The following is a 144,179-nucleotide window of genomic DNA, read 5'->3' on the forward strand; positions in this document are numbered from 1 at the left end:
GATAGGGAAGGTGTATAAATAAGTCAAATTCTTCTAAATAAAATTTGAAAGTTAGTGATCTGGTTAGTAAAGATGCAAAAGACAATGTGTTGCTGATAATACCAGTAACTGGCCCAAAGGTGGTGTTGGTGAATTGAACCTACAATTTCAGTAGAAATAAAAGGGAAAAAAAGGCATAGTATTAATCAGGAAGTATTAAATACCTGGTTCCAAAAACCAAAATTGCTATTCAGCAATATCTTGGGTGTGTGTGTGTGTGGAGTGATGATATTTAGATCAGAAAATCTGGGTCAAATATATCCCCCAAAGGAATTAACAAGCCTTTATCTTTCTTGAGCAAAAAATAGTAGAGAAGGGAGAAAGAGTGAGAAAGATTTTGTATTATTTTCCAGGTCAAGTGGTTGACCCGCACTCATGGTTAAGTTCAGAGGCTGATTTTGCAGTGGCTCATCAAATTATATCTTTAAGTTCAGAGTCACAAGGGACCTTCCTCCCACTGACACTTTTTTTTTTTTTTTTTGCAGTCATACTGAGGAACAAAGCCGGTTCTGCAATCCAGCATAATTTATTCTTCATTAGTCTAAGCTATGACTTGTTCATGATTACATTCAATTTCAATGTTTACAGATTCATTTTCATAATATTTCCTCTGGGTTTATTATTTCCATTTGTAAAAATTCACTAAGTCCTCTAAATCAGGGTAAGCTGGTGTAATTTGCCAGGGGCCATTGCTCTGACTCACTCTGGGCCTAGAGCTTTGCAACAGCAGATAGATGATGCTCTACTTGAGAGAACTTGACTTTCACACCCTGTGGAGAGCTCCTCAGGGGCTCTTTTGCTTGTCTCAGTCTTCTATGAAATAGGTTTTATGATGTGTTAGGAGGTGAGAATGGGCTTTGAGAAAACAGGTGGTTTGGGCATGTCATGGATAACCATGCTTTGGTTTTCTCAACATGGTGTTTGCTGGGGCATGGCTTTCTCCCTGCACCAGACCATCCGCATGGTTACCATGGCGATTGCCATGTTAAGTACATTGTAAAACTATTCTTAATAGTTGTGGGTTGGTCAATGTCTTATTTATTTTTCTGTTTCTATATATTGCTTCTAAAGGTCTAGGTTTGGAAAAATGGGCATTTGTAGGGTAATGTATTCAGTCACTCCTTTGTCTCTTCAGGCCACATTTTCTAAGAACATAGAAGGTATTAGGTGCCAGGTTGGCTTCCAAGGATACAATATTTTTATTCTCCAGTTGTTGAGAGTCAGTCTATTATTGCTTCCCCGTAGCATCTTCCACTCTTAAATTTATTTTATTTTATTTTTATGTAATCTCTACACCAAACATGGGGCTTGAACTTACAACCCTGAGATCCAAAGACACACACTCTACAACTGAGGCAGCCAGGAACCCCAGCATCTTCCAATCTTATACATTTGGTCCATCAGCAAATAAATGATAGGGTTAATTGCTGTTATTAATATATCTATATTAATGCCATTTTTTAGAAGTTTTCATCATGTCCTCTTTGGATAAGCTATATGGATTTCCTCTGATAATGGACATGAAAGTATCCATTCTATGATTGTCTAAATAGGCCCCCCAAATTGCCTATGAACATATATCAGAACCAAGATAGTCTTTAAATTTCTTTCCCAAGACCTTGACTCCATGGCAGGCTTTATTAATTGAGTCTATTTCAGTCTAAAGTAACAAAACACCTGATTTCAACTGACTTGACCGCAAAAGGGAACATATTGCCTTATGTGACTCATCCACCCAGAAACCCATCTGACTTCAAGCATGATTCCACAGGTCATCAGGATGTGGTTCCTTTAGCTCTCTGTGTCTTGGCTCTGCTTTCTCGGTACTGATCTCATTCTTTTTTTTAGAAAAGATTTTACTTATTTATTTGAGAGAGAGAGACAGAGATAGCGAGAGAGAGCATGAGCAAGGAGGAGAGGGAGAAGCAGACTCCCCGCTGAGCAGGGAGCCTGATGCAGGGCTTGATCTCAGGACCCTGGGATCATGACCTGAGCCAAAGACAGATGCTTAAGCCACTGAGTCACCCAGGCACCCAACATCTCATTCTCCAATAGGTTTTTAGAGTCACGAATTGGCTTAACGCAGCTCTTAGACTGCACCTTACCTGGTTCAGATCCAGCATGAAAACCACCATGTGAAGTATGACCACTCAAAGTCATGAAATTCCCTCTGACTGGATTAGGTTAGGTCATGAGCCCACTGCTGGGCCGTTCTGTTTTTTGAAGCAATTCCAGCAAATGATTTTCTACCTTAAAAATTACCTCAAGGGGGCAGTCTTCTATGTTTCCCCTCAGTTCATTTCACTGTATCATGACTGATGTTTAAGATTAACTAGCTGTTACTTTACTCCGTTGTTCCTTAGCATATCCTTCCTTCTTATCAGATAAGTAGATCTAAAGCTTGGACTTTTTTTATTTTTTAACAGGGAGCCCAGAAGTCACTGCTCTTTAAAGGTCGATTGTCCCCATTTAATTTTGACTGCAGCTCCTTGTCAGCAGAGTGTGAACCATCTTTAAAGCTGCTTTTCAACAGTGTCCCAACTATCCAGGTGTACTACCATTTCCCCAGCTGCCCTGGACCTTCAGCCAGTCTCTACCCTTTTTCAAATGGCACTCACAGATGCATGACTTCAGGAAAGCTCATTTGCCATCTGTAAAATGGGGATAATAATGCATATCCTCCTGGATGTGGAGGGATTGCATGTGAATGTCCTTTGTAAACTGTGAAATGGAACTCAGTTTTAAAAGGGCACTGCTGTTAAAGTGAAGCCAATATCTAATGGAAGGGCTAAGATCTGGCTTATTTCATGTAAAGCCAGGCAGTTTCTGAATTAATGTGCTGCCACCACCGCTGTGCCTGAGCCCTCACCAGCCACCATAATGTGCTCCTCTGTGACTGATGTCACACTAGAAATAGCTGGGCATGGTGTGCTAAATGGGGTGGCTTCCAAAGGGACCATTATGCTTTACAGGATGTTTCACATTTTCATTCTTCAGATAATTCTCTGCTCTCCAAAATCCAAGACTTGACTTAACCAGTTTCCTGAGCCTGGGATGTTCTTCCTTTCTACAAGTACTTGCCAAAGTCGTTTTCTCATGCCTTTCAGAAAACTCCATCAATCTTCCCTGCCCTAGCCCACTCATAGAGAAACCTCCAGGTCTTCCCATATCAAAGACAAATTTCTTGGTCTTTTTTAAAAATTATACCGGCGATGTCTTATCTCTCTTTTGCTGATGATTTAAGTTCTTGAAAGTCTTTCTTGCTAGATATTTAATGCTTCAATGTCAAGGATTGCTTTTATTCACCTTTATATTTCCAATGCCTGGCATGGTTGTGATGCTTAATTCAGGAAGGAAGGAAGGAAGGGAGGGAGGAAGGGCAGAAGGAAGGAAGGAAATCAAACAAATATATGTGAATGAGCATCCTTTCCTTGGCTACCCTGCACACTTTTGCAAGGAAGAGAATTAATTTTCATACCAGGTCATGAAGCAGCCTTGCATCTAGGCCGTGTCCACCCACATATACTAGAGCTTATATCGGCAGCACCCCTTGAAAACAACAGACATTAAACCCATAGCTATCTCTCCTTTTCCTGGGCTTCACTCCAATCCCACCCCGTTGTTAGAATGCTTTATGGCTTACCTGGAATTGAGAGACCTCTATCCAGCTGACCACCTTATACTTACGTCTAGTAGAACAATCATATTGCATTTATCCTTTAAAAAAAATTATTTTCTGCAAGTCTGTGTTCTGTACTGGATCATGAGCTGTGAACCAGAAGGAAGTATATTGTGTACTTTTCTGATTCAGAGATATTAGCTGATATCTCAGTGAGATTTTAGGAAAACAGGTAGGGACCACAAGAAGCAATAGAGGTAGACATGTCAAGAGACATAGATGCAGAGATAAAGAAACAGAAATATTTCATTGGGGTAGGATCTGCTCACCTTTGGCTTTGTCCCTTTCTGTTTGCCTCCTTAATGTGTGTGCACATGCAGGAGTGTACACGTGTGTGTGTGCATGCACACGTTTATTGAATCTCCCAGACACAACGTTAGATCTCCTGCATCAGAATTACTAGGCTTCACAATCTCATGTGAAGGCATGATTTATATCCCTGTTTTTGTGGAAGAAATAAGTATTTATCAGAAGACAGAGTCCAGGGGCACCTGGGTGGCTCAGTTGGTTAAGTGTTGGACTCTTGGTTTTGGCTCAGGTCAGGATCTCAGGATGGTGAGATCGAGCCCCAAGTTGGGCTCTGCACTCACTGTGGAGTCAGCTTGAGATTCTCTCTCCCTCTCTCTCCGCCTCTCCCCCCTGTGTGCACACTCTCTCTCAAATTAATAAATAAATATTAGAAGACAGAAACTATTTGCCCAAAGTGTCCAGTGGTAAGCCAGGACTCAAACCCATACTAGTTGCAATTCAAAAACCATGTTTCTTTCATGAAGCCATCTTTGTTCCCTAGCCTGACTACAACCTGGTTTCAAAATCACCTCTTCCCAAAACCCCCCTCAGTTTCTTCATAAACAAGGTGCTCCTTTCTCTTCTTTTGCCTTTCTTCCATAATCTTATTTAGTCAAAGTTAGACTTATCCTGGGAATATCATCATGTTGGCCCCGACAGCTTCATTATATGTGCCAAAGACATCATGTTAGAAAATTATACATTCTGGCAAGAAAATCTCCACTGTATCATTTTCAGATCAAATCCACTGAGAGTTTTGCATGTTAACGGATCAAAAGAAAACCCACAGAACGTCAGTGAGGTGTCACTCCTCTAATATGAAACCTCTCACCGCTACTGCTGCTCAAATATTTTTTAAGCAAACAATTACTTCACACAATACATCTCTCAAATTCTGTGCTCCCCAGTTGAAACTAGAGTCCACATAAGAAGAGGAACCAAAGCAGGACTGTCTTTTTTTTTTTTTTTTGCTGCTATAAAAGTGATTGTTTATTCATTTTAAATAGGTAGTAATGTTGAAATACTTCTATAAAAATTGAGAAGGTGGACCAGGGTTTTTATTTCAGTGGGCAACCACAAGTCACTCATTCAATTTTTCCTAATCACAAAGAAAGTGGCAAGAGCTATTAACATGGATGAAATTTTTACTTTGTAATTCAACATTTTTTTAAAGATTTAATTTATTCATTCATGAGAATACACAGAGAGGAGAGAGAGGAGAGAGGCAGAGACACAGCCAGAAGGAGAAGCAGGCTCCATGCAGGGAGCCCAATGTGGGACTCGATCCCGGGTCTCCAGGATCAGGCCCTGGGCTGTAGGCGGCACTAAACCGCTGAGCCACCAGGGCTGCCCTGTAATTCAACATTTTAAGATCACATTTTCCATGTGTTTTAAAAAATATTTTATTTAAAGTCAATTTGCCAACATATAGTGTAACACCCAGTGCTTGTCCCATCAAGTGCCCTCCTCAGCCCATCACCCAGTCACCCCATCCTTCTCCCCCTCCCCTTCTACAGCTGTTCATTTGTTTCCCAGAGTTAGGAGTCTCTCATGGTTTGTCTCTCTCTCTCTCGAATTTTTCCCCCATTCAGTTTCCCTCCTTTCCCTTATAATCCCTTTTACTATTTCTTATACTATTTCTATTTCTTATACTATTATATTATAGTATATACTAATAGTATATACTATACTATTTCTTATACTATTTCTTATTTCTTTCACTTACTTTAAAAATTTATTTTAGAGTGTGTTTAATTTACAAAGTCCTACAGTTTTCTGAGCCTTCTACACAAACCACTCCTATCCCATCACCCATTCTACAGATACAGTCACGTTGAAACCTTTCTGTTCATTTGTCTAAATGACCTATTGCCTTTGTCCACTCAAACGGCCATCACAAAATATCACAGACTAGGTGGCTTGAACAACAAACATTTATTTCTCACAGCTCTGGAGGATGGAAGTGTAGGAGCAGGAGGCCATTGTGGTTGGGTTCTGGTGAGGCATGCTTCCTGATTCCCAGACAGCTGTCTTTCTGTTGTGTTCTTATGTGGGAAGGGGCCAGGGAGCTCCCTGTGGTCTCTCTTATCAAGGCACTAATCCATCACGACGTTGTCTCCATCATGACCTCATCACCTCCCAAAGGCCTCCTCCAGTACCATCCCAGTGGGGATGAGGTTTCAATGTGTGAATTTGGGGAGAACACAAACATTCAGTTGGTAGCACCTGTGTATATTGACACCGCCCCATTATTTAGTGTTTGTCCTTTCACTTCCCATAATAGAACATGAGGCTTGTTCGCTTTCACACCCCTGCACATGCATACTCCATGTTCCCACCTCCCCAACACATAGCGTTTATGTGATTGAGATTTCACTACACAGATGACATTAACAGCTGATGCCACGTATACTCTGTTCTGTGTACGATGCCATGTATATTATGGTTATTTCCTTTTCCTACCTTATGTTTCCTTTTCCTCAAAGTTATTATTTTGTTTGATTTGCCTGTTTGCTTACTTTTTATATAACGTTCTTACGAATTCTAACCAGATTCTGCCCCTGTTGTACAAATCTCTCAAAATATTTGAATAATTAGTCTGTGATTTTATCTCTTTTGAAAGACACTCTCCCACAGCCTTCTGGTCTGTTTTCAATTCCCCTAGTTGCTCCCTAGAATTACGGTCCAGCTGTCAACTTCAGTGCTTCCTTTGCCATCGACCTGGGGATTACCCTTGCCTCTCTCACAGTGAATTCTCAAGTGTTTTTAATCTTATCCTACCCTTTCTTTGGCTTATGCCTTAGTTTGGGTGGAGCACATTTTCTTTTAGCTTTCTGGTAGTAGGTGACTTGGATGAAAAATACTTGAGATATTCCATAACAAATTTGTTCTACCCTCATACTTAATTGATTACCTAGCACTTGACTCTTGAACAACATGGGTTTGAACTGGATCTACCTATATGGGGATTTTTTTTTCCCCTGATAAATACAACATAGGACTGCAAAGAATTTTCTTTCATGATTTTCTTTTCCTTTCACTAGCTTACTATATTCTAAGAATACAGTCTATAATACATACAATATACAAAATATATGTTAAATGGCTGATTATGTTATTGATAAGGCTTCTGGCCAGCAGTAGACTGTTACTAGTTAAGTTTGGGGGGAGTCAAAAGTTAGATACAGATTTTTGACTACATGAGGGTCAGCACCAAGCCCCATATTTTTCAATTATTATACTTTGAATTCTAGGATGAAATACTTCTGACATCAGAATTGGAAAGTCACTATTTCATATCTTCTAGATTTCATTATTACTGGTGAAAGGCCCAGTTCTAATCTATTCTTGATCCTTCATATGAAAATGTTTTCCCCTTTCTCTTTGGAAGCTGATGAGATCTGCCTAGCCTCAGAGTAGCTGTATTCCCTTTCTGTCACTGCATGACAAATTACCATAAACTCTGTGGCTTGAAACAACACTCATTTTTTGGTCCACAGCTCTGTAGGGGCATAAGTCTGTCATGGTATGGGTGGGTTCTCTGCCCAGGGCATCGCAAGACTGAAATCAAAGTGTCAGCCTGGTTCAGTTTTTGCCTGGACACTTTGAAAAAATGTCTTCCAAACTCATTCTTGGAATTTGGTTCCTCCCTCTTATAGGACCATTTCCTTGCTGCTTGTCAGCTGGGGATTCTTTGACATATGACTTCTTCCATATTGAGGCCAACAGCAGTGTGTCAGATCCTTGTGTGCTTGCAGTGTCTGTCTTCCTTTTCAGAACTGGTCAGAAGAAGCTCTTTCTCTTAAAAGGCTCATGTCAGACCGCTTGATGTTAGATCAAGCCCACTGGGGTCATCACCCTATTTAATGTCAACTGTGCAGGTAATATAGCCTAATCATAGAAATAAAATCCATCCTATTCCTAGACCAGGGCAGGGGGATCTTGGGGACCCTCTGAGCTCTGCCTGCCAGGGTCCTGAAATACTATGATGATGTGCCTTTGTGCACCAGAGTGCTCCCCCCACCATGCTGAGCTTTAAGTGGACACCTTCAGTCTTAGAATTCCAGTCAGGGAACTGAAGTTCTCCTGAACTATTTATTCCAAACTCCATTGGTTAGTTCCATTTTCACTGTTCTTTTGCAACATCTGCATTGGTCCTCCAATCTTCTTATTGTTTCTTTCTTGTTTCTCCTCTCTTAGCTTTTGTGCTTTACTTTCTGGGAGAATCATTTAAATTAAGCCTTCAAGTTATGCTGCCCTTTTTATTCATTTCTGAAATTATATCTAATTTCCAAGAGTTCATGGTATTATCTTTTTAGAAAATGTGTATTTCTTTTCATGTATCAGAGGTACAGGATATTCTGTGATCTGTTCAAGGGTTATTAATGACAATTTTTCTTTTAACTTTCTTTTTTATTTTTTAAGATTTATTTATTTATTCATGAGAGACACACAGAAAGAGAGAAAGAGGCAGAGACAGACAGAGGGAGAAGCAGGCTCCATTCAGGGAGCCCGATGCGGGACTCGATTCCAGTTTCCAGGATCAGGCCCTGGGCTGAAGGTGGCGCTAAACCGCTGAGCCACCCAGGCTACCCTCTTTTAACTTTCTTCTCTAAGTTGTTTTGTTCTGTTTGTTCTCATCCTTATCTTTTTTATTGAATACTTTTTGAATGCCAGGGGATCCATGAGTGTCTGGCATATTTGGGAATCAACACGTGGATAAATCTTGTTTATTGTATTTCACACTATAGCTTTGTATGATGAGTGCAATTGAATGAGATGTGATCCTGACAGAAACACATGATTAATACTCCCCTAATTTTGTAACCTGAAAAGAGTGGGACAGGGCATAAGAATTTTTTTGTTTTTGCTTTGTTTCGTTTTGTTTGTTTTAGAGAGAAGGAGGTAGAGGAGCAGAGGGTGAGAGAAAATCTCAAGCAGGCCCCATAGCCAATACCCAGCTCAATGGAAGGCTTGATCTCACAACCTTGAGATCATGACCTGATCCAAGATCAAGAGTCGGACACTTAACCAGCTAAGCCCCCAGGCACCCCAAGAACTTTTTTGTTCATTCACTGGAATAATTTGTATTTCAGCCTTTTAACCAAATAGGGATAGTGTAAGGGAGGACTTTAAGAGTTTGAGGGAATTAGGATAGACTTAGTTGGATTAGATTCCTTTTTTTTTTCTTTTTTTAGATTCCTTTTTTTTTTCTTTTTTTAGATTCCTAATACTAGAAGTCCTCAGCTGAAATATGTTGATCAAGTCCATGAACTTCTTGGAGATTCAGTCTTGCCATCTGTAGAGTATCATCTATCACATAAAGTTGGTGTGTCACATGAGATGACACACAGAATGTCTTGCACGTGGAAGTGATTCTGTGAATCAAAGCCATTGGTATGGTGAAATGTGTTACATGGTTCTTCTTACTACTCTCCTTATTTATGAATATATTAGAATATCTTACACAGTTCCTGACACATTACTAATGTTCTTTATTGTCCATGTATTGGACTCTCCATCCCCTGGGGGATTGGATAGTGATGGACTGACTCATGGTTCTATAGACCTTCTACAAACCATCACGTCAACCAATAACTTCACTCTATTCATTGTATTTCCATTCACATTATTTCATTTCACTTTAATTGATAAATTTTCTATTTTATTAAAAATAGTTCATGCACATGCAGAAACTGGCTTATATATAATATACAATAATTATATATAATATTACTATATACAATGTGGCATATATTATACATGTTATATATGTTTTATAATATTTATCTTTATGTAAATATAGATATATGAATGTTTACATTAGCTGTAAGTGCATACTTCATAATTGCCAATCTTTGCATATGAGTGAGCATTTCCTTGAAGCTTAGAGGACCACAGTAGTTTCTTGAGGTCAGTGTCATGGTGGCAATTTCATGGAGTCTTAAAGGTTGAATAGAATTTAGACATAAAAATAAGGGGTAGGTTTCACAAAGAGTGAAAGAAAAGCTGCAGGAAAGCACTAGCAGTGTCAGGGGGAGAGGCAAGCATTAAAACATTGCTCAGAGCCACCACCTTATCACAGTAGCCAAGAAGAAGGCTCAGACTCTTTCTACTACGTACAAAGGTAAATGCTTGTAGAGCATATGGTTTGTACATCATTCTGCTAGTACTCCCTATAGCAAAGGATTAATTTAAAGGCTGGAAAAAATCTGGTGAAACAAATGGGCACTACTTTGACCTTTTAATGGCAGAAAAACAGTTTTTGGTAGCACATACTTCAACAATTGTACTGAATTGAATGATTAATCAAACAAACACATTTTTAAAAAGATTTTGTCTATGTATTTGAGAGAAAGAGCATGAGCAGAGAGTGGGGCAGACTCTTCTCCAAGTGGGAGCCTGCCATGGGGCTCAATCTCAGGATCCCAAGATCATGACCTGAGTGAGATCATGACCTGAACCAAAGTCAGACTCTTAATTGACTGAGCCACCCAGGCACTCAGCACTCCTCAAGCAAACACATTTAAGCTCTAATTATCTGTTAGGTAGCATGCTTAACGGTTGTGATATGTTGATGAACAAGACAGACTTGGTCTGGGCCCCCAAGGAATTCAATCTGATAGAGACAAGTACACAGACCATCACAGTGCAGTGTAATAAATGATCGATTACCTATCAGGGGAAAGAATCCTTCTCATGATAATGACAAAACTAGCAAAAGCTTAAGAATGAATGTAAGAAATAAGAAAGTCCTACATGAAAAAAAAAAAAAAGATACAACTTGGCTGATGGACACAAAAGAAGAATCAGGCCAATGGAGAGACATAATTTTTCTGGAAGGAAAGAGTCAATATTGTAAATATGGCAGCTCTCCCAAAACCAGTCTATAAACTCAATACAAATCAAAATAAAATTTTGTTAGGATTCCCAATGGAACACACTAAGCCAACTGTTCCAGTTTGGGTTTTCCAAGAAACACCTGCAAGATGGAATTGGATTTGTATGAGATTTATGGTGATGGGGTGAGAGTGATAAGATAAGAGGGGGCAGGGAGAGGGGAGAGCTTGTGAGAGATAAGGGGGAGCAGGGAGAGGGGGGAGACCCTCAGGTCATGATTCATCTCTGACACCCGGGGACTGGAGGTAGGGAGAAGGATGATAGGAAGAGTCTCAATATACAGCCCTGTTCTGAGGCAGTTTTTGCCAGGGCAGTGGGAAATACCTGAGTAAATGTTGCCCACTGGCACAGGGAGAAAAAGATGGGCACTAGTAACCATGCCGTGTTCTCATTTTCCTGAAGGGTTAGTGGTTGGGGCTGTTAGTCAACTATGCTCCTTGTATACAGTCCATTCCCCTAAATATGACCAGGGCAAGTGCTCCTGAAGGGGATCTGAGAGGAGACTTTCTGGCCTGCCATAGTCCATGCTTCATGCCATATGGATTCCCCATACTCCAGGCATCTTGTAGACCTCTTTTCCTGAAAAGAAACTTGCATGAAGGAGCTTCACGGGACAAACTACAGCCTCAGTTACTACAGTTGATTTGGGGGCTATAGGTAAGACTTATGCTTCCCTTCTTCAATGTCTATTTTAAATCCTCCTCATCCTCAATATCACATCAACTGGTCTTGGTGACAACTTGGTGGCGTGACCCAAACCTTCGTTTCTGAAGGAGTCCGAGCCCTTGCTAATCACACACTTTTCAGACCAGCCTTGCTGTACATGTCCAGGCATGATGACCAGGAGAGAGAACACAGGAGGCACCCAGGGGAATCATGTGTTCCATGCACATTTCTCCCCATTTCCAGTGTGTACAAGCAGCCCTGTATCCTTCTGCTGATCCATGTCTCTTCTAAGATTGTGGCCTCTTCCTTCTGGTGGTCTCTAGGCACAAGAAAATGGTAGCAGCAGCAGCAGCAGCTTATGGTTTGAAAGCACTCCTGATGTTGACTGGCAAGAGGGCACTGCCTTTGCAAAATACTCCTTGTGGGTCATTGTGACAATGGAAATTGGGGCTATTCCTACTTTCATCCTTGGTTCCTGAGTCTCTATATTCTTCGCACTGGGACACAGTGCCTACAGACATCTCTGCTTTAAGGCATAGACCACATCTGGAGGGATGGCAGCCAGTCCTTGCAGAGTGTTGTTTCCAAGTTGGCCCTTTAGTTCTGTTATCAGGAGGCTATTCCAGCGAACTGTGGTTCGCTACTTTGGGATGAAAAAGTATGTGATATGACCAGTGGGTTCTACAGTTATGAGCTCAGTCCTGCATCTTTTCTGTAGTCAACTAAGTCCTGTGGTAGAGCACTTTATTGCATGGACTCTATACCTCTGTGTCAAGAATTCCATGATCTTTCAGGAGATTATGGTGCTAGATAAGGCTCCTTAGTCAGGAAATGCAAACCTCCAGCCAGAATTGGCATCTATCCCTATGAGGACAAAACTGGTCATTCCAGGATGAAAGCGAGTCAGTGTAGTCAACTTTCCAGTCCCTGTGTTGATGATATATTCCTCTTTAAGAAATTACTCCAAAATTTAGCAGCTTAGAACAACAAACATTTATGATCTCCTAACATTTCTGAGAATAAGAATTCCGGGATCCGCTTACATGGGTCCTGCTGGTATGGAGTCTCTCAACCTGTCACCTGGGGCTGCCATGATCTGACAGCTTGACCAGAGCTGGAGAGTCCATTCCCCTAAATATGACCACAAACCTTTTGTGGGCCATGCCTCTCTTTGGTTGCTTCTTTCTTTCTTTTTAATTAATTCATTTTTATTTATTTGAGAGAAAGAGCACAAGTGGGAGGAAGGGCAAGTGGAGGGAAAGAAGTAGGCTCCCCACTGAGCAGGGAGCCTGACCCCAGGACCCTGGGATCATGACCTGAACAGAAGGCAGATGCTTAACCAACTGAACCACCCAGATGCCCCCTTAGGTTGTTTCTTTTGTGTCATTGTGCAGAGCCTCTCATTATATGCCCAGCATCAATATGCATTGATCAGATGCTGCACATTGGGCATCATGCCAGCTTTCCTGCATGTTACTGATTGTGTCTTCATAGCTGTTAGTTAAGGAGGATTGTTATTTCAGTTTTACACCTCAGGACACTGGTGCCCAGAAAGTTGAACTAAGTTGCCAAAGGCACACAGGAAGTGGTGAAATAGGATATAGACACTGATGTTTCTGATTTCAAAAACCATCCTCTATGAAGAACTAAATTAAGTTGTATTTAATTCCTGAGTTGGAGTTGCCTCATAAATGACCTTAGTTGATAACCTGAATCTGTTCTCATGTCTATACAGTGCCCAGGTCTGCCGTGCATCCTCTGACCCCATGCTGTGGAAGTGTAGAGGTCTTCCAGGGTGACCTACCCAATTAGAAAAAGGAACCAATTGTGCTATATATTAAGCTCTGAGGAGAAAAAGACCCCTTCTTAGTGTCTTCACAGTATGATGTTGTGTTTAATAACCCTAAACATGAAAAATCAAGAACATAAAAAAATCCTAATTATACTCTCCAGGCATCTGGGGTCCAAGAATTAGCTACTTTGCTTTAGTAAAATGAGAGAACATTAGACTTAGCAGGAAACCAGAGATTCTCTAGTACAACTGGCTCTAATTTCAGATGAGCAAATGGGTTCCCAGAGAAGTAAGACGATGTGCTCAAGGCTACACAGCTAGGTAACAGGAGAACTGGGCATAGAGTCCCATTTGCTTGTCTCCTGTGGAAGAACTCTTGCACCCCAGCTATTAGCAGTCCAACATGAAATATCAAGCCAGCATGACTAAGATTAGAATTTGCTTTAGGCATTTATAGAAGGTGGGAAATAAAGGAGGGAGGGATTTCTGCTTGCCATACTGCTAAGAAGCTCCTACCAGACACGATTCCCTCACAGATAACCACTGTGTTCACTGTAGGGGGAAGAGAGCACCGCCTAGAAAGGGAATGCAAGCTGGCTGACTGCAGAGGGTATAGGGAGTGACATGGAGCAAATGACCTGTTATTCTGCATTCAGTCTGAGAGCAGGCCAGAGTCAACACTGCACTGAAGCCTGTAAGAGCAAAACATAACAAAACAAGACATCCACCTGAAACATTTAAAAAAAACCTTAAAAACAAAACATGAAATTTATCATCTTTCTGGCCTATCGAACCAAAGGTCAGAGATTGGGGTGACCACATTAACTGGGAGGGAGATACCCCAGTTAGTGGGTACCTCCCTCCCAGTTAATGCAAAGAGAGGGTCAGGCAGGGAAGCCTGAAATTCTAATTCTAAACCCTGCCCAGTCTCTTGGGTGACTCAAGAACTAAGCAAGTGTGGGACCAATTCTAGCTTAGAAGGAAAGGTAAACTGAAATCCGAGCTACCACCCAGAGCTGGAGCTGGCAGTTTTAGTCTCATCAGATTAAGAGCCTGATTGAACAGAGCAAACAAATGAATAATCAAATAAAACCACATTTCAGAAGAACATAACAGAATCTGGAGTTTCCAAATATAACATTAACATGGCCCAGACAGGATGAAATAATTACTCAATCGATGAAGGACAAGAGGTACCAGGAGAGAAGGAGCCACCCCTGACGTCAGCCAGAGCAGATCTGTTCATTTTCTCCTTATATTGGCTCCACAGAACGTTCCACTAATGCTGCTCAAAGGTGGTTTTAAAACCTTGGAAGTGGATGATTTCCAAGGTGGTTTCTATCTCTAGCATTCAGTGGGCCTGTTATCCAGTCTGTAGACTTGGAAGGAATCCTCAGAAAAGCCCTGCTTTGTAGTTTGTGACACAGATGTCTGCGAGAGCGAGGCAATGCTTCTCGAACTTTAATATGCACTCAAATCACCCAGGCTTTTGTTGAAAGACTGCAATGGGGCTCAGGGTGTGCCATTTCTAATAAGGTCAAGTAAAGCTAATGCTGTCAGTTCAAAAAATCACACTTGGAGTGGCAAGTGTCTTAGGGACACAGTTTCCTCGTGACATGCTGTGAGGCTACGTTCCAGTAACCAAATAAATGTGAGACTGCTGTATACCTCAGCTGTCCTTATGGACTTACAGAGCACATGAGACACTTCAACATCTCTGAGAAATACTGCAGAAATGTAAGTGTGTCGTAATTCACTATTTCCCCGAATTAATTTCACTACAAAATTTGTTCTTGAGAAATAAAAAATTCTATAACACAGAACAGGTGCTATATAAAACATAGTTTGGGGACAATTTTTTTGTAAGGGGATACTAAGAGAAAAGTATACATCTGTGTTGTATGTTCTTACTCAGTCCCTGTTTCTGGGTTATCCAAGAAACCACATTCTCAGATTTTTTTTTTACTTGAGAATAAATCAAATATAAGCCTCCTTAAATTGTGCTTGAAATTTCAAATGTTAAATCTTTGGCAGTCAGTTAAGAAAAATATGTGTGTCAGGTGTTGCCTTAAGTGGATAGGGTTGGTGGTGTCAGCTATGCTGGTCTAATCTGAAGACCTTGGGGAATACCTCAAGAAACTGATGATCCGCTGACTGTGCTCTCTACTGCTGATGACTTATTCCTTCAGGTCAACCCTCCCTTATCTCCTGTTCTAGAGTGAACACGCTAACACATGCTAGGGGAAGAGTGGCTCTGAACCCTGTTTCCTGCAACTTCACAAAGCTGATGGTACCATTGTCCTTCATGTCCATGGTCAGCTCTTCAGGGTGTTCTCACTTATCTCTTGACTTTCCCAACAACCCGATGATAAAACTAGGGGATGGATTATCCCTTCTGTAAAACAGAGGAGGGAATTGCTGCAGAAAAGGATAAATTATTTGTTTGAAGTCCTCTCGTTCTACTGAACTAATCAAGATAAAGGGTAAGCAGAGAGGCCTAAGATTTAGGAAATCTCTCTGAGGTGCCAGACACTTCCTATATTTGGTCTCTTAACCTCGTTTGGGATATTGGAAAACTGAGATGCAAAGAAATGAGTCACCTCTCCCAGGTCAGGAGCAGGAGAATGAGGACTCAATCTCCCCTGGCTCAAGAGCTTGCAGGGTTGTGGGCACCTTCACCATCTTTTCTCTGGTTTGAGACATTAGCAACATCTAGGCCTTGAACGTGAGTGTGAAAGTCCTCAGGAAGATAATGAGGTATAAGATCAGACGCTTGCCATAGAGGGGTTGTCTCTACCATTGCCCAAGGCCAACCTGGCATTTAATTACGTTGCTTTTTATTTTCCCTTTTAAATATATTGTACTCTATCTTGTACAAAATGGTACTCTTGCCACCTCATTATTCCTTAATGAAGCACTTCTGTCACAGGGTACATTTTTGTATCACTCATGTCAGAGAAACTCAGGAGGATTTTTATTTTTTAAAACACATGAGCTAGAATCTCTGTCTTGAAATGTACCAGCCTACACCTGCCACCCCAACATTGACAGTCTGGAGTCTTAAAAACATTCTTCTTGGGATGCCTGGGTGGCTCAGTCGGTTGAGCATCCAACTCTTGGTTTCTGCTCAAGTCATGATCTCAGGGTTGTGAGATCAAGCCCCAAGTTGAGCTCCACTCAGCATGCAGTGTGCTTGAGATTCTCTCCCTCTGTCTCTCCCCCTGCTTTCTCGCTTTCTCAACAAATAAATAAATAAAATCTTTAAAACAATAACAACAAAAACCCCATTCTTCTTAAACAGAAACATTAGTCAGCAGAGAAAGAAAAAAAGAAAAGAAAAGATACCTTATAATGTTTTATAAAGAAACACAGAGGGGATCCCTGGGTGGCTCAATGGTTTAGCACCTGCCTTTGGCCCAGGGCATGATCCTGGGGTCCTGGGATTGAGTCCCACTTCGGGCTCCCTGCATGGAGCCTGCTTCTCGCTCTGCCTGTGTCTCTGCCTCTCTTTCTCTCTCATAAATAAATAAAATATTAAAAAAAAAAAAAAAACACAGACAGGCCTCTTGGATGAGCAGGCCTGGAAGTACAGAAGAATAATGAGTAGGTCAGATCCAAAGTGTACAAATCGGCCAGAATTTCTTCTGTTGCCAAAACGATCCAGCAAGGCTCAGAGCAGATGCTCTCTTCCTCAGCTTGAAAAGCGCTTCTAGGAAGAGAGATTTTCAGTGATCTGCTGAGGGGGCCATTTCACCAAATCTTCATTACTGGATTTGGTATTTTTCATAAAATTTCACACAGTACATATTCAATGTGTCTATGGATCATCTAAAATGTAGCCCCCATGTTTTTGTAATGAGCCAAAGTGAAAATATACATGCTGCCAACCGGTTAGTCCCTAAGTCATTCTTGAGCACCCTCTGGGTGCCAGCCTGGACTTTGTGGAACATGTGCCAGGCACTGGCAGAGCATTTCCATGTGCATCATCTCAGTGAAAGTTAATGATTACAACAATAACAATCGTGATCAATTATTCACATTATGCACCATGCACTGTGGAAGGTGTTTATGTGGTGCCAACCATGATCCTATAAGGTAGCTAAGACTTCTTAAGACCAGTTGCCCAGGAGACTCAACTGAGAAACTTCATGAAAATAAGTCCTACTCAAAACCCATTAAGTCAGAATCTCTGGGGGTAGAAACATGAAATCTCTGGTCTTCAATAGCTTTCTTGGGAATTATGAGGCAGTCTGAAGTTAACCAGCATCTGGGAAAGATGAGACAGATGTTGTTATCTTTATTTTATTCATTAGGAAACAAGAGCTTGGAGAGAAATGCGTGTCCAAGAAATGCTAGGTTGTCACTGACTCTCCGTTCTGCAGATTTCAGAGCATCCTCTAAAGTGTATACTGTGCTAGGCTGGGAATGGAAAAGTGCATTTCCCAGACTCTGCTGTCAACAAGTGTATGTTAATTTTACCAAAGGGAGGCACTGAAGGACACCAGATGGCAGGAGGAAGGAGGAACCAGTTTGTCCCCTTCTGCAGTGTCTCTTACCAAGATAGTCATAGGGATGGGGAATTTAAGGCAGGTTATTGCAGGCTGTAGCCAAATGGACGATGTTTAGTGAGCTCCAGGGGGGAGTGAGGGCTTTTGGCTTCCTGTGCAGGGCAGTGACATACGCAGGCACAGCAGCAGCAGTGGCAGTGGCTGGGGGACAAGTCGGGGTTCTGGGTTCCAGGCCTGGAGTGGTAGCAGCTTGTGATTTGGGGGTAACAATCCTCTCTTCACTCTTCAGCCCTTCCAGCACTTTTGTCAACACTTCCTTGCATTAAGTCCCTTTATGCTTGAAATATCAAGAGTGGTTCTCTTTCCACGGTTGGACATTAACAAACATGGTAACTTAGTGATCTTAGATACAACTTGCCAGGGATCAGGGTGGAGAGTCAGCCCCAGGGCCTGTGACTGCAAAGCCCAAGTTCTTAACCAATATCAATATATCAAAAGCTCTGCAAAATAAGGTATTCATTCACATATGTAGGGAAAGTAAGCTTCTTGCTATTCATTCTTTCATCTACTCAAAAATACAGATACTGGGAACTTATTTGCCCGCTACTGTGATAAGTTCTGAGAATAAAAAAGTTGAACAAAACATAGCTCCTGCTACCATGGAAGGAAGATTCATACACAATTATAAGACAATGTGGGAAGTTCAAGGTTGGATCAACTTCTAAGGAGGGGACAATTTTAACAGGACTGTTACTCCAATTACAAAGAAGCCAAATGAGATGGCATTTAGGGACAATATATCGGGGACAGGAAGTCCTTTGTGAAACAAAGCAGTTACCTCTGGGTGGGGAAGCTCACAGGTATTGACTGACTTACTTCCCTGAGGGCCCTCCTGTGCTATTCATTTATCCATGTGTTCATTCAATTAATAGCATTGAGTGCTTTATAGTAGGCCTTCTCTATACCGTTGGAAAAAAGCACCTGAGCAAAAAAAAAGGGGGGGGGAGGAGTGTTTGATCTCATGGGACTTCTAATTTTAGAGAGAGACAGTTAATAGGCAAGTAAACAAGTAAGATAAGTTCATTTTATGAAAGGTACTCTAAAGAAAATAAGCATGGATATATGAGAGAGAGCAACTGGAGAGAGGATATTTTAGGTACGTTTTTGCTAGCAGGGAGATTGGTATAGAATCCCCCATCCTTGTCCTCCAGGAGACAGTGGGCGAGGGCAGCATCATGAGTCTGCAAGGCTAAAAAGTGGGTCTCAGCTTACAGGAGCTGCCTGTGAGAACCCAGCCCGTGGAGAGTCTCCTCAAAGCTAGCACCCTCCCTCCAGCAAAGCTCTCCCGCAGCGGCATTCAGAGTGCGGGGTTCTTCAGGCCAGGGACTGGCTTCCCCTCATCACTCCCTTCTTTGCAGTTCACAGTGGGAGAGCTGCGGCATACATAGTGCAGTGATCACAGATAATGAGAGTCTCCCATCTGGGTCAGAAAGCTGGTTGCTCTTTGAGGAACCTCCACACAGTTTTCCAGAGTGGCTGCACCAGTTCACATTCCCACCAACAGTGTAAGAGGGTTCCCTTTTCTCCGCATCCTCTCCAACATTTGTTGTTTCCTGCCTTGTTAATTTTCCCCATTCTCACTGGTGTGAGGTGGTATCTCATTGTGGTTTTGATTTGTATTTCCCTGATGGCAAGTGATGCAGAGCATTTTCTCATGTGCATGTTGGCCATGTCCATGTCTTCCTCTGTGAGATTTCTCTTCATGTCTTTTGCCCATTTCATGATTGGATTGTTTGTTTCTTTGGTGTTGAGTTTAATAAGTTCTTTATAGATTTTGGAAACTAGCCCTTTATCTGATATGTCATTTGCAAATATCTTCTCCAATTCTGTAGGTTGTCTTTTAGTTTTGTTGACTGTATCCTTTGCTGTGCAAAAGCTTCTTATCTTGATGAAGTCCCAATAGTTCATTTTTGCTTTTGTTTCTTTTGCCTTCGTGGATGTATCTTGCAAGAAGTTACTGTGTCCAAGTTCAAAAAGGGTGTTGCCTGTGTTCTCCTCTAGGATTTTGATGGAATCTTGTCTCACATTTAGATCTCTCATCCATTTTGAGTTTATCTTTGTGTATGGTGAAAGAGAGTGGTCCAGTTTCATTCTTCTGCATGTGGATGTCCAATTTTCCCAGCACCATTTATTGAAGAGACTGTCTTTCTTCCTGCCCTACGACCCAGCAATTGCACTGTTGGGGATTTACCCCAAAGATTCAGATGCAATGAAACGTCGGGACACCTGCACCCCGATGTTTCTATCAGCAATGGCCACAATAGCCAAACTGTGGAAGGAGCCTCGGTGTCCATCGAAAGATGAATGGATAAAGAAGATGTGGTTTATGTATACAATGGAATATTACTCAGCAATTAGAAACGACAAATACCCACCATTTGCTTCAACGTGGATGGAACTGGAGGGTATTATGCTGAGTGAAATAAGTCAATCGGAGAAGGACAAACAGTGTATGTTCTCATTCATTTGGGGAATATGAATAATAGTGAAAGGGAATATAAAGGAAGGGAAAAGAAATGTTGGGAAATATCAGGAAGGGAGACAGAACATAAAGACTCCTAACTCGGGGAAACGAACTAGGGGTGGTGGAAGGGGAGGAGGGGGGGTGTTGGAGGGGAATGGGTGACGGGCACTGAGGTGGACACTTGACGGGATGAGCACTGGGTGTTTTTCTGTATGTTGGTAAATTAAACACCAATAAAAGTTAATTAAAAAAAAATAAAATAAAAAAAAAATAAAAAAAATAAAAAATAAAACCTTAGCATAGAAAAAAAAAAAATAAAAAAAAAAAAATAAATGGAATTTACTCCTTAAAAAAAAAAAAAAAAAAAAAAAAAAAAAAAAAAAAAAGAAAGCTGGTTGCCCCACTGCTAATCTCTGTGTCTCTGTTTGAACCTGCAAAATGGGTACAGTAATTCCCAAATCACTTGATTATTGTGGTAATTGAATTCTGTATTTGGTGCCTATCACCTAGTAGGTTACCTGGCTCACGATGGGTGAGCAGTAAATATTTATTAAATTGATCTATGTGAAAGATACAGCATATCAGTGTTAGAAGTGTGGAGGCCGAGAAAATTAAGGCCATTCCACCTCAAGTTTAGCATTAGCACAAGCAGAGCCATCTCAGGCTCCTGTGAATAAGAGCTGAACTTTGCAGGAAGAAACCACTCCCCCACTCTAGTCAAGCCAACAGTTTATATAGGAATGCGGGACCCCCAACGGCCAAAGAATGTAAACCCCATCCTTTGCCCTCCAAACCCGCTAATTCTGACCAAAATAACAGGCTAGTTCAAACGGACCCAACAGAATGAATTATAATTCAATTGGCCACCTGCATGTGGACCGACATGACCATGTAACTTCTGTATGTGTTATAATCCCCATTGGCCACTGGCCCCTATAAAACTACTTATGCCTCTTAACCTCAGGGTCCAAGTCCCTGCTCCGCTGTGTCAGGTATACTTGGACCCAAGCTCAAGCTTGTTAATAAACCCTCATGTACTTGCATCGGTGTCGGCTCCTTGGTGGTTTCTCAGATTCGCAATCTTGGGCACAAAAGAAGTCACTGTGCTTTTCTTGCAAAGTGATAAATCTCTCTCAAAAGGGACGGGAGAGTTGGAAGTGTGACAGGCTTCCTTCTTCATTCTCTGTCTACTTGACTAGAAATGATGGAAGGGATGGGTCGGTCTTCCTCATTCATGGAATGGAGGGCGTTCTGCTGGCTAACTCTTTGTCTCGGTCATCTTTCTTTTTTTTTTTTTGTTTTTTTTTCAGTCATCTTTCTTAAAACCAGATCTGTACTCAGCCTCATCTGCAAGAACCCCAATTTGCCAATTTCCTTCTGAAATTGTGTCGCCTAGAACTAAACAGGCTCCTCTAGCTTGAATCTGCCACAGCTCAAAGGAGCCAAACCATCACAGCCCTTGAGCTGGATACCAAACTAGACATGTAGCTTCAGAAGGTATTAGGAATTTAGAAATAATCATATTGGACTATGGATTCATGCTAACCTTATAGCCAATTCAGACTTACACACTGCATATGAAATAATTAGGACACCAAGACCCCCATCTTCTGTTTCCGCATGTAAGGCCCCATTTCAGGTCTCCACCCAGATTCCTGCAAAGTTCCTCTAGACTTAAGGAAGATCTTAGAGGAGACATGGTGTTTATTCATGGAATCATTCCTAGAACTTTGTATATGAACTGGAATATATGAGACTCCTGATATGTGCTTATTAAATGAATAACTATTTTAATTAGTGCAAACGTAAAAAGTACTTAGCCTTAAAAAAAATGGAAAATATAGTGCAGTCAAAAAAAGAAAACAAGATGACTCATAATTCCATGCTGTTAAGTGTCATCCCAAATAGTATCACATTATTTGTACTTTTAGGTAATGTGTATTGTCTTACTTAATGTATTATTAACACTATTTATGGCAACAAACAATTCTTACACCACCATTTGAAGAGCTTCAAAATAACTCATTATATTAATAGTCTGCAATTTATTTAACAGGATTTATTTAAACAAATGAAATTGTTGGAACTTTAGGTTGTTTCCAGGTTGGTTTGTTTGGTTGTTTTTTTTTTTTTTTTTTTTTTTTTACTTTTGAAAAAGATTTATCTGAGAGAGAGAGAGGGAGAGAGAGAGAACATGGGAGGGAGGGGCAGAGGGAGAGAGAGAATCTCAAGCAGACTCTGCCCTGAGTACAGACCCTGACACAGGCTTGATCCCAGGACCCCGAGATCACAACCTGAGCCAAAGCCGAGAGTCAGACACTTAACCGACTGAACCACCCAGGTACCCCTTGCTTTTTCACTTTTTTAAAGATCTCTGTACATACATTCTACCATATATCTGATTATCCCTTACTGTAAAGTCCTATTGGTAGAAGGATTGGGTCAAAGGTATTGTGTGTATTTTGAAGATTTAAAGCAACATTTATGTCAGTTTGCCTTCCAGAAACATGCATGACAATATCCTTTTCTCTATACCCTGACAGTAGATAAAAGGGGAGAAATAAAACCTACACTTTTTGGAAAAGTGAGTTAGTGCATTAAGTGCTTAGATAGTGATTAGTACATGGCAAGTGCTCAAAACTGGTGGCTGTTGTTATTATAATTATCGTTGCTTTTATAGCTCACAAAGCTATATCTTACCAGCTTCACCTGCTTTCCTCCACTTAGGTAATTCATCTACTGTAACAGCAAAACCTCTAATTTGTCATCTCATCAATGAAAGAGAGAGAGAGAGAGAGAGAGAGAGAGAGAGAGAGAGAGAGAGGTTTGGAATTATATCAAATAGCAGAATTTTGGGGCAGGGAGATATCTGCCATTCTCTGTAATTCATAGAATTCCCCCTTTTCTCTGGAAACCTGCCTCTTGGAACCTTCATTGTCTTCCTCTAATCTGCTTTTGTCTTGCTGCACAGAGGTATTCTGGGAGTGGTCTCACCTGCTCAACTGGGCTGGATCCATTTATTCTTAGATGTCCCATCTCTCTCTTTGTGGTTTACTTTATCATTGGTTTGGAGTATGTTCTTAAGTAGCTTTTTAAGAAAAAAACATATGATTCAAACTCTAAGAGAATCTGAAAATGTGTTCTGCTAGGAATAGATTTCTAGATTTCAAAAATTTCTTCATTAATTTATAGAGTTAGCTGATTCTGTTGAGAAATAATATGGCTTTGTGATTCATATGACTTCCTAGGCTTCAGATTCCCTCTCTCACTCTCTTTTTTTCTTTTCTCCAAACTTTTAATACCTTTGTATCCTTGATGTTGTGAAAATTCTCATGATCTATGCAGATTTTTTTTTTTTCTGCCTTCCTATTAGAATCTTAGAAGTACTTTCAGTGTAAAACACTGCATCTCTCTGCGGCTCTACAAAGTTCTTTTCTATTATTCTCTTTATACTGCTGCATTCCACTGTGATTGAGTCCCCTCCTTTTGGAATTCTTATGAGTTATGTAAGAGCTCATGTACTGATCATCTATGTTGTTTATGTTTTCTTCTCATGTGCTCCAACTCTTTGTCTTTTGGGGATTAGGTTTTGAAAAGTTTCTTCAGGGCTATCTTATATTTTTTACTGATCTTTCCTTGAAAATCTTTTTAAAATGTTAAGAACTTTTCCTTACTGTTTACTTGTTGCTTTCACATAGTTTTGATTTCTTGTATATGAATGTGATTGTGACATATCGTCAGTGTTCCTAGAGAATATTGCTAACATAGTTTTCTTTTCTTTTACTTACTTCTCTGACATCCTGAATTGTTTACATTCCTGATGTAAGGCTTCCTGATGATTTATCTCCATCTTCATTTTTCGTGTTTCAGGATTTTCTCTCCAAAAGACAAATAATACTACATTTTGGCAAGAATCCAGCAAAAGAAAACAGACACAAAAGACCACCTATTGTACATTTCCATTGATGAGAAATGGCCATTAGTGGCCAAGTTATAGACAAAAAAGCAAAGTAGTGGCTTCGTAGAACAGGTAGTGAAGAATATCAACTGCAAAAGGTATAAGGGACTTTTGGAAATTTAGACAATGTCTTAAAACTGGATGGTGTTGATGACTGCACAACTGTAAACATTTACTAAAATTTATAGATTTGTATACATTCAGTGCATGAATTGTTTTGTTCATAAATTATACCTCAATAAAGCATTTACATGGTACACAACTAATTTTTGTCACAAAAGGAATGAGATGATTGCCAAATTTACTTTCTATTTTGTCGAAAGCGAAATGTTTGTAATTTTTAAAACATGCATCCTGTCTTCCAAGTTTGGGATACAGCCATGGTTACTTTTTATCTCTGACTTGAGGCATTTCACTTCATCTCAGTGATTTCCAGTGTTTTCATCTGTGGCTGGAGGTTGAAGGAGGTAGTCCCTGAAGATTCTTCACCTCCGATTTTGTGGGATATTTCAAACTGGTTTCGTTTTCTCCTTGATCTGTCTGTTAGACTCAGTCTGCTAGCAAATTTGCTACATCTTGTCTTTGTTGTCAGGTCGGGGTTTGGAATAGACCATCTTGTACTTTTCCTACATAATCAAGAACTTTTAGAAAAAATAATCTGATTTCCACCATGTGGATGAGCTGGGCACAGCTGGCTGAAAATTGAGTAATATTCAGCCAATTTATTTTAAGTGAGTATGCTCATTTTTAAACTTATTTTTACATTAAAGATAATTTTACTGGGCAAATTTAGCTTACCTACACGTAAATGGCAGCATTAAAAGGAAAACAGAATAGATTTTTGCCTACCAAGGCTTATTGGTCTAGTTTATGGACTACAGTGTGCTATCAGAAGTCCAGAAATTATGGGTTAGGACATGTAGATTTATTCTTTTTTCTTTTGCTGATCCTGACTTTTTTGGCTATAGACATGATGACCTTGTAAAGTTCTGAAGGGGTAATTTTAAAAACTCCATTAGACTTGTATTTTGTGGTTATAGATTAATGCTTCTCAAACTGTAATGTGCATACAGATCAGGCTAGGAAGCCTGTTAAAATACAGAGGCTAAAATATAATAGTTTGGGGGGGGGTGGTCTGAGATCCTGCATTTCTAGCAAGCAGTTAGAATTCACCAGTGCTTGTTGGTGGACCACACTCTGAGTAGCAAGGTGTTGGAATGGAAACAGAAACTGTGGAAGGGAAGAGTTACAGGGAACCATCTTACTTTGATGGTAATGAGAACTGGTCTGCAAAAGGAGTAAAACACCCAGCTGTTCTGGACTCTCCATCAGGGAAGAAGCCGGCTGGCGTGCAATAGTAGGAATTAGTGGATGTGCGTAAGTGATTGACCAAAAGACCTCAAGTGTCTCCTCTCACCATGAGGATGCATACTTATCTTTAATTAGTGTCTTTTCTGGCTGTGAAATGTACATTTCCCCATATATTCCTATGGAATTATTTATAATTTTCCATATTAATTGTAAGCATTTTTGGGACCGTGCTTCACTTGCATGTGTGACCACTGGGTTACAAGTTTATTGGTGGTGTGCTCAGTCTTGCCTCTTTTCTTTTCCTAGATCAGAAAGTATTAGTTCTATCCTTTTGTTCCTCTTGCTACAGAAAAGCCTGGCTTGCTTTGCAGCTCCTGTAACAGAGCAGGGATGGAAGGCCTCCATCATCTTTCTCAGTAGAGTCTTGCCCTGCAAGGGTGGGAACTTAGGCCTCTTGGCTCAATATGTGTCCTCCAGCTCAACTTGCTTTTTTATTTTGAATATGACATTTCAGATAGTTACATATATGAACAGAGATATCTTATTCTCAATGAACTATGGAGATTGCCATGATTTATTAGAAGTAATAAAAATCAGTCTCATTGGATAATAGAATGAGGATGGATGGATGCAGAACTGTCAGAAATCTAGGATAAATTAATACAGATAATCTAATTTTATTGTTCCATGGTTAGAAATCCATCAGTCCCTCTGAAGAATTGCAGCTTTAAAAAAAGGGTTGGGGCACCTAGGTGGCTCAGTTGGTTAGGCGTCTGCCTTTGGCTCTGGTCATAATCCTGGGGTCCTGGGATCTAGTCCCATGTCAGGCTCCCTGATCAGTGGGGAGTCTGCTTCTCCCTCTGTGTCCCGCCCCACCATTCATGCTCACTCTCTCTCAAATAAATAAGATTTTTTAAAAAAGAATGAAATAAGCCTTCAAACAGCAGTTTCTATGACAGGAGGCCTCTAGAGAAGTGATAACTAACCAAAACTCTGAAGTGTAAGTGGAAAGTAGCAAGGTAGGATTGGAGTGAGGTGGGTCTCAGGATGGGTAAGCCCTGGGCGCAGGAAACTGTGTGAAGTGGGAAACACTGTGATGCATTCTAGTGTGCTACAGGAAAAAAATACCTCTCCCTGATTCAGCAAAGTGTGACAGGATTAACAGCCTCTTTATCACCCTTTGTGATTCCATAAATATAGAACTAAAATAATGTATTCATTGTCATCATTTTCCTCCTATGAGTCACCTGATGCTCCCCAACATGCCATCACTGTGGGCATGTTGGCCACTCATCTCATCGAAAGTGGGCTTTCCAAGTTTTCTTCCTGGAATGCTCTCCCTCTGTCTTTGTTTCTGGACAGATCCCTTTGTTCTCCAAGGTCTGTAAGGAGGCGAATGAAATACTTGAACAAGGAATGGTGTATTAGTTAGCCTGACTGCCATCACAAGATACCACAGTCTGGCTGTGGTATTTTCTTCCAGTTCTGGAGGCTGGAAGTCCAATTTCAAGGTACCAGCAGGATTGCTCTCCCTGGCTTTCAGAGAGCTATATTCTCACAGTTTCCACACTGACTTTTCTTCTGAGAGATCTCTACTGTATCTTCCTCTTCTTAGAAAGGCATCAATCCTATTGGATTATAGCTCTATCCTTATGACCTCATTTAACCTTAATTACCCCCATCAAGGCCCATCTCTAAATGGATCACTTTGTGGATTAAGGTTTCAGTATATGAATTTTGGGGGAACACAGTTCAGTTTATGGCAGATGGGAAGTCCACATGGCATTTGGGCACATGAAGAATGGACTGCTTCATATTACAGTTGATGATGTAGTTTTATACCCAATAGAATTATATCTGTTTGAGGACAGAACTAGAATGTTAAACTAGATTCTTGAACACCTGTGAAGTTCCCAGAGGGTTGAAGCAAGAAATAACAATGTTCATACTCAAAAATATTTTTTGACTAGAATAAGAGCTTAGCTACAAAGAAAGGCAGTTTCTGATTCAGCAGCTATCCAACTGATGTATTTTTTGAACTTTGGACTTAATGGTAGAAAATAAAAATGGATTCTCCTCCTTGATTTCCAGAGAAGGGTATCTCACCAAAGCAGCTCACTCTCTGCAAATTAGAAGCCCTTTTAAGATTTGTAATTTCTTTCCCTTTATTTGATCACACCTCAATCTCCCCTACTTTGGAGTAGGGTTGTCAAGACAAGTATGTCAAGATAAGAATGAAACAATTTGGGGATCCCTGGGTAGCTCAGAGTGAAATCCTGGAGACCCGGGATCTAGTCCCACATCGGGCTCCCTGCATGGAGCCTGCTTCTCCCTCTGCCTGTGTCTCTGCCTCTCTCTCTCTCTGTGTCTCTCATGAATAAATAAATAAAATCCTTTTTTTTTAAAGAATAAAACAATTTGGGGACAGTGATTCTGTGTATGTGTTTAAAGAACCCTGTTCCAAATACTTTAATGACTTCCTCACTGCAAAAATTAAGTAGACTCAAGGAGTCCAACAGTGGGGCTGTAGAGAGGAATTAGGAGCCTAGAAACTCTCCTCCTTGAGGCAATGAAATGAACTCTCCACATTTCTTCTTCCATTGCAATTCTTCTTTGTTAAAACTGCAGTATCTTGGGTTAATATAAATGCATTTTCATTGTTCTAAATGTCCTCTTATTTGGATCATGTCTTAATTTTCAAAGCATTTTCTGACCTTCTATTGCATTTCATCTTCATAGTAATTATGTGAGTTTAATTGGACAGGTTTTTAAGATTCAAGTTTGTAGGGATCCCTGGGTGGCGCTGCGGTTCAGCGCCTGCCTTTGGCCCAGGGCACGATCCTGGAGACCCGGGATCGAATCCCATGTCGGGCTCCCGGTGCATGGAGCCTGCTTCTCCCTCTGCCTATGTCTCTGCCTCTCTCTCTCTCTCTCTCTCTCTCTGTGTGTGACTATCATAAAAAAATTAAAAAAAAAAAAAGATTCAAGTTTGTAAATAAGAAAAAAAATCAAGGGCACTTTAAAAATATTTATGAATATCTCTTTAATACTCATATTTCCTGAGCCACATTCCAGAGATTTTTCTTTGGTGGATGGGTAGGAAATGAATTTTGGGTAAGACTAAATCTAGAAGAGATACTGGGGGAAAAGGAAACTCATTTAAAAATGCCACACCCGGGATCCCTGGGTGGCGCAGCGGTTTGGCGCCTGCCTTTGGCCCAGGGCGGGATCCTGGAGACCCGGGATTGAATCCCACATCAGGCTCCCGGTGCATGGAGCCTGCTTCTCCCTCCGCCTGTGTCTCTGCCTCTCTCTTCTCTCTCTGTGACTATCATAAATAAATAAAAAATTTAAAAAAAAAAATGCCACACCCATATTGTTTTATGCAATCCACCTCTCTTTAGTCTGAATGAATTCCTCTTACAATTAAACAGTCTTCTTAAAATGTTTTACAGTATTAATTGTTGTATTACTATTATTGTCTAGGGACTAGAAATTCTGGAATCCTGCCCTATCCCATATCCTTTCTACCTGTGAAGTTTATAAGAGAGAGAGGTGTAAGGAGGCATTAAAACAAACAGGGGGAGAAAAAGCTCTGCTTTGGTAGAATTCTGGGAGTCTGCCCCAAAGTCCTGCTTCAGGTGTCCTGGATTCAAAGGCCTAATGGAGTCTTCACTCTGCCTATTGAGCTGTAACCTGTGCCTCATGACTTTACCACCTTCCAGACAATGTCATGGAGTGAGAACATTGAATAACAACAGAACAGGAGCACAGGAAAGGTGGCACTTCTGTTCCTCTCCAGAGGCAGAGAAGGGTGAAACAGAGAAATAGTAGTTCAACCAAAGGTGCTGAGGATCAACCGGTCTCTGTCTGCCAGCACAAGAAAGAGAAATGAGAGAGGAAGATGCTTGGCATTCAGCATCAGGAAGGAAGCTACTTGTACTTGTGACCTTCTGGTTTCCCCTTGTGGATGAGAGAGGATGATGAGAAACCCATGCCCATGTAGGAGACATTTAGACCCTACTCACTGCTAAGCTTAGTCCAAGCAATATCCTAGGGTCTGGCCCATCAAGTTAATGCTTTCCTCCTTGGAGAGAGAAGCAATGAAGGGGTGAGCCAAACTTCCTTCTAGAACTGGAATCTTACAGTTCCAACAAAGGATGCTGGGTAGGAAAGAATCCAGTTGCAGAGTTTTTCTTTCCTGTTTCACATACTTGGTACCTAAATATCAGTTAATAATGTCAGCAATTCGGGGGGGTGTGTGGTCTGGATGGCTCAGTTGGTTAAGTGCCCGACTCTTGATTTCGGCTCAAGTCATGATCTCAGGGTCATAAGATCCAATCCCACGTTGGGCTCCCCATTCAGTCTGGAGCCTGCTTAATATTCTTTCTCTCTCTCTGGCCCTCCCCGCTCTAAATAAATTTTTTTTTTTTTAAAAAAGGAAAAGAATACATAATATCAGTCATTCTACTCCAAACACAGCCATATTCCAATCACTGAAAACCTGTAGCAACTAGGCAGAAATATGTATTTGGCTGTCTTTCTGCCATCAGGGAGGCCATGGTCAGTATTTAATATTATTCTTTCCTGGCACCAAAGAGAAATGAGGACTTGGAGTCGTGGCCTGGATTCAGATTTGCTTACTAGTGGATGGCCTTCCTCTAACTGCTCTAAGTGTCAAGTTTCTGTGGTGTAACAATGTTTGCATTATGTCTTTCTGGCATGCAACATCTTGAGGAGCAAAGCTGACCTAATTCTGAAATACTGTGGTAAAGCTTATTTTAGAATGCATGGTGCATCGACTGTTAAGAGAAATGGCCCCTTTATTGAGTCCAGCATTCCTGACATCATGAACTAAGAACACAAGATGTATATCCCATCCCCTTCTGTTAGAGAAGGGAGTTAATCAAATCAAAACAACACCTAACACTACCATTTCTAATTGCATTTTGTCTCCTCTTGCTGGAAAGGTAATATTCTTTTATCTGAAGATGTTTTATCTTTCCTCATAACTTCAGTATAGGTATTATTATTCACCCCTGGGTCCAGAGATCTGAAATGCTGATAATTTTGAGTGGCTTTCTAAGCATTTGATACAGGAAATTTACTTTAAAAAAAATAGCCCAGGAGGCATTTTTCAGTGATTTCTGGCTTTAAGCCGGAATTCACTGCTACTTTCATACAAAGTTGTGGATCTTAGAGAGATTGTGGTGGGGATCATCCCTGAAAGTATGCCAAATTCTCACAAAGTTGTGCCTGTTTCTTTATTTTGTCTTTTTTAGCCTTCCATGTGCAGTGGACAAGCACATGAACCTTCATTTCGTCCTGTTCTAGATTTGAATCCTAACTACGTATGCTATTTTATGATTTCAGACATTACTACAACATGCCCTTTTTCTTTTTTTTCCCAAATATTTTTATTTATTTACTTGAGAGAGAGAAAGCACAAGCAGGGGGGAAAGGCAGAGGGAGAATGAGAAGCAGAGAGCTTCTAACTTAGCAGGGATCTTGACACAGGGCTTGATCCCAGGACCCTGATGGGATCATGTCCTAAGCTGAAGGCCGACACTTAACCCACTGAGCCACCCAGGAACCCTGACATTTTTTTTTTTCATTTGTATGTATGTCTCACATAAGACATTCTGAAGATCAAATACTTCTTAAAATTAGAGATATTTTAAACAAACTTTAAAGTGGGTGTTACTTCCACGACCCTCATTTGCCTCTGTGCATCTAGTTTTCCTATTTGATTTCTTATTTCTGACTTCTCCAGCCAGAACCAATTAATTAGCCATGGCATGGGATTTCTTCCAGAATCACACTTGTTAGAGCTTCCCTGTCAATATTCATTAATTACTCTTCTAGTCCTGCTATAATCAGCCAGATCAAGGGTTGGTGAACAATGACCCACTGGCCAAATCTAGTCCATTCCTTTTGTTTTATATAGCCTGCAAACTAACAGTAGATTCTACAGATGTTTGAAATATATCAAAAGAAGAATGATATTTTTTGACACATGAAAATTAATCAATATTCAGATTTTAATGTCCATAAGTACATTTTTATTGGAAACACAGTCATGTTCATTTAGTTATTTATCGTCTATGGATGCTCTTGCACTATCACTGCGAGTTTAGTAGTTTTAATAGAGACCATATGGCACAAAAATTCTAAAATATTTACTACCTGGCCCTATACAGAAAAAGTTTGCTCACTTGTGACATAAAACAGAAATCACACTTAGATACACCTGGCTGCTAGTCCAGGCCCTGCTACTTGCTAGCCGTGTGATCTATTAATCACTCTTATAAAATGGTGCTCATTATAGTTAAATTATAGTCACATTCCAAAGTGTCTAGAGAAAAATAAATAATATATTGTCTATGAAGGCACTTTGTAAACCGCAAGAACTATATGATTGTGGTTTTCAAACCTCATTTTTATCATTGAAACCTTTTATTCACCTAAATCTTACATGAAATCCCTGTATGTGAAGCAGATGTAAGTATGACAGGTGGTTGAAATCAGAAAGGGAGCTTGAAACACTAAACATCCATCTGCTACCTGTGGGTCCTTTGCCAAACCATAAGGCTTGGAGGGGAAGAGTTCATACGTATGCTCTCTGGTATAAGTAAAGCAGGGCTTCTAACCCTTTCCATTACTCAGGCTCCTTTTTTTCATTTAAAAGTTACTTAGTACAATGCATGACTGATGGCTTCCTCATCCAGGGAGGACAAAATAAGAGATCATAAAACATATGCATATGATAGGAGAATTTCTAGTTGTTGTCAAGGTGGTCAACTAATTTAATTTCTGGCTATTTCCCTGACACCCAACCTTGAGACACCACAAAAAATGATAAAGAGAGATAGATGGATTTAATCATTGAGCATGGAAACCATGGGGAAGCCTCAGGGAAGACAGAACAAAATTGGGTCTTATGTTGGTCGAGATAGTGTCCCAGAAGAAAACACACTGAGATGATTCAGATGGAGGCTAAGTTGGGTTCCCATTTAGATATGTTCCCCTTTTCTTACATGATTGCTCATGGTTGAAAGAGCAACAACATACGTGGGCTGGCCAAGGAAGACAGGCAAATAGCTGGGGTCTGAGACTTGGTTAGGTAAGGAAGAGCCAGTAGCATGTGCAGGTAGACCAGCTGTTCTTCTCAACTCATTCCCCACTTCTACTCTGTAAGCCACTTTTAATAAGAGCATTACCTGTTTCAGGAGTAAAAGATAAGTCCCTGAGAGGCACAGTTTTCTGGGGAGAGGGAGTTGTTTGCCCTTCTCCCCTTCATATTTCCATCAGAGGACTGTGAGTTCACAGAACAGCATCAGCAGACCCATGAAGAGCACGACTTCAGCAAAGTAACAACAGAGTAGAGAATCCAGACAAAGTGAACTAGAAGTAATGGTCAGACAGCCCAGGTGCTTAAAGTATTTTCAAAGAGATAAAGGAAGATACTTGTAACCAAAAAACAGGGACCAGAAATTTTTAAAGTGGGAAAAGTTGAGCATATTGGTCCAGAAAAATATAGTTGAAATAAAGGTATGAGGACATATGTAGTCAAAGAACAAATTATTGATCTGAAATATCAGGCTGAGGACCTCTCCTAGGGAGCATCCAAGAGGAATAAGGAGAAACGTAACAACATGGCTAATAGATATAAGGGTAGAAGTAGAATATCAACATCTCTAAGACAACATTGTTCCCCAGGAAAGAGAGAAATTAACAGGAGAAGAAATATTTGAAGAAACACTTGCTGAGAATTTCTCAATTTTAAAGGGCAGGTGGGAATGATACAGGGTAAAAAACATATGCACTCACTTTGCCACAAAAAGGTGAAATTTTAGAAGATCACAAGCAAAGAAAATTCCCAAAACTTTCAAAGAGAAAAAGCAGATCACATGCAAAAGAAGGGGAGATAGATTGATGTCATACTTCTCAAAGGTAACAGTGGATTCAAGAAAACAAAAGAGTAACACTTTCACTGTATTAAAGAAAAAACAGAGTTTTATTTCCAGCTTAAAAGTGAGGAAAACACAAAAACATCCTTGAACGTAAAAGTCCATGGCCTTTTCAGATCACTCTCTTTCTTTAAGCTTCCCATGATCATCTTGTGAGCCTGCTTTTCAAGCTTATTCTTTTGTTGTATATTTCAAGAACTTCTTTATTTGGAATTAAAAGCCAAGAATGTTTTATTCTGTATTCTCTAGGAAAAGTAATTCTCTCCCATGAATGCGGTGAGTTTAGAAGGTTATTCTTCTGCCTAAATAGTAGAAAAAAGGGTACCAGCTATAAGATATATAGAAAAAAACTGGATTAATATCTTAAAATATCCTCTCTCTAAAATTCCCATAATGAAAATATAAGCAAAGTGTGTTGAAAGAAGGACAATAAGGAAGGTGCATGGATTCGAGGCAGGTGTGGTTTCAAGGAAGCCACAGATTATGCTAGAGTAAGTTTCCAATAAACATGTGACCCTCCCAACAATACAGAGGGCTGGAATGGGCAATCTTTTACGTCTATACAGCACAGGCAGGAGCCTCATTTGAAATGCTGAGACTTTCCTTGAGATACTGACATTTTTTTTTTTCCCTTCTGCTAGACCATGCATCATAATTTGAGTAATTAAAAGCAACCCACATTTTTATGTTTTGATTGCGCTCTGTGAAACATTGAATTTCTTGGTGTTTCTTCCCAATCAGCAGTGTCTTCAAAAGCAAAAGACCCCCTGGATATTACAATGTGAGATTATTTTTAATATTTAATGCAGAATCAGGGAAGCTTCTTTTGGTTCTGTAGTAAGTGGAATAGATGTGGAAATGCTGCATGGTGTAGAAAGCAGGACTGAAGTAATTTCTGCATCATACTTCTGCTGAATTTCTCTGCAATAGTCCTATATGGGATGGAATTAAGGGTTTTTTTTAAAATCCCATTTCTACGTTATATTTCCAAACCATACATTTCTGTGTTCACTGTGGTTGAACCATTTTTATGATTTCTATGATATATTTACATGCAGTGCATTTGCACTGGATGACGTGTCCTCATTTAGTGCTCTTTCTAGTCTTGATTTCAAACAGTCGTTTTTGATCTTGTGAGGAGCGTAATCATACTGATGTTATTTCTACACCAATAAATTGCTACAGCAACAATAATAATATGAATAGCTACCAATTACCAAGCCACGTGTGCCAGGTAGACAAGTAAGCAATATGCATCCAGTTGTATAATTTAACCTTTACAGATAGCCCTGTGAAGTAGTTTTGATTATCATCTCTGTTTTACTTGTGAGGAAACTGGGACTCAGAGAAATGAATTAACTTATCAAATCTCATAGCTAGATAGTGGTATAGACAGCTTTGGATTCAGATCTCTCTTATTTTAGAAATGTCACTTTTTTATACTATGATGCTATATAATCAAGGTATTATTGTTGCAACCATGATTATGATTGAGATCATTACCATCACCACTATCATCATTACCACAACCATCACAACCTTCACATCACTATCATCACTATCCCCACCATCATCATCACCATCATCGTCATCATCATCATCACACTCATCATTGTCACCATTATCATTATCACCATCCTCATCCCCACCATCATCATCACCACCATTACCATCACTATCACGATTACCACCATCACCATCACCATCACCTTTATCATGATCATCATCACCATCACACTTATTTTCATCTTATGGCCAGAAAATGAGTTGTACTCTTTACAGTACTCACAATACCCTCAGCACTGGAAGGTGGTTGCATCTTACCTAGTCTTACCATCCTAATCATAGCTTGTTTCATCAGGTATTTATTATACTCATGTAGTTATGTCAGGATTGATGAATGGGTATGTATCGCCATCGCCCTCATTTTTACATTCCTTTTATTAGTGATGCTGTTACTTATAATTATAAGGAACTCACCAGATGCTAGACACTGTTCTAACTCACTAATTCCCATAACAACAGTTTACATTTTAAAATACTCTAAAAAAATACACTTATCTTAAAGATAAGGAGTTTTTGAGGTTAAGTAACCCCCTCAGAGTTTCCCAAGATAGGAAATAGGACATTCTGGGTTCAGACTTTATGAAACTGGGATCCGAGATTCAGTTTTTCTTTTAATTTAAGCAAGAATACTGCACAAAATTATACATTTTTATCAATAGCTTGGCCACTGGCTTTAAACTGGGCCTCCTAAATCCTACCCACCATCTCCCTCACTCCAGCTTTCATCTCAGACACCATCTGGATTGTCTTGCATCTTCTGCTTTTGGTTCATAAGCACTGTCCCGAGCAGAGGGGTAAATGGGCAACAGTGGAGAAACGAGGCTGTAACTTCCTTCCAATCATCTTCCCATGCCACATTATACTTTGAAATTTTCATCTTTTCAGGGGAATTTATTGGAGGAATGTCAGTGAGTAGAACTGACCATGCACCGCCAGTTAAGTTAATGAAGGGGGTTCAGCTAATTCCCTTGGAACTTGGCACTGAAAATGAAGTTCTCATCATATCAGAATAAAAATCACTGCATAATACTCTGATTTTCATTCACAACAAGCTTTATGAGTATTAACAAATGAGCCCTAACTACCCCTCTGTGAGGTTGAAAAGCATATAATCCCCTGCATGGTGAATGGGAGCCATGAGATAGAATTAGAACAAATACTGTTTTTCCCCCACTCTATTTCCCTTTCTAAACATACAGAAAACGGAATTTCATTTCAAGTAGAACTGAAATGGCTCCCAAGTGCTGACATTTCATTAATACTGACCAAATCATCTTCTCTCTCCACACACCACCCCCAATTTGGGCTAGAAGCTGCTGCTTCTGGCTGTAGCTCAAAAGAGGCTGCAAAGTAAACCCAGCATCTTAGGCTTTTCTATGAAGGCTGAGCCACATTTATCCCTTGTCCAGAGAGTCTCCATCCTTGCCTTGAGCTCCCTCTTAGCCAGTGGTTCCAACGTTCTTTTCCCTGGGAATTGTTCTTGTTCTTCGTGATCCCCAGCTACCCACATTCTGTTGATTCTTTTTCCTAAATATCAATTGAATGTGTCTCTTCTCTTCAAAACCCACTCCTACTTTGAATAGGAGCTGCCATCATCTGTTTTTTAAAAATATTTATTTATTTGAGAGAGAGAGAGCAAGTGCAAGTCAGAGAGGAGGTAGAAGGCAAAAAAGTGCAAAGCCCAATGCAGAGCTTGATCACAGGACCCTGAGATCATGACCTGAGCCAAAACCAAGAGTCAGATGCTTAGCCAACGAAGGAATCCAGGCACCCCGCCCCCCTTGTCGGTAATACTGAAAGTATTGGTCTTCTAATTGGTCTCCTGATTTCAGTTTTATGCTCTGCCTATCCAGGATGCATATTTCTGAGACAGTTATCTGGCACAATCACTCCCTTGCTTATATTCTCCAATGACCCTTGGTTATATATAGGATAATGTAGAGGACATAAACTCAAACATTTTAGCAGATTAAAGATATCTGAAAATTTCTTGATACTTATTCCATTAAATCTTGGATTATGAATAAGGCCAAGGGAGTATGACAAAGTGATGCTTTCCCAATTCCGGGCCTTTTTTTAAACATTAGCCTCTCTAAGAGCCATGAGCCAACTTGCAAAAAGTCTAAATAGCCCGCTGAAGAGACTACTTAGGGAAATCCTGAGACTATATCACGAAGGAAAGGGGCCAGCTGAATCCAGCCTTCTAGCCATCTCCCCACACTTCCTGGCACAAATGAAACTGTCTTGTACCCTCCAGATTGCCCAGTCAAATAGCTAGGTATGCCTGGGTAACCTTAGTATCACATGAAGAGAATAAATCACCTGTTGAGTCTTGACCAAATTTTTGACTCACAAAATCATGAGGTATAATAAAATAAATGGTAACTGTTTTAAACCAGTTAGCTTTGGGTATTTGGTTGGCTAGCACTAGATAACTAGAACATAATTGGTACTGGAGGTGAAGTATTGCTTTAGCACCTACCTAACACATATGGCATTAATTGTAAGAATGGCTGTTTTGGTGAAGATGGAAGCTGCCTCAAGAAGACTATTGGTAGGTAACATGGAAAATAGAAAATATAGATAAGAAGCAGGAGGATTAAGCGAAGGAGATTTCCAAATGTGATGTTGAAAGTGCCATCTGACTTCAAGTTGCCTATTATAAAGTTCTAGGAAAGACAGAAAGATTAAAGGAGGAATTGTTTATTTTCAAGCAAACTTTCCAACCCCCCCCCCGCAAAAAAAACTTTATCGCCAGAAGATTTTCAAAGTAAGAAGTGGCCCCAGAGAAAAGATCAAATCCAGAGCAGTAGGAGACATCATAGGATAAAATTTTTTAGTACTTAAAAACTTTGTTGGGGCACCTGGGTGGCTCAGTGGTTGAGTATCTGCCTTCGGCCCAGAACATGATCCTGGAGACCCGGGATCGAGTCCCACATCGGGCTCCCTGCATGGAGCCTGCTTCTCCCTCTGCTTGTGTCTCTGCCTCTCTCTCTGTGTCTCATGAATAAATAAATAAAATCTTTAAAAAAAAAACAAAAAAACAAAAAAAAACTTTGTTAATCTCAGAACGATTTAAAAAAAAAAAAAAGATTTTATCTATTCATGAGAGACACAGAGAGAGAGGCAGAGACATAGGGAAAGGGAGAAGCAGCTCTCTGCAAGGAGCCTGATGCAGGACTCAATCCCAGGACCCCAGGATCACTACCTGAGCCAAAGGCAGATGCTCAAACACTGAGCCACCCAGGTGCCCCAATCCTGGAAAATTTGATGGCATGCCTTGTCCTACCTTTTTGCTGGAAACAGGAGTTCAGAGGATCTTTGTGGTGTGGTCCCTAAGTAACCTCCCAGGCTGCTCAAGGTAGAGAATTGCCTGTGTCAGAATAAAAACGAAATCTCACTTTTTTCTAATGGAGAGGATTATAATTTGCTACATAAGAAACTCACAAAGTTTTCAAAGGGATTACACCCCCTTGGGCTGAAAGGGGCAGGGAGAGTTATATGGGGAAAGAAGACTTTGGGCCCTCAAACTTCTACTTAGAGGAGGAAAGCTAAGAAAGCTACTCAGGTTAAGAGGCAGACTATCTGAAAAAGAAAAGAGATGACTCAGAGAGGTAGAATCATTCCCAGGGGCAGAAATGGGCCCTAATTGAAGAACCAGTGCCATAAACTTAGCTGGAGGTTAGAAGGTCTATGAACTGATGATTGTTACAAACCTCCAGTGCTTCCCTTTATGGGGTGTCTGTGACAGTTACTCTACTTCTACACTACCATTGTAGGGTATATGTACAGGGGAACATAATGGTCTTTTTATTTCACATTTTTTCAGAAAGGAGAAGTACTCAAGGAACCACAGCCTCATGCACAATTGGTCTGCCTTTAGATGTTGTGATCCTGGACTTCAAATAATGGTGCAATATGATGAGAGCTGAGGTTTGAGGGGAGGATGAGGGCATTTTGCATGAAAATAGATATAATTTGAGGCTAGACGATTGACTCTAGGAGATTAAATATGACCACGTGTTCTTTGGAGCGGTCCTCATCAAGAGGTGGGGTCTATTTCCTCTTCCATTGAGTTTATTACGACTTTGACTGAGTGCAGCAGAACTGATCCTATGTCAGGTCTAAGACTTATAAAGACTGGCAGTGTCCACCTTGGATCTCTTGAACACCTGAGCTGCTACGGGAGAAGCCTCACTCCCCACTGGAAAGAATCTGAGGCTGTCAGACCATATGAAGAAGGTGAGGGTGGGTATCTAGGTGGCTCAGTCAGTTAAGCATCTCATTCTTGATTTCAGCTCAGGTCATGATCTCAGGGTCCTGAGATCAAGCCCCAAGTTGGGCTCCATGCTCAGTGGGGCGTTTACTTGAGGATTATTTCCCTCCTTCTGTCCCTCTCCTCCTCTCCCCTCAAATAAATTAATCTGCTAAAAAAAAAAAAAAAAAAAAGATAAGGGTCCTGGTTGAGCCTAACCTTTCAACCAAGGCACCAGCCATATAAGTGAAGGTGTTTTGGACTCTCCATATTAGCCTAGCTACCAAGTTAATATCACCAAGAAATCCTAGTTATATTAATTTTCTGTTCCTGTTGTAACAAATCACTATAAACTTAGTGGCTTAAAACCAGTTTATTTTTTACAGTCATATAGATGGGAAGTCTGGCATGGGCCTCATTGGGCTAACATCAAAGTATAAACAGTGCTGTGGGGCTTTTTAGAAGCTGTGGGGAGAATCCTTTTTTTTTTTTTTCCTTTCCTGGCTTCTAGAGGCTGCTCATATTCCTTGGCTCCTAGCTCCCTTGCTGTATCTTCAAAGCCAACAACAGTGGGTTGAATCTTCTCGTACTGCTTCACTCCTACCTTTTCTGTCTCCGTCTCTCCGTCTTCCATGTGTAAATTCTTTTGTGATTCCATTGGGCTCATCTGGCTAATACAGGATAATCTCCCTAGTCACCATCAGCAATTAGCCAACTTAATTACACCTGCAACCATAATTCCCCTTTGTCATGTTATATAACCTACTCACAGGTTCCAGGAATGAGACAAGGACGTCTTTGGGGAGCCATTGTTCAGCCTACAGTACTGCACCAAGCAGTGACATATGGAACATGAGATCTGCCCAACTGAACAATGCCTGATTTTGTGATTCACTAAATAATGAAATGGGATAAAATGATTGTTGTATTGAGCCACAGATTTAGGAGGGTAGTTTCTATGTAGCAATAGACAACTAGCAAATTCCAACAGAAGTCAGACCAACAAATTCAATGTATCAGTAATGGGAGACAAAAAGGTAATGGTGGTGACCTGGCAAAGTAATAAGACCTTTTAAAATCACTCAGCTGTTGGGACGCCTGGGTGGCTCAGTGGTTGAGCATTTGCCTTTGGCCCAGGGCCTGAGCCTGCCTCTCCCTCTTCCTGTGTCTCTGCCTCTCTATCTCTCATGAATAAATAAATAAAATCTTAAAAAAAATCACTCAGCTGCAACTTTTTTTTTATCTAGTTACGACTTATTTTTGCCAAATGAAAATTTGGATCTTGTATTGCTGTATTTTTCTGAGTTTCCATGAGAACAAATAAGTCTTAGGTTTTTTTTGTGGGATCCCTGAATATTTATATGTTACACTCATTAAAAAAAAAATCACTAAGTGGGTAAAACAAACACATCTGACCCATGGTCTTTGATACTGAGCCCAGAATCTTTAGTCAGATAGATAAAGCTCTTCAGTGATCCACCTTGTCCCTCCACCTTCCATCTTTCCCCTTTAGTTGGTCTGGTTTCTGGTTTCTTCAGAATTGACAGCAACAACAGGATCTGAATCCATTTCTTATGATTTCAAGTTCATAGCCTGTTTCACTATAGTATTCCCCTTCACATTCTCAGAATACAGAGGTCACATATTTTTTTATATCTCTTCCTGCTCGTCTACATCTGACAGATGGTTGGTCTTCTGATAGTTAATGAAGGATTAAAAGGGCACCTAAACTTGTAGAAGACTAGAAAGTCCTGCTTCTTCAAGGAGGCTGCTAGGAGCTAAAGCCAAGAATCTAAATGGCATGTAGAATAATTGGATCTGATGGGCATATCAAATTGAGGAGCTTTCTGTCTAACTCCTGGGTAAGATTTGCTCCAGTGGGAACCCTGACACAACACCAAAAGTAATATTAAAGGAATGCCCTAGAATATGAAAAGAGATTCTAGCTCTAAGAGTCTTAATTATGCATAACTTTGCACCTAGACCTCCCAAAAAAGCAGGTTGGCAAAGCACATCCAAGGACTATTCAGATTTTAGATCTTGGCTTATACATTTTCACTTCGTATGGGAAGCTTCCGCTGACACGGCGGCCCCTTTCTCCCAACCCCACACATGCACTACTCTGCTTTGTGCTCCAAGAGCATGCTATACCTCTCTCTCTTTTTAATACCTCTCTTTTAACAGCATTTACAAACTCCATTACAATTGCTAACTTAAGTGTCTCTCTTCTTTGACATGATACTTGCCATAAAGGCAGGGACCATATATATATAGTGCTCATCATTACATCCCAAGCACCTAATTACAGTATCTGATGAACAGTATATCCTCAGTATATGTCTGTTGAATGAATCAAGTTGACCTTTTTCAAGGCAGTTGCTCTTCTTTCTTTTTATTTCATTATTGCTTATTCATCCTCTAGATCCTTGCCTGCTTTGCATGTCCTCAGGAAAGCCTTCTCCGAGCTAGCCTTCTGCATCAGACTCCCATTTTTATATCTTTTTGTCATTCAGTACTTCCCTCACTGCACCTTTCATCACTGCAGTTTCACATCTGGTTGCATGATTGTTCCATTAATGCCTGTGCCCCCCACTATAATGTAAGATCCAATCATGCGACAAGTTTTTATTGCATAAATTAATAAACATGCTACAATTTATTCCAGTAACATCTGGATCTCTTCCTGGTTGGAGGTTTGGTTGGAAAGTAGAGAACTCTGGATTATTAGTCCAATGAACTGGAAATGAATACAAATTCACAGCTTCCTATGCATTTAGTCCTGATCACATTACTCCCTCTCTTGAGCCATGATTTTCATGCCCTTGAAATGTGGATAGTAATCTCTGAAAATATGTATTTAGCAAAGAGCATTTACTCTATGTTGGGCACTGAGTTAGGCATAGGGATATCACCATGAACATGAGAGATATTATCCCTCCCCTTGTTGTACATAAATTCTATTGACAAGGACAATCAAAATTTATAGGATCTGTATTGGAATCACATAGTCATAGGTGTGGGCATGTTATACAAACACTATGGATTTTGGTTGGAGACAGTGGCTTTATCACATGATAACTTTGTGACCACAGGCAAAATTCAAAGTACAGTTTCTACTGAATGTGAATACTTTTACACCACTGTAGCACTGAGAAATCTTAAGTTGAACCATCATCATAAGTCAGGGACCATCTGTAATTATCCTAGTCTTAGGTAGCCTAATATTCTTTGTGATGAATACAGAGCCTTCTGCTCTCTGGGGCCTCATGTATCCCAAAGAGAAAGGCAGGGATGAGCACAGCTTGACATCAAACCTAGGTTCTCAGCAGAGGTCATCGCTCACTAGCTCTGTGACCTTCAGCAATTTCCTTTACTCCCCTGGGATTCAGTTCCCTCCACCATATAATGGAGATCATGCTATCATTCATAGTAAATTGATGGGAGAATAAAGAAACATTCAGTGTTGCTTTTACTATTATAATTATATTTGAATTATGATAATAGGGAGTGGTAAGTGTTATAATGGAGAGGCAGCCAGGGCATAATGAGTGAGTCAAGTGAGTGGTTTCCATTCTCTGAAGGACCCAGGGGACACTGTTTGAGGGCAGCAACATTGGTGCAGGTTTATCTGATGGATAAGCAGGGGAAGGACATTTTAGGCAAAAGGGAAAGCAGGTGAGAAAAGATGGTGCCCTGGGGCAGCATTGCTCATTTGTGGGACTGCATGCAGTTCTCCTGGACAAAGGGAGCCAACTGGCAGGGTAGTTGCTGAGAGGAGAGAGCTCAGAAGGGACCTGAATGCAAACCAACCCACCATTTTAGAGTATCCTCCTTTTCTCTGCAACAAAAGATATTGAAAAAAAAAACCAAAAAACAAAAACTAAGAGCAAAAGATGCATACACACTTAAATTACAGTCCAATCGCTGTGTTTTTCTGTTCAGATCCATTTTTCTATCCAAATCTATACTTTTTAGGCAGTAGGGAGCAAGCTCCATGACTCTGTTTGGCACTAGGTTTTTTGAACTTGTGTGGGAATATCCTTTCTAATAAAAATTCTGACAAAAACTCTACTTCCTCTACTTAGAGGGCCTCTGTATTCCATTCCTTATCTTGTCCATGAAAAATGCTTCCAATTATCTGCCAGCCTCTATTATTTGAAATAGTTCGGTGTCAACCATTCAACCCAGATAATTGAGCTAAACCTTTAAAATGGGTTTTTAATGGGGGGACCAGGCAATGGGGAATAAGTTGATCTTGGTAAGTAAAGTTTCTCACAATCAAAGGCAGACTAATTAAAGCTTGACAGCCTGTGTTAATATGCACATTAAAAAAATTTAGCTCCCCAGAGATAAAACACAACAGGGAGGCATATTAGCCAAGTATCTATAGCTTTTCTATAAGGCATTGGAACATGTGTTCCTAAGAGATGTGCAGTTTTTTTTTTTTTTTTTAGGTGTAGAACCTGCTTTTTTCTTTTCTTTTCCTTTTTTTTTTTTTTTTTTTTACATAAAAACTTTGGTGTAACACCAATATATTGAAAAGATTAAAAAAAAAAAAAAAAGATCACTTTGGCTTTGCCCTGGGATAACAGGACAGGAGTTACCCCTGATGGGTCCTAGCATGCCGCATCTTCTGTGCCACATTCCAATGCTTTGGAGCACACAGGGCATGTGAGGTGAGTGCAGGCTTAGGGTTCTTTTTCTGATTTTTCTGTGTATTCTTAAGCAAAACCTTTTAGCCTTATTTTCATCATCTGCTAACTTAAGAGTGCTTGACTAAATGATCTTTGAAATCCCTCATTGCCAGACCATCCTGTGAATTCAAACAGATTCTTTAAAGCAAACTGGGGCTGTGCTTATTGTTGATCCTAACAGGTCCTGGGTCATGTGCTTTATTCAAATAATGCCTAATTCTCATTGCCACACTAATTTTTAGATTCCACTTTTTCTATTTTATAGATAGGGAATATAAGAGTCAGTGATATTCAGAAAATTGCCAAAGGCTGAGTGGCTTGTAGGTATGGAAGCAGTAATTGGAATCCATTTCTGGTTCCAAAGCCAACACTCTTTCCATTATGCCGTCTTGTCTCTGGCTGAGTGAAGGTAAAATTGTGTGTAGCTGGGTTTCAGGGCTTTCATTTCATATGTGGAAATAATTGGTTCTTAGGATGATAGTAGATTCTATATTCAGGTTACATTACCAACTAATAATAAATCCACATTTTGAGGTAAAGTAAACTTTTCCTTTTTTATATAGCCAAGAGAACAACTAGGGATTTATGAGAACCATATTCAAATATATGAGAGGCTGGTCATACATAGTGACCAGCACATAGTAGATGCCCCAAAAGTACTTATTAAACAACATAGTATCCTGGAGGACTGAACTAAGACCAGTGTTAAATTTCATTCAGAACAATTTCAGAATGGTGCTTCTAAAAGTGTCTGGAGACATGGCAGATGGGAGATGCCCTGGGAGATGTAGTTTTTCTTATGCCTGGAGAACTGTAAACAGAGATTGCCTGTCCACTTGTAGGATAATTGTAGGGGAAACTCAAACACGCAATGGGGTATCACAGAACCAGAAGGGAACGCCTTTGGGATCGCTGCGATGGGAGATACTTTGAGTTTAGCTCCTCTGGATCCTGAATCAAATCATGCTTCTTCTGGGAAGAGGGAATGGGTGAGTCTCCACTCAGGGAGACAGTCTAATGAGGGAAAAACCAATGTAAATGAGTTAAGGATGAGCCGTGGCTCCAGTCCCTGCAAAGTGAAACAGCCAAGGAGGCACCAGGGTATCCAGGAGGCTTGCCCCTGTGACCCCTAAGTGCGGTACTCTGTTTACTTCCTTACTAGCTCCTGTTGCAAATAGTGATTATTTGTTTCGTTTACCTGGCTACTTGATCAGTCTCTGACTCCTCCACTGTGTTAATTCTGTGAGTACAAGACTGGCTCCTTCAGGTTTACCCTCCTATCAGTAGCGTTCAGGGAATGATGGATACATAGTGGATGCTCAATAAGCAGTTACTTTAATGGATGGAGAGAGGCTCTAAAACAAGGTAAAAATGGGAGCAGGTAAGAACATGATGCTGAAAAGAACTGAATTTCCACAGCTGAGGCCATTGCTCTGTTACCAACAGTGTCCACCTGCTTCATCCATCCTGCTGAGAGTCTCTGCAGGCCCAGCCCTCAGCTGTTCCGTCTTGTCTTGTTAGGCTGAGAATGACTCCTTTTCATTCATAAGAAAGCTGAGAGTCCATCTCTTTTTCTTAAATCAAGTGGTCCTGGGGTTCATTCTGGCACTTCTGAGTAAACTCCACATTGCAAACTCTTGTCCTTTATCCTCCTAAGTATTGCTTTGTCTGTCTAAAAACAGTCTCTCTGGGTTCCTAGACCCCACATCAGTTTACTGTCAGACTGATTATAGACCATAACTTCTGCATAGTCCTTAAAACTAGGGGCTCTGGCTAACTCATTTCAGTATTCCATCTCCTAGCATAGAACCTGGCTAGGAGCATTTACTTGTAGGTTGGTAGAAAGGAAGAAGAGAGGGAGGGAGGAAAGAAGGAGAGAATGAAAGAAAGAAAGAAAGAAAGAGAAAAAAAGAGAAAAGAAAAGAAGTGAAGTGAGAGGCACACTCTTTTCTCAGCCTACTATTTCCTTGTCTCTTGCCTCCAGATGCTGGATTTCGTTCCTTCCCTGCAAACCTCTACACTGCAAAAAAGAATGTGCTCCCTCACCAACAGTGTCCTCCTGGCATTTGGACACCAGCTCCTGCCCCACAACGGGAGTTTTCTCCATCCCATCTTTGTGTGTTCTTTTATTCCACATGATGTACTGGGAAACTGCAGTGTTGTCATCTCTAGCCATATGCCCTTGAGCAAGAAACTTCAAATAGCTCATCTTCAGTTTCTGCATCTGCAGATTGGGGGTTAAACTTGACCCTTTAGGAGGAGGAGTTTAGGAAGGAGTAAATAAGTGTCCTCTTATTTTGAGGTAAAATAAACTTTTCCTTTTTTATATAGCCAAGAGAACAACTAGGGATTTATGAGAACCATCTTCAAATATGAGAGGCTGGTCATACATAGTGACCAGCACATAGTAGATGCCCCAAAAGTACTTATCCCTGCATAGTCCTTGTTGCATGGTAAGTGACCAATGAGTTCTTGCTTGCTTCCCCTTCCCCTTCAGCTACCCTTTTCTTCTCAACTCAAATCAACGAGACATGCTTACTTTGGTGGGAAGGCAAAGAAGCATGTAGGATGGAGGGGGCGAGGCAGGGAGCAGTTCCATTAACAGATGCGGCTGTCAGTAGCAAAGCCATCCTTGACTTGGCACCTTCTGCTCGCTTGCTTTGCTGAGCAAAGACTTGAGCCCCAGATGCCATTTGATGTGCATGCTTGGGGGGGGGGGGATAATAAAAGAACCTTATTATGAAATTCAATGGTCTGTGATGTCATTGAAGAGTTAGAGATGGCTGCAGGGGGAAGGGTGCTGTCCAGTGCAACAAATGGCCCCTTGCAAATAAGAAAATAAAGCCATTTCTAAGAAAGAGCAAAAAGGAAATTTATAGGCCAAGAGATCCTATGTGTGTTAAGAGGGACCAAACATGAAGCAACCAGTCTTTCTGTGATCATCTGAGCAAAGAGTAAAAGTGGCAGTGTCTCCCCGAGCTTGGCAAGGTTGGAGAAAGTGTCATCTTGGATAAATCATTGCATTCCCACAATGGGCTTTATGGAAGGCTTCTGGAAAAATGGACTACTTCAGATTTTGCCCTCTGCTGAACATCATTTTATTTGATTTGGTTTGGGGAAGAATCGAGAACTACTGTTTTCCTACAGAATATCCCCCACTACTGCCTGCCGCCTACATGATAATAGCTGATCATTTGGTGATGGGCACCAGACCCAATCTTGTCCACTTAGATATTTTTTATAAGTTTCTCTCAACTTAAACTGAGAAAGTCAGCATGTTGTTGTTCTTTCAGGAGAGTTCTTCAAGTGTGAAACTTGTAAGCTTGTTGCCATATTTTCCAAAATAAGTGGAAGTGACCATAATGAGAATGCAGATGAGCCATAGGAAGAGGTGGGAGGGGGCAGGGAGAGAGAAGCTGATGAGATCAGATCTTTGGTTTCTTTATTCCTTGGAGCCCACTTGCATTCCTGCTGTTCCCTCATTGTCCTTGAGAAAAAGAAAAGCAGCCTCTGCATCCTGCAGCTGGCCTGGCACTCACAGCTTGTCCTTGATGTTCTCCTGTTGAACACAAACAATTTCACAGACATCAACATCAGAAAAAAGCTGCTATGTGACAGTGATGAATCAAGGTGAAAACAAAACCACTTCGTAATTGTTTCTGAACATAGGAAAAAGCATGAGTGTTGTCCCAGCCACTAAATAACAACACCCCCTTGTCTTGGCTGATGTTAGTGACTGCACTTCTTTACTAATTGAAGTTTACCCTTGTGCCAGCCTGCCCCCTGACGGATAAGAGTTCCTGAGATTCCCCAGTCAGAATGACTCTTGCTACCCAACAGCATCCCTCGCTTCTTTGAAACCTCCAAGGAATCACCCACCCAAAGCCCAAAGCTTAAAATGGGTTCTTTCCAACATCATCTTCCTGAGAATTCTCCCTTGATACAATGAATGAGAAATTTGGCTTGTTTAACTATAGATATGTTCCTGGTTGTCTTTGGCTGGAGGACATCGACCTACTGGTCAACCCAATCCCTGATCCCCTGGAATAAGCCTGGTATTCATCTAATTAATTTCCCTTTTCCCCTAAGCTAGCCCAAGTTGGGTTCCTATCACTTGCCACAAAAGGTCCTGACTAGAATGTAATTCAATCCTATATCCATGTATAAATCACACAGCATTTGTATTCTTCCTGGAGTGAATCAGTCTTGCCTTTCCCTGCCTTTGCTTATTGAAATTTCATTCATTCTAGAGATTGAGTTTGCACTGTGTGCCAGACACTGCCCTGGCTACTGAGGACACAGAAGTGAATATAACACCCAAACACACTGCGCCCGGGGATACTGCCTTCCAATGCTGTGTGGTTTTGCTCTGGCTGGAATGGCTTTCCTCGCCTTGCTGAAATGCTTCTTATTCATCAAGACTCCATTTAAACGCCACCAGCCTTGGAGAGCTCTCCAAGACTATCAGAACAAATCACTTCATGTTTATAAACAATGAGGTAGAGTCTATAAGGCTAAGTGAAAAGGGGGAGAAAGCAGGAGCACAGCCGTGAACAAGCCTCAAAAGCCATGTTCTATTGGGGCTTGTGTGCCAGTTGAGGGATTAGGTAATAAGCAGCGCTATGTGGCATGCCGTGACTTCACAGTTGCACGTGGTCTCTGCTGTGTGGACCATAAACTGTGGTGGAGTAGGGTCGGGGAAATGAGGATGGAAACAAGAAAGTGACTTTAGAGGATCTAGAACCCTCTAAAGGTGGAAGAGGAAGGCTTCATTGGGAATGTTACTAGCAGAGGAGGTGACAAGAAGTGGTTGGATCTAGGTAAAAGTTGAAGGTAGAGTTAGTAAAATTTGCTAGTAGGTTATATATGGGATGAGAAACCAAGAAAAGGCGAGGGGTCAAGGTTGACCCCAAATATTCTGACCTATGAAAGTAAGAGAGTGGGATTGCCATTTATGAAGTTGGAAGAATAGGGAAAGGCCTTTTTTAGGAGAAGGAACAAAGTATTTAGAAATAAGAGTTTCCTTTGGAATGTGTTTGAGATGCCTATTAGATTTCCAAGTATGAAATCAGGGGCACTGTGCTAAGGGCCACTTGATTCTTAAGAAATGTAAATTTCTTGCCATCAAATGCCTTTTTATCCAACGCAGACACCTTTTCAATCTCTTCTCCCTAGTTAAATCCTACCCATTTTTCAAAGAATGGTTTGAAGCCGTCTTGTCTGAAGCTACCATCTATTGAATGGCTTCCCTCTGCCAGGAACCGGGACAGTGAGGGTTGGCAGGGGAGCTCTGCTCCTGGAAGACCTTTGGGGATTCAGGTTCCCTGCATTTAACAGCTCCGTCAACACCAGAGGCCGTCAAGCATTCTGTTGGCACACCTGGCAAGCTGGGGATGAGAGGAAGGAAAAAAGGAACCATGAGCTAGTGGATGTGACCTGTCACGAAGACTTGCTCCATCTATGAACATGTAGACAGATGGCCCCCAGGGAATTTAGATTAGCAATATAGACAGCAGAGAAAAAATGAGGTTCAGTGAACAGATAACATAACTTCAGCGACTCTCCTTGCACATTTTGAAAGTGTTTTGTTGAGCATTAGAGTGGGGTCTCTCAAGGTTGGGCTTTCTGGTGCCCTTTGCTGAGGGATGTTGGAGCTGTGGTTGTTGGTGGTGGTCCTGGTGGATGGCTTTGGCTTTCTGGCTCTGACCTAGAGCATGAAGAGTTCATAGTACCTTGGCCCCTTCCAGACATTCCGCTTTCCACATGCAGATCTGTCCTATGCAAATAGGAAGGAAGCAAAATCCGATGCAGAAGAGCGAAGTCCATTTGGGAGTCTTCATAAATGATGCCCAATAAATAAGTCATTCCAATTGGGCCTTTTGGATTTACAAGGTTTAATTCTTCTGCTTCTGTGGAATCCCTCGTGGGTAATTGCAGCTGACAGGTTTACGCCTCCTGACGGGCGTTTTGTCACTCAGCTCCGGCTCTGCAAACAACTTTACAGCCTGTCAAGCCTAAACCTCTTTAAGCAGTGGCAATTGATGTCAGATAACGTTCGTTGTTGTGATTCAAGGCTGAAGCTTACTCTGGCATGAAATAAACGGAATCTTTACTAAGGAAGGAAATGGAAAACTCAAGGAAGGGGGACGTTTCTGCAGGGGGATGAGCAGAGGCTGGTGGAGATGGAGCCAACATGATGTCTGACACATCTGGGCAGTCCAGAGCTGGGCAGGCTGAGGGAGATTGTCACGAGGGCCTGGAGACAGGCCTGGGTTCAAGTGTGGCTCCTTGGGTCAGTCAATCAGTGGGCCTGGTATTGAGGTGACCTGGTCTCTGTTGAGGAGACAAACTGGGGCACTTTAGTAGGAGGTGTGGAGCCATAATTTTTGCTGTTCTATACCAAGAATCTCTGCCACCTCCAGGGCTCTCAAAATCAAATGACTGTGCAGGTCCCCTATTCTGAATGTTAGCCTGTCTCATCTCTTAGACCAAAGCAGAAGATCCATCTCAAGTGCCCATGAGAACTTCCATGGGCAAGCTTCCATCAGCTTCCATCTCTTGATTCTCACCCCTGATTATTCAGTGAATCTACCCAGTTAAAATCTAGCAAAGCACTGACTTCTCCCAGTGTTGGTGAGGGCTCCTCCAACTCACCACCCCTGCACCCCAAGCTGACCATTACTCTCTTGCACTACTGCCCTTCATCCACCCTACGAGGTGGCATACCACAGTGAGCACCACTGTTCCACTGATGGCACTCAGGCACTCGCATGGACGTATTGCTGCTTAACTACTCCCAGGCTTGGCCTGCTCTGCCCTCCTGTGAACATAAGGAATGATGGCAATGAGGTAAAACATTCAGATGTATCTTCATTCAGATGAAGTCTTCTACTAACTCCACCCTCCATCTCCTCTTTTATTATTATTATTTTTTTTGGAAGCAACACAAATTTATTATAAGGGACTTCCGGAGGCTACTGTCTGAGATCAAGGTATCCTCAGAGATATGTAACCCTCCCATGGTCCTGGGGGAGAGTCTGCTCCAGGCCACTCTCCCAATTCTGCATCCTTGGCTTTTGGAGCATAACCGCTGTCTTTATTTGGCATTCTCCCCCATATGAATGTCCTCCTCCAAATTTCCTTTTTCTTTTCTTTTTTTTTTTTTTTGTATATTTTTTATTGGAGTTTGATTTGCCAACATATAGCATAACACCCAGTGCTCATCCTGTCAAGTGCCCCCCTCATTGCCCATGACCCAGTCACCCCATCCCCCTGCCCACCTCCCCTTCCACTACCCCTTGCTAGTTTCCCAGAGTTAGGAGGCTCTCATGTTTTGTCACCTTCTCTGATATTTCCCACTCATTTTCTCTCCTTTCCCTTATAATCTCTTTCTCTATTTTTTATATTCCCCGTATAAGTGAAACCATATAATGTTTGTCCTTCTCTGATTGACCTATTTCACTCAGCATAATACCCTCCAGTTCTATCTATGTTGAAGCAAACGGTGGGTATCCATCATTTCTAATGGCTGAGGAATATTCCATTGTATACATAAACCACATCTTCTTTATCCATTCATCTTTCGATGGACACCGAGGCTCCTTCCACAGTTTGGCTATTGTGGACATTGCTGCTAGAAACATCGGGGTACAGGTGTCTCAGTCATTCACTACATCTGTATCTTTGGAGTAAATCCCCAGCAGTGCAATTGCTGGGTCATAGGGCAGGTCTATTTTTTACCTCTTTGAAGAACCTCCACACAGTTTTCCAGAGTGGCTGCACCAGTTCCCATTCCCACCAACAGTGCAAGAGGGTTCCCCTTTCTCCACATCCTCTCCAACATTTATTGTTTCCCGTCTTGTTAGTTTTCCTCATTCTCGCTGGTGTGAGGTGGTATCTCATTGTGGTTTTGATTTATATTTCCCTGATGGCAAGTGATGCGGAGCATTTTCTTACGTGCTTGTTGACCATGTGTATGTCTTCTTTGATGGTGAAAACCTCATAAGAAAGATTAAGTCTTGAAGTTCTTATTTTGAGTTATACTATTGGTATCAGAAAATGTTTCAGATGTGTGACAAGAGCCAAAAAAAAAAGTGGGCAGTGGGAAAATTCAGGGCAAACCTCATGCCTCTTGACCCATGATTGAGTCACTGCAGTTAACACAACAACCCCCCCTAAATCTGAGTTATTCCTAATTAATGCCAGTGAGAGAGGCAACTAGCTAACTTCTTCACTGTCTGCCTTCCGGCCTGGGGTAAATCACATCTTTATGCCCTTTCTACCCCAGCCAGTGTGTTTCTCTCAACCTAATGGGACCAATTACTTCACAAGAATTGTCCAGTGGCTGTCAGGAACATGGCAATGAAAAGACAATTTAGGAGAAAAACAAACTCAAACTTTCCAGGGTATACCATGGCTTTTGTATCCAATTTGCTTTTCTGAAGAGAAATCTGTCAGAAGCATCTGCTTTTGAGAAACTTGATTGCATTCACAACCCCTCCCCACAAAAAATAAACAAACAAAGGGAGATTTCTGCCCCAAAGTCAAATTCAGTTGTCACAGTAGAAGCAAAATCTGCTTACAACTTTTAAAATAGAAATATGCCTTCTTAAAAAAAGCATAGGACTCCATTCTCTCATTATATGTAGAAATGTGTGCATATGCCTACGTGCATTTATCATACTTCTTAATATGCACAGGTGTAATGTATGTGTGTGTACTATGAATATACACACACATGCAAACGTAGCATATGGGTTGTGTATAGGCTTTGAGAATAGTACCAAGGAAAAACAGTCATTAGCATCACTCACTGCCTTTTGTGAATTAGGAAATGTGATTTTCTCAGGTTCTTCAACTTTAAATTTCTGCCTCAATTCTTCCTCTCTGTGTCTGTGTTCATGCATGACTTTGAACAACTCAGTCCCCAAGACCTTGTGTTCCCTTAAAGCAGTTTTAACCACTAAAATCACTAATAGGTGTATGGTCCTTACAAGTTATAACATGCCTCCGCACGCTCCATCTTTTTTTGCTATACAGAACAACCACTAAATGGGGGTGACTATACCATACCATTTTATTATTTTTTAAACTTTAAATCAATTAACATATAGTGTATTATTAGTTTCAGAGGTAGAGTTCAGTGATTCATCAGTTGCATAGAACACCCCGTACTCATTCCATCAAGTGCCCTCCTTCATGCCCATCCCCCAGTTACCCCATCCCCCACCCACCCCACCTCCTGCGACCCTCAGTTTGTTTCCCAGAGTTAAGAGTCTCATGGTTTGTCTCCCTCTCCAATTTTGTCTTATTTTTCCTTCCCTTCCCCTATGTTCATCTGTTTTGTTTCTTAAATTCCACATATGAGTGAAATCATATGACATTTGTCTGTCTGTGGCTGATTTATTTCAGTAAACATAATAATACCCTCTAGTTCCATCCATGTCATTGCAAATGGCAAGATTTCTCATACACACACACACACACACACACACACACACACACACACACACCACATCTTCTTTATCCATATATCTGTCGATGGACATCTGGGCTCTCTCCATAGTTTGGCTCTTATGGACATTGCTGCTATTAACACTGCGATGCATGTGCCCCTTCGAATCACTATATTTGTATCCTTTGGATAAATATCTAGTAGTGCAATTGCTGGGTCATAGGGTAGCTCTATTTTTAACTTCTTGAGGAATCTCCACACTGTTTTTCAGAGTGGTTCTATCATACTTATTTTAAAGATGAAGAACTGAAGGCTCAGAGAGGTTGGCTTAATTGCTATGTCACATAGCTGGTAGATGGTAGAGCCTGCGTAGAGCCTAGTTCTCATTCTTATCACCTTTCCACATCAGGCAGCTAGCCAGGAGGGCAGTCCATGAGGCTAGAAGGAGAATGCCAGAAGAAAGTGGTTATTATAATAAGCCAAATGATTATTATATCTCTTTCTTTTGTAACATACTTAACAGAGAATAGGCTATCATTCTATATGCTGAATATATGCAAGCCCACTTATTTTTGTTTATTACCTCACTACCTTGAGGCATTAGGAAACCTATTTACAGACTCAGAAAATTAATTTGAAACTCATTTGCCTAAAGTTGCCCAGCTGGTGGTGACCCTAAGACTTGAACATGGGTCCGTGAAGCCCACGTTCCTCCAACTATCATATACTGACTTTTAAAGAGAGAGCTGCAAAAGGAGAACCACCATTAACAGCATTAGGGATGTGTTATGGTCCCTGTTTATGGCTAAGGGAACTGACTACTTTGGATGCTAAGTTCTATTTTGCCCGAGTCACCTGGCAAATAGCCCTGCCTCCAGAAGTTGCGCCAAGGCCATCTTATTCTCAGCTTCTTCCTTTAATCACTTGCGGTGCCTCCCACTACCAATTCCTGAAAAACTCCCAACCTTATTACCTCTTAGAGAGTTTTTTGCTGAAATCTCTTGAGGCAAGCTTTATCTTTTTTTCCTCTCTGCTTTTCTGTGATTAGGGTCTTTCCGACACTTGGATGCTATTAAGTTTCTATTACTCTGTAGCACCATAGTGCAGAGGCGAGGCCCCCTTCATTTAGACGGAGTGCTTAGCTTTTGGAACCACAGGTATGCATTTTAAATGCAGCTGGCTCTGCAGGTCCTAAGGTGGCTTTGGATTTAGCCCTGGGATTGTCTTATAAACCTTTATTCTATTATAGCTAGTGAGGTAGGCCTAGAATTAAATGACAGTGTTGACAGATCAGTGTAGAACAATATATCTATAATTGCTCCAATAAGCTTTCCAGAGCAAAATACTTGGAAGGAGTTGATCTTCTTCGTGCCAAGCCAGAACTTACTTAAAGGGAATTATGAGCAACGGGGTCTCAGCCAACACAAAAGTTAGTATTTACATTTCTGTGTAAGTGCTGGTTGACAACTCCGGGACTCATAGTACACTCATCTATTGGTTACTCAGCCACCTTAGACGTTCACACAATATTTTACACTGGGACACAAGAAGTGAGCAGACCTTGCAAAATGCCCAAACACACACATGACCTTATTTATTTTATACTTTATTTTTTACCCTTCCCCATGAGAATGAAGATCAAGATGGAAGATTCATTAAGCTGTTATGCCATGGGTGCTTTACGTACAAAATCCTATTCTGTCTTCCTGGTGTGGTACAGATTATCATTCCCATTTAACAGATGAGAAAACTAAGTCTTTGCCAAGTGAAGGGACATGGACATGGCAACAATGGTGCGATCCAAACTCAGGTGTCTTTGATAAAATGTAGTTTCTACTGTACTACGTGACACATGGATGTTCTCCACCTAGCAAGGCCATGCTTGTAAGCTCTGAAGATTTGTTCTGTCTCTCCAGTGTCACAGAACCCTTCACTCTACTGTGCCCAGGCCTATAGTTCTGGTTTGTCCAACCTAGCATTCAATGGATGATGATATCAAGGTCACACCACAGAGAGAGCAGTCAGGGGCCAGCATGGTGTTGTTCTCCAAATACTAAAGATGGCTGTTTGGCACTGCTTCCCAGTTCTTTGTGGTGATTTTCTTTGCTCTATATCATCCTTCAAATAATCTCAGTTTTCCTAGTGTGTGTATTTACTTCCTTTCTGATTCAACTTTGTGCAACTCAGATAGATGCCATAGACCTATTACTAGAATAGGATACAATATTTTTTGGTCAAACTCTGCCACATACTAATCAAGATGGCATATTACGTCACCTCAGCCCTCTCAGCTACAAAATTCAGTTAAATAGAAGCTGTGCAATTTACTTCTTAAGATTTTTATCAAATGTTGGGTGAGAGCAGAGGACACATGAGTACATGGTAAATGCTGTCAGTACAAACCTTACAGACATTCATGAATCCTCAAGGTATCCTCTTCAAAAGTAATTGATTATCACCTTACTTTTGCCAATCCATAAAATCAACATTGGTAGAAAATGTGTTCTCTATACTCTGTCTTGCTGATAGTTGTATAGATTTCAACTATTTCCTCATGACTTGGAATACACGATTCTTGCTTTTTCTTTTTCTTGTTTCCCTATGTCCTCCCTATTTCTTTCCCTTCCTATCTCTATGCCTCTCTCTCTCTCTCTCTCTCTCTCTTATATTGTAAAAGGGAGATGAGAAGATAGATGTGTTCATATGATTACAATGAAAGAAGAAATGATATATGATCCCAGGAAGGTACTAACAAAAGGAAAGGGAACTCTAAGGAAGTTATAATTATATCTGGTTCTGTTGGGGCAGAAGAGTGTATTCTCATAAAGAAAAGACCAAGGACGGTGACTTGGGTGACTCAGTCAGTTAAGCATCTGCCATTGGCTCAGGTCATGATCTCAGGATCCTGGGATCGAGCCCTGCATCAGGCTCCTTGGTCAGCAGGGAGTCTGCTTTTCCCTCTTCCTCTGCCTGCCACACCTCATGCTTGTGCTCCCTTTCTGTCTGTCAAATTAATAAATAAAATATTTTTTAATTATAAATTTATTTTTTATTGGTGTTCAATTTGACAACATACAGATTAACACCCAGTGCTCATCCTGTCAAGTGCCCCCCTCAAGTGCCCGTCACCCATTCACCCCCAATCCCCACCCTCCTCCCCTTCCACCACCCCTAGTTAGTTTCCCAGAGTTAGGAGACTTCCATGTTCTGTCTCCCTTTCTGATATTTCCTACCCATTTCTTCTCCCTTCCCCTCTATTCCCTTTCACTATTATTTATATTCCCCAAATGAATGAGAACATATGATGTTTGTCCTTCTCCGACTGACTTACTTCACTCAGCATAATACCCTCCAGTTCCATCCACGTTGAAGCAAATGGTGGGTATTTGTCATTTCTAATGGCTGAGGAATATTCCATTGTATACAGAGACCACATCTTCTTTATCCATTTATCTTTCGCTGGACACCAAGGCTCCTTCCACAGTTTGGCTATTGTGGACATTGCTGCTAGAAACATCGGCGTGCAGGTGTCCCGGCGTTTCATTGCATCTGTATCTTTGGGGTAAATCCCCAGCAGTGCAATTGCTGGGTCGTAGGGCAGGCCTATTTTTAACTCTTTGAGGAACCTTCACACAGTTTTCCAGAGTGGCTGCACCAGTTCACATTCCCACCAACAGTGTAAGAGGGTTCCCTTTTCTCTGCATCCTCTCCAACATTTGTGGTTTCCTGCCTTGTTAATTTTCCCCATTCTCGCTGGTGTGAGGTGGTATCTCATTGTGGTTTTGATTTGTATTTCCCTGATGGCAAGTGATGCGGAGCATTTTCTCATGTGCGTGTTTACCATGTCTATGTCTTCCTCTGTGAGATTTCTGTTCATGTCTTTTGCCCATTTCATGATTGGATTGTTTGTTTCTTTGCTATTGAGTTTAGTAAGTTCTTTATATATCTTGGAAACTAGCCCTTTAACTGATACGTCATTTGCAAATATCTTCTCCCATTCTGTAGGTTGTCTTTTAGTTTTGTTGACTGTATCCTTTGCTGTGCAAAAGCTTCTTATCTTGATGAAGTCCCAATAGCTCATTTTTGCTTTTGTTTCTTTTGCCTTCGTGGATGTATCTTGCAAGAAGTTACTGTGGCCGAGTTCAAAAAGGGTGTTGCCTGTGTTCTCCTCTAGGATTTTGATGGAATCTTGTCTCACATTAAAAAGAAAGAAAGGAAAGATAGGGTAGACCCTCAAAGATGATATTACGCCTATGTGCTGAAAACCAGGAAAATGTTGCCAGACATCCAGTGGACCTGGAGAAATTGTTTTGAAGGTAGATGAAACAGCAGGATGTTGATTTGTAACCTCAGGTTTCCCTGGGTGAGATCTGAAATTGTCTCCATACACAGAGGTCAAGAAGAGACGGAAGGAGCAGACCACTCCAGATTGGTAGGTGAAGGTTTAGTAAGCAAGGGAGTTTATATATAAGGCTTGTCTTGGGTGATGTTAGATAAGCAGATCTTTGCACTCACCTGCCAAATCTTGACAGTTTATACAAAGACCTTAACAGGGTTCAGTCACATTCATTGTCATGATGGTTTCAATAACATTCTCCTTGCTCCAGGCTGCATCCTTGAAAATGGCTTCCACTGTAGGAACGAGGACAGAGCGCACATTCCAAGGACAGGGGATCAGGAGGAGCTTCCGATTGTTCAGGGTCAACTTGTGGGTCAGGCAGTGTTCACATCCTCTTGATGACCTCCTCCAACATGTGAGCAGAGACTCGGAGCTACAAAGTGTGAATTACAGAACTTTAATACACACCTGCTACTGCCATGGTCTCCTGTGGTGAGGTGAACTGAGACACCTCTTTGAGCATGCTCTCTTTCCAGCTCCCCCCATCCTATGAACACTGCCCCCAAATGAACAACATCCATCAGGAAAAGACATTGAAGATCTTATTAACATATTTGGGGATTAATATATGTGGAGATGGTACACATTGAGCAATCCTCAGCTAAATTAACGCTTCTTTGTAATTAATTTAGGCTCAGCAAGGAGTTGGCAGTAAATGATATTAACACAAGGAATATTTTTTCTCTATATGAAATAAGGTTGTGTTGCTTTTGAAAGGAAATTAAAACTGTTTGTGATGAGAGCTGTTTATTCTAAAGTGACTTGAATAAAACACAGCTTTAACACTAATGTTTTTCTTCTGGTCAAGGAGCCAGAGTCCGTGGCTGAACCCATAGAGCCAAAACTTGAGAAAAAAAGTTTCCATTAAGTACCAATATTTTCAGGACATGAACAGGGTCCTGGGATGGGCTCTTTCTCACAGATGGAATTTCTAACAGGTGGCTTCATGTGGAGTTTTTCCTGGAAGGTGGGGAATGTTTAGAAAGGGATTTAAGTAGGGATAATAGGATTGGTGAACCAGAGAGGACTTATTTTTCTGACAATGTGGTGCTTCTCAGCCAATTTGCAGATGTTCCTCCTACAAGCAAGTACAATTTTTCAATAAAACAATACATTTAAATAGATGCATTCACAAGCTAATAATAAAGAGAATGAAATTCTCAGGTGCTAGAAAAGAAGAAGAAATTGAAAGCCCAAGTAGGAAGCACTGATGTGGGTGCTGTAACTGCCCTGAGGAGGGGAGTGGTAGAGGGCTTGGTACCTGTGTTAGTGAAGATTTGGTTAGAGAAATGGAGCCATCATAAGTGGCAGAGAATAAGGAGCTTATCATAAATATCAGATTTTGTGCAAATGTGGTTACTGGTTAAACAGCCTTCATAAGGCAGTGCTTCTGTATCTGCTGCTGGGCTTGAAGTAAACAAAACAAGGGGTTGGGAAGGGAGGTTGTGAAGTGGGGGAGAGCAAGGACACATGGACCTGTGGGGATGAACTGGAGTCTGTCTCTCACTACCTCTGAGATTTTGCTTGTAACAGTGTAGAGGATGTGTGGGGGAAGTTGGTGTCTTTTGGCAGGGAGCTACCAAGAAGTTCCAAGGAAGTTGAAGAAAGTTCAGTGAGTGCTGGAAGCTGGCGGCCCACTACCAGCCCCGTGCCAACAAGATGAGCCAGGAGGTCATGACAAGGTCACTATACCTAGACTTTCTAAGCATTAACATGGCTTCTGTTACCCTTCCCCCTTCTAAGTCTTGCCAAAATGTTTCTTGAGGGCAATGTGAACCAAAAACCATGCAGATGAGATTTTGAAAAATATATTTCCAGCTGAATTAAGTTGACAGAGTATAAAGCTGCCACATAACTTGTGGGTGTGGGTTTTTAAAATACTGATGACATGGGAGAAGGTTCTGGATCCATGCCACATGGGAGTTAGAGCCCAGACCTTCCCATAAAGCTCTGAACCCTGAGTAGACAGGCTTTCAGAGCCAACTGGAGATTTCATATTTTCAAGTGAATCCATTTGTCATCCACTTTCACTTATAAATATGTCTTACAAGGTTAGCTATAATTTTAGCCACTTGCCTCATTTTAAGAATGTCTTTATGGTCTTTTTATAAAGATCGAGCTAATTAGGACTAGATCAGTGATGTTACAGTGAGAAAATTATAGTGAGTCACTTTATCACCATAGTAGGTGGATTAGATCAACCTTTTAAGACAAACATTGTTTATAATGTGAGGCAATAAATGCAATGTTATGGAACAAACATTTTTAAGAATGTTTGTTATACAGCAAATATAGACTAGCCTCAAGGTTGCAAGTCAAGAATTCTGGTAACTATAGTGTTGTAAATCTTTCAGTATTATAAGAAAGTCTTTTGCTTATTTTTAGCAAAGTTAGTTAGAAAGAAATTCAGCTCTATGATGATAAGATATGGAAGAAATGCAGATTTAACTTAATTTTTATGCTAACAGGTATGCTTATATTTGCTAATATTTTCCTTCTTTATCTAGGAAGATATATTGGCTAGCTCAAGGATAATCTTCATGAAGTATCTGAGTCAACAGACTCTCAATTTTAAAAAGTTCTTTATTAACTGCTGAGTTTCATTTAGATTCTACTTCAGAGTTATCTTTTAGCCAAAAATAAAATAAGGAATAAGGGATTTCTAATGCAAAGTTTCCACAGGACAGAAAAACAAAAACAAAAAACAGAAAAAGAGTCTGAAAGAGGGAGCTAGTTTCTGTCTGGGCTCCAGAAGAAGGAAAACTAGAGACTTTCTTGTGGCTGGAGAACCTAGGACTTTGCTTCAAGAGGACCTGGGCCTTCACTTAACATTACCTGTGTGGGCCAACAAAGTAGCATAAAAGTTGGTCCCAATCTGAAGATACCCATGGGAGCTCAGACTTTTCTTGAGGAACAGACTGAAAACACAAACAGGAAATATTTTCAGGGAAAAATGAAGTAAAGCCTAAAAGCTCTTGATGAGATGAGTTTATATCAAAAAAAAAAAAAGCAAACAGATAATAGCAAGCAACTAACTGGAAAGTATTAGCTATGCAGGAGAGTCTATGGATGACACAAACAGCGTGATTAGTTGCCTTGAGGCTGAGATAATAGGCAGTCTTAAAATGGGTACAAAATAAGCATATTTAAATGATTTAAGACCTAAAATTAAAATTTAAAAAAACAACTAAAAGACCCTATGAATAAAGAATGGGCAAATTTGGAAAAGATTCTGTTTGGTGTTCTACAGTGAAGAGCAATAAAAATATTGCTCTTAGGTGGAAAGCCCTCAAATATTGGAGAGATTAAACATAAAATTAATCTCAACTGAAGAAGGAATTAGTGAATAGTGAGTCATGCCTGAGAATCCTCATCTAGACTGTCACACACAGTGTGGAGATAGAAAATCTGGAAGAGAGATTAGAATACATTGATGACAGATTCAAAAGGTTGGAGTTCCAGAAGGGAATAAAGATGGGGCAGTGCCATATGCAAAGGAAGAATGTCTGAGCATTTTCTGGAATTCATGAAAAATATGGATCTTTATATTTGAGAAACACAGTGGTAAGTAAAACACTGAAGTATAAAAATAAATTCATTCCTAGTTATATCACATTGAAAAGAAGACCAAAGGGAAGGGGGATTTTTAAGATTTTATTTATTTATTTTTAGAAAAAGAGAGAAAAAAGAGAAACACAGAGAGTGTGAGCAAGGTGAAGGACAGAGGGAGAAGAAGAATCTCAAGCAGACTTTACACCCAGCACAGAGCCACCCAACATGAGGCTCAATCCCACAGCCCTGAGATCATGACTTGAGCCAAAACTATGAGTTGGATGCTCAACAAACTGAGCCACCCAGGCAACCCAGGAAGGGAGATTTTTAAAACAACCAGAGAGAAAATACAGATTTGTTACAAAGAAATATCAGTTCTGTTGATAGTGATTTCTGAGGCCAGAAGACTATGTAATAGCATCTTCAGTGTATTGTGGGAGCACGCCAATCTAGGATTTCATACTGGGCTAAATTATCACTCAAGAACAAAGGAGAAGGACATTTTCACAACCTTTTTCCCTCCAAAAGAAAAGAAAAGAAACCTCAAGAGGATTGCCACTCACATACCTTGGCTGAAGAAACTACTAAATCCTGGACTCTAGATAAATGGAAATTGGACTCTGAGCATTGGTATGCACAAGGGAAAGCAAGCAAATCAATCAACACACGAGAAAATCTGAACAAGAACTAGCCTATGAAACAATGCCCATGATAATGGTAATGAGTAATTTTAGATTTTAATGACACTGTGAAATGAAAGTGTTAAATACTGTAATTAAGGCAGGGAGGGATAATCTAATGGAAGGGTTTCTAAGATACTTATGTTGTTCAAGAGGAGGGGTAGAGACATGAATTAAGTTTAGATTTTGTTAATTCAAATGTGCTTGTGAAAGCTTAAGGGAATCCACAAAAAGATGAGAACTAAACTCTTCATAGATTATGGAAAACTTCTAAGTAGGGAAGGGAGGAAAGAAAATTGGAAACAGAATCTCTGAATCACTTGGACATAGACAAACCCCCCAGTCAAGTTTTAATTTGTTGATTTTCCCTATGTTTGTCTATTTTGTTTCATTGATTTCTGGTTTTATTTTTTTATTATTTTAATCATTCCCTTTGCTTACTTTAGGTTTAATTTGGTTTTCTTTTTCTAGCATTTTTTTTCTAGCATTTTAAAGTCAGTCTGAATTTCAGCTCTGACAATATTAAATGTGGACTTCAGGCAGGTTACCTGCTCTGTCTTGATTTCTTTATTAAAATGAGGAAACTCTTGTTATCTATTACATATGGTTTCCAGGAGAGGTAACCACGATGGTACATGAAGAGTATTTTCATCCAAATCTGGTGTATAGTAAGGACTGAATGAATGTTAGCACTTATTAACCAGTTAGTAACAACAGTAGGAATATACATTATTGACTGATTTCATGAGAGAGACTCACAATAATTTAATAAGATATGCACTGTAATTTTTACCATTTTGCACAGGAGAGAATATGAGTTTAAGAAGGCTTCCTTGTGCAAGGAAAATAATTGCCAGAACCAGGACTAAAGCTCAAGTCATTCGGTCTCCACCCACAGTCCATGCCCTAAACTGCCATGGATTTATCCTTTAACAAAGTAGCTGGCCTTTACCATTTACTTCCCTGACACCAGCCCCTGTGCCAAACATTTTACATTCATGACTTCATGACTTCAGTTCCTCTCTACACATACCTGGGGCCATGACTCTGATGGTATGGCCCCAGGTTTGCAGATGAGGACTTTGGGGAACAGAGAGCTGCATGAACCCATCAGCTGTCCTGTGGTGACAGCGTGGAGCAGTAGCCATTCAGACAACCCAAGTTATTTGACCTGATTGTTTCCTGCTTTTAACTAGAGAACCAGCTTACCTCTTTAGCTCTTCACCCAAATATTTTTATTATCCAAGTTACAACTCAGGGACTGAGCTACTCTTTACCAGGAACCAGTTACCATCTCTACCACCTAGATAGTCAACCAGTTTCGACACAGCCTCTGTTGGCTCAGTTGTATAAGACAAATATAGGAGGTCTCTTGGTGGTGGTGACGGTGATGATGAAGGTGGTGATACTGGCTATTATTTAGCACACACAATGTACTAGGCACACTTTATGAGCATTTTGCACATGTTAATAGATTATATTAGTCCAAAGGATGAATTAATCTTCAATTCCACCTGATGTTAAAAAAAGTCACCATAAACTTTTTGTCTTCTTTGGAAATTCACATAATTTCTTAGTTTTTCCACTTTCTCTACCTGCCAATCTAAAGCAAAAAACAGTGGCCTCTCCCTCCTTTGGGTGAGTTCTTGAGGCCAGATGAACTCTCTACTAAGAAAACACTCAAAGCAAAGTGTCTCAGAAGGCAACACATAAATAGAGAACAGCATTTATTAGCTATTTTCTATCTCCAGGGCACAGAAGTGACTCCAGCCAGACGCCTGTCTGCTGTGCCCTTTCCAGCTGCCACTTTGTATGTTAATTGCACAACCTTAACATTTATTATCAAATCTGCTGGTTTAAAATTTTAAGATGAAGGGTAGAAGGCGGTCTTCACTCAGGGGACCCATCTTCAGTCATTTTATGGAAATGAAACTTGGAGTATGTTTACTGCTGGTCTGTGAAATCCCAGGTGGGGGAAATGCTAATTGTAGAGGGTGGGAAGAAAGAGGCTCAGGCTGAGTCAAACATGAACCATAAAATCAGATGCACAAACAGCCTGAATTCTGATTCTTCTCTACCCACAGAAACCCGCTTGTAAGATGGTGTCTCTTTTGTGTGCTCTGTGTCCGCCTAAAAAGCATACGTGACATACAGATTATAAACATGACTGAGCACCTTATCAGAAGCACCCCTTTCAATCCATTGTCCCTTTTTCCAAGCAGAAGTGGTAAACAGAAGCCAGAATAGGCATCTCAGAACACTTGCACTAACCTCACATTTATTTTTATTGATAAAAGAACTCTGCCAGTCCTCGTTTAGATCCTATTTACTTCTGCCTATGACAGCAATCACATGTTCAGTTTGATTAAGGCAGACAGGCTGTGGTAGTAACAGCTGATAGCCAATATAATATTTAAGACACATTCATTATGTTAAAAATATAACCAAAATCTATAGTAAGTGGGGGATCATTTAGTCTAGGGATGAATAGTCCTAGACATCTATATAATCCATCTTCCATTGCCATGTTCACATTTTCATCTGCGTTAATTCCAAACGCACCACTGTACATTGGCATCACAGTGACGTGCACAATGCGTACTGTGCCCTGTGATGTAGGGGATGAATGTGTGTTCTACTTTTCTATGAGAGAAAGGAAACTAACAGAGCAGCTGCAGCTGGAAATGCTGTTTCTTCTTCTTCTTTTGTTTTTTTTTTTTTGTTGTTGTTGTTGTTTTTCTTTTTTTTTTTTTTTTTTATGTTTTCTCTGTGTGTAGGCAGCTAGTCATCACGTTAGGTTAAAAAAAAAAATTAGTTACCTGTTGAGGAGAGATGCCCTCAAAAGAGAATAGGGTCTATTTCTCATCTTGTTTCCTATCTTCTTTGAAAACAAAAACTAAAGCCAGACTCCTGGCCATTCAGACTGTAATTATTTGGGAGTAAGTTGTCAGTGGCCAGGGGAATTGCTGGCCATCTCTTGTATCTGAAACAAAAGAAAGGAATCATTATATAGCATAATTAAAGGGGGCTTACTTAGTACCAGGGATTTTGATAGTTACTTTACATTGCTAATTGTTTTCCTTTTTTAAATCTTCTCCCAAATCATAAATGGTAGACTCTATCACACATCTATTCTGTAGTTATGGTATTTCAATTTGTGACTGTCCTTCCATCACATTCTACAGTATAGTTTAAAGTATGTTCAGAAACTTTATAAGACTAGAAAGAAGAAATGATTAATTCCGCCCGGGTTATTTAGGAAGCTAAATAGATTAAATGACATCTAGTCTGTGGCTTGAGAAATTATATATAATTGTTATCAGCTCATTTCTTCCCTTCAAACCTAGGATATGATGGGCTTGAAACTTCATCTGCATTTCATGTGCTATGTGTATAATATTGGACTCAAGTACCATTGAAAAGAGATAATTCTTTCTTTAATAAATGTGGAAATAAGACCTCTTATCAGCACGATGTTAATGAGATGCAAATTCATGCCAAGGCAAGAGTCTGAAATGTCTATTTTTTATTAGGTCTCTCAGCTAGCTCTTGCTTCTTTTCTTCTTATTATTGCATTCCATAGCAAAAAGTCTTCAACAGATACAGAAATCTTTCTATACTATTATACGTCTAATGCATGATTCCTGACATCCTCTGTCTTTGACTGTGAGACTCTGGAGAAGGTGATGTTATTTTGTTACCTCTTTTAAACACTGAGTCTGGTTTAGTTTATCTATATATCATCTTGTTTAAAGCCTTCTCTCTATTTCTAACTATTTAAAGAAGTTTAGCTTTTAAAAAGAAAAAGAGATTGGCAATTGCTAGAAGAGAATAGTAGGTCAGCAGTATTTTTTCCTTTTGTGAAGTTGGGAGGTATTACAATAGGTTTATAAATAACTGGGATTGATCCAGGAGAAAGAGGAAAACTTGATGGAGCAGGAGAGGGGAGGATTGAATGCAAGAACAAAGTCCTCCTGGGTGAGAAGAGATGCAATCCAGTGTAATGTAGAGTGGTTTGCTTAAAATAGAGACAAGGTCCATTCATTCATTGTAAGAAAAGAGAGGCTGAGTTCGTGGGTTTGGTGTAAGAGATTTAAAGTGGTCCTTTTCTGACTGCTTCTAATTCTACCTCTGAGTGATGGTGGATGTCATGAAAGACTGGGACTTTGGGAGGACTTGACCAAAAAACACTCCCCTGAACATGATCCTAAGGATGAGAAGAATAAACAGGGATGTAGACATGATGGATTCTATTTTGTTGCCTCTTGAGAGAAGGTGCATGTTCACTTCTTATTACAGTCTCTCTTCTGGAATAGGTTTCTGGACAGTGTGGGGTGATAAGGGAGGGGCTGTCTCCAGGCTCTTCTTAAGCCTGCTGTTGGTGGCATCAGGGTGAGAGAGAGGCTGTGAATTCTGATTGTAGGTTATAGAGGTCCAGCTTCAACTGGCTTAGCCAGGAAGGACAGGTTGTAGGCTGAGACGCCTGGCACCAGGGTCTACGCTTCTCACCTTCGTTCCTCTTTGTGCATCACTTTGAATCTGCAGCTTTAGACCTGCTTTTGTTGGTGGTGGAGGATCTGGTCAACTACAGCACACACCCCCAGAGTTGTACCACCAGGGGAGGAAAGACATTTCCCTGCCTGGTGCAGGTTGGAAAACCATTCCATAGAAGCTCTCCAGCAGTGCTGATTTGGGTCACATGTACATCTTTGGTTAAACCAGAAGACAGGGTTCCTGGTTAGTTCCCTGTCCATCTCTTGACCTGTTGCTATAGCTAAGACATAGGATCATGTATGAAAGTTGAAAGCTTCCTTTTAAATCCTGTGATGAGTAAAGAGAGGGGTGGCTCTTACCCAAAGGCACAGGCATGACCACAGATAGAATTCTACTGAATTATCCCCATCAGTTGACCAGGATCACCTATTGCATCCTAGATAGATTCCCTAATTCTCAGCCTAGCACCCCTAGGATACAGCTCCAAGTTTCCTTTATGACCTCAACCCCTACTATTCCTTTTCACATACCTCACACTTGCTTCTTGAAATTGTTTACTCATATTGCTCCATCCACTTGGAATATCCTTCATTTCCATCCAGTCAACCAGCCACCCACCCTACCCTAAATTAAACATTTATTGTGTTCCACCATGTGACAAGACCTATGCTGGCACAGGAGCTACACAATGAATGAGACACCATCTATATATATTAAGAGGGATGCAGGAATGCCTGGGTGGCTCAGTGGTTGAGTGTCTGCCTTTGGCTCAGGGCGTGATCCCAGGATCTGAGATCAAGTCCCACATCGGGCTCCTTACAGGGAGCCTATTTCTCCCTCTGCCTGTGTCTCTGCCTCTCTCTCCGTGTGTGTCTCTCATGCATAATAAATAAATAAAATCTAAAAAAAATAATAAAAGAAATCCTTCTTTTATTAGGCACAGCTGGATGGGCAAGACACACATATCAAAAGTCCAATACACATCACTGTGAAAATATAGAGATATGTCTGTTACAGAAGCAGAGCGGAGATGCCTGGCCATGCCTGGGCTACCAGTGGGGAGTTCCTGGAAGGGATGATCTGTGAACTAGCTCCCAAAGTTACATACATGAAGAACAAAGGGAATGAAGGTGACAGCAAAAGGAACAGCGTGGACACCAGTCAGATGTGAGAAACTGTAGTCACCGAAGGAAAGGCTACACCCTACCCATCAGTCAAGGCCAAAAGTAATGTAGTCGCCTTCAGGAATTATTTCCTGAATTCTATTTCTATTTTTTTCTATATTTCTAAAGAGTTTAGAAATAATTTATCTTAATCTATGCCGCTCACCGTGCACATTTTGAGATCTTGGTTGCTTTGTATGTGTATTGAATTGCTTGCATAGGTTTTCCCTCCTCCTCCTGCAACTGTGAGCTCTTCTAAGAAAGGTGCTATGCCCCTGTATCCCAACATCACCCAGTAGAGAATCTCACGTAGAGTAAACATCAGTAAATGTCCTATGCAAAAAGTCAGAAATGTACCCGTTTAGGACAGGTACTAGTCTTTCCTGATTTTGGCACAAAAGCTTGCCAAAGGGACTCTTATAGAACAGAGTGCACATGAAGTGGTTTCCATTGAGAGCTCTATTGATCTTATTAAGAACTGGCAGTGCATTTGGGGAGGGGGTGACAGAAGCATTTTTATGTACGTCGTAGGTCATTGTAATGGGAAGAAGGGCGAAAGCAATTTCACATAGAAACACTCTCCAGTTGCCTATAACTTCGGCTCAGCAAATGTCACCCCACAACTATTCACTACAATATTTATTGCTCTGTCATTAGCTTATAAATAATGTCAGCCTGGAGACAGGGGTGGTGGTGGTGGCGGGGATGTGATGCCAGGCAGTGGCAGCCGTGATAGGACTGTGCAGAAAGGCAGAGAGGCCCACGCTGACATCTGAGGAGGAGGCGTTAAAAGTTAACTCCGGCAATTACGAAGAATCATAACTTTCCCCATAAAAACAGTCTGAGCAGAGCCTAAATGGTGCTTAAAATAGCATTTCTCGCCAAAACTCCCTCATAAAAATCTCAGAACCCAGTCAAGATAGCTATATCTGTCAGAGGCCTTCAGGCAAATAAACCTCAAATTGATGGGGATGGTGTCAAATGGAACTCCTTTGGGTTTCATACTCACAGTGAAATTCTAATCCCAGGCACCAAATAAGAGCCGAGCCAATGGTTTATCGGTTGTGTTTTCAAAGTGAGAGGGATGCAGAGAAAATTTGGGGGAAATCCCAATGTTGATATCGTGTGGTATCACTTGAAAACTCTAAATGCTGTCTTGTGGTCTGTCAGCAACGTAAGCCAAACTTACATTTCCCCCAATCAGTTTTGCTTCTCTGTTCAGTCACTAGGAAAGTAACTTTCTAGAATGATCTGTAGCCACGGTTCTTGCCAGCCTCTAAGCTCTCCAATCTCCAATCATCCTGGTGATTTTTTTTTCCCATGCCCCAAACATCAGAGTTGCCCATTAGAGGAGTGAAGAGGAGAGGAGAGGAGTGGGGAGGGCAGGGGAGTGAAGAAGCTGTATCTCTTTCACCTGTGAATCTCCAGGCCTAGCATAGACCCTGCCCAGGATGGAAATGAGAAAATACCGGATGAATGCGAACAGATGAGTGGAGGATGCATTGCTCCCTGCAAGGCTTGTGGGGTGCAGGGCCTGCAGAGGAGCCCCCAGGCGGTGCAACATGGCCTTGCAGGGCATGAGCCTGGAGCACAGCAGCTCAATGCACCCTGCCACTGTAAGCTGCATGACAAGAGAGGAGCTTCTAAACCCTGGTATCTGGGGGCACCTGGGTGGCTCAGTGGTTGAGCATCTGCCTTTGGCTCAGGTCATGATCCTGGGATCCTGGGATCGAGTCCTGCATCAGGCTCTCTGCAGGGAGCCTGCTTCTCCCTCTGCCTACATCTCTGCCTCTCTCTGTGTCTCTCATGAATAAATACATAAAATCTTAAAAAAAAAAAACACCTGTACCTCAGTTTCCCCATTTGATTATGTCACTGCTAGTTTTGCTGTGCTGATTAAGCAAAAATGGTGGGACCTGGACATTCTCCTCCTTGAGCCTGGTACCCAGATCACACAACCAGTGGTCACTCTCATTGGTAGGTCTGTCCGTCCCTTCCTGCTTACCTCATGTTCAAGGGGTCCCTTGAACACCCTGAAATGATGTCAGTCTTCCAGCCCAGAAGGAGTGTGGTGTGGGGGAAGCCCATGAGGTTGGGCAGTCACTGCCATCACAGCTGAGCCACCAGAACAGCAAGGGGAGAGGCAGTGGCAAGGCCAGGCAGCATCTGGTTTTCAAGTCCTCTGAGAAGAACCCATATGACCGGCTACCACCCGAGGATGACAGTGGGGCTCTGCTCAGAAATGGGTGGGATCCCCTCTTTGCCATCACATCCTTTCCTTTCTCCCTCTTTCTCTGCATACCCCTCCCCATAGCTCTACCACCACCTGCTGCTCAGCCCTTCATCCTTTTTCTCCCCTACAGCAGAACACTGCACTCCCTCTCTTATCCGCTCTTCCCATCTTCCCACGCACCCTTTCTTCCTCTCTTTTCTCTGAATTGAAACCCTCCACTCAAGACGCTGTGCCCCCTGCCAGAGGTGCCCGTAGCACATCACAGCCTCCATCCTTTTCTACCCTTGCTCCTTTCCTCTTGCCCTCGCGCAGGAAGCATGGGTACAACTTACCACAAAGGGCCTGTGCACTCAGCTACTTGCTTGCCCGCTCACTGACTGAGTGGCTTTGGGGAAGATACGTAGCCTTAATTGCATTTAAATTTTCTCATTTCTAAAATGAGAATAATAATGACACCTGATCACAGTCTAGTGACAATTAGATGTGTTAATCCTAGTAAGGCACTTTTTTTTTTTTTTTAAGAATCCAGGAGGTCAGGAAATATCTTATTGACAGCCAGGAACATAGCTGTAAGAGAGGAAAGCACAGCAAGGCTAGTGAGGACCCTCTGGGCCGGAAACGCTGCATCCTGGGGTCCTTACACAGAAGATTGGGCATCCAGGACAGGAGGCAGTGAGAGGGCACGGGATTCCTGAGAACACCCCTGACATATAATAAGTAAGGTTAGTTGTAAATGATGCCAGACATGGGAAAACTTGCAGAAAACATGAGGTATGTGTTCAGGGGCTATGGCTACCATCTTCCCCAGGTGTCCCAGCCAGGTATGTGGTCTCTAGATCATACTCATGTTCCATCTTCAGGTTACCAGCTTTTCCAGAGTGAGTCTGAGGGAGGCACTTGGACGGCTCAGTCGGTTAAACTGCCAACTCTTGATTTCAGCTCAGGTCATGATCTTGGGATCGTGGGATCAAGCCCTGCATGGGGCTCTGCACTTAGTGGGGAGACTGCTTGGGATTCTCTTTCTCCCTCTGCCCCCTTCCTGTTTGTGTGGTCTCTCTCTCTCCCTCAAATAAATAAAAATCCATCCATCAATCAATCTTTTTTAAAAAAAGAATGAGATCTGAGGCTCTAAGTCTGGAATTTTCACCCTGGTCCACATGCTCTGGCATTACACATGGTCCTGCCTCTCTTGATGCTGCTGCCTCTCTTGGTGCTCAACTTAGGAGTTGGTTGGACAGTTAGGTAGTCAGGGTCAGGGTCCCCAACAAGAAAATACGGAGTCAGGACAACTAAAATTAAACAGCATTGACATCCTGTTTTGCATCTTAGATAGGACCACAGTAACCTTCTGCCTTATGGTCTTTGTAGAAATGACTTCTGCAAAATGTCTTAAAATAAGGCAATTAACCACAAAGCAATTGTCAAATATGAGCAAGGGGCAGTTGAGACATAAGCCCCCAGATGTCGGCAAAAAAGACCATTAGCAAGTTGACATTGACCTAATAGGTAGACAGATACGTGACCAAAGCTCGGATTGGCATGGCTCAGAAGCACCCCGATTAGCTCAGATAATTCCACAAAAGAGCTCATCAAAACCCCTAAACTTAGAACCTCTGGGGGCAATCCTCTTGGGACCCCTTCGCTCTCCAGGAGCTTTATACTACTGCTCAATAAACTTAGCTCTGCTGCCCGCCACTCTTCATCTGGTCTACCTCTCCATTCTTTGAAGTGGTGTGACCAAGAACCATGGGCACTAAAGGCAGAAAATTCCTGCAAAATAAAAACCCAGTTCACATCCATAGTCTATCAAGGACTCTGGGGCTTTGACACTTGCCCTTAGGGTCCCTCCAAGGGATTCCTTGTTTCCAGGAAGCACCTCTTACCCTCCACTGCTGCATTGTCAGCCGGTCTATTGAAGTTTTTCTCATCTTTTTCTGCTTATCTCGAAGCTACTGTGATCACCTGTTGTGAAATATTTTTGATCTGAGACACCTGGCTCATCTCTGGTTAAAAATATTGCCCAAGTGTGTCTGTGACACATTCGTGGCTGTTGCCACTGTGACACACAATGCCTCTGTCGACGGGTGGGAGAGTCTTGAGTTCATTCTTTTGTTGAGCAAGGAACGAGAACAAAGAACGGAGATGTTTGGCCCTTGACCCTGCTTTGCTGGATTTCAGTGAAAAGCTATTAAATATTTGAAACCCAGTCCTTGAGTCAGAGGCAGAGAAGGACAAGGTTTGCTTGAACTTTTTACAAGAAGAGTTCAAATTTTCTGACCACATGAGCCTCAAACCTTAACCTTACCTCTGGCAAAATGTTTTTTTTTTTTTTTTTCTCTGTAGGTACAAGGCAGAGAAAAATAAAATAAAATAAAATAAAAAGCAAAGGGAAACAGTATGAGTTAGAAACTTGGACAATACCTATAATTTTTACTGCACACAGAGCAAAATTGTCAACTTGTAAATTAGAAGTAACGCAAAAACGGTGTTGATTATGTCACAGAGCCAGTGAGCCGGTTGGTCCTGGTGTTATCCTACCCTGTTCTTGCACGGCCGATGGGACTTGGTAGTGAAGGGCATCTCTGTTCTCCCAGGAGGAGAGCTCAGACAGAAATACTGTGCTTGACCCAGTTGAATAGTTTTCTGTGTATTTTTATTAATAATTACGGAACCATTGTCATAGGCTTTGCTAATAAACCATAGAAGTGATTCCTGAAAGTGTAGTCTCTAGGCTTTGCTAATAAACTACACAGTGTTAAGATCTTGTGACGGAATCTCTTTGAGAGAATCTGACTGGGTCAGTGTTGGACGCTGTTGGTGTCCTGCCATATATGGCCTCTTGCCCTTACCTCTTTGGTGCTCGCCGACCAGACTCCAGCTGGCAGGACCAATGTTTCAAAGATGAGAGACTTCCTTAGCTGCCACAGCCCATGTTGTTCCCGGCATGGCAGGCCAGAATTTATAGGAAAATGACCTCTTTTTCAGGATCTCTCAACTAATGACTGAAGAGAGTTGGTGTATTAATGCCCAGGCTCCCTCGCTGTATGGGTGGGGTAACTCCGATGCTCTTTTACCTGACATCCTCTGCAATGACAACCTGGGGAGTAAACCCTCTATTAATTCCTTCCCTCCCTGTCTCACTTTCCTACTTGTCTCCCAGTGGTTCCTGAGATCACCCCCTAAGATAAACTACTTGGCCCTAAGTCCTTGTCTCAAAGTTGTCTCCTGGAGGGAGCCAAACCAAGGCAGAGAATGATGTCAGGAGTAGGATTTCATGAAGCCCTGTTTTTTGGAAAGACAGGGGTGGTTAAAAACAGAGTGATACCAAGAATTTGGATGAGAATCAGAAAACAATGGAAATGGTTGGCAGAGCCATTCGTAGAATCACTAGAACATTGAGTCAATGGGCTAGTGACAACAGTGCCCCATGCTAGATGAGGAAGGGGCATTGCAAGGTAGTTGTGGGGATTCGTTAGGAGCATAAATATTAGAGGGGGTTTTTGATGAGCCTGGTTTGTAGGCCTGAGTGTGGAAAAAATACACAACACACACACACACACACACAAAGTTGCATGATAAATATTTGGATTCTGAACCAGTCTCACAATCTTGGGGTGTGCATCTCTTAATCATGGATTATTATCCTTTTTATGTATTACTGGATTCAATTTGATAATAGTTGTTAAGAATTTTTGTGTTTTTGGTTCCTGCAAAAGCAATACTCTTTTTCTTGTGATATCTTGGTCTAGTTTTATTATCAGGTTAATGCTGGTCTTGTAAAGACTCTGTATCCATTTTCTGAAAGTTTGTGTAAGATAGTTGCTATTTCTTCCTTAAATTGTTAGAATTCTCCAGCAAAACTATGTGGGTTTGCGGTTTCCTTTGTGGGAAATTATTTATGTGTGTGTGCACATCTGTGTGTGTATAATTGACATACACTATTATATCAGTTCCAGGTATACAACATAGTGATTTGACCTTTGTATACATTGTGAAATGATCACAAGTCTAGTTACCCTCTGTCACCTTACAGAGTTAATACACTACTATTGTCCCCATGCTGTACATTCCATCCCCACCCCACCCCCCGCCGTGACTTAGTTATTTTATAACTGGTGCTTTGTACTTGATCTTTTTCATCCCTTTCTCCCACCTCAACCCTCCTCCCCTCTGGCATCTGCCAATCTGTTCTCTGTATCTATGACTGGGTTTTGTTTTGTTTGCTTCTGTGTTTTGTTTTAAATTGCCAATGCATTGTCTTTGCTAGATAGAAGACTATCCAGATTTTCTATTTCTTTTGTTTTTTTTTAAGAATACTTATTTTTATTGTTTTTTTTTTTCATTTGGTGTATTGCCACCAATTACGTGCAGTAAAATGCACTGTTTTTACTGTACAGTTCTGCAGGTCTTGACCAGAGTGCATTGTCCTGTAAACAGCAGCACATTTGGGATGTTGAATAGTTCCATCACCCCCCAAATGCCCCTGTACTACTCTGCAGTCACCTCCCCCAACCCTAGCTACTGACCACAACTGATCTGTTCTCCAGCCTATAATCTTGCCTTCTCCAGAAGTCCTAGAAATTGAGTCATGCGTAGTCTTTTGAGTCTTGCTTCTTTCACTGAGCATAATGGGTTTACGATTCATCCATGCTGTTTGTTCCTTTTTACTGCTTACTAACATTTCACTGTATGAATATGCCACACTTTGTTCACCCATTCTTCAACTGAAGGACATTTTGATTGTTTCCAGTTTGAGGCAATTATGAGAACTGTTGCTACAAAATTTTGCGTGTGCCCTTTGTGACAATACAGACTTTGCTTTCACTTGGGTAAATACCTAGGGTGTGATGTGGATTCACCTATGTTTTAACTCTATAAAAAAACTACCAAATAGTTTGCAAAGTGGGGATGCCAATTCCCATCATTAGTGTATGAGAATCTCTGTATCTCTACATCCTCAGTGGTACGTGTCATTACCTGTTTTGACTTATTTTAGACATTTTAATAGGTATGTAGTAGTATCTCAGTGTGATTTTACCTGCATTTCTATAATGTTGGAAATCTTTTCATGTGCTTATTTACCATCTGCGTATTTTCTTGGGTGAGGTGTATGTTCAAACTTTTTGCTTATTTTTAATTAAGTTTGTCTTCTATTATTATTGAGTTTTGAGAGTTCATTTTATATTTTGGACACAAGTCCTTGATAAGATATGTAATTTGGAAATATTTTCTATCTGTGGCTTATCATTTCATTCTCTTAACAATGTGTTTCAAAAACAGACATTCTGAATTTTTATGAAATCCAAATTTAGGAATTTTTGTTAATAGATCATATTCTTTAAAAAAATAGATCATATTCTTTGTGTTGTGTGTAAGAAATCTTTGTAATCCTATGTTTTAAAGATTTTCTCCCACACTTTCTTCCAGAATTTCTATTTAGGTTTCACATTTATGTCTGTTATCATTTTAAGTTAGTTTTTTAAAATAAGATACAAGATGTGGATTATGATTCATTGTTTTGCATATGGATATCTAATTATTCCAACAGTATTTTTAAGGCTGTCCTTTCTTCACTGAATTGTCTTTGGACCCTTACTGAAAATTAATTGACCACATACTTGTGAATCTTTCTCTGTGTTTTTAGTTTGATTCTTTGGCTTATATGTCTATATTTTTCTCCAGTATTACTGTCTTAACTACCACAGCTTTCTAGTAAGATTGGAAAAACATTTAGTGTGAGTACTCCAACATTGTTTTATTTCAAAATTGTTTTGGATATTCTTTCCTTGTCCTTTCCATATAAATGTTATAAATTAACTAGTAATTGATCTCACCAAAACCTCTACTGGGATTTGTTTGGAATTGCATAAAATTTATAGATCAGTTCAAAGAGAGTTGACACCTTAACAATATTGATTCTTTCAAGTCACGAACATAGTATATCTCTCCATTTATTCCAGGTCTTTTTTGATTTTTTAAATTAAGATATTCTAGTTTTCAACATAAATATCTTTCAGATATTTTGTAAGAGTTATACAGAAGTATTTCATGTGCTTTGGTTCTATCGTAAATGGTCATAGTTTGTTTCAAATTTCAATTATTCATTGCTAGGATATAAAAATATATTTATTTTTAAAATAAATATATATCTGGTATTCTGCAACCTTGCTAACTTTACTTATTAGTTCAATAAAGTTATCTTGCAGATTCTTTGGGATCTTCTAAATAGAAACTATGTTGTGTATGAAGATACAGTGTTCTTTCCTTCTTTCCAATCTCTATGCCTTTTCTTTCTTTTTTGCTTCATTGCACTGGCTAAGACCTCTAGTGTGACTTTAATTAAGAATCATGAGTAGCCCTTTTCTTGGATTGAAAGGAGCCAGTCTTTCACCTTTAAGTACTATTTAATTCTGTTGCTGTTTTTGTTGGGTTTTTTTTTTGTATGTATGTATGTCCTTTATCAGGTTGAGTAGTCCCATTATATTCTTACTTTGCCAAGAGATATTTTTTAATTTTAATTTATTTATCTTATTTAGTTTTTAAATTCCAGGAGAAATTAACACACAGTGGATACTAGTTTTAGGTGTACACTATCATGATTCAGCAATTCTATGCATTACTCAGTGCTCATCATAGTAAGTGTACTCTCCATCCCCTTCATCTGTTTCACCCATCCCCTGCCCCTACCTTTCCTCTAGCAACCACCAATGTGTTCTCTGTAGGTAAGAGTTTGGTTTTTTGGTCTCTCTTTTTCTTTGTTTCATTTCATAAATTCTACAGCAGAGAGGTATTTTTTAAAAATCAGGGCTAATGTAGGATTTTGTCGAAGGCTTTTTTTTTAATCTTTTGAATGATCAGTGTTTTTTTCTTCTTTAGTCTGTTGATACGGTGAGTTTTATTGATAGGTATCAAATGGTGATCTAGCCTTTCATTCCCAGAGTAAACCCTACTTGGGCATGGATGCATTATCCTTTTTATATACTGTTGGGATTATTTTGCTAGATTTTCAAAAATGATTTTTGCATCTATGTTCATAATGTGTCATGGCCTATAGTTTTCTTCTTGGGATTTCTATTGTTTTGGTAATAATTGTCTTTAAAGGAGTTTATTCAAGGGTTCTTGGGTGGCTCAGTCAGTTAAGAGTCTGCCTTTGGCTCAGGTGATGATCCCAGGGTCCTGGGATAGAACCCCGTGTTGGGCTACCTGCTGGGCAGGGAACCTGCTTCTCCTTCTCTTCCCCCACCTGGCTCATGCTTTCTCTCTCTTTCAAATAGATAAATAAAATATTTTAAAAATTTTTATTCATGAGAGACAGAGAGACAGAGACATAAGCAGAGGGAGAAGCAGGGAGCCCGATGTGGGACTTGATCCTGGAACTCCAGGATCACACCCTGAGCCAAAGGCAGATGCTCAACCACTGAGCCACCTAGGCATTCCAATAAAATCTTTTCTAAGAAAAAAGGAAATCATCCATGTTGACTAATGTATTATATTTCTTGAGTATTGTTCCTAATATTTCCTTCCCACAATTTTCATGTCTTAGTGTCTATGTAGTATCCCCTCTTTCCATCTTGATATTGATAATGTGTATCTTCTCTAGATTTTCCTGATCAGTCTGACTGAAGGCTTATCAAATTTATCGATCTTTCCAAAGACCTAGCTTTCGATTTCACTGATTTTCTGTTTGTCAATGTTTTATTTGGTTGATTTACATTTGTATACTTATTTTTTCCTCCTTTCTATTTCTTTCTGTTTTAATTGGATTTTTTTCTAGGTTATTTTGGTGGAAGCTGATCAGCAATGCAAAATTATTTGGTTAGCTGATAGCACAGCAATAATGTTTCATGTGTAATTAGCATTTTAGGGCATAGAACCTGCCCTACAAACCTGGCAGGATTTTACCCTGAGCTGGCTGCTGATCAGCTGCTGATCACCACTTCATGTGACCAGAGGATGTGACCAAGGAATCAAGGAAAGAATACCAGGGATTTAGAGAACCTCATCTACTTCAATAAGTAATTGCACTTTTGCTGAAGGCTATTGATGCATTTAGGTGGTAGAAGCACAGCTCTGGCTTCAGGGAAGAGACTGAATAAGAATTGGCCTGAATAGAGAGGAATTTGCAGGTGGCTCGAGCAGGGATACAAGGATATGATAATGCATATCTTAACTAGAGAAGGGCTGCCGGGCTGGAGGGAAACCACAGACTAGGAGGATTGGAGGGATGGACTTGGTGGCATGGGCAGGCCTGGGTGAAAGACAAGAAGGATGACAACTGATGACTGGCTCAGGCAGGGGTCAGGAAAAGAACAGATGGAAAATTTAGGAAGCATTGCATGTAATGTGATTTAGGGCATCTTAATTTTAAGTACTGGTGGAATGTCTAGTTTAAGATGTGCAGGGACTATTGGATGAACCAATTTTGCTATCGGGAGATGGGTCTCAGCAGAGCTATAGAATATAGATTTGATAGATTCTGTATCAATAATTTATGAAATTCATAGGAAATTGAGCATTACTGGTCACAGAGGGGTTTTCCAGGAATAAAATGTTCTCTGATACTGGACTCCATTCAAGCTTGTGGGGAATATATTAGAAAAATGTCACATGTTTCCACAGGAAATAAAAATAATTTCATGATTAACTTACTTTTGTGATGGGAGAATTAATTTCGTGATACTCCCTGCTTTAAAAGCTGATTTGGCCAGCTGGAGGGAAAGCCTATTAAGAACAGTGAATTCCCTGCTGAAGAATGTACTTTTATGGTTGATTTTTTTTATTATTTCCAAAGTAACACAGGCACATAGTTTTGTTGTTCTGTTGAAGGCAAACAGAATTGCATGTCTTCAGATCTGATGCCCCACCCACTTTACCTAGGACTTCCCACACCCCAATTCCCTAGAGACAGCCACCTTCTACACTTTTAGCTCACCATTTTAGCATTTGAGTTCATATACATAAATAGCATGCTTCTCTCATTATATCATGTTTTATACATTTACATATATTATTGTCTTCCATTTATGGTAGAGAATTTAATTTTCTTAACTCTTTCTAAAGGGCACAATCCTCTCTTCACCTGAAATTCTCAAGATAATAGTAATACCATTATTTTCAGTAAGTCAATATTTAGTGTTTAAATTAGTATGGCCATGTAAGGGCCCCGGGGTAGCTCAGTTGGTTGAGCCATCTGACTCTTGATTTTGACTCAGATGGTGATCTCAGGGTCATGAGATCAGCCCCACATCAGGCTCCACACTCAGCATGGAGTCAGCTTGTCCCTCTCACTCTACTCCTCCTTTTACTCACCCCCCCTTACTCTCAAATAAATAAATAAAATCTTAAGATAAATTAATATGACCATGTAAATAGTGTTCTCTGCTGAGTCAGGCAGTAAATTATAATTATGTTTCTTTTCTTGCATAACTTTCTGTTTTACAAAAAAGTTAATGATTTTCTCATTTTATGTGATCAATTTTCTATGTACCTATCACTAATTCTTGACCTAAACCCCAGCAGATCTATAAACTTCTCTCAGTGCTATTTCCTATTTGGTAATCAGCTTTTTTTTTACCTACTCATTTCATATTCCAAACTTCCCTCTCAAAAGTCCCTAGCTCCCTGTTCCCATATATACTGGTTAGGTTTACAGATGCAGACAACTTCATTCTGACTATGTCTGTAAACTGAGATTGCTCACTGAGGGTGTAGTGAGAGGTAACATGAAAGGAGTGAAACTAAGATAAAAGTTCCTATTTAATCATCCCAGATACAGAAGGGGAGAGAGGGCAAGTTCTTTCTAAAATCTAGTTAATTCTCTTATTTGGGCTCACCTTCCAGAGTTGCAAATCACTATGATCACCTTAATTTCTCCTTCATCTTTCTATTCCAGACTTATTTTCTTGTCTGTCTCAATCTACCTCCAATCATTTTTCTGTAGACTTCATGTTGAGTGTAATCTATAATAACCTGCTTTTCTCCTCACACCCTGCAATTGGTTCATTCCTTCTTTCATTCATGATGTTTACCCTGCTTACTTCCAGACAACCCTTGAAATGAAACATCTTTTTATCATCTGCTACCATCTGCTCAGGCTGCTTCCTACTGAGGCTCTAATGCTTGATCATAGAGCACCTCCATCCATTAGTCCTCCTACCACCCCGCCCTGTCTGGGGAAGTGCTCTCCCCTCTGGCATGTGTCACGGTCCTCAGACTACAATCCTTGCACATCGATCTGTTCCATCTGTTCCCAGCTGCTGACTTCTGGGTATTGGAGGGTCTATTGACATCTTGCAGGAAGCCCTATATTTTGGGAAAGGAAAAGAATGAATTGTAACCTAAAGAAGGTCCCTCCTTGGTAGAAACTGCAAATCCCCTCTTGTCACTCCCAGATGGGAAGGCAGCATCACTGTACAGCCTGCCCATCACTATTCACCTGCATGGATTCAGCACACCTGTCACGCTATGTCCCCTGTGGGCTGCAATGTTAGTAAATGCCTCCCTTATACAAGTTGGAGTGCTCCTTAGGGCAGTGACAGAACATGATCTGTTCACTCCAGCAAAAAGAATCAAAGAGCTCCCTGCTTCTCCAACTTCAAGTAGACTTGGTCCCAGATAACCTCATCAAATGTAGTCAGCCTTCCCAGTGGCTGCAGAAGCAGGCTGACCCCCACTCCTATGCTCTCAAGGGAGAGGTCTATACTGAAAAATTCCCCCTGCCTTCCTGAGAAACAGGTGCTAGAGAAAATAGAAGAAAGTCCTTTCATAAAAAATAAAAGAAAATGTTGTCATTTATCCTTTAAGTGAAGCAGCAAGGACCTGACATGCTTCCTTAAATCACCTCCCCTTGCAATGTGACCCAGGTCTCTAGAACAACCACAGGATTAAAGCAATAAAATTCAGTCTCCAGCTCTAATTAGCAGAAGGCACAATAAGAAGGTGGATTTTGTAGTCATGGTCAAAGCTAGAGGTTTAATCAGACTCTCTAAATGTGAGCTGAATCTCAAACAAATTGCTTTTCATATTTTAAAATTCTAAACTCTTTTGTAAGTTGTTTTTTTTTTTTCTCAGAAAAGAAAATGTCACACGGAAACTGTAAACACCACAGTTCTGGTCTCTTACTTAACAGAAAATTTAAAGCTTGTCTTATTAATCAACCATGGCAGACACGGCAACCAGCCCTCTGGGCAACCTTCTTTTCCTCTTCTGTTTATGAGATTTAATTTGCTTTGTTATTCTTTGGTTAGAGGTGTCTGGCCTCTAACTATCCTCCCTTCGTAACTCCCTGACTCTGCTTTTCTCCCTAGACTCTGTCATGGAGTTTTTTAGAGCTTCTCCTTGAAGGAATACAAGCACATGAGTCCTGACCAGGATGCTAATCAGCTACGTCACTCTGCTAGAACCTGGAGTTACTGGTGCTGTTCCCACCATGTGCCCTGAGATGCTTATTGAGTTTTAGCATGGCATGACTCTTACTTCCTAGTGCAGCAACCCAAATGATTTTCTTCTTGACCCTTGTAATTAATGGAGAAACATTTATATTCTTTGCTGAGCCAGAAGACCCACTGGCTTGTTTACCATTGTATCCATAATGTCATTAGATAAACATTTTTTGATTGAATAAGTGAATGCATACATGGTTTCCACTTGGACTGGAAGACATTCTTCCCTAGTTCTTCTTCTTCTATTTTTTTTTTCCAATAAAGTACTCTTTTCCAAAGTGATATAGTAGAAAGAATTAATAGAACACATTGTGTGTGTGTGTGTGTGTGTGTGTGTATGGTTAAAATCAGACAAACCCATATCTTAGTGTAGTTCTAGAAATAGAATGCCCAATCAGTGTTGGACACTGGTAGTTTTATTCACTTATTCATGTACTTGTTAATTCTATTAGCATTATGCTTACTAATTCATTCATTCATTTATTCATAATTTATTCATTCTTTAAAAAAAAACCAAACTAGTTACTAAGTCTTACTGTCTCAGTCTCTGCACTGAGTTTTTCTGCCAAACAGAAAAAGCCACTGTCCTCATGGAGCTTATATTTGTTGGGGAGGTAGGAGAGGTAGATTGTCAAATGACTATACATAAAATCCATAATATCTAATACAGTGATGGGGTATAGTCATGAGCAAGACACACAGTCCAAATTCTTGTGGAGCATATAGTCCAAAGACCAAAGAGACAAAGGAAACCAATTGACAAAACAGAACAACAGACAAATGTAATTAGTGCCGAGAAGCAGGGGATGGATTGGAACAGAGTCAGAGGTGTGCATGGGGTGCTTACTTAGGCAAGAAAGGGGAAGAGGAGTCTTTCCAAGAGGGAAGAAATCCTCTTCTTCCTGCCCTTGCTTTTCCTTGCCCGCCACATAATTGAACACGGCCCTTGGAGAGTGTATAGTGGGTTGCCAGGCCCTCTTAGAGCCATTCTATACAATGAGGCCTGGCATGACTGCTCTGAGCTTGGCCTATGAAATGGGTTTGTGTGAAGATGGAATGAAGTGACATGGGTAAAGGTGCTCTACAGACCTTGGCACATGGTACATGTTTATTTAGAAGCAGGTGCTGATGTGGAGATATGGGAGCAGGAGATTTATGGGGTGCGCTCTCTGGAACAGCACCTATGAGAGAGGGAAGGAAGCAGGTTGAGCAGACGGAGAGTCAAATCTGATGTATCCTTGACAGGGGTTCAGCCTACCCTGCAGGGATGTTGGGGGCTGGGATGACTCCCAAGTTGGGACAAAGTTGGGACTCTCTGGAGTTGGGCCTCTGGTGCCCTTGCTGGCCAGGCATTGGATGCTCTGGGGGCAGTTGGGTTAGTCTTTAGCAGAGAGCAATCCTGGAAGAGGCAAGTAATTAATGGTGGTTTTGGAGTCAGCACTCACCTTGTTCCCTCTGACTCTATAGAGCTCAGGCTCATTTCATGACTCCCCACTGTCTTGCCCCCTACACAGTGCTTTGTTCTATATAGATTGATTAATTCCAATTGAAGATGGAACATCCTAGAACATGGCCATCTTTATACCCAGGCAGCCTCTTAAAAAACAAACAAACAAACAAAACACCCAGCTCCTGGAGCTCAGAACACTCGCACCTGGAAGCAGATGGACATCCAGGTGGCATTGCTCTCTAGGGACTAAACTCTGGGTGCATTCTTTTGCTCTAGCCTTTCTGATTTCAATGCTGCCTCTACCTCCTGTCATCTGAGGTGATGAAAGCTGCTGAAAATCCATCAATCTATCACTGTATCTCTGTAACATTGACAATTTATGCCTTCCATAACCCAGAGAGGATGTTGCAGTTCCCCAAGGCAAGGTGGCAGGAGGGATCTACCTCTTGACCATAGGCAGCCTGCAGGATGGCAAGCAGGGCTGCTGGAGAGTTGGAGGGTTAAGTATACAGATGTGGTCTGTGGCTTCCAGCTCAGAAAGGGGAGAGTTAATACAGCATTAGTTAAAGGCTTTGCAAGAATGTTCCCCAAGGGGTGCCTGAGTAGCTCAGTCTGTTAAACATCTGCCTCTCAGCTCAGGTCATGATCCTGGGGTCCTGGGCTCAAGCCCTGTGTCAGGCTCCCTACTCAGCAGGGAGTCTGCTTTTCCCCTCTCCCTCTGCCTCTCCACCCTCCCCACCTTCTGTGATCTCTCTCTCAATAAATGAGTAAAATCTTCAAAACAAAACAAAAAAAGGAATGTTCCACCAAATCATTGTTCTGTGGATGTCAACAATAGTGTCTCTTGGGAAAATCTTTTTGCATGAAATAAGGGTGGAAAAGAACAGCTCAACAAGGATTATTTGGGATTATTTATATAGGACTATATTTAAGTATTTTCCAAACATACTACAAAAATCATTCTGCAAAACCTATTTTAGGGAATATATTTATCTTACTCGTTTCTTTGTTGGTATCACATATTACCTTCTATAATTTTCACAACAGTACTGTTTCTCAGTCCCATTTTAAAAAGAGAGAGAGAGAGAGAGAGAGAGAGAGAGAGAAAAAACAAAACCAGAGTCAGGAAAATACTGTGATTTGTCCCGGGTCACATGGTTCACAAGTAGCAGAATGTGGTCCATGTTGGCTTGTTGACTCCAGGGTCAGTCCTAGATATGCTTTGACATCACCCCCAGAAAAGCTTACTCTCTCCATCTTCACCTTGGATAACATCATTACTCAATTCTCACAGAGGTAAAGCGAGTTTTAAATACAAATATAGCATAAAATACAACATTGTCTATAAACACTAGTTATAAGTTTTAGGAAACACACTAGGCCTAACGTCCTCGTTTATAAATTCAGACCTTTGGCCCACATGATTTTTGAGTCTCTTCCAGCTCAATAGATCTCTCATTTTGGTAAAATGAGAGCCAGGTGAGCATCAGGACATGAGCTAAGGTGACCACATGGGACATCAGGCACATTGTGTTCTTCCTCTGAGTTTCAGATGTGGATTTTTTTTTTTTAATGTGCATAATACTGTTTTCTCTGACTCTCTTACAGAGCTTTTTAGGAACTCCATTGTGGCAATAAACATATCAATGATTGCATGAGAATTCACTGAATTGCATGTTATGAGCTACTAAAGTTCCTTCCCTGGAACAGCCAATTACAAGTCATTTAGGTCTGAGCGCTCTGTTCAAAGAAAGGGACATGCAAGCAGCAGGGACGAACACAAGTGGTAAATAGACATGAATGAAATAAACCTTTCATAAAATCGCAGAAGGGTCCTCAAGACAGAGCCTCGGTGGCCTGACTGGGCAACTAACTTCCTGGACAGAGTTTCTCCACCCTGAGAACAAGTGGTGCATTATGACAGAAATGAGAATCATTTCCTTCCCAAGAAATGCTCTTCACTAGAGAAGGTCAGGCAGCCAAGGGGAGGAGTACAAAGGAGGGCTTATGGGTATTTTAAAAACAAAAGTAGGACGTGACATAACCTTAAAGGAAAAAAGCATCATGTAAATTTATACATACAGTGTGATCACAACGATACATAAAAAAGCAATGCATAGGGAAAAAGGTCCATAAGCAAATTCACCACGTATCATTAAAAGTGGACAGTGGGATTGTTAGTTCAATGCAATGACCAAAATTTACCAAGAATTTATCTATTCCAGACATTTCACATGTTATCATGTGTATTCTTCGAAACTGTCCAGCTGAGTAAAATCCATATTCTGGACTATGGATGAGGAGACCTAACATTTGGAAAGATTTTTTGTTGTGGTTGTTGCTGTGTCTTTTCTTTAAACTTTCATTTTGTGAGAAGATGCATGTTTTTGGCTTTTAAAATTTTTTTTAAATTTTTAATTGATGCACTATTGGTATATAATCCTAAATTAGACTCAGGTGTACAACACAGTGATTCAACGATTATATACCTTACTAAATGCTCACCATGAGAAGTGTATTATAATATTATTGACAATATTCCCTATGCTGTACTTTTTGTCCCTATGACTTATTGATTTTGTAGCTGGACATTTGTACCTCTTAATTCCATTTAGTTTTTAAAAATTGACTAATAAATGTATGATGAGTCATAATTATCTCAACTTGCCATAAAGTTTAACACGAATAAAGTATAGAGGACAGATTTTTCCTGGTCATTGTTCCCTGTCACTTTCTTCTTTTCACATAGATTTGTTGATTTTTCTTTCCGTTTTGCCTTTGTTAACATTTCTTTTCAACTGTAGAAGTGAATCCTTTCCTCTGTTCCTTTGGCCACATCTTCACACTCCTGCATTGTGACTTAACATTCATAGGCTGTGGATGCCATTTCTTGGGTAATCCTACAAATTATGCATGGACTCTGTTTCAGTAAAAGGGCTTAGCGAGTGGTGGAAATGGAGGAAATGTTTCCATATCCCAGTGGCCACCCTGCACCCTAAAACGGAACTTTGCCTAGGCAGGTCCTCTGCCTGCCGTGGTGAAGCCCTCTCTTCCAGAATCTTCCCTGGCTCAGCTCAGAAACTATGCGCCACATCTGTCCCTTGGCCTCTTTCACTCCCCAACCCAGAGCCCTCCTTCTCTTCTTCTCCAGATCCTGCAAGCCATTCTCACCAGAATCTCTGACTATATCAAAGGAGAATCAATCAGTGTGTGAACTGTAACTTTAAAATAATAAAATAATAGTACTTTAAAGTAGTCACCAACACTGGTCTGCATAACTTACACATATTATTTAGTTTTAGTTTATTCTTTTTTTAAAGATTTTATTTATTTATTCATGAGATGCATAGAGAGAGAGAGAGAATGAGGCAGAGATACAAGCAGAGGGAGAAGCAGGCTTCTCACAAGGAGCCTGATATGGGACTCAATCCTGGACCTGGGATCACGCCTTGAGCCAAAGGTAGGCACTCAACCACTGAGCCACCCAGGCGTCCCTATTTAGTTTATTCTTTTTCAATAATCCTAAGAGGCAGACACCATTATCACCCCTATTTTACAAAGGATGAAACGTACAGAGAAATTAACTCACACAAGGTAGCACAGCTGGCAGGTGGTGGTACTTTTAGATACATTCAAATATATGTAATTTGGGATGCCTGGGTGGGTCAGTACATGAGCATCTACCTTCGGCCCAGGGCATGAGCCCGGGTTCCTGGGATTGAGTCCCAAATTGGGCCCCTGCAGGGAGCCTGCTTCTTCCTCTGCTTATGTCTCTGCCTCTCTCTGTGTGTTTCTCATGAGTAAATGAATAGAATCATGAATAAATTACATATATATATATATGTAATTTGACTCCTTTATTAACATTTCTTAATCAATACAGCAGTGAGGGGAAGTTATCTGGGAAGGAAGAAACAAATGTTCTCATGTCCCACTCACTCCTCTAAGACTGAATAGCAGAGCCAACCTTGGTGAGCTTGAGTGACAAGAGTACATCCTCAACATTAGGTGGCCATGTGCCAACAGCAAGAACCTGGAGGTGAAATATTAACAAAGCCAATGTCCCCATAATTGTAGTCACGAGAGATGTACTTTCTTTGCTGTTGATTTCTAACTTCATCATACTGAGGTCAGAGAAAATGCTCTGTGTGTTACTGATTCCTTGTTTGATGGCCATGTTTTGTCCAAGCGAGCTAATGAAGAAGGTATGGTCTCCACGTGGCGCCAGGCTCTCTGCTTATCCTATAAAACCAGTCAGTGTGTGTATATTAACTCAAACCAACACTCTCTGCTTAGGGTTCCATGTGCTTCCTGAATGGTGTGTGCATGTCTCTCATTAACTTGAGAACCCACAGCTATGGTTGGTATATCACCCCTTCTGTCCAGTCCCTCCCTCCCTGGCCCTCCTTGGACTCCTGTTAGGAATATGCTGGACTCACTCTTCGTAGTGTCTGTATCTCCTGACATCTCTTTTTAAAGTTTCTTCATGTTGCTTTTTCTGTGTTGCATTCTGGGTAAATCTACACCATCCTATCTTCCAGTTTCCTAATTATTTCTTTGCTTGTGTACATTTGGGCTGGTTTGTCCACTGTGACTCGAATTGCAGTGAGTACGTTTTCCGTTTCTGTAATTGCTATTTGTTTTTCTGCAAAAACATCTGGCCTTTTTTGGGATAAGATCTGAACTCTGTACCACTTGTTTAGACATCTGTAATTTTAAAATGTGTGGGTACCTGGTGGCTCAGTCAGTTAAGTGGTTGACTCCTAATTTCGATTTTGGCTCAGGTCATGATCTCAGGATCATGAAATCAAGCCCTGCATTGAACTCTTTACTGGGCATGGCACCTGCTTAAGATTCTCTCTCAGTCTCCTTCCCTCTCCTTTTGCCCTTCCTCCTCTCAAAAGGAAAAAATATTTTAAATGTATTTATTTTTCATATATGTCAATAACATTAAGTTCTGAGGAGTCTAAATATCTTTGTGGTTTGTGTGCTTTATGTGTCTGCTACTCTCACTGTCACTGGCTGTCTCCTCACATGTTTTGTAATTTTTAATCTTGAGTTCATTCACTCTGATTGCATCTCTATGAATCCTGAAGAACAAAACAAAAACAAAAACAAAACAAAACAAAACAAAAAATCCCGAAGAACTGGATTGAGAATGCCCCTTCCAGAGAAGGTTTGAGGACATGTTTGTCATATGCCTCTGGGACATTACAAGTCTGCTCCTGTTTTTCTGTTAATGCTTAAAGTTTGAAAATCCTGGACAGTGTAGGCAATTGGAAACTTGAACCCTATTGTGTCAGAGCTGTGCAACCACATGGCAGATGCTCTGTGGGTATTTACTGAGTGTAAGAAGGAGTGAGAAAAAAAGAATGAAACCATGCATTATTTTCATGCTTCCTTTGAAAAAAAATTGCCAAAATTAAGCAAGATTTTTTTTTTTTAATAAAGAACAATCCTGGCACTTCTAGAAGGCATATTCTCTAAAGGTGTTTAAGTGCTAAAGTTTTAAAATTCCTAAATCAGTATTGACTAAATAAGAATTTATAATTCCCCTAATTCATCCTAAAACACTGGAATTAAGTGGAAGCTCAGAGGTCAAACAGACCACCCCTCACGCCACATGAGTAAGCGTCACACTGCTTCTCTGAGGCCAAGCATTTGCCAGACTGCTCCCAGGAAAAGATTACAATTGTTCATATTGTACAGCTGATCGGAAACAGAAAAATGTGAACAGGAAAAAAAGCTTCAAGCTCACATTTGCTTTACCCAGTGAGACTTTGTACCTTAGATCACGGATAAAACCATCTTGACAACATATTTTCTCCCCAAGGGCCTCACTGTGGATGGCTTCTTCCCCACCAAAATGTAGGGATTGCTCTAAAATAACACGTAATGTGATTGAATAGCCCACCGGCCCCAGGCTTGAGGAGTTCAAAGGATTCAGCTCCAATTCACCACACAAGCAGGGCATTTCAATGACTCTGGAAATTTTATTTGATCTTTTTAATGTTTGCTGATTCCTGAGGTGCAGACCATTTTTATTAGTCCTGTCTCATTTTGGAAGCACAAAAACCAATCCCAGGGCATAAGTGACTTCTGTTTTCACCAATCTGTTATCTTAAGGCAAGTCCCAGAAGTGTTGGGTAAAGGATGCTGTTGGAAGTTTGCTAATGAGTGTGTCCCCCATCTAACTCTTCAGGCTTGACTCTCTTCAATCTACTCCTGATTCTTGGTTTGGAAGCCTCATTTCCCTAAACAAGTCACTCTTTGGGGCCATGTGGCTCAGCCATCACCAAGCATTACATTTCTATTTGTGTCCATCGGTTTCCCCTAGCTTGAGTGATTATTTCTGTGATTGTGATGGGCTCCTGCTCGTAGGGGAAGGAGCCAGTGTCCTGCAGTCTCACAGGGTTGTGAGCATGAAGAAGCTTGTTGAGGGGCTCTCAGGCAGTCTCTGGTTAACCTGCAAATGGTGCTGAGAAAGGCACCCCAGCCACCGAGCCCGAAAACTGCTGTGGGGGCCTCAGGCCTGTTCTTGCACAGAAAATCGTTTTTGAACATTCCTTCCAAGTGTTAAGATGGAGCACAAATTGCCCTTGGTTTATCAGGGATCTGAGATCATGCCCCGCGATCTCCCACCAGTTTTGTGACCTAGAAGAGATGACCTGACATTTCTGAGCTTCAGTTTCTTCACCTGGGAAATGTGACCTGATGTCTCAGAAATGAGCTCTGACACTGAAGTTCTGTGACTCTGCTTTCATCACTTGGTATTTGGGGAAACTGAGCCTTTAGTCTTGTCCAAAGTGACAGGGTCTGTAAGCAAGGGGAAGTGAGGGCACCCATTTCTGGTCTTCTCCTGTGTCACCTTCAGTTTGGAGCTGCAGATGGAGATCTTCAGATGTCCGAGGCCTCCTTTTCACATAGTTGTCTTTTTTTCCCACTACTTATGTTTGTTAGATTGTCTAAAAAATGTTCGTGCTTTGGACCAGCTCTTTATCTTCTGAAGGAAGGGATCCCTGGGTGGCGCAGCGGTTTGGCGCCTGCCTTTGGCCCAGGGCGCGATCCTGGAGACCCGGGATCGAATCCCACGTCAGGCTCCCAGTGCATGGAGCCTGCTTCTCCCTCTGCCTGTATCTCTGCCTCTCTCTCTCTCTCTCTGTGACTATCATAAATAAATAAAAAAAAATTAAAAAAAATTATCTTCTGAAGGAAAAGAGAACTGAATTATTCCTCTTTTCTTCATAATTAAGTGATGTCAGTGCTGTGGATTGGTCACCATACACCAATTTCCCTGGGCAGCTCCACCTGGGGTTCCAGTGATGCCACTCTTGGATGGAGAGGGAGCACCCCTCCTTCCCTACCCAAATCCTCAGCTGCCTGAGCTCAGACGTTCCCACCTGTGCAGGCAGCACTGACAACATCACTCCTCTCTCAGTGTTGGGATTAAGGGCTGATAGCATTAAAACACGCTGGCCTTTCAATTCAAAAACCTACAGGAGAGCTGGTGCATTGAGAGAAGAAAACTCTGGTCTGTAAGTTCTGGGTTCCTGCCTCATTTGCTACTGACTAGCTGGCCATGTGCAAATCATTTCACGTGTTTGACTTCACATGTCATATCTATAAAATTAGAAATTTGCAATTCACAATCTCAAAGTTCTTTCATGGTGGAAATAGTGTCTCTTAACCTTGGCACTGTTGATAATTCTTCGGCTGGGTGATTCTCTGTTGCAAGGACTGCTCTGTGCTTTGTAGGCTGTTTACCAGCACTCCTGGCTTCTGCCCACTTAATGCCAGTAGCACTGATGCCGTCCACCCCCCAAACGTTTTGATAAGCCAAAAAATGTCTCTAGACACTGCCAAATGCCCCTTGAAGGACAAAATCTGCCCTGTTGCAAATCATGAGCCAGACGTCATGTAGAACTATAATTTCTGCATTTTCTCTGGTACACTGTCATTTGGGGGGATGGAAATTAAAAGGAAAACACTCTCCAGATTTCTCATCCATTAATTTTGCCAGATTTTTATGTGGAGGGTTGGAAGGACTTTCAGAGGTTTATTGCCTGGGATCTAGAAATATTAAGCCATTATCTACTTTAGATAACAGCTGGATTAATTGTACATTGCTGAGTTCAAAACAATCTCATCAGAGGTTAAGCTAAAGGGGCAGAACATAGAAAAGATAAATCAGAAGAGACACGAGATGGAGGACCTGCTGCTGGGAAGCACGCTCCTCCACCTGTCGTGTGTCCCACCTGGGCTGTTGCTCACTGTCTGGATTGCCACTTCCGAATGCCATCTGAGAAATGCCATGTGCTGTTGAAGGTGCACTTCACATGCCATTTGCTTCACGAAGCCTCCAGTGATGTCTGCTTGCAGAGAAATTTTATTTACTTCTGGAGACCCATGTAAACGTGTTTGCTCTTTTCTGAGTATTTGTCATGATCCCAGCCCATCCTACCCCTTGTCAGAGATCCCAGGATGTCTCTGCCTGTTGCTGTGTCCTGCCCTCACCTAGAATGGCCCTGCCTCATCTTCCTAAACACACTCCAGCCTGGGACCTAAGTCTCTGCCTTCCCAGAGGATCCTCTCCTCTTCATCCTGGTCGTGCTGTGGTCGATCAGTCCCATAGCTCTCATGAGAGTGGTCTTGCTGACCCCAACTCCAGTCCTCCCGACACAGCTGCACAGTTCCACCACCCAGGCTCCAGCATTTGTAGATGCAGGTCCCTTTCTTCAACAGCTTTTCTTCTCTTGTTTCTTTGGAGGACAGCTTCTGCTCTTCACAGTTCAGGCTGACATCACCTCCTCTGTGAAGTCTTCCTAGATCACACCATTTCCCCAAACCCAGACATTTCCCCAAACTTGGCACTTCCTTTCCCTGGTGCCTCCCAGAGCAGCTCTACCAGAGTGTTCATCCTGTGATGAGTGTTTCTCCTTCCACTGTGGTGCCCTCAGCCTGGAGAGCTGGTGCTCCTCCTACCTCTAGTTTGGTTAGTGTTCCAATAAACTAAATCTCTGCTCTAATTTTATTCCCTAGGGAAGCCAGTCCTAACATGAGCACCCAGAGTGGACAGTAGGTGCTATTATGGTGCCCTCTCTGGATTCTAATTATTAATTATCTTTCTCCTCCACTAGACTTTAGCCTCCGTGATACCAAGGACAGCGCCTATTTTGATCATGATAGAAGTTTTTAGAGTAACTTGTAGATGCATAATAGCTACTCAATAATTCGTTGTGGAGTCAGCACATTTACAGAGATCTCTGTTGCACCTATTTTTCTTCATAGGCTTGAGGCTTTGTGGGGGAGGGGCTGTGCTTACTCACCTGATGGCCTCAGCACCTACGACAGTGCCTGGCCATTAGTGACTGTTCCTAATCCATCAACGTTACTATTTTAATTCCCACTTTACAGGTGAGGCAGCTGGGCCTGGGAGGGTTCAAATAATGTGCCCTGTTCACATCCCAAAGGCCTGTTCCTCTCTACTGCTTCACAAAGTCTCAGAGGGTAAGGCCATAAATAAAGGAAATGCCCCAGAACCCTCTGATGCAAATGGCTGGAGACAGGGCTCATTGGTTAAAGGTATGAATTAAAGTAGGAAGTAATAAAAATATCCAAAAAGGAGCGCCTGGGTGGCTCGGTTGGTCTGGCATCGGACTCTTGATTTAGGCTCAAGGTCATGATCTTAGGGTCATGGGATGGAGCCCTCTGTTGGGCTCCATGCTGAGAGTAGAGTTTGCTTAAGGTTCTTTCTCTCTTTCTCCTTTTGCTGTTCCCCCCTACCACGCCCTCTCTCTCATACTCTCTAAAATTAAAAAAAATAATAATAATAGGAACACCTGGGTGGCTTAGCAGTTGAGTGTCTGCCTTCGGCTGGGGGCATGATCCCGTGGTGCCAGGATCGAGTCCCACATTGGGCTCCCTGCATGGAGCCTGCTTCTCCCTCTGCCTGTGTCTCTGCCTCTCTGTGTCTCTCATGAATAAATAAATAAAATCTTAGCAAAAATTAACAGATAAAAATATTCATATAGAGCTTGAATGTCTTATTTGAAATATAAGTATATGCATATATTGTTAATGTAAATATACGTGTATTTACCAACTGTGATGCAGACCAACGCTGCTGCTTTGAGGTTTCTCTGTTAGAGCTCTATAAGATCTAGAAGATCTTGTCTTTCTTGCACAAACTACATGCATAAAGGATCCTCTACTCTTTCCAGTTTTTCTTTCTTTAGCGTGGAGAGAGAATTTAAGACACTTGAGCTAGAGTCCCATTGCAGACATCTAGATTTTTATGACCCTGCCCCCCATTTTTATCTAGTTATAATGACCGAATGTAACTTTCCAGCAATTTTTAAAGCAATATTTATTATTTTTTAAAGTCTTTGCAAGGTGCAATGTTTTTCATCATAATTTTCTTAGAGGCATTATCTTCCTCTGCCTTCATATATCTTTGGCTTATGAAACAGTTTTCAGGAAACTGCGAGGATTCTTAGCACACAGTCGACCTGTTGGGAGTAGTAAAGCATCCTAGGTGAAAGCCCTCTGTGGGCGAGAGCTCATCCTGCTGACAGCTTCAGTCTAGAATATTTTACAGGGGCCAGGGTTATATTGGTTAACCAGACAGCCATTTAAATAGACCAAGTTCAAGAGAGCTGTTGCTATAAATGTTTCCAAGATTCAATTAAATAAAGCTGAGAAGTATAAACATTTCTGGGTAGTGACAGTCCCTGAGCCCTGAAGCTCGCAGGTGCTGTAAGGAAGATGTTTGAACAGAAAATAGAACAAAAACATGATATATAATGTGACTCCTCCCCTCCCCTTCTAGATCTTATAGTCTTTATTGTTCGTTGTAGAGATGTATTCCACTCCTTTCTCTGCACACAAAATGTCTCCTGCATCTCAGCCTGCAGTGTGGAGTGAAGACCTGTGCTTTACCTGTGGTCACCTGGCTGCAGTTTCCAGTGATGACAGGGAAGGGAGAAGCAGCCAGTATGCTCTCTTCACATCTCACATATTGATTGATAGGGGAAGTCATCCTCTTTGGCCAAGTGTGTTGCTTTGGGTCGGAGTACAGAGGCCGGGGAGGAGAGAAATGGACACCAGCCCTCACAGCCCAAAATGCTGAATCACTTTTCACCAGGGACAGCCCTATATGGAGGAATCTGACTCAAAAAAATAAACCATGGGGATGGGAAAGGGTTATTCCCCTTGTTACCAAGAGGCCAGTCCCCTCCAGCACACTTGGTGCTTGGAAATTCTGTGAGACTCCGGAGCTCCAGTCCAGGAGATGACTTTGGAGTTGTTTGGAGCTGGCCCCATATTGGTGTGGAGTTGGCTGGACATCATTTCCCAGCACATTCTAGGACAATCTTACATGAGGCAACATGCTGGGTTTTAAAAGCCTGGGTAGCAAACCACATCCAGAGAGCCAAGACAGGGGGATGTCAGGGGACTGAGGGAGGATGGGAGGATTGTGCATCCAGACACACATGTGATAGAAAGGAAGATGGTGATCCCCTCCCCCCAAAATGGGTGGAGTCAGGACTAGATCGTTATAACTATTGACAGTGACTAGTATTGGGACCTCATGTTTATACCTGGAGATTTGCATACTACAAAACAGAGTTAACACAATTATGAAAAATGTAGCAGTAGATGCTTTATGGGGTTATTAACCAGTTAACAATTGTTCTCTTTCTCTGAAGACAGCTCTCTGCCTAGAAGAGTGAACTTCTAGGCCATTCAAGGCTGTAGGTAGATCACGTGGGGACCTCTGACCCAAGTGTGGTAACTCACTTCCTCCCTTGACAATTTGAAATTGGTTGAGTGATGTGGGTGGTCATCACAGAGGAGATGGTATTGTGGAGGCTGTGGAGTGGTCATTTTTGTCCCTTTATGTTACTCAGAAGGGTGGAGGCAACCAGTCTATAGAAACAGTGACGAGGAGCAATGGTGAGAGGTAGAGAGAGATTTCTGAGTTCCTGATGCATTTCAGTTTCTCATTTCCAGAAACTTCTTCAAACGCTAGTTTCATTCCAGACCTTGATTTAAAAGACAATGTTGTATTTTAAAATAATTTTTTATAATTTTTATGATTTATGTTTATAATAAAAAATGTTAACAAAAGTAACTCATAAAATTATAAGCATTTCCATATTCTAAATGTTTACTGTGTGCCAGATAATTACTCTAAGTGGATTATTATGGACTAAAATATGCCCCCCCCCTTCAAATTCATATATTGAATCCATAACCCCCAATGTGACTGTATTTGGAGATAGGGATTTTAGGAGGTAATCAAATTAAATGAGATATTAGGGTTGGGATTGTAATCTGATAGAATTAGTGTTCTTATAAAAAGAAGCTCCATATACACTAACTAAAGTCCACGTGAGAAAACAGTGAGAAATTGGCCATCTGCAAGCCAGAAAGAGTCCTCACCAAGAACAAATCAGCCAGGACCTTCATCTTGGACTTGATCAGCCCCCAAATCTGTGAGAAAATAAATTTCTGTTGTTTAAGCCAGCCAGGTATTCCGCTAGGGAAGTCTGAGTTAACACTTTGACTCTTCATTATCTTATTTAATACTCTCAACTGTTGAGATCAGTATCATCTTGCTTCACAGATGGGAGACAGAGGCTCTGAGGGGCTCACTAACTTGTTTGAGCTCATCTTAAAGGAGTAGGATTTGAGTCAGGTCTTTCTACTCCAAGCCTTGGCTTGTTAATACTACTACTACTCTAAGGAATTGGATCCCCAACTAGTGAACTCCAAATTCAGACTGTTTCTCAGAAATAACACTAGCCACAAAGAGAGAAGAGAGTTGAACCTCACGGGAGAAATGTGAGGGACCCAGTGTGGACTCCATGATTGAAGACCATGGATGAACAGATGTGCCATTGTTATTTCTGAGTGGGAAATCCACTTCTGGTGGAAATCCACTTTATGAGTTGGAAGGAAGCTCCCACAGGGGCCATGGATGAGGATGGCCGGCAGCTCTGTGGCCCTGCAGTGCAGTGACTTTGCATTATCCCTGTGCACCTCGGCCATTGGCCAGAATTCTGGCTGTGGAGAAACAGCCCTGCAGTAGACTCAGCTTCAAGGCTGCCATCTCTGCCTCAAGCAGAACATTTCCACCGGCCCAGCGTTTCCCAGGAGCAGCGGGAGGCAGATGTGCTCACAAGCAGAGGATGACAGCCTCATAAATAAGCTTGAAATGTCAGCCCAGGACAGGCACCAACTTAAGCTGAAACAGTCCTGTTGCTTTTCCTCAAAAACATTTTGGTTTTGTTTGTTTTTAAATAGGCTCTACACTCAATGTGGTGCTTAAACTCGTGATCTCAAGCTCAGGAGTCACAGGCTCTACTGACTAAGCCAGCTAAGTGTTCCTCCTCAAAGATGTGGGTTTATGTTAAAGATTCATTTATTTATTTTGAGAGAATGAGAGTGAGGGAGGCAGAGAGAGAGAATCTCCATTAGACTCCAGTGTGAATGTGGAACCCAACACAGAGCTGGATCTCAAGACCTTATCATGACCTGAGCCAAAATCAAGAGTCAGATGACCTACTGACTGAGCCACCATGGTAATCCCACCAAAGATATCTTCAATTTCAAATCTTGAGGTAGTTATAAATTTATATTCAGTTTTAAGAAATAATACAGGCAGATCCCATATCCCCTTTCCCTTGGTAGTAACAACTCACACAACTATTGTGCAGCATCATAACCAGGACACTGACATTGATACAATCCTAATCTAACTCAGATTTCCCCAGTTTTCCTTCTATTTGTGCTGTTGCTTAGCTCTGTGTAATTTTAGCACCTGTGTCGGTTCTGTGTACACAACTACAGTGAAGGTACAGAACGGTTCCATCACCACAAGAATCCCTTCTACTGCCTTTTTCTAACACATGCACTTTCACTCTCCACTCCCCCACCCCAGCCTCTACCAACTACTACTCAGGTCTAATTTCCATAACTTTGTCATTTAAAAAATATTATATAAGTGGAATCATATAGTGTGCAACCTTTTGAGACCGGCTATTTTTTTATACAGCATAATTCTCCAGGGGTCCAAGAAGGTGGTTGTGCATATTCATAGTTCATTCCTTTGTATTTCTGAGTTGTATCCCAAGGTATGGATAGATCACGGTTTGTTCAATCCTTCTTTCATTCAAGGCCATCAGAATTGCTTCTGGTTTTGAAATATTATGAATAAAGTTGATAAAACATTCATATATAGGCTTTTTGTGAACATAGGTCTTTTAGTTCTGTAGGATATTCTCGGGGGTGCAAGTGCCGGATTGTAGCATGCAAGCCCATGATGATGGGGACTGTGTCTTTGCTATTAACAGATGTATGTCCAGGGCCTATCTTAACACCCAACATAGAACCAGTAATCAATAAATTTTATGGGCAGCCCGGGTGGCTCAACGGTGGGTCTTTGGCCCAGGGCATGATCCTGGAGACCTGGGATCAAGTCCCACATCGGACTCCCTGCATGGAGCCTGCTTCTCCCTCTGCTTGTGTCTCTGCCTCTCTGTGTATGTGTGTGTGTGTCTCTCTCATGAATAAATAAATAAATAAGATCTTTTAAATAAATGAATTTTAAAGATTAATAAGTACATATTAGATAAAGGAATAGACTAATTTTCAGTAATTTTTGAAGATTTATTTTGGGCTTTATCTCCGCCAAAAGTCTTCTGCACATCCCAGGAAACACCTTCCTTCTCTCTGTGGAAATTTGGATTCTGCATGAACCTCTCTGTTTATGTGCCTGTCTCCTCCTCCAGACAGTGACCTCTTCAAGGAATAAGGTTGTTTTGTTTATCTTAGTGGCTGCAACATTTAGCACATTGCCTGTTCCATAAGATATGATCAATAAGTAAATGTTGAAGGAAAAAAAAACCCACTAGATTATCTATCTCTGCCTTAGACACATTGTTCCTCCTAGAGCCATCAGAATCTCTTGTATTTCTGTGATTTTATAACCTGGGAAGAAAGAACACAGACATTTCATAGAAGATCCAAGTACTTGAGTGGCAGGAAGCTGCTTCTGTCTTCTAGAGATGGCATGATTCATATCATTGCTGTATTTATCTCTACATTGCTCTCTGTCACTTTCAGATAATGGTGGAAAGGGGAAAAGAAAAACTGATGTTAAAATCCATTGCTTATTCTGCAGGGCTATGAAAAGATTAAGTAGATGGAGGTTATAGGTGTCCATCACCTCTCCTCATGGTGTCTAGAATGTGAAGTATAAATTAGTGAAAGAAATCTGAGCCAAATAGGTAATGCCACATGTATTTTGTTACCCTAAGTACATGACTACTTGCCAGGTGCATGGAGAATGAAGCTGAGCTGGGGACTAAAGGGTGAGGAGGAGGGGGGAAACCAGCATTTTCAACCTACCAAACTCAGGATGATAGACTCCCAAGAAAAGACTGATCTGACCTATGTTCCTGGTGGCAGCCAGAGAACTAGGAAAGAGGGAACAAAGCCCAGGGCCAGGACTATCAGAGGGAGGCCCCATGTCATCTTCCTACCACAAGGAGTCTGGAAGTATAAAGGGAGTGTGCAATGCCTACGTGATGGCAGAGACAGAAAGAGAAGACAAGTGAAGGCTTAAAAATTGGAACTAGGAACAAGGCCTGACTCTCTAAGAGTTTCTAGAGAAAATAATTCTGTTCATCAGCAGCAAACAAAAAGAACAAAAAAGATTGTCTATGGGAGAGGAGAAGACTCCCAAGTTCCTGATTCACATGTATATTGGATTTCATTTAATCTTTTGTTTACTCTATTTGTGAAGTCTGGGGAATAGAAGCTAAGAAACTAGGAACATCTTGGGTTGATAATACATTTGAGTACCTGATGGAAGCACATGGATACCCCTGGGCTGATGCACATATAGATCTCTAAGGATTCTTTTTTTTTTTTTTTTTTAAGATTTATTTATTTGAAAGAAAGAGAGAGCATAAGCTTGGGGAGGGGCAAAGGGAGAGGAAGAGAATCTCAAACAGACTCCCCACTGAGTGCAGAGCTGGATGCAGGGCTCAATCTCATGACCTTGAGATCATAACCTGAGCCAAACCAAGAGTCAGATGCTCAAGCAACTGAGCCACTCAGGTGCTCCCTAGACCTCTAAGGATTCTTAAAAGTAAATCCTCTTAGAAGATAAGCTCACAATCCAAAACTGCAAGCCATGGCAGCGTCTGTGTCACTGTGAGTGTGAATCAGCAGAAATGATATCAGAATTGGGTTCTGTAAAGCTACAGACTTAGAACTGTTAGATACACAATATAAATTGTATATTAGAAATCTTGAAAGAAATAAAAAATGAAAAACATGAGACAGAAATAATATACCACAAAAAAAGTTTCAGGCATGTTTAAAAAGAACAAATAGACCCTCCAGAGAAGAAAACATGATCATTGAAATTACAAAAGTATTTTAGACAATGTGAAGAGCAGTAAATTAGACATAACTTTGGGAATTAATTTGGGAATTTTACAGATAGAGCTGCAGATATTAGCAAGAGTGGAGAACAGAGGGATGAAGATGTAAAATATGAAGGAGAGGTAGAAGAAAAGCAGAGCAGAAGGAGAAGGTCTAGCTTAATCTAATTGTTCCAGGAAAAGAAGAACAGAGAACATTGGAGGAAATATTCTTTAGAAGTGTTGATGATGAAGTCCACAAACCGCCAGGTGTAGGGAACCAAACTGATGGGAGAGGAATTTACACTTAGGCTCTTTATAGCCAAACTGCTGTACATCCAGGATAAAGATAAAAATCTTAAAGATAACCCGAGAGAAATGTCAGATTACTAAAAAGGGATAGCGGTTCGACTCAGGGTTTTCTCTACGGGAGCCAGAAGACAGTGAAAAAAAAAAAAATCTCTTCAAAGTGCTGAGGGGAAAAACTACTACTGTAACATTTCATGCCCAGCATTATTATTATTCCAGAGTGAAGGTGACATGAATTGACTGTCACCAAAAGAACTGTGAAAATTATAGCTCATGAAGAAAAAACCTGACCTGAGAGAGAAAGCCTGAGAAGCAATAAAGAAGTGTTGAAAAGAAATTATACGTGGGCAAATCTATGTCAACACTGTTGATCTAAAACAACAATAATGGTAGTTAAAATTGGTTTGGAAAAGCAAGGTGAAATTAAAATACCCAACATTTTATTTATATTATATATATGGAAGTAGATGAACTGACTTTTGCATTTCATAATAGAATAATAGACATATGATTAATTTTATATTTTATTAATTCATTATGTAGGTCAAAAATTTAAGAGTAGTGACTGAAAGAAAATACATGTAGTATATATACATTTTATAGCAATAGAAAGAATGAAAACTAAACAAAAAATACTATTTTAATAGAAAATAAAACAAGAAATTGGGAGGCAGGATCATAGTAAAACAAGTTAGGTAAAAAGCAAAACACAATAGTAGAAATAAACCCAAATATTTATATAAATACATATGTATTCTTTATATACATAAGGGCAAAAATAACAAAATACTATAATAAAAATAAATTCAAATATATCATTAATCACACAGGCTTATTCAATTATTTCCTCATTTATTCTTTCAAGTAACTTTTTGTTAATAGACTACTATGTGATTGGTCTGCTCTAGTAATGGAGAAACTTTACTAATTATTAAATATTTCCAGATAGGATAAAAAGCCCAACCTGGTAATATATAATGTAACAGAGACTGATCCAAAAGATGTGTGAACTCAAAAAAAGAGAAGGATGAAGAAAACCTATACAGGCAAACAAACAAACAAAAAAAAACAAAAGAAAGATATTCTTGCTATAATGCCATCAGACAAAATAGATTGAAAGTGAAAGTGCTAGCAGAGATAAATGTAATATAGCAATAATAGCTTCAACTTAGTAGAATATTCACAATATTAAATTTGTATGCACTCGATAATGTAATCCATGCTGAGCGTGGAGCCCGACGTGAGGCTCTATCTCACCACCTTGAGGTCATGACCTAAGCTGAAAGCAAGAGTCGGACGCTTAATGGTCTGAGCCACGCAGGAGCCCCACAAGTTAAAATATATTTTAAAAATGGACAGAATTACAAAAATGCATGTACAAGTCCAGATTCATAGTGGGAAATTTAAAATCACTTTTTAAATAAATGATATTCAAGGTGAAAAAAAATGTGTAAGAATACACAAGATTTAAACAACACAATTTATGAAATGATCTACTGAACAAATAAAGAAATCTTGTATCCAGAAATTAGAGAATATACATTATTCTCAATATACAGGGAACAGTTATGAGTATTCACATTCCCTCAGGCGATAAAAGAATATCTTAACAAATTTCCAAAGTTCTTTAGTAAACACATCATTTTTATCAATTTGACTTAAATGATGTATAAATAAAAATAATTATACATGTGAGAATTTAATACAATTCTTAAGTAGCTAATGGGTCAAAGAATATAAGAAAAACAAGAAAATACTTAGGACCAAAAGGGGATTTAAATAATGCCAAAAAGAAAAACTGTTACAAATATAAAATTATGCCTAGAAGAAAATTCATTTATTCATCCATTCAGTACATTTGTATTATGTGTCCCTGCTTATTTGCATCTGTTCAAAAGCAGTTAAGATACATCAGTGAACAAAACAGACAAAAATTCTGCTTTCATAAAGCTTATATCTTAGTCAATGGACAATTATCATGGAAGGACATTCATCATGAATATTTTTCCAGGTCATTAACTATAGATTAAAAGTCTCATTTTCAAAGGCTTGCATGAGATTACTTAGTATGCTTATTCATAACAGCGTTTCAGTTAAAGTATTTGCTGTCACCCGAAGTGGTCAGTATCTACAGAGTGCCTCTCTGGTGGCCCTCCCTGAGGGAAGAGAAGATTCCAACCCTGCTGCCATTAAGTCTGTCCATAAGACTTGTGATTGTCCATTTTATTGTATATTTAACTGGGAATCATATATGCCATGTCCAAGCAGAACCTTCAAGAAGCATCACTTGTTTCTATGACTGGTGTTTTATTTTTCCCACACCCACCGTATCTCTGATGGAAGCTGCTTCTTCAGCCTGGATCCTGGAATGGAAAGGATGGACGGCAGAGCCACCTCCTACTCGCATGGACATGAATGTGAACAAAATCCTTGTTTTGCTTTGTTTTTAAGCCACCAGGACTTTTGTGATCATCTATTACAGTTGCATACCCAACTGAAAGCTGACTGATGCGAGATATATCAAAATACATTCAGCTGTTTTGCTATGATAAACTTGCATATTACGTCCATTTTCTACACTTCAAAAATCACGGCTTTTTAAAATACAAATGCTCTTCCATGTGGTTGTCGTCTGGGCTCATTTTAGGAACATTCTTCTTGTAGTTGCAGTTCTAGTAAAAGGCGGGACTCTGAGAATCCCAGCTCTGCCAGTTTCTTGCTGTGTAGCATCATTTAAGATTCTAGGTAAATAGAAAAGAGGCTTGGCTTCTCTGACCCTTCCATTTTTCTCCTTGTAAACCCGAAATGGGGATAGTAGTAATAATAATAATAATAACAACAATAATACCTCTTTCATGAAGAGGCTGTGGAGGTGAGAGAGACCATACAAAAAAAGGCATTTGTAAATCATAATGTAGATGTGTTAGTTATTGGAGCTTCTTTTCTGAGTCACACTGTTAAGTGGAGCTCTGTAAATGTGGGATGAATGGCCATGTCTCCTATGTAAATCTTCCTGTGAAATCATGATGCTTATAATACTTAAAGGTGATGTTTCCATCACGGTCACTGTCACGGGCTAAGTTATTTGGGGGAACTTGAGAAGCTGGTTAATTCTCTTCCTTCCTATGAATCATTCTGCTGGTTGGCACCAGGGGATTAGTGGCTCCCGATTAGGATAATATAGGCAGAGCATTTGGGCTTATTTCAAGCACAGATAACAGGAGGACGCTGAGCGGGAGATCACTCCATAATTCATCAGTGTTTTTCATGAAGAATTTAGAAAAGCACAGAAATTATTTAGCTATACTTGTTAGTGATAAAACATAAAGAAATTCAGACACACAAAAGTATTAAGGAAAAACAATCCACTGCGGAGAAGAGGTGTGCTTTTTCACTGATCATGAGTTATATTGTAGTCAGGTTCCTAAGTAAGAATTTTTTTATCCTATTATTATATATAAGTGGTTAAAATTAAGTAGAGTGATAGGCATATACTTTATTAGTGTTTAAGAGGAAGGATGTGGAATACTACATTATTGCAAATGTTTGTGCATCCCTGTGTGTGGTGACTGGGGACTGGAAGCCTCCGTCAAAGTCTAGAATATCCAACAGATTTCCACTTCCTTTCAATTTATCTCTCACAGTCCACTCTAAAAAGAGGGTAATAATGTCCCCAGGATGCGATCAGCTAATGCCTTATCTACTTGAGTTTTGCATCAATGACAAACAACTGTTCTTAGAGCCGTGTGTGTGTGTGTGTGTGTGTGTGTGTGTGTGTGTGATGGTTCACTTCACTGTGGCAAACTTCATATCCCTTTTTCCTTTTCACTTTTATAAGTATTGAACATTTAGGGGTTATTTTCTAGTTTTTCATGGAAATAGTCATGGACTGACTCCTGACTTTCTGAATCTGCATGATATATTCATAGAGGGCAGGAAATTGGTGGTCACCAGAGGAAAGAGGTCTTAGAGGAGCATGGGAAACACATTTTTTTTGTCTTATCCAGATAAATGTGCAAAACATCTGTTGCTTGTGGGAGTGGGAGCTCGCCGTTGCAGTCCATCTCTATCCTTCTAAATGTCTTGGAGGGTCTTCATGACAATGACATGGCATGGAGAGAGAATAGTGCTAGGTCCCAGATGGGAACTTGGCAATTATGCCTTTATCACTTGTCCCCTGGCCTGTTGACCACTTGATAACAGTCCTCCATGTAAGGGAAGAGGCTTTATTCAATAATAAATATCTCCTTACCCTCTACATTGCTGTCAAAGATAATTAGTCCCTTTACCCCCACCTACATGTCCTCTCATGCCTTCTTATCTTGGTGAATTCAATTTTCTCTCTCGGTCTGGTTTTGCACCACTGCTCCAAGACCCATGACCTCTCTCTCTCTTCTAGAAATTCTTCATTTCTTGAGACTTTATTCTTTAAAGCCTTATCCAATGCTATCTTCTCAGTAAATCCCTCCCTAGTCTAGCATGATGCAAGACAAGAGAGAGGGCCGCAAACTTTGTTGACCATACATCACATCTATCAAAACATTTCTAGAAATTCCCCCAATGGATGCATATTTATTTCTTTCAAATCATGTGCAAGAACTGTTATATATATGTTGGATAATGTGAATTTGCCAATGATCTACCTTCTAAATACAAGTAGCAGCCATTTCATACAGTTTAACCTAATATGTTAACAATACCTCAAAATATAAATGGATAAGGAATGATACAAAGATGGAATAAATGATGTTTTTAAAATAATGTAATTTCAATCTATTTTTCTTGGCACAAGGAGCCTTTTTCTTTGCTGAAGCACATCATTATTAACACTGTTCTGCATACTTAGATGTTAAATGTCTTTCTCATTGTGATGGCTTTATACTCTCATTAGCTGATATCTCACGGCTCACTCTACACTTGAAGCCAGATTTATCATTAAGAATAGTGGCTCTTAAATCCATATTTTGAATAACTCTGCCATTTTCTCATTGCCCATACTTTTTAAAATATTTTATTTATTTATTCATGAGAGACACAGAGAGAGGCAGAGACATAGGCAGAGGAAGAAGTAGGCTTCCAGCAGGGAGCCTGATGCGGGACTTGATCTGAGCCTGAGCCAAAAGCAGATGTCCTACCACTGAACCATCCAGGTGCCCCATCATTGGCCCCTTTTTTGGCATTGTTATTATTATGTTTAAGCTGTGATTTCTCTGCAGAAATTTTTTAAGATCACTTATTCATGTTGTGGTAGTTAAGCTGTCAAAACTACATGTAATCTGGGAATCCTCCCCACTAGGTACACAGAAATTGGGAGACAGTGGCTTCAGCTATAAGTAAATTAACATGTGGGTGCTACTTTTCAGTTTTCCTTGTAAAAAGACCTGTCCCTGGAATATGTTATCATTTGACATATGAACCATGCCAGAGGCTCAGCGTCAATCTGCACATTAGATATGTGTGAACTCCAATCTACTTTTTACTTATATTTTAAACACAAGGAGTAGGAAATTTTCTAGCATTTTCTTCATAAATCCAATGGACCCTCAAGTGCACTCCACTTTGGAAACCACTGACCTAACAGGAATCACAAGCTTCACTGTCAGACATACCTGAGATCAAATGTATATCCTTGCCAGTTGGAGACTTGAACAACTTGCTTAAATGTTCTGGATTTTGGTGTTCTTTTTAGTAAATGGTGGGGGGTTTTTATGAAGTAGACTCTCTGGGGATTCTGTGCAGCCCCCTATTCTCATCCAACAGCTATTTCTGCTGCCCAGTCTACAGGGAAACGTATTAGCACTCCATGAGCTTTCCTCCCTGGGAAGCACTGACTGAACAGGAGTGCTCCTGGCCCACACCGGACTTACTAGATTCTCTTTCTCTGGAATTTAGAGTTGGAACATAGCATTGGGAAGCCATGTAGTTGGGTACCATGCCTAAGAGTTGAGGCTGTTTTGTGTCTGGGCTAAGCGTCCATTTGCTTGTGGAGAAACAAGAAAAGCTGGCTTGCAGAGCCCTTGTGAGTAAAGCAGATCCACAGTGGGAGGCAGGGTGAGAGGAGCAGTTAAACAAGCCTCTGAACCAAATTGAAGGACAAGTCTATGGCTCTCTTACCTTAATACTTGCCTACTTAGCTTCTCAAGGGAAAAAATGGTAATTTCTCTAAATGGACTCACTAGATAAGTGTCAGAAATGAAAGACTAAAAAAGCTTTCATGGAAAGAGGCAGAGAGCACAAAATGCTATTTTGACTATGTCCAAAATCTAATCATAAGGTGCTTCCCCTGCAAGACTATAATTACAGCAGAGTTTACCCTGAGTTGCAGCGAGTCATTAAAAAAGCAATTATTGCCAGCAGTCCTTGTTCTCTGGCTGAAAGTTGAATGGAAATTTAATAGTATTATGAGAATTTTTCCCCTACTAAACTAATTCTAAGAAATGGTATAAATTGAATGTGTGTTTATTTTTTTTAAGAGAAGCTTATCTTAATTGAGTTTTTCATAATTGTGTTCCGCAGGTTACATCTGAAATGGAAATTGGGGGAATGCGTTGGGAAGCAAGTGCTAAAGTGTCTAAATTATTTGTCTCCATACTTTGCCAGGGGTCTTCTCTCACATCATTTCAAGATGCCCCATGGCACTCGGCATTGCACACAGGGATTGCGTAGGCTTTGTTGCTGATTATTACCAAGATAGTTACAAAATTCAGACTAATGACAAGAGAGTGTTGTGGGAAGGAATGTTTCCAACACTGGGTGACTGCTAATATACATGGGAATCTCTGAGTGTATGTGTGCAACATCTGATAAATGACTGGCATTATCAGTGAGAATGCCACATATTGATCATGAACTAATGAACCCTAGGAATGCTAAGAGTATTGCTTATATTACTCAGTTAATCCTTATAATGTTGATAGTATCATGCTCATTTTAGAGATAAGGAAAATTAACCTAAGATAGGATAATTAAGTTGTCCAAAGCCAAGACATAAATAGACGACAGAGTAGGGGTCCTAATGTTTGTGAGGATAATGAATATTTAAATTGGAAGACTATTAATAATGACGTATACAAGGTTTTCCTTTTATGGTGCTTCCCTCTTAGGTGACAGATTTCAGTGGGTTGAATTTGAATCAAATTTTTCTATTGGTTAAAAAAATCCATATATTACAATAATGTGACACTACCGATATATTGCATGGAAGTTCAATGACAAATGAAAAGATTAGGGTACCCTTTAACACTTCTTCAATTGAAAAAAAAAAGACTCCTTCATTTAGAAGTGACAAAAACACATTTTTTAAAAAAGTCTTTTTAAAAAAAATTGAGCTATGAATGGCATGAAATTATATTAGTTTCAGGTGTACAATGTAATGATCCAGTATTTGTATATATTGTGAAATGATCACTGCAATACATCCAGTTAACACTTGTCACCATGTATAGTTACAGAAATTTTTTTCTTGTGTGGAGAACTTTCAAGATCCACTCTGCTTGCTACTTTCCAGTATATGATATGTTCTCGTTAAGTACAGTCACCACATGTGCACCGCATCCTCATGACTTACTCATTTTCCTCCATTTTCTTGAGCTATCACTGACCTACATCACTGTGTGAGTTTAAGGTGTACTACGCAAAGATTTAACTCACATAGATTGTGAAATGATTACCAGGATAAGTTTAGTTAGCATCCAACATCCCATAAGATACAATAACGAAAGCAAAAAAAAAAAAAAAAAAAAAGAAAGAAAGAAAATTCCCCTCATGGTGAAAGCTCTTAGAATTTACTCTACAATCTTCCTGTGTACCATCCCAGCGGTGTCACCGGGCTGGACACTGTACTTCTAGTCCTTCTTTATCTTAAACTGTAAAGAAACCCATGTTTAGCTAGCTTCATGAAAACAGGAACTGATTGGTAAACTACTGGCTTGGTTCACATAATTGTAGGATGAGCCACAAGAGCTAATAAAACACTGAGGGTATCCGAGGCCAGAATCAAGGAAACAGTGTTGGACTCATCTTGTTTTTTCACCTCCCTTGATTCTGTCTTTCCCTAAGACCTTCTGTTGGCCCCCAGATGGTCCAGGAATCCATTCTTGAAGCTCCAATGCTCCTGAAAACAGAGGAGAACTTTCCTCAATCCCAAAATCCCAAATAAGGACTCCGATTGGTCCTGAAGCAGTCCCAGAGAGATGGGATGATGTGGGAGGCCTCTCCTGGGATTTGTGCCCGTGTCTGTGGTGGTCAAAGGAAGTGATTTCTAATTACCAGAAGAAAGAAGTCTTGTGTACTGTGTACAATCTGGTCTTTGATTCCCCAGCACATTTACAAGTGTTTTTAGTATACATGAAATTCCCAAAATGTTTCCATCTAATAAACTGCAGTTACCCTCTGTATAGAAAAACTACTGCTTCCAAAATCATGTCCAGATGTTGCCTTCATCCCCAAATCCAGGATCTTTAAATGTTAAGCCTTTCTCTCGCTCTCGGATAAGTAGTTAGAGCTTAGAAAGAATCTGCAAACTGTGGGCTTTTGTAATGATAAATATAACTATTCGCTTCTTTTAATAAACAGCCCTGAGGTAAAACAGAAGGGTCAAAATAAAAGTCCACGGATAAAAGAGAGAGGAGGAAGTGATATTCTGTGCCTCCGTCTGTTGTCTTGCTTGTCAACAATGGCCTGAATTCCTCATTCACCCAACGTGGCTGCCTCAGAACCTGCCCGCTGACAGATTCCCTCATCTGGTATCTTCCCTGGCCTCCTGGTGCAGTCAGGAGAATGCCCATTCTGGGGCTGAGAGTTTTCTTAATATGCTTTAATGAGCCTTAGGGAAGAAGCCACCAGATCTCTTTGTGCGACATTTGTTGTTTCTCTCACCGTAAGTGTCCCTTAAGACCCCAGTCACCTATCTGACAGTTTTATTTTCTGAAGACCACAGGACTGATGTCAGAAACTATGGCTGGTCATTATCTTTGAAACAAGACCCAACCCTTTTGATTGTTTATCAATAGACCTGTAGTTCTGGCCATCCTACTTGGCCTCTGATTAATGGCTTCTGTCTTGACTCCGGCCTTGGCAAAAAGTGAAAGACAGGATAGGATGATAAGGGAAAGCTAATCCTCTTCCCTCCCCACAGCTGCATCCAAATTGCTCATGCTGTAGGGAATTACTACTTTGTCAGAAAGAGGATGAACAGATCTTTGGCCACATTTCTTACTGCCCTGTTTTTACTCACATTGACTTTATCACAGGGTAGGAAATTTAGTTTTGCAATTCTCCAAGATACTTTATGGTCTGACCTTTACCCTTAGCATTGCTGAGGCTGTCTAGAAAGCATTTTTTTCTACCAAGGTGCATAAGGCTTTCTTTTTGCTTTCAGATGGACCAGTTTGGCTCCTTGTTGTAGAAGTTTACTATAAACCAAAGGACAGAACTTACAATCCAATATCCTGACAATTTTCTACCAGGTCACTAGAAGTCCAGTTGTGTTGGGCACAAGGTTGAAGCCTGTAGCCAGATGCCATGCCACATTGCAACCAGTGTTCCCAGTATCCTGGCTGAGGGTGGTGGGAACCATGAAGATTCCTTATCCTATCTTTCCTATCTTTTTTTTTTTTTTTTTTTTTACTTTCTTTTTTTCTTAAGTAGTCTCCATGCCCAGCATGGAGCCCAACTTTGGACCCAAACTCACAACCCTGAGATCAAGACTCAAGCTGAGATCAAAAGTTGGACACTTAACCGACTGAGCTACCCAGGCACCTATATTCTATCCTATCTTGATAAAGCCAGTTCTGCACGTCAGTTCCCAAAGTGTTCACCCTGACAATCCCCCTGTTAGTCAGGGTTCTTTCAGCTTGTAATCTAAAAAGCCCAACCTAATCTAACTTAAACAAAGCAACAACCAACCCCCAACCCCAAAAAATCAAAACAAGAACTTATTGTAAGAATATTGAGCAGAGAATCCCAGGTATAACAATCAGGGATAGGGTCACATGACTTGATATTGTTGATCTCTTGCTGTCTGGAGCTCATCAGCATTTTCTCCAGAGATCATCTTTTTAAAAATATATATATATATTTATTTCTTTCACGGAGAGAGAGAGCAAGAGAGGGAGAGAGAGAGAGAGAGAGAGAGAGAGAAAGAGAGAGAGAGCACAAGTAGGGAGAACAGTAGGCAGATGGAGAGGGAGAAGCAGGCTCCCAGTTGAGCAGAGAGCCCAATATTGGCTTGATCCCAACACTAGGATCATGACCCAAGCCAAAGGCAGATGCTTAACCAACTGATCCACCCAGGCGCCCCTGGGGATCATCTTTACTTTTCTTGGTTTATCCAGGTGACAGTAAATATGTTGTCTGGTGGAGTCACATCCTTGTCACTCTACCGCATGCCAAGAGGGAGGTGCCCTGGGATGCTCGTTGCAATGAAACTGTGTAGGAGATGCCATAGGATCACAGAGGAGAGTGGGTGAGAATTTACTCTTTTGGTTCTCAACTAGACTATGAGAATCTTGACATCAGAGCCTGGGTCACATTTGCCTTTGTGTTCACATAACTTAGCACAGAGTACCTTATGGTAGGGATTTAACAAATTATTATTTTTTAAAGATTTTATTTATTTATTCATGAGAGACACACAGAGAGAGATAGAGGCAGAGACACAGGCAGAGGGAGAAGCAGGCTCCATGCGGGGAGCCTGACGTGGGACTTGATCCTGGGTCTCCAGGATCACACCCTGGGCTGAAGGCGGCGCTAAACCGTGGAGCCACCAGGGCTGCCCGATTTAACAAATTATTAAATATGAGAAGCAAACAAGCAGGAGGGGAGCAGTGAATGAGATTTAACTTGGGGAACAGTGTAGATCTCCCTCACGGTGCTCCTGGTACAGGGGCTAAGTGGATGAACTTAAATTATTGGTCAGCAGAGTCTGCAAGGAGAGGAGGAAGAGATAGCAAATGATCCATGGCAAATCACAGCGTTTTCATAATTCCCCTTAATACCAGGTGTGCTTGTGGCTGCTTTGCAACTGCCAGCTGGACTGTGGTATATCCTACGCAAAATGCTCCCTGAAATCTTTTTTTTTTTTTTTGAAGATTTTATTTATTTATTTGAGAGAGAGAGAGAGACTAAGAGGGAAAGGGAAAGAGAACCTGAAGCAGACTCCAAGCTGAGCACACAGCCCAACACGGGGCTCGATCCCACAACCATGAGATCATGACCTGAGCTGAAACTAAGAGTTGGACACTGAATTGACTGAGCCCCACCCAGGGAGCCCCTCCCTGAAATCTTTTTGCAGCCGACTTGTGGTTTGACAAATACTAAGCTTGTCTTTTCCAAAGTTGCTGCTTATGTCAAAGCAATTTAAAAATTGCAGAGCATCTGGCAGCCTCGGCATCCCTCCAGTGAGCGGTTCTATCCCCTTATTTACAAAATCTCCACATTTTAGGAGGTGCTGATGGGGTAGGGGTTGGACCTGTGAGAAGTGAGCAGAATCACCGCAGAGCTCTGTGATGCAAGCTATGCCCTGTTTATAAAGTTAATTAATCAGTGAGTATAAAATGGGATCGTCATTCTTGTCGGGAGCCAGGGTAGCTGAACTTCCTTTCTCCTATGGCAACCAGAGAGTGATGGATAGAGGCCCGTTCCTGACACGTGCATGCTCACATTTTTTCCTCCCTTCAGTGATACTTCTACCGTAATGCTCTTTCCCCTAGACAAGGCAAGTGTAAGCACTTTCATAACAGGGACGATTGTGTCTTCTCAGTGCCTGTCATGGAGTGAAAAGTCAATAACAAACACTGTTTCAAAAAACCAAAAGGCAAAGAGTCAGTGGGCAAATGGATTTAAAGGCAGCAAAGTGTTATAAATGCCACGCAAGATTTCTCCAGTTGTCAGAACAAAGCACCATAAACCGTGCGGCTCACGCAGCAGAGCTTCATCGTCTCACAGTTCTGGAGCTCAGCCCTTCTCTTTGGAGCCTCAGGAGCTAGAGCAATAAATGGCAGGACAAGGGCATGGCTGTCTGTCAGACACCAAAACACCACGGGTGCCCGCCTGGACTTGGCATTTCTCCGCGGCCTTCCCAGAGAACTGCTCCACCCACCCCAGGACCCTGAGGGTTCTCCTGGGCTCTTCACTCCCACTCACCCATATCCAATCAGTGACCCAGTCCCAAAGGGGACAGTATTAGCTCATGGGGCCCAGAATAGGGAAAATCTTGGCCATACCACTGACTGCGAGGCCTTGGATGACTGTTTTTGCCCTTTTCTGACTCTCCGTCTCTGTACATCTATAGAACAAAACTAAAGATATATTTAGCTTAGGTCCAGGGATTATTGTAACTGGTAAATGGAAGGCAGAAACCGACTGCTGCGCATTTAATTGGATGCTATTATTACTTTGCTTTCAACTTCTTGAAGTCCTTACTTCCAGTCCTACTGGCGCGTTGGGTTTTGGAATCATCTTAGTCTCAGGTCAAGTAATTTGTACAAGATCACGCAGCCAGTGGGGAGTAGATAGGGATCAAAAAGGCAGGCCTGTCACCTCGGGATCCAGCTGGGTACCACTGTCCCCGGGGCAGGTGGTGGCCGGTGGAAGGGTAGGGAGATGAGCACACACGGGCCTTCTGGCTGCTGTGGGGAGGTGGTCAGCCCACCTGCTTCCGGGCATCCAAGAACTCAGGGCTTTCCAACTTATTTGTGGGCCCTTTCCAAAAGATATTGCTGAGATAAAGCACTGTTTGAATTCGCACCACGTAGAATGTCAGCCGGTTCCTCTGGAGCTTCAAGAGCTTTACATTCGCCACTTAGCGTCTAATCCATTATTAAAAGCAAACAAGTGTGTTGACCATCCTGTGTGCACTTTCTCAAGCGGCAAATGAATCTTGGTTATCCATCGTCTTGACTGCTACTGATGCAGCTGCCCCGGTACCAGGAAAGAAATTGGGTCTTTTTCTTGTGAAAATGTGTGTTTGTTCACTTGCTTCTGTCCTCTGCCCTCCCCCACCCTGATTGTGAAAATTCTCCTCGCTATCATCACAGATACACCTAGATTTACTCCACCGCCAGAAGGCAAAACACAAAGTCTATGATCCACTCAAAGAGCAGGCACAGTAAGGGGACACCAGCAAGTGTTTCAGGGCTTTTAATCAGCAGAATTCAATATGATAACTATGAATGGCTTTGTAGAGTTTTTTTTATAAATTTATTTTTATTGGTGTTCAATTTGCCAACATATAGAATAACACCCAGTGCTCATCCCGTCAAGTGCCCCACTCAGTGTCCATCACCCAGTCACCCCCATCCCCCGCCCACTTTCCCTTCCACCACCCCCAGTTCGTTTCCCAGAGTTAGGAGTCTTTCATGTTCTGTCTCCCTTTCTGGTATTTCCCACTCATTTTCTCTCCTTTCCCCTTTATTCCCTTTCACTATTTTTTATATTCCCCAAATGAATGAGACCATATAATGTTTGTCCTTCTCTGATTGACTTACTTCACTCAGCATAATACCCTCCAGTTCCATCCATATCGAAGCAAATGGGGGGTATTTGTCATTTCTAATGGCTGAGGAATATTCCATTGTATACATAGACCACAGCTTCTTTATCCTCATCTTTCGATGGACACCGAGGCTCCTTCCACAGTTTGGCTATTGTGGCCATTGCTGCTATAAAAAAGTAGATCTGCCCTATGACCCAGCAATTGCACTGCTGGGGATTTACCCCAAAGATACAGATGCAATGAAACGCTGGGACACCTGCACCCCGATGTTTCTAGCAGCAATGTCCACAGAGAGGGTTTTAGCAAGCTCTTTGTTAAAGCCAGGCAAAGCAGAGGTGATACACTTTAAGCATTTTGCACCCCCCACCCCCCGAATTTACTCAGTGAGCCAGCCTGAGGTAGACTTCTGAGCTGGAACCTGTATGTTTAGTGGTTGGACCCCAAACATAAAGTTAAGAGAATGAGAACCACCAGGACTTAGGAGGCAGGTCTGAGATGGAGCACGGGGCTAGGCGGATGTCTGAAAATAATCAGACTGTGTCTTTCTCCTCTCTGTACCTCCTCTCTCCATCTCCCAATCTCCCCTGCCCATCTCCTCCTCTTGCCCTGCTTTCTTTTTTTGCCCCATTGTCTTCCTCCTCTCCTCTTCATCATCTGTGCCATCACCAGGAAAGGGTGCCTGGGCATCTACTCTAATATTATGGATTCACTCTGACTCTTCCTCCCCTAAACCGCAAACTCCTTGAGGGCAAAGGGCAAAGCTGTCTCACTCGTCCACACCCACGGATTTCTTGCACAAGTGACGGGAACTGAATGACTCTTTGTTAAGTGCATTAACAAATGGGCTTTCGAAAGTCAGTGAGATGAAAACAATTAGGATAACCGAATTAACCTTCGTAAACTGGTCTTTTGTGTTGTGGCTCGATTATGTGCTGGTGAAGACAAAGCCTCTGTGTCCTGTAGAGCAAGAGGATGTACCATCAGAATTCTCTTCTTCCTTCACTGCTCTTCTGACTTTGGACAAATTATCTGTCGTCATCATCGTCTTCTTTCTTCTTCTTCTTCTTCTTCTTCTTCTTCTTCTTCTTCTAATATGGGACTGATGCGATGATTGCATAATCAGTTTCTGGCATGCAGTAGTTTCTCGTCAAAGCAACTTCCTCTTGCCTGTAATGGATAATTTCCCTCATCATCGTCCGGCAGGTGTTGCCAGAGGGCTCGGGTCTGAAACTCATGTTCCACTGGCCTCTGCTTCTAAGGCTGCTCCATTATTTGCTAGTGTTCATTTTTTTCTTTTTTTTAAAAGATTTTATTTATTTATTTGAGAGAGAGAGAGAACCAGCAGAGAGGAGGGGCAGAGGGAGAAGGAGAAGCAGGCTCCTCCTCGCTGACCAGGGAGTCCGACGTGGGGCTCAATCTCAGGACTCTGAGATCGTGGCCAGAGCAGAAGGCAAACACTTCACTGACTGAGCCATCCAGGTGCCCCAAGCTAGTGTTCATTTTTGTCTCATTTTTATAGACTTATCGTAGCTGGGATGCCTAGTATAAGTAGCTTCTCACTGCTTTTGAGAGTGAGTGTCATTTAAAAAAACATTCAGGAATACAAGTACTCATGATTACCAATCCCTATTTGTGCAATTTTAATGTTATAATTATTTTTTAAAGATTCATTTATTTTTTAGAGAGAGAGAGAGCATGAGCAGGAGGGGCAGAGGGAGAAGGAAAGAGAAATCTCAAGCCGACTCTGCACTGAGAATGGAGCCTGACGGAGGGCTCAATCCCATGACCATGAGATCACGACCTGAGCCGAAACCCAGAGTTGAACACCTAACCAGCTATGCCATTCAGGTGCCCCTTAATGTCATTTAAAAAATATTCAATGAAGGGCCAAATGCCAAAATGTTACCATCATCTTATCCTTTCAATAAGGGGAGGAGTCAGCTGGGAATGGGAGCTGGTGGTTGTGCTGGTTCCCTCCTTGCCATCAGCTAATGGGCACCAAGGGTTGACCAAGCGCATCACATGAGCTGGAAAACCTGACTCTGGCCCTTTGCAGCAAGCAGCCTTGGATGGCAAGACTACACCTTCAGCCAAGCTGGACTTTGCTTGGCTCCTCTCCCACATTTGTTCCCCGTTTCTTCTTGCTGCTGTTTACCACACCAGCTCTAGCTCAGCTTGGCTCTTTGTCCTGACACATGGCAATGAACTTTCACTTGGCCCCTGAGCTCTTGTTTCACTTCCTGGGTTGGAATTAATAGCTGGCCTCTGGTGCAGATCCTGGAGTACAGCAATTGTATCCGCCTCACGATCTCATTGCAGAATGGTGACTGCCGACCTATGAAGGCCCAGGCAGGAGTAAGAGTAGGGAGACAGAGGGCTGTTACAGCCACCAGATGTCCCCGGGGTGCGGGTGGGGGGGTGAGCAGGCATCACTGCAGCAAGAGGCTAGTAGATCACAGGATGCTGTTAGTTAACGGAAGGCAGGGGCGTCCTGGAAGGAGAGATGCTTTCTGAAACTTGGAAGATCCCCTCCGTGAGCCAGAGGAAGGCCTGTTTGGGTCATAAGGAAGAAGGATGGCTTGAAATACGAAAATTGGTATCAGGTGCAGAAACATGAGGTCAAAGACCTCGCCCCCCACAGCACACCCCAGGCTGTGCTTCGATGGCTGAGCGCCCCCCGTCTTTGCCAGTCTTGAAGAGGCAATGCTGGTGTTGCTGCGTGTAGACATGTATGACTTCCACATCAGACAAGAGCCTCTGGAACTATTTTGGTCTCCGAGCATGCAATCATAACAACTGTTTTCTTCCTTTCTGTTTAGTAACACTTTTATTCAAAAGGCGTATATCTGTATTACATTCAACCCAAGAAATCTAAGTTGGTAGCATTTCAGCTCTTTTTTTTTTTTTTAACTAGTGCAGATTATACATCACTCTACACACAAGGATAATGCTAAAAACCCTCTTTCCTGACACACCTCTCTTTTTTCTCTCCTCTCCCCCCGTATGCACATAATGGGAGGAATTATTAAAATCGTCCTATTTCTGATATTGCAACATATTTATTTTTTTAATTGGAGTTCAATTTGCCAATATATAGTGTAACACCCAGTGCTCATCCCATCAAGTGCCCCCCTCAGTGCCCGTCACCCAGTCACCCCCACGGCCCCGCCCATCTCCCTTTCCACCACCCCTTGTTCGTTTCTCAACATATTTATTTAAATTTTTTCATAGTGTGACATTGTTCCTGTTTAAGATTGAGAATCCATTGTCCTATGATGCTGCTCCATTTTAGGAGAGTCGTTGTCCATTGTTCCAGTGGGTCTTCAAAGAGAAGAAGGCAGAGGATTAGCTGCCCTGTGGCCTCTAGGACGTTGGGTCCTATCCAGGATGGTGACTTTGTCTAGTGACCTTGGCCAATTCGCTTCACCTGTCTGACTTCCAGTTTTTACCTGATAAACTAGATAATACTATCTTTGTAGCAAGTTCGAAGAGGATTAAATAGATAACACAAATAAATAGTGTGATGTCTGAATCGCTGGAAACAAAGAGTAATTTTTAGGTTTAGATGATCAAGACATTTGTGTCAGAGTAACTGAGAAATTACATTTTAGTGTTGGGAACTAATGCACTATGGTGCAAAGTAAAGCCTTGAATGAGTGGGAAAAATTTTTTTTTTACTAGTTCCCTTTTATTTATAATCTAAGGAGTATTTTCTGTCTCCTGATTTTTCTTTCTTCTTCCCATTTTTGCCAAATAAAATGAGGCTCGATCTCACCATACTAAAGACTGATTTCCCTATGAAGGCCAGTGGGAAGGAAAGAGTGCCCATTCTGTAATAAGCTCTGTGCCAGGCGCTTCCAACCATGACTCATCTGCTTCCTGCTGTCCAGAGAACACCACAGTGCATTCATTTTGTTTTGTGTTTGAGGTTCTCTTAGAGGACTATGAGTCTTTTGAGGTATGGAGGGCATGGCTCTGTCCCAATAATTTCTGTATTTCCAGCACCTCTACCTATGCTCATTCAAGCCAGTGCTCTATTCAGCTCAAGTTTACCTATAGTTTTTGGTTGGTTTCTGTTATTGTTGTTCTTTCTTTCTTTCTTTCTTTCTTTCTTTCTTTCTTTCTTTCTTTCTTTCTTCTTTCTTTCTTTCTAATGGGCAGTTTTTATGAGTTGGTAAATATTGTAAATACTGGTACCGATTAAGTGTTCAGAAGGTGTTGGATGGATACATTTGGTTCTCACAGTGCACATGGAGTTAACAGTACTACTGCAATCTGCAGATAGGGAAACTGAGGCTCAGTGCAACTTCCACATTCCCTCAGAACATGAGAGAGAGCCAGAATTTGAAATCTGTTCTGTCTATTCCGATGTTCAAATTCTTTCTCTCTCTCTCTCTCTCTCTCTCTTGTCTGTTATGAATCTTTAATTTTTAAAACAGTCTGGTATTGAATACTTAGGGCATTTCATAACTCGATTTCTATTTTTTAACTCTACATCATACAGGAAATAAAACAACAAGTGGATTTGAGCATAGAGCTTGTTTCATATCTTACTGTCTGCCAGTCAGGCATGAGCAAGACTTCCAAAGCGTATTTAGACAAAACACACCCTAATCCATCAAGTTTAAGGCATTCATATGCAAGTGGAAAAATCCCATAATAAGTAATCAAAGCAGAATTAACCCTCACCACCTTTAAAAATCCTTTTAAAGATTTGCATACATCACAATGAAAAACACAAGCTTGAACTAAAAGAACATTTCTGTTCCTTAAGCCACCTAATTTGTGGTATTGTTACATCAGCCCAAGCTCACTAATATTCAGTGGAAACAGCATTTTCTGAGGGGAGCCTGGTTGAACCAAGATCATACCAAGCTTAGTTGACTTGTAACATAGATATCGGCTAAAAACGGGTAGTTACCAGATTTCATATTCTCATGCTCTAAAATAAATGTTGTGAGTCAGTAAACACTCTGGGGGCCTAAGTTTGTACAATCAATTCTGTAAGAAGAGAGAACAAAAAATGTTTTTTGAGAACATGCCAGCTTTGATGGAAATTTTTGGTATTTTAGGAGCAAGTATATTCTCTTTAGTCTTCTTTATATAATCACAGGAGTAGATAAGAAAGCTTTTAACATTCCATTCATATTTCAGATTTTTAGGGGCGCAGTTCTTCATTTTACAAGGAATTGATATACCCAATATTTATCATTGAGAAGTATGAAGACGTTTGAATCTTAATAAAGCAGAAGGCACAGGACGAGCTCAGCATCTGTATTTTGTTTAGTTTCCTAGGTTATTGTGATGTGTTGTCAAGATTCTCAAACATAAAAATCTACTTCCAAAGAATACCATCCCGTAGACCTTCACTTATGGTCCCTTTCTGCTCATAATTAATGACCTTCTCGCTCCTCCATTTAATGTTCATTAAATGCTTTTTCTTTCTGCAAGTTTCCTTTTTGACAATATGCATTTCAGGCAGAATAAATTGATACCTCTTCCCTGGCCCAGTGAACCAGTTCTTAGTTAGGATGCGGTGCCTGCCTCACTATAGGGCGTATGAGGGTACATGCCTCTTACCTTCCCAGCCCCTAGCACCCTGCATGCATCAAACGTTAACAAATAAACAGTTGTTTGACTTTAGATAAAATACTTCAACTCCCTGAGTTTGTTGCCTCATCTAGAAGGAACTTCTTTAACTCTGACATCTGGGAATTCACCACAAATATATCTGCATATTCAAACATTAAGGTATATAATGTAAAAAATTCAACTACACTTTTAGAAAATTGTCCAGTTAAAATCCTGTTAAAATGCGAGATAACAGAAAATACTCAAATCTATCTGGGTGCAGGCAGGAGGGAATGCTAAGGGACATCTGCCTATGGACGGTGGCTCTCAGATTTAGGCGCATAGAGCTGTAAAAAGCATGGACCTTCTCCCTATGATTGGGTGAAGGATCCTTAAGGCTTTGGATGGGGTTGGATTGTTCTCATATTGTTTTGCCTCATGTCTGCCTCACTTCCAGTATATAGACAAAGTCAAATTCAACTTAGTATCTTCTTGTCAACAAACTAAAAGTCAAGTCATTTATGATACACATCTAGTTAAGGAGATAAACTGGAAATCAAAGACTCTACAAAGCCATTCATAGTTATCATATTGAATTCTGCTGATTAAAAGCCCTAAAACACTTGCTAGTGTCTCCTTACTGTGCCTGCTCTTTGAGTGGATCATAGACTTTGTGTTTTGCCTTCTGGTGGTGGAGTAAATCTAGGTGTATCTGTGATGATAGCGAGTAGAATTTCTACAATCATAAAATGTCATATCTCAGTGATAAGTTGCCCTCACCTTTACCTCATGGGCTTCGAGAAAGAAAAGACCTATTTAAGGTTTTTAACCAAGGATTCCCTCTCTAGCACTCCTGTGAGAGCAATGGCATTTATGGCAAGTTCTCTTTCCTTAGCCTAAGAGGGTCACTGTCTCTCAACTGCTCCCCAGGCCCTTGGAGAAAAAGCTCTCTGTCCTCAGTCTCTGGTCTAAGCTTTGCTTTCTCCACGCCTTCTTCTCTAACCGCATTCTGTAACCACACCTGCCCTCCAGAACTTCCTTTCTCTGACATCAGTGGTCTGTGTTTTTCCACTAGCCCCTTTCTCTCTGTATATAAAAATATACAAGTTTCCTTACTCAACCAATCTACTTAAAATAAACAAAAAACTGCCTTTTCTTGATTATAGGGTAGCTATGGAAAAATTATAGACTCCTGCTCTACTATTCAAGACAGAACAGTACAGTCTGAAGTAAAAAACAAAAAAAACAAAACAAAACAAAAGCCCACCAAAATCTCAGCAGTTTAATACAGAGTCAGGTAGCGGTGGTCTGGGAGATATTCTGAGGCAATAATCCTGCATAATGGCTCAGCATTTGCATCCAGTACAACATTCATCACCCATCATCACCATGGGGGAACAGAAAGCTCCACTAAATACTGGGTAGGTCATTACTTCTGCCCATTTCTTCTTAAATTGTGTTTGTCAAGGCAAGTCACATGGCCCTGCTGATGGGGAGGAAATACAGCTGTCCTGGAAGACTGGATGAGGAGGGATTCCCAGGACTGAAGGCATGCATGCTAAACCTAAAACCAGGACAGTCTCGGGGAAATTAGAACATGTAGTCACCCTGGAGGGAATGGATATCAGTGAGCAATAGTGAGAGTTAGTACTTTTGCCGTTGCAGTTTTGAGTCACAAGGCATAATTCCTTTCTCCTAACTTTTTTTTTTGTAAGGCCTTCAACTGATTAAATGAGGCCCACTTGTTAGAATCTTTTCTTGACTTCTTTTCAAAGTATTTACGATGTGTTTTCAATATAGGCAGACACAGATTTAAAAAAAAAACACAACTTCAAAATCATCAAAGAGAAATATTGTTGAATGATATTTCACAATATAAAAATTTGTTTGGCTGGCTATAGTTATTTGATAGACCATTTGCTTAAACTGTATAGTTGCCATGTATATTTAACAAGCCTTGACTAAATACCCATGTGTACTTAGAACTCTTCAGGGCACTAAGGTTACAAATAAGAAGACAGTGCCCACCGTCATCAGATCCCAAGGTCCAGTGGAGGTGACCTATATGGAAATATAACTATAATCCAGTGGGGTGGTTCTTGTAATAGTGTAAGTGCAAGACAACATGCAAATACTGTGGAGGGAGAAACTAGCTATGCCAGAGGCTCAGGAATAGTTCTGTGGACACACGACTTTTATGTTGGAAGACTGTTTGAAAAGCAGACTGATCATGGCACATTGCAAGGCCAAAAGCAGGGAGATGGGAAGAACATTCATGGTCTAGTGATAGTGAGACACTCACAGGACCTGGAGAGCAAAATGAACAGAATGTTTCTTTCATAATCAAATGGGACCTTCTCACTCAACTATGTAGAAGCCTCTAGGGCTCTCCTCTGCCCGTAGGCTGCAGTTGAACATCTTAGCATGGCTTGCTATGTCTTTCACAAATAGAGTCCTTTGAACATTCCCATAATTGTCTCTGAGCCTTCCTACACACCCTGTACCTGCTGAGGACAGCATGCTAATGCTCCTTCCTGCAGTCCTCAGCTCATCCTCTAAACAAACTTAATTATTTTCTCCTCTGAGCCTCCATATGACCCTGCATTTATTTCTTTGTTGGCACATAATTGCCAACTGCAATGTAATTGTTTATGTATGTCCATGTCTTTGCCCTATGGAAATAGAGCTTTTTTAGAGAAGGAGTCATGTTTTATCCACTGCTGCATTGTAGGGTCTAGACCTGTGGCTAGCATTTACTGGAAACTCAGTATATGCTGACAGAATTAATAAGTTACAAATGAAACCCAGGAGCTAAGTGTGTAGGTGTTGTTGAGTAGAAGGTAATGTATTGCAAGTTAAATTAAATATTTGTGACAATTTTAGAGTGAGTATTAGTATTTTTCATGATGTTAGTGTCATAACTGGTAATGATGCTGAAAAAGACAAATGTGTTGAATTATTTCTCTTGAGATTCTAAAAAGAATTGCATGTTTTCTATTATGCAAATCCAGAATGTTGAGTCACAAACAATAGACCATTGCCTTTGGAATTAATGAAAAGAACGATAGAAATAAGCCTTAGCTATAGTTTAAAAGCACTTGAAAATGGAAGTCTCAAATAAACACAGCGATAGCACAAGCTGGGAAGGGCGAGGAAAAGATTCTTTTAAAAAAATCCCTTTGGAGTATAAGAAATAGTGAAGGGATTATACGGGAAAGGAGTGAAAATGAGTGGGAAATATTAGAGAGGGTGACAAAACATGAGAGACTCCTAAATCTGGGAAACGGACAAAGAGTAGTGGAAGGAGAGGTGGTGAGGGGATGGAGTAACTGGGTGATGGGCACTGGGCGGGGGGTACTTGATGGGATGAGCACTAGGTGTTATTATATGTTGGCAAATCGAACATATTTTTAAATATGTTCAATTTTTAAAAAATCCCTTTATTTCTGGATCGAAATTTATTTAAAAAAAAATCATTCCCCTTTATTTCTTGAGTGGATTTGCTACAGGTTTGCCCTTTTACTGTTCTTTTCCCCCTAAAAGTAACTTTGGTTATTGATTTTCTTTATTCCTTTTGTTTATTGTCACATTAATTTCTGCTCCTATAGCTATCATTTTTGGCCTCCACATTCTTTAAGTTCTGTCTTTTTTTTTTCAAGCATTTATATTGTTTTCTGCTGAAGTTTGTTGTGTATTCAGAAGGGCATAAATTATTAGCACAAGCTGGATGAATTTTCAAAATATGAGTACAAGCATGTAACCACAGCACAGATCTGGAAATAGAACAATACCATCACCAGCCCCAGAAATCCCCCTTGTACGCCTTCTAGGTCACTCTTTTGCCCTCCTTTGTGAAAATAGCCACCACCTTGACTTCTAGCAACACAAATTGGTTTTGTCTATTTTTGCAAGGTATATTGATGGACTCACAGAGTATACTCTCCTTTTTATCTGGCTTCTATAATCCAATACTTTTTTGTGATATTAACACATGTTATTGCATGTATATGTATTTTATTTATTTTCATTGGTATATAATATTTCTTTTGATGAATAATATACAGCGGTTTATTGATCCATTCTCTTACTGATGGGAATTTCCATTTCTCAGGAGTGTAAGTAAAATGTTGTATGAATATCCGTGCACTTCACTTTTGTTGCTCATTGATATGCACTTTTATTGAGTGTATATCTAGAAGTGGAAATGCTAGTTTATGTGTATGTTCAACTTCAGCAGATACTGCCAAATGGTTTTCCAGAGTGAAATGAGAGTTACAATTGTTTCACGTCGTTAACTGTAGATGCTATACCCAGACTTTCTTTTTGTTTTTATACTAGGCATGCTGGTGGTGGGTAGGGATACCTCACTTGGTTTGAATTCACATGCTTCTAACTGTTGGTTTGCAACCTCCTAGGGAGCTTCCCAGGTGTGGTCTGAAACCATCCCCTATATGTGGAAGGCAGGGAGAGACTGAAGGAAAAGGCGGGCTACCTCAGATTGGTAGGTGGCAGGTTTAAGAAGTGTAGGAACAAGCCTTGCCTTGGATGCCACAAGAGGAGTAGATCTCTGTACCTTCTGTCAAATCTTTGGTGCATATAGAGGCCTTAACTGGTTTTAGTCACATGTACCTTGCAGGTAGTCTCAGCACCAACCATATCACTATCTAGGGCTGTGTCCTTGGAACAGCTTCTAAGAGTGGGAAAGTCAAGTAGAATGAACATTCCAAGGACAGAGGAAGGACTTAGGAGCCTCTGATTACTGGGGTCCAACTCACAAGTCAACCAGCAAGTAATCATATCCTCTCCCTGACCTCCCCCAGCACTAATGATTTATTAAGCACCTTTTCATTGCTTATTGCTATCTGGATATCCACTTTTATAAAATATCTGTTCAAATATTTTATTTATTTTTATGTTGGGTTGTTCAAATCTTATCAATTTTAAACTCCATCCATGAATTCTGGATCAGGTGTTTGTCAAATACATTTCTTGCAGATATCTTCTTTCGCCTAGTGGCTTTCCTTTTTTTAAAAAAAATGATAATTATTGGTGGAAATTTCTGTTAATTTCAATGCAATCTAATTTGTTAGCCTTTTCCTATTGGTGACTTTTGTATCTGATTTAAAAAGTCTTTCCATCTGCAAAAGTCACTGAATTACTCTCCTACATTGTCTTGTAGGAGCTTTATTCTTTTATCTTTCACAATTAACATATAGATCAACAATCCACTTGGAAATGAATTTTCGTGTAATGTCAAGTGAGGGTTAAGTTTTGTTTGTTTGATCATTCAGTTTTGGCTTTGGTTACTTACAGATATCAGATTGGCTCAACACCATTGATTAAACCAAACTAAATGAATTCATACTGATGTTTCCAATTATAATCCCTGACTACATGGATCATTCTAATTTCCTGCCTTGTTTATCTGTAAACTCTAACTCCAACAGTGAAAAACTTGACTCTCTTTATCTTCCATTTACTTAATTGCTCCAGTCTGTTACAAAATAATAGCACAATTGTTTATTTATATCCCCATTCACTGAGATTGTTTCATACATTTGCAATAGATTTAGATTCTTTTCTCATAGTCTGCATTCTTTCTTGGAATGTCCTAATCTCGTGAATTAAAAAAAAAAAAAAAAAGTTTTTTCAACATTCAGCTTCACTTATGTGCTATAAATATCAGAAAGGGAGACAGAACATAAAGACTCCTAACTCTGGGAAACGAACTAGGGGTGGTGGAAGGGGAGGAGGGCGGGGGGTGAGGGTGAATGGGTGACGGGCACTGAGGGGGGCACTTGACAGGATGAGCACTGGGTGTTATTCTGTATGTTGGCAAATTGAACACCAGTAGAAAATAAATTTATTATAAAAAATAAAATTATGTGGGTTTTTGATAAATGCATGATAAATACTGCCATGTATCTAGCATATAGTGTTATTTCAAATTATAATTGTCTACTATAAATTACATGCTTATTTGTCATTTTGAATTTACTTGCTCTTGAACTTGTAGGACTTTCTGTAGAATATTTAATAGAAATGGTTTTGAATATCATTATCTTTTTTTCAAATTTTATGAAGGAAAGTTTTTAATATTCTATTATTAACAATACTGTTTATTGAAGTGTGTATGTGTATTTCCTTATAAATTTCATGTGGCAGTTAAGAAAAATTTTTTATTTTTAATTTGGTTACAGTGTTAGAATGTAGCCAACAATTTTGTTGCTAAAAGTATGGTATTATCATGGCTTTTAGGAAGATTGACCTGGATTTTTTCTTTTTTTTAATATCCTTACCCATTTTTGGTATTGGGCTTATTCTGGTATGACAAAAGGAAGTGAAAAGAATTTCTTTTTTTAGCTGTTATCTAGAAGAATTTGTGTGTAGTTCATTTTTTCCCCTTTGACTGTTGGAAGAATTCATTGGCCTGGTTATCAGTCTTATAAGATTTTTAATGAAAATAGAAAACAATAACAAACAAACAATAAATATTGTGTATTTATTAATAAATAAATAAAACAATAAATACCTAAATAAGAATATTTAGGATTATTTGTGTTTTCTATTTTCTCTTGTGTCAGTTTTGGGAAGTTCTAGGATTTGTCTTTTTAATGTAAATTTTCAGATCTATTGGAAAAATGTCATTTATAATATCCTCTTCTTATCACATTCATGTCTGTCAGATTTGTGGTAAAATCCCCTTTTATGTTCCTGATATTTGTAATTTGTACCATCATTTTTCTCTTAGTCAGTTTTTCAAAATGTTCACCAATTTTGTTCTTCATTTCAAAGAATCAGTTGATCACTGTTTATTTTCTATTCTGCCTGTTTCCTAGTTTATTAATTTCTGGTTTGATCTCTGTCTTTTTTCCTTCTAGGATAAATTTCAATTATCCTTGTTTTTTTTAAACTTCTTGAGGTGAACATTTAGATCTTTGAATTTCCACTTTTCTTCTTTTCTAATATGTGTATTTAAGGGTATAGATTTAGCTGTAAGTATACTTGAATGATATCTCACAATTTCCGACAGACATATTTTTATTACATTCACTTCAAAGTGTTTTCTGATTTCCTTTAGGATTATTATATGGATTCATACATTATTTATAAGCATATGTCTAAATTTCCAAATATATAAGGATATTTTTTATGTGTTATTACTTTCTAGCTTATTTCCCATGTTGGTAGAGAGTAAGGTCTAAATTGTGTTTATATTTGAAATTTGCTGAGACAGGTCTATTGCCCATCATTTGGTTAATTTTGGTAAATGTTGGATTGGTACTTGAAAAGATTGTGTTTCCTGAAATTACTGGTTTCAGTATTCTATATATGTCAATTTGGTTAGTTGATGAGTTTAATCATAATCGGTTAATTAGGTTTGTCTGAAACCGAGCTTCACCATAAAACCTGATTTACTATATTCTTTGCTTTTATCCCTAGGAATAAGTAACAATACATTTATATATTCAGAAGTTCCTAGAGAACATCTGGATTATTTATCAGTATTCCTTTTTCTTGGTCATCAAGAAATCTGAGTTATATATTCCCACCATGATGCTCTACTTAGCTATTCAGTTCCCCAATCTGGCTGTAGTCTTTTGGCTTTCTTCACCAATTAATAAACAAATATCTTGGGTGATCTCAACGGTGAGGCTACCTGGCTCTTTATTAGGCAGTTCCTAATCTGTGGCATCTTTGCTTCTTAAGTATTGGTTATCTCAGTACCGTAAAGCATATGTTACTCTCACCAGCCCCAAGAGGATGCCAAAATTATGATTAGTTTCTCTACTCCTTAGCATTCTCTTTTTGTTAAACTTCTCAGCTTGGAATACACATAAATCTATAAATGCTTTACTGGGAAAGTGATATAAAGTGTTGGTATCACCCCGATGCATTTCCCTTCTTTCCATGGTCCTAATTCTGGCTCCCTCAGTGACTCTTTGGTGCATTCAAATTCTTTTTGTATTTTACCCACCTATTCACTCTGTTCTCAGCAGGAGTTTTGGGCTGCTACAAGCTAGATCTTCATTACCCGGAGTAGAACTATTTTTGTTTGTTAGTTTCTGGCTTCTTGAATTGAAACTATAACTCATTTAATTCCCATATTGTTGATTTTCATAAATAAATACATATCAGGCTGCATACTTACTTCTAAATATCACATTGACTTAATCTCTGAGGCTTTGATTTAATGCCTTCATAGTTCATTTCAAAATATTTTGCAATTTTCATTGTGATATTTTTCTTAACCCCTGAGTAATTAAGCAGAACATTTAAAAAATAACTTTTAGGCACATATTTTTGTTTGTTTGTTTTTAAAGATATATTTTCATTACTGATTTTGAAGTAATTTATATTGTTGTAAGAGAATGTGCTATCAAAGTCTGGACCAGGAACTAGTACCATGTTATCGGTTGACATTTGTTAGAAATGTAAATTCGTAAGTTGCACCCAAATCTACTAAATCAGAATCTCTAGGGACAGAAGCCAGCTATCTTGTGTTTTAAGAAGCTTAGTAGGTGGGGATCCCTGGGTGGTGCAGCGGTTTGGCGCCTGCCTTTGGCCCAGGGCGTGATCCTGGAGACCCGGGATCGAGTCCCACATCGGGCTCCCGGTGCATGGAGCCTGCTTCTCCCTCTGCCTGTGTCTCTGCCTCTCTCTCTCTGTCTGTGACTATCATAATTAGATGAAATTAAAAAAAAAAAAGAAGCTTAGTAGGTGATTCTTATTTACAATAAAGGTTGAAAAGCACTTGTATCTATAACGTTAGAAATCTGAATTTCTTAAGACTATAAGACTTGTTTTGTGACTTAGTATATGGTCAGTTTTTTAAAAAAGAGAATGTGTTCATAAAAAAAATCCTATTTCTATTTGTTGGGTGTAGACTTTTATATTACATTAATCGTATTATTTAAATAAGTAAATAATTTATATACTTTCCAGTTCTTCAATATTCTTGATCTATCAGTTTTGAGGCATAAAACTATGGTTCTTTTTCCTCTTGTTGTATTCATTTATTCATTCAATAAATAATAATTGATGTCCACTATGTGGCAAATACTGTTATTGATATTTTTTAATACCAAGGAATGAACATCTTCATTCTTATTAATGCTATTTCTTTTAAGTTCCACTTTTTAAATAGTGAGAGGCCTGTGTCTACATTCCTTTGCTTCATATGCATTTTCCTGCCTATTTCTATTCTACTCTGCAGTTTTATTTTAGGTGGGTCTCTTGTGATCGATAAGAGGTAGAAGTGGATAGCTTTCTTATTGTTATTGTGATAACATTCATTAAAAGGTTAATTAGTTTATGTGTTGTAATTACAGGCATATTCAGATATATGTTCATCCACTAACACTTTTTTCCTGATTATTATCCTTTTCCAATTGTCTCTTTCTCCCTCTTATTTTGTAAGGTTGATAATCATATATCCCATTTTTATTGTTTTGTTAAAAAACTCTCATATTTGGGGATCCCTGGGTGGCTCAGTGGTTTAACGCCTGCCTTCGGCCCAGGGTGTGATCCTGGAGTCCCGGGATCGAGTCCCACATCAGGCTCCCTGCATGGAGCCTGCTTCTCCCTCTGCCTGTGTCTCTGTCTCTCTCTCATGAATAAATAAAACCTTTAAAAAAAAAGCCTCTCATATTTCTATTATCTTTATCATTACAATGTGATTACTAAATATTCATCTAATGACTCAAAGTGACTTGAATCAGATTTCATATGATTGATAAGTTGATTCTAAAATTTATGTGGAAATTCAAAGGACTTAGAATAGCCAAAACAATCTTTACATAACAAAAGAACAAAATTAGATGACTTTCACCTGATTTCAATCTAAGGCTAGGCAAAGAACAGAAAAATAAAAGGGGAGAAAAGAACCACCAGAACTTTTGATATAATAAAAAGAAAATGGCCTAAAATGTGAATCTTCTAGAGAGTAACAGTAGGGCAGAAAAATTACTCAAAAAATTAAAGATCCAATAAACTGAGCAAACTCTAAGCAGGATAAATACAAAGGAAGTCAAAGAAGGAACATCAGAGTCAAACTAAAATTTAAAACAACAGTTTTAAAAGTTAAAATCATCAGCTTAAAGCAAAAGACCAAGAGAAAGCTTGAAATCAATTAGAGATTTAAAAACACAGTTTTGGGGGGCATATGGCTGGCTCAGTGGTTGAGCATCCGCCTTCGGCTCAGGGCGTGATCAGGGATCCCGAGATGGAGTCCTGCATCAGGCTCCCTGGGGGAGCCTGCTTCTCCCTCTGTGTCTCTCATAAATAAATAAAATCTTTTAAAAAAAATAAAATAAAAACACAGTTTTGTATCTTCTCTGGTGCTGCCTGGGCTGGTGGCAACCATCTCATGCTTGGCATCACAGCCACCCTCAGACTTCTGGTGAAGACGAATATCCTTAAAAAGAGGACCAAGAAGTTCATGGGGCACCAGGCTGATATGTCAAAAGTAACTGCTGCTGGCGGAAACCCGGAGGCATTGACAGTAGGATGTGCAGAAGATTCAAAGATGAGATCTTGATGTCCAGTACTGGTTACAGAAGCAGTAAGAAGACACAGCACATGCTGTCCAGTGGCTTCCAGAAGTTTGTAGTCTACAACGTCAAGGAGTTTGAAATGCTGCTGATGTGCAACAAATACAATTGTGCAGAGATTGCCCACAACATCTCCTCCAAGAACCGCAGAGCCACTATGGAAAGAGCAGCCCAGCTGGCCATCAGGAGTCACCAATCCCAACATTGGGCTGCACAGCAAAAAAATGAATAGGCCGTTTATGTGTGTGTCGTGTTTGTGTTAAGAAAACCATAAAACTACCAAAAATAAATAAATAAATACTGTTTTTGATATGGTATTGGCAAGATGGTGGGGTACCAAGCTCTCCACTTGTATCTCCCCTTAGCACAGTGACTTGATAGCCCTCCTTTGACAGAAGTGCCTTTGTGGGAACTTTGGGACCCAGACAGGAGATTGTGGAACCTGGATGGAGTCCAGCACCAAGAGGCCCCTGCAGGTAGCTGACTGACTGACGAGTCCTGGCTGCAGATCCAGAAACAGCTCTGTACCCCTGCGGACTAGGCTACAGCCCCCTTGGGATGTCACCAGCACCCTCTGCCAAGGGACTGGGAGAAGTTGCACCCACCCATACCTTTAATAATAGGCCCAGAGACCTTAGTTTGGGCTGTGGCCTCTGAAGCAGCTTGTGACTTGGCTTCAGGCCCTCTTGACCCTGGTCTGGGACTCCCTGGACCCAAGCTCACCCTGAAACAGCCCTTTAACTAGGCTCCAGCCAGTCCCAGCTATAGTCCAGGAGTGGTCCTGCCAGAAAGAGACACTCCCATCAGCACCCTCATGGGGTTGCTTGGCTCCAACCCCATCCAGCCACAGTCTCTGAGAAGTCCTTCTGGTCCAGGGACCTGTTGGGAGACATGCCTGTGATGTCCCCAGAGGAAAGTCAAACAACCTTAGTCTGACAGAAGATCCTGAAATGATCCTGTGACTGGACCCCAATCCCTCCCAGCCACTAACTGCAACAGTCCCACTGACCCAGGTACCCGATGGGAGACTTGGTCATTAGTTGCCCCCAAAGGCAAAACAGACAACCTGGATCTAACAACAGATCCTGTAATGGCCCCATGACTCTCACCAGTTCCAGTCATTGGACATGAGCAGTTCTCCCCACCCAGAAACTCAGCAGGACATATACCTGCCCGTACCCCCAGAGTGAACCCCAAACCTCAGACTGATTACAGATCCTGAAACAGCTTTATAATTCAGCCCCAGACGCTCCAGCCAGAAAGACCTGCCCACTCAGATACCTGGTGGGGAACATGCCCATCTGTGCCTTCAGAGGCAGGTCCACAGACTCTAATCTTGACTGTAGCATCTGAAACAGCTGACATGTTTCCAGACCCCTTGCCTGTGGTTTGGTGCCAGTGTTACTCTCTCAAGGGACCACCCAGTGACCAGGCAGGTGCCCTCTTAGGGAACTGGTAGGAACCACACCCACCATGTACCTGGTATCAAGCCAGCTATGTACGAACTAAACTGAGGAGTCTGAAATATACCTTTGTCTCAGCACCACCCTGCTGACCACGGTACCTGGTGGCATTTCCATCCACTCAGGGACCAGATGAGATCCATGCCCACCCAAGTTGCTGGTGACAGGTCCACCAACCATGGACCCCACTGCAGACCCAGCAATAGCCCAGACATACCAGTTCCAACCCATATGATGGTGATTCCAGAGGCAATATCATTGGCCCAGTAAACTATCAAGAAAATGTCTGAAAACTGCTGAAAACCAGTCTATAAAGACTGGAAGAGTTGTTGCCTCCCTCAAATGCACAGTCAGCAACACAAGGCTACATGGATCATAAAGAATCAGGCAAATATGACACCACCAGAGGAAACTAAGAAAGCTTCATTAGCTCCAAAAACATGGAGATCTAGAAATTGCCCGACAAAGCTTACAAAATAATCATTCTCCAGGAAGACATCACGATCTCATTTAGTTGTTCTATTAGTTGGGATTCTCCAGAAAAACATAACCAATAGGGTATATCTACAGATACACAGAAAGAGATTTATTGGAAGGACTTGTCTTGTGCTATTAGGGAGGCTGACAGGCCCCCAAGATCTATGGTCTGCAAGCTGGAGACTCCAGAGAGCTGATGATGTGGGTCCAGTGTGCATCCAAAGGCCTGAGAATCAGGAGAGCTGGTGGTGTTGCCCCAATCTGAATCCTAGCAGGCTCAAGACTCAGCAAAAGCTCGTGTTTCAGCGTGAGTCAAAAGACAGGAAACAATTGATGTTCAACTTAAAGACAATGGGTAGAAGAATCTCCCCTCCTTTGGGGGAGGATCAGTCCTTTTGTTCTATTCAGCCTTCGCCTGATTAGATGAGGCCCATCCACAACAGGCAGGGCAGTATCTTTCACTCAGCATATTAATTTAAATGTTAAACTAATCCAAAAATATCCTCACAGAAACATCTAGAATAATATCTGTGTACTCCATGGTCTAGCCAAGTGGACAAACACTAACTGTCGTTGTTATGCATTTACTAATCGAGTTTCAAATTCCAAAAAGCAAAATAAAGTTACAAATATCCATTTCTATAATCATAGTTGGAGATTTTATCACCCTCCCTCAGTATTTGGTACAGAGCACATAGACAAAAATCTCTGCATACTCATCCAGTGAATTGTTCACTTCTTCTTGTTGTTTTTCACCTCTAATATTAGACTTTTCAGCCCTGGATTTTCCATTTGGCTCCTTTCTATAGCTTTCATTTCTGTGCTGATTCCCAACCTGTTCACTCTTATGTCCATCCTTTCCATGAACATTATTTCAATAGCTGTTTGCACGTGCTTATCTGCTAATTCCATCATCCAAATTACCTTGGGGCTATTTCTATGGATGACTTTATGTTTTGATGATAGGTCACATTTTCCCACATTTTTGCATTTGTGGCATATAGTTTTTACTGTATGTTTGACTTTGTGAATATCATCCAGATGTTTAATCCCTTTGGATTACCTTCCAAAAATGGCATTTGTATATGAGAACCATAAAGTTTCAAATGTTTGCCTAAACCCTCCATAACAGAGATGCCCCAGAGACCAACTTCACACTCAGCTCTATTTACCTTTTGACAAAGTAATTTCCCTTAAGGACATCATTATACTGGCTGTTCTTTTAACACATGCCTCACGCTGCTGTTATAAGGATGCATGTTGATGGTATATATATATATACCCCCAAATATGGGTGTCATAATTAAAATTATTTTCCTCCCATGTATTCTTTCAGTAGGTCCTCTAGGCAAAAAAAGACCTGATGAGACAAGAAAACCTAGAGAGACTCATTTTCAGGAAGATTTTCCCAAGGAAAGTAGGAAAAAAATGCCCAAAGGAAGAGGTCCTCTTCCTCAGGAAGTTGATTTTCTGGCCTGATTCTCCACTGACACCTGGAACAAAATGCTGGGCATCTCCTGCTTCTTAGTTTGCACCTTCCTTTCCTTTGTTGTAATAATTGGAACAACACTGACCTCGTAGGATTATTTTAAGGATTAAATGAGATGAATTGTGTCCAAATTTGGAGTTCATGGTCAAGACTTGATAAACTTTGTTGAATCCAAATAGAAGGTTGTTACTTGGGATATTGGAAAAAGGAAAAACACAGGCGTTGGGTATAAATAACAAGGATTCTCTAGTAGTTCATGATTTTGGTGCATTTCTGTCTCAGTTTGCTCATTTGCAAAATGGGGATAATATTAGCCACTGCATGATGAAGTAGGATAGGTGCACTGAAATGACCATGTAAAATGGCTAATCCAGCACCTGCTATAAAGTCTCCATACAATTAATATTAGAACTTTTTGCTTAACATTAATTTTTTAATGTGCTCTTACACAGATGCATTATGTTCTCATTTTCTGAAGCTTTAGGGCAAAAAAGCGCTGCTCCATTTAATCCATCTTCTCTCCCCCACACATGCACTCCCTCCTTCCCAACCGTTTTCCTTTCTCTGTTTTCTTTCTGCTTTAGGCTCAAGTGGATTAACTACTTCTGAGCATTAGAGACTGAGATGAATCCTCCCGAAGAAATCTCATCACAGATGGTTCAGAGCCACGCTGATTAGAATGCTTACTGTTCCAGCACTAGGACACGTTTAGAGGTGAGAAAGATAAAAACATTTCTTTCTTAAGCTGAGGATTTCCCAGAAGGTGATAGGAAAAGAGTCTAAAATCAAGGTTAAAAAAATGAATACATTATCTGTTTGATGTTTACCCATTGGCAGGTCTTATAAGTTAAGAAGAAAGTAATATCTTTGAGGGCGTTCACATTTAAAATCAGTTATGAACAAAATTCGATGGCATTGAGTGTTTGCATTAGATAAGCTCCCCAAAGCCTAAGTCTCAAAGTCAAAGATTTTATATTTCCATTAGTTTTCCTTTCTACCATTCTACTAATGTAATGAAAAGTGTGCTGGACTCAGAAAGAGGTTCTGGACCGCTGCTTATTAACTTTGCAACCTTGGGCATTTCACAGAAACCTTGTGGGCATCCTGTTTATTTGCAAAGTAAGAGAGTTAATACCACTTATGTCATCCCTTCTCTTCTGGTCCTACCATTCCTGTCCTGTCTTGTCCTGGTCCTCAATATTGCTCTCTAAGGCAATTAAAAAAAAAATCCTTCCTCCAGAAATACCCTCTTCAGTCAACAGTCCTGGAATTATTTTTTGTAAAATGAAAATGTGATATTTTTTCAAAAAAATCTTCAATCCTTGACTGTGGCAGAGATCTTCTTAATCCACCATCTCTCTGCCAAAACCAACCATATAAATAAGATCGTGTGATATTTAAATTGGTTGCTGTGGCAGACATAGTGAAGTGTGTGCTGTGATACTTACCTTGTGTTCCTTTAAATTAGACTGAAGCCAAGTGGCTCATTCCAGCCAACTGATGTCTGCTGCCAAGGCTGGTAAGAGACAATGTACATTCTCCTCTCCTGGGTCAATGACCTTGAAGGTATTGGGATCTTGTTGACATAGGTACAACTAGGAAGAGGGATGTTCTATCCCTATTGGACTATGTGTGAGTGTAAAATAAACCACTGTGATGTTCCACCGTGGAACATTGGGGGCTTCTTTGTTATCACAACACAGCATAGCATAGCTTGACTAATAAAGTTGCCAATACTTTCAAATTTAGAGGTTTCACATGAAAATTGTGAATCCTCGCTTTACTTGAAAAACCCAAAATCCGTCAGCCCGGGTGGCTCAGCGGTTTAGCGCCACCTTCAGCCCAGGACATGATCCTGGAGACCCAGGATCGAGTCCTGCATTAGGCTCCCTGTATAGAGCCTGTTTCTCCCTCTGCCTGTGGTCTCTGCCTCTCTCTCTCTGTATCTCTCATGAATAAATAAATAAAATCTTAAAAAAGAAAAAAAAGAAAAACCCAATATCTCTGATGTGGGGTTGAAACACTTGACTGGCAGAGAGCTACTGTATCTTGTGCCTCACTGGGACACGCAATCTCACCACCACTACCTTTCCCCTTCATCTTATTTCCATTATCTGCTCAACTATTGTTCTGTGTATTTGGGTTTATGACCCCTGGCCTACAAAATATAATTCAACCTCCTATTATAGCGTAACAGGACCTTCCTGACTTGAGCTCATTTATCCTTATAATCTTGCACCAAATGCACCAGTAATCTTGCATGATTTGAAGTTGCTCAAAGATTTTATTGCTTTCTGTGCCCCTAGTATTTTGGGCATTCTGGTCTCTTGGCCTCTACAGTCCTTGCTGCATTGTTTATTTGGTGCATCTTTCTTCATTTTTCAATATCCACCCCCGATGTTACCTCTTTGAAAAACCTTTCCCATGCCTCTTGCACTTCTCCCAACCAGAACAATTTCTCCATTTTAACATTTACCTCTTTGTCTTATTTATGTTCTAATTTCCAAACCCAAGCACCGTGCCTGGCACAGAACAGGTACACAGTCCACGCTAACAGGATGACTGTCGAACTATGGCATTTGTTTTTCAAATTCAGAGCAGTGCATGCCATGGTAATGATTCAAGTAGTACAGGAAAGCTCACAGTGGAGTGAATACTCTCCCCTCCCCACTCCTAAGGCCATTACTCAGACACAGCCTCTTTTTCATACTATTTCTGCTTTATTTATTCCATTGTAGGCCTCCATTACTCTAAGTACTACATTTGAACTGTATTTCTTGATTTATTGTTTTCCTCCCATCTCACCCACCTCTCCCCAGCATCTGAGAGTACTACTGCTAAGCTTTACGCTCTGCCAGTTGCCTTTATACTTCTAATCATAAGTGTAAGTTCTGTTTTCTGTTCCTCTTCATAGTGTCTCTTAAATTTAGCTTCTTCTTTCCTTTCTTCCACTTCTCCCTCCTGCCCCCATAGCCTCACTCTGGAGGCAACACTAGCTATCAAGGATGTTCATATTTATACTATATTTTCACCCTAATCAGATCTTCTTTGATTTATTTATTCATTCAGCTCAATGCCTTTTCCTTATGGCATAAGCAGGTGCCCTTCCCCCAAACCTTCCTATCTCCACCTCTACACCCCTGCCCCACACTGCCTTCTCAGTCAACTCATCTCCAACAAAAGCAAGAAACAATCCTCTTCTGCTCTGAAAGCTTCCAGCCCAATCTGTTCTCTCTGCCTTGCAATCCTATTTCCTCTGTTATTTCCTAAATCATCATGAAAGCAGGCAGGGCAGCTGAGAGCTGAGTCAGGGACTGTCCCAGGCACTCTGTGTGTGAAAAGAAATATGTCTTGTATGCTACGTAAATCAGGAGTCAACATTTTTCATTATAGACACAGATTAGACTTAATGGGTTGAATTAGTAAATCCAGAAAGGGGCCTGTCCTAGAGCCAAGTCCATCATTTTTATAACAATGTGGTGTTTTTGGAGTGTAATTCTGTAGTTCTTATAACCTGGAACTGTCAGGCTAGCTGAGGAGGCAGCCACTGTAAGAGGGATGGATAATTATTTTTTTCCACTTCAGTTTTTACAATGTAATTAGCCCAGCACTGGAAGGTTGGAGTCTTGGATTCCTGATCCAGAACTACCAATTGTTTGGCTAGACTAATCAAGTGAAGGGGTTTAATCTCTCTCTGAACTTCTCTAACACTTCAGAAGTTGGGTGAAATCATTTTCCAGGTCATTACCAACCCAAATCAGCAATATCACTCCCCTGGTGAAGATGCCATGGACTCCTTACTCATTTCTGCTGTCAGAGTCATCTGTGGGTACCATAGATAAGAGGGCTCTGGTGACTTTCTGAATAAGTATCTGTTGTTTAATCTACCTAGCATTTATTCTCCCTCCATTTGGTAACCTAACTGTGACTTTCTGTGAAAATATACTCTACCTATCTATGTATGTGACATTGGTGGGGCTGACCACAGCCTTCAGCTCTGGAGAAACATGTGACTCATCCTTGGCTAAGTGACACATTCCACCACCCTGACCACAAGATCAAGCTCCAGATGGGCATGGACAAATTCAAGTGACTCACACTATTTTTTAGGTGTGCTCTGGGAGAGACTTCTTGGAATAGAACCAATAGTGAGACTACACAGTTGAGAAATGGATTAAAAACTATGCCCTCATGTCATCTCTTAATTTGAACATTCTTGAAAGCAGAGCCTGAGATGAAAATTTAAGTTCAGGTAGTTTATTTGGGGACATTCTTCCAGGAAGGAGGAGTGAGGAAATAGGGAGAGTGGGAATGAGGAAAAGGAAAGCCAAAATAAGTGTGTGTTATGTTTGAGAAACATCTGTTGAGGATGTTCAGTCCTAAGAAAGAGGTATAAGAAGAGGAAATTTCCCCCCAAAGAAACTCTGAATATTATTTTACAGATAATTATGCCTATGGTTGCTATAGTCAGTTTGTGGTCAGTGCTATTGAAGCTCACACAGGGAGGATAGAGTTAGGAAAACCAGGAAAATTGGAGTTAAATCACACCAGATCCTTGACACTTGGTGCCTACTCTTGTCTGGACTAATTACTAATGAAATAATCACATTTTGTTGTGGGTTATGCTGGCTATGCTGACTTGTATTGGCAGTCTTGTTACACTATAGCCAAAATTATTGACTGATATACTTACTACTGAATGCATCAGGATGAGGAAGGAGGGGAAGAAATCAGGCAATCATGAGGTTTTTAACCTTTGTGCCTGGGCTGATTATGAAGTCATTCATTGAGATAAGGAGCATTCTAAGAAGCACAGACTTAGGAAATGGATAAATTCAGTATTTAATACCTTGTATTTGAGATGCCTGCATGACACTCACTTGGAGAAATCCAGTGAGCAACTTGACATGTAGATGTGGATCTCTGGTTTAGACATACTTTAGGGTACCACATACATGATGGTGAGAGTTAAAATGTCTTCTGATGGCTGAGACCATTCATGGAGAGATGGCCAGGTGAGCACATAAAGACACAAATCAACAGAGCTGTACTGGAAGCCCTTTGAAGTTATTAAATGAAAGTTGATGAACTTGGAGGAAAGTAATCCAAATTAGATGTGAGGTGATAGACTCCAAGAAATGAGATCTGACTCATACCTTGTTCCTCGATGGTCTTATCCCAATGAACCACAGGTCAAAGTGGGCCCCAGAAAAGAGATAAAGCAGGGAAAGACACCCACAGTTTCTCCCAGGCAATGGCTGCACGCTTTGCACTTGGGCCTCGACAAGAGCATAATAGAGCAGAAGGATACAGAGAGAATGGATATGCACAAAGTCCTCAGTCTCTGCCAGGCATCATGCATACCCTGTGCCATTTTACCTGGTGGTCACCCTGTGGGATAGGCACTGTCATCACATCCATTTTATAAGGGAAGCGGAGGTTTAGAGAATTTAAACAACTACCCACAATCACATGCCAGCTAGTGACAAGACCCAGAACCCAGAACCCAGGTCTACCCAATGCTAATATCTTTGCCATCTCCACTGTGATAGATAGTCTTCATTAGGGATATCCACATGTTCTTGGGAATAATAAGTTGTATCCATATTTATCTTCCTTATATGCCACTGATGGCATATTTCAAACTTATTTTCTAATTATGAATTACATAAGCAACCTAGTATAGTGCATTATGAGTGAAATTTGCTTAATAATTGCCTATGAGGAAAAGAGAATTCCTTTTGAATAAGTGTTGGCTAGATCACAGACTGATGATAACCGTAATAAGTTGGATTATTATTAAGCAGGTAATTGCTCCCCTCACCCATTCACTGTGGGCAGAGTATATTTTCTGCCCCCTAATGTTGGGCTTAGCCATATAACATATTTTGATAATGGGATGTTAATAAACATGAAATAAACAAAGGCTTGAAATGTCTTTATGGGGTGGGCTCGACTATCTTGCACTTCTACCCTTACCTTGAGAAAAACTGGTCCCAGGACACCTGCTGGTCCCAACTGAATGTAAGGCATGTGGGGGAGTGTTGTTCCACCCGACTCATGTCCCGCAGGTTGAAGCAGAGCCACTAGAGCTGCCTATAGAGCTGTGATTACGTGAATGGACACTTACCATTTCATGCTACTGAGTTCTGGGATAGTTTGCTATGCAGCAGTAGTTGACTGAGGCAATTATTGTCAATATAGATTACATTCATTGATGATCCTGATATATTCATTAATTCAATTAATAGTTACATGACAGTTACTGTGGTAGGCTCTACAAACAAACTTATACAACAGGTAGCCATGTCATCACAGCCTCGTAGGGGAAGGAGCAAAAGACTAAGTGTTAAAAATGGAGAAATCATTCTGTTTGGGAGAAATGCAAGAAAGGCGTGGGAAAGATTTCCCAAAGAAGTAAAATAGGAGCTGGATATTGAAAAACAAAGAAGGATTCACCAAATAAACAATGCAGCAAGGACTGTAGAATCCAAGAGACCAGAATACCTAAAATACTAGAGGCATAGAATGCAATGAAATCTTTGAGCATTTCAAATTGTACAAGATTGCTGGTGCAATTGGTGCAAGATTATAAGGACAAATGAGTTCAAGTCAAGAAGGGCCTGTTATGCCAAAGTAGGGAGTTGAATTATATTTTGTAGGCCAGGGATCATAAACTCAAATACAAAATATTTAAAGAAATAATTAAATAAAGTATAGTAACAGTATATTGTTAAAACTCTGATGGGAAATGATAGAAGGGTATGGAAATCATAGCCCAGGGACATCATCCCATTGTGGGTTTATGTGCAAGAGAGATTCCTAGAAAAAGCAAAATCTCATTTGGAACCAGAGGTGAAAGTGGTATTAAAATTAGTTGGCACAGGAGGACACCTGGGAAGGAGATAGGATGGGGGGAAGAGAGGATGTCCCCAGACAGAAAGAAAGGACAGCATATGCAGTGTTCCAGGGGACAGAGAGAACAAAGACTATTAGGGAATGGGAAAGCCTTTCAATAAAATAGAGGCAGAATGAGGAGTGGCAAACAGATCAGGTTGGAGGGATGGCTGAGCTCAGATCACACAAACACTTGTGAGTCTTGTTAAGAGGTTTGGACTTCATGGGGCCCTTGGGTGATTCAGTCAGTTAAGCATCTGCCTTTGGCTCAAGTCATGATCCCAGGGTCCTGGAATTGAGTCCCGTTTGAACTCCTCGTTCATGGGGGAGCCTGCTTCTCCCTCTCCCTATGACCCTTCCCCTACTCATGGTCTCTCTCTCTCTCTCTCTCTCTCAAATAAATAAAGTCTGTAAAAAAAAAAGTTTGGACCTCATGAAGAAAGAATAGGAGGATAAGAAATTGTCTTATTAAACTTTAAAAAAAATCTCGGTATTTTTCTTCTTCCAAAATTATAAATAACTTAGTTTATTCAAATAACACATTTTGAAAATTTTAGGACAAAATAAAAAAAAAAATTAAAGATCTCTTCCAAAATCAACACACCCACTCTAATGATGAAGCACTAGAGCATTTCTAATTAACCAAGAGCTCATTTTATGTTCCTGATCGGTACACTCAGAGAGCCATGTGGATAATTTAATGTGAGGGTGTGAATGTGTGCTTTCCTCCGCTCTTTATTGCATGCTTCAGACGTTGCCATGGGTAACCAAAATCTGTTCCAGAAATTGACAGTTAGTTTGTGCTTACACAAAGGCGGGCTAAGAAGAAGAAAATCTTTCACAGCCCATAATTTTCCTATGACTTCTCCTCTTGGAGTCATCCCAGGTCCCAATCACCCCAGTAGCTTCTTCACCAGGAGATTAGAAACTCCACAAGGGCAGGGACTCTTACTTGTGTTCATTCATTGAACCCCTAGGATATAGCACAGTTCTTAGCACACAGTAGGAACTCAATGTATATTTGTCAAATATGTGGATAAACAGGTGACTGATTGACTTGCTCATATAAATCACAGTTGGCCAATCCAGGTCACTTTACTAGTCTGTGAATTTCTTGAGGTCGTGAAGCAGGTGGTATCCTTCTGTATGACTTCAGTATCTATCACCATGACTCACGGGTCTCCTACATGGCAGATGCTAAGGTCTTATGGGATAGATGGATGGATGGATGGATGGATGAATGAATGAATGAAGGACTGAATGAAGTGAATTGCAATTACAGTATCTGCAAACCAGAAATAAGATGGAGTCCAAAAACTTAAGTATGAACACAGAAACAGATTAGTTTCAGAAAAGGAGGTTAATAGCTGAGTCAGAGGTTGAAAGACATGGCAAACAGAAGGACAAGCGAGAAGGGAAAAAAGTAAATAACCAAAAATCAAACAAAGTGAGTAGATGAGCATACCGTGACACATTCTGTTCTATAGGCCTGGGACAGTTTCCCAAATGTCCTCCATCCTAGGATGCTTCTCTGTCAAGCTATTCCTTCCTTGGTTATTAAGACTTAGCCCGTACACATCACTGTCATATTTAAAGTCCTAAAATGATGAAGGTGATAATAATCACCCAGACAAAGTTATTTTTTATTTTTCCTTGAAAGCCATATAGGAAGGGGAGAGGTGTTCAGAAAATAGGGTTTTCCCATCTGATTTCTTTGATATTGTTGAGTCAAGACTTAACAGCTTTTAGGGAAAGAAAATACGGTCAAATGACCTTGACATTGCCTGTGGTTTTGTAGAGATGTTGAGCTCCTCTCATTCTGCAGATTGCTTCTTTCAGAATACACAGCTGGATGGCACAATGTTTCATTGGGAGCCAGGGAGGACCATAAAGATGTGCCTGGGGAGAGTCTGAGTTTACACCCCGCTCTTGGATCACTGTGTCTCTTGGTGGGTGCTCTGAGCTGGGTTTCAGATTCCATGCCCAATTGCAATTCTGGTAACATGCTAGGGAGGACACAAAAGTGGTCCATGTAGAGACTTCCATGTCATTGCTGGTTAGTGAAGGTGTTTTGGGTGTTTTGTGGCCTGCCTTTCACAGTAGGAAGTCCTACTGATGAGGAAATGTCTCTGGTTTTATTTAGAGTGTGAATTATGTGTTTACTTGTCCATCCTAATTCGAATAATAGACATTGCCTCACCCATGTGCAGCAACACCCGTCTTTCATTCAATCCGGAAACACTCCTCTGGGGAGCATAGGTTTGTTCTGGGCTTCTCTAGTCCTGCAAATTCCCCAGCTGGAGATCCAGAATCTCTGAGAACTGGTGGTGGGGAAACAGTATCTTTCCTTCCTCCTTTCTCCCCTAAACACTTATGGAGGGGTAACTCTGGGCATGAAGAAGGACCAGGGAGCATGGGAAATATTTATCGAACATCTACATTGTGATAGGCATAAGCCCAATCATGTAGTTTTTTCCCCCAGTGAAACATTATAAGATAGACATTATTATTCTGGTTTTCCATAGGAGAAAATAGAAGTTTGGGAATATTATATAACTTGTCCCAGTTCATACGTCTTAAGTAGTAAATGTAGGACTCGAACCTGGGTCTGCTGACTCTTTCCCACACAGGTGGCTATTCCCAAAGTGGCTGTAGGATCTCAGTTCTCTTGAGGACAGTTAGGTGGTACCAGGATTCTTCTGGAGAAAGCATTCCACATGCCTAGATTTAGTATGCACGGTCTCCTGTCCTTCTTCTCTGCTCCCGTTCACTACCCTGCCGAACATTCTCTCAGGAAGTCACTGGCTGGGCATTATGGACACCTCGGTGCTGTTGTAGCCATGGTGCCTCCACTGTTAGCAGATCTCAGTTCCCCAATAAACTCCTCCTATGGAAGGGAAATCTGTTCATTTGGCACGACAAATCTAAGATGCGGTCTGTTAGGAGGGATGGTTTTCTGAGAGGGTTAAACAAGGTCCCAGAAACCACACTGTAGACTCAGCCATCATTCTATTCATACCTGGCCAGTCCAACCAAATGAAAATCCTAAAACTAATAGTACAAAGTGTCCTGATGAAGAGCCCTAGAGGCATGGAGAGGTTACAGTTGCGGGTTATAGTGGGAAGGGGAGATGGAAGGGCTAGGCAGTGAGGGACCTGAACTGTCCCATGTGTAAGGCTGTCCCCAGAAGGTCCAGAGCACAAACAGCAGTGAGTAAAGGAGTTTAAAGAGCAGGGTTTCTCCAGATAAGCTTCTGAACCCCAAGGATATAGCTTGCGGGCAAGGGTGGCAATGCTAGCTTTGGGACCAGAGCAACAAGCAGGGTAAGTAATGAGAGGAGGTGACAGGGGGAGTAGAGGGCTGCATTCCCATGGGTCTGAGCTAGAAAAATTGCACAGGTAATAATTAGATAACAGCTCTTCAGGTTAAGCTCTCACGGATGAGTGGAGTCAGGTGAGGCCAGGTCTGACTCTAACATGCCCAAAAACCCCACCCCAGAAGCTTCCACTGAGCCCTCTCACTCCCTATGTAGCACAAAGCCTTGTGATCGTGCTCCCTGGGTTCCATTCCTGTCTCCACCCCTTATTAGCTGTACGACCTTGGACAAGTTCCTTAACCTCTCTGGGATTTGCTTTTCTCATCTTTAGGAAGAGGATGATAATAATAGGATCTGACATTGTGATATGAGCATTTCTCGAATTATCATATATGTTCATAGCAAAATTGGCACATGGGAAGATCTACGTGAGTGTTAGCAGTTAGCATTATTATGATTACATCAGATTTTCAGGGCTGGTGGAGGAACACAGGAGGATCTTTGTCCTCAATTTGGAGCTAAGGAGACATGATCTCACTTTGATAAATTAAAAAAAATACATGTTTAGGTCCATGATACACCATGGAAGCAGTTACGCCAAGGTGACATCTGGACGCACTTACAGAGGGGACAGCATAGGATAAGGAGAACAGCCTCAGGTGACCAGCAGGCAGAGGACCGGGGCTGGGCTCCAGGGTGAATCCTTAGTGCTTCTCAATTTGTGTCAGATTCTCTGCACACTTGCGGCTCCGTTCACCAACTGTTGACTGTTTGGGGCAAACTCCCAGCGAACTGCTCTAGGGGTGAGCCTGTTTCCCATCACGTCTCTTCTGCAGGCTGTCAGGGTGGAGGCAGGGTGGAGCAGGCTCCGGAGTCACCAGCTGTCCTCCCTGGAGCCTTGGTTTCACCTTCCGTCCTAAAGCACCTGCTGTGTCACAGCTGATCAATGCATGTCTCTGCCCTTACCTTCTGCCACTCATGGCAAAGTTCTAAATAAGGAAATAGCTAAAGGGGGTCTTTACTCTATAGAAGCTGCAAGTTAGTCATGATACGCCCTCCTTAGCGCTGATGGGGAAGATTGCAGAGTCACTGAGAAGATTTATTCATTCAAAAACCATTTATTGACTATTTACTAGGCAATAGTTCCTTCATATATT

This window comes from Vulpes lagopus, chromosome 9 (assembly GCF_018345385.1).
Source record: "Vulpes lagopus strain Blue_001 chromosome 9, ASM1834538v1, whole genome shotgun sequence".
NCBI lineage: Eukaryota > Metazoa > Chordata > Mammalia > Carnivora > Canidae > Vulpes > Vulpes lagopus.